At 37.4% G+C, this 121,896-nt stretch overlaps 1 protein-coding gene, 1 long non-coding RNA gene and 1 pseudogene across 4 annotated transcripts; 2 read left to right on the forward strand and 1 right to left on the reverse strand.

The window, feature by feature from the left end:
- Positions 1 to 28,644: 28,644 nt before the first annotated feature.
- TANK (TRAF family member associated NFKB activator) lies at positions 28,645 to 106,852 on the forward strand. Of its 3 annotated transcripts, none has more exons than XM_036254011.1 (9): positions 40,628 to 40,678; positions 43,713 to 43,747; positions 49,300 to 49,447; positions 70,949 to 71,057; positions 72,077 to 72,195; positions 96,937 to 97,013; positions 97,775 to 97,890; positions 102,107 to 102,687; positions 106,091 to 106,852. In XM_036254011.1, the coding sequence occupies exons 3-9, from the start codon at positions 49,349 to 49,351 to the stop codon at positions 106,268 to 106,270; spliced, it is 1,281 nt and encodes a 426-aa protein (XP_036109904.1). In that variant the 5' UTR covers positions 40,628 to 40,678; positions 43,713 to 43,747; positions 49,300 to 49,348; the 3' UTR covers positions 106,271 to 106,852. The 3 variants fall into 3 exon arrangements, with proteins under 3 accessions (XP_036109902.1, XP_036109904.1, XP_036109901.1); XM_036254008.1 differs by having other exon boundaries at positions 70,946 to 71,057; positions 106,091 to 106,314; XM_036254009.1 differs by lacking the exons at positions 40,628 to 40,678; positions 43,713 to 43,747 and adding an exon at positions 28,645 to 28,760 and having other exon boundaries at positions 70,946 to 71,057; positions 106,091 to 106,315.
- On the forward strand, positions 50,144 to 50,243 carry LOC118625874 (annotated as a pseudogene).
- On the reverse strand, positions 96,322 to 121,415 carry LOC118625234. Its single transcript, XR_004958648.1, has 3 exons — positions 121,192 to 121,415; positions 118,736 to 118,797; positions 96,322 to 96,526 (listed from the first exon to the last, which is right to left on the reverse strand). It is a non-coding gene; the product is annotated as an uncharacterized LOC118625234 (long non-coding RNA).
- Between the last annotated feature and the right edge of the window lie 481 nt (positions 121,416 to 121,896).

Here is a 121,896-nt window from a genome sequence, read left to right on the forward strand (position 1 = left end):
AACAATAATGATGATGATAATATTATGATTCACTAGGTACACAACTGTTCTGGGTATTGTGTTAGGCATGTGTGCACATTAGCTGTGAAGTTAAAAGCTCATAAATAGAGAGGACTTATGGTAGGTACATAGTTGCCCGCTTATATCTTTTACTCCACATTCTGAAGGAGCTATGCCATTTTGGGGGACACCAGCATCATCATTATTGAGTTTCTCTGGAATTGTGTTTGGATGGGACAGATACTAGAGTTGAGGATTGTTTCCCTTATGGCAGGGAAATGTGTACAAGTCAGACTTTGTTCAGGAGTCTAAGTGCCCTGAAGAGACTGAGCATTGGGAGTAGTCTTGGTAGCATCTGATCTAGCTCCTTTGTATCCCAGTATAGTTAAAAGAACAAGAAAAATATTAGCACTAAGAAAGGGAACGATTCTGAATTCACAAGTTGTCTGTTATATTGATGTTTTTCCTGGGTAGGCATATTTGATGGGGTGAAAATCATGGAATCAAGAAGCTTTAAAAAGAAACAAACAGCCCTGGCCGGTTTGGTTCAGCAGTTAGAGCGTCAGCCCGCAGACCAATGAGTCACGGATTTGATTCCAGTCAAGGGCACGTACCTTGGTTACAGTTTGATCCCCGGCCCTGGTCGGGTCATGTGGGAGGCAACCGATCGATGTGTCTCTCTCATATCAATGTTTCTCCCTCTCCTTCCCTCCCACTCTATCTGATAATAAATGTAAAAGTATTCTTGGGTGAGGATTAAAAAACAAACAAACAAACATATAGCAGATTTATTCTCCCAAAAAGAGATGTACACTCCCTTCCAGGTGTTACATCAACAGAAGACCAGATCTGGTGAGCAGAATTCTGGCTGAATATTGGCTGCCACTTACCCTCTTGCCTGAGTCCTTGTGTAGTGCACCTCCTGAAAAACCTGTCATGGCATCCCTGACACAAGATTTTATTCCATTTTTATTAATTTACTGCTTATAAAATAAGGGGATGATTTAAGAGGAGTATTTCATCTTGAGATTCTCAATATCATTTTCAACTTGTAAGTATAGGGGAAAAAATTCTGTCTTCCTAAGTTGAAACTCTACGAAAAATAGCTGTAACAACAACAACAACTAAACAAAACCCAAATTTATCCAATTTTAACAGGTCAATCAGTGGCTTTTGTACTGCAGGGCATTATTTATTATGAATTCTAAATTTGACAAGATGACCCATGGATTTCTAGAGAGGGGAATGTAGGAACTTTCTGGAGGGTGGGTCTTTGTGCTACCCCTCAAGACAGTGAGCAGATGTAGGAAGTGAGGCCATTAGGGGAGGGAAGAGAAGAATTGTTTGATTTCTAGTTTGAGAAGTGAGTTAAAAAGTCTTGATGATAAATGGTTGGATATTAGTGGGAAGATGATAGGAAACAAAAAGATCTTAATGTGTTAGAGTGAAAAACTTTCACCTATTTCCATGTTTCATTATACTTGCCAATTTAGTGTTAATCTAATTGGTAGAACTGTCAGAGGCTGCATTTGGAGTCCCACCTCTATCACAAACAAAATTTTATTTTATTTATTTATTTGTTTTATTGATTAATTTTTTTAGAGAGAGAGAGATAGAAACATCAATGAGAAAAAACATTGATTGGCTGTTTCTTGCATGCCCCCCACTGGGGATTGGGCCCACAACCTGGACATGTGCCTGACCAGGAACCGAACCCACGACCTCTTGGTGCATGGGTCGACGCTCAGCCACTGAGCCACACCAGCCAGACCTTGGTAAATATGTTTATCTTCTTTATTAATATTTATTTTTGGTCCTCTCACCTTATGCCTTGAATTATGTGGAGGATCTTGGAAGAAAGCTTGGAGTCCTGCCAATAATGACTTTAGCTTATATTCAGTATTGCCATAAAGTTTCTTTGTTTAATACCTTAGACGTAATTAAGGCCAAGGTATTCAATTAGGTGTCTTCCCCAAGTTTCTGAGTAAGACTCAATTCAAGAGAAGTATAAATACCCAAATTCTTTTGCCTTTTGTTTCTTTGAGTAACAGTCTTATTGCTATACAAAGTTTTCTTTACATGTAATGACAAATAATAAATTCTTCCTTCGGTAATACAAACTCATCCTGTGTTCAGTAGTGATAGAGAATGTTAGGTCTTAAACCCCAATCCTATGTTTCTTCATGTCCTAGATATATCATTAACTAGTAAGTGCCTAGCACAGGCATAGCACTTCTAGGTGCTGTGAGGGTACAAATGATGTGCTAGTCATGGCCTCTGACCTCAACTTACTGGAGTAATTCTGTAACAGTAAAGGAATGTATAAGATATGGCTAACCTGTGTGTTTCAGAGCCTCGGGGTTAGAAAGGTTCAGAAGAGACAGGAAAGTCTTCTGACTAATGGTAGGGAAAAGGTTCAGCTTGGGGCAAAACAATGAAAAGATATATAACACAGGAACAGATGTCCACTATGAATGTGCCATCAAATACTCAATACATTACATTTGTTCCCAGTTGGATAACTTTATTTTTCTTCTCAAGAAGCCCACCCTCAGCCTTCCACACTGACAAGAGCCCATCTCTGTGAAGATCACCTGCATGCAACCATCCTTGTACACATCCTTTCTTCTCCCACCCTCACTCCCACTTACTCTCTTTCCTTCCCAGTTTTTTCCTGTATCCCATCCCCTCATAATCAAGTTCTATGTAAGAAATTCAATCTTTCCAAGGGATAGATTCACAAATTATTGGTACGTTAGAGCTGAATGGCATCTTAGACATCATAGAGTTACCCTTCCCTTCACTCACTGTTTACAAAGACTTCTGCTATCATTCAGTCATTCATTATTTCACTTAAAAATATCCAGGACACCCTATCATATACAAAGTTCCCAGTAACTGTATTTCTGATGTTTCTTATTCTTAAGAATTTTATCCCCTGCCTCTTGTCCATGTAATTAGTTTAGACAAAGTTGAAAAATGGAGAAAACTGACTTTTCTACTCCTAGCCTCTTCATTTTAACCCATGTTCCTCTTCAGTGACCACCCTCATCCTAGTTCCTTTAAAGTTTCTCATTTCCCTTATTCACAGTTATCATTAGAATCTTCAGTCCCCTTAAGGTTGAATGGCCCATAACGGTATAAAGTTTTCTTCATGAGGTAGTTACATTTTAATTGGGGTCAAAATTTTATATTACAAATAAAGGTCTAACCTACTTCAGACGTTAGTCAAGGAGGATTTAGGAATCCCAAGACTGGTGGGGACTACACCCGAGAGGACATTTATAGTTAACACCTCCTTTACCTACCTTCAATTAATAGAGATAATATATTTGAAAGCTACTGTTGAATATTGACATAACAGGGTATAGTGAAAACTAATCCCTTACATTCAAAAGTTTGCTAGCTAAAAATGGATTGCCTCCTAATTCCAAAGCTACCCTTGTATTTCCTTGGGTAGGGGTTTGGGGATTGAGTTTGAAATTTTCTCCTTGCTGTGAGCATGATGTTAAGTTTTGTCAGTATAAGAAACTGGAGAGATACTACAAGAGGGACAGGGCTTCTGTTTCTGGTTCCATTGTTTTCCATTTGCTTCTTGTTCTTGTCTCATGGCTTCCAGCTTCACGTGTGCAGTTCCTCCAGTAATATTCATGCTCATCAAGTTTCAGTGGCATACAGATGGATGGCTTCTCATCAAGTTTCAGTGCCATCGCTACTGACAGCTTTCCAATATGTCCCACAGGTATCCCAGAAGTCAGTTTCCCAGCCTTGATCCACCTGCATTTTGGCAGGGTGTTTCTTGCTTGCCCAGTATCTGTGGATCAGTTCTGGCCCAGGCACCCCAGCAAAATTCTCTGCAATCCAATGGTCCATAGCCACACCTTCACCAAAATGGCCTGAATACCAGACTTGGGAAATCTTTTCCACATTTGTTCCTTCCTTAGGTATCCTCCCTGAGTCCTAAGGTACTCTTTTGAGTTATCTTTACCTCTTTATAGATCATCACCTCTTACAGCTAATGATTCTTTATATTAAACTTTCACTATTCAAATTACTGTGTGGTGTCTGTCTCCCAATTGGTCCCTGACTGATATACAAAGGGGAAGAAAAGATCTTCATTCCTGAGGAATAAACCTTCAAAGCATTTGTTTAAAAATCCAAAGTATGAAACAACAAGAGATAGTTTGAATTTCTGCCAGGGTAATCCATTGCAAATGAGCCTAATATTTTGGTTACAATAAAAGAGATAGAAAAAATAAAAATAAAAATAAACATAGTGGGCATTAAAATCCTAGAAAAATAGATTCTTATATTAAATCTGCAACTAAAAATAAAATAAACAAAATAAACAAACAAACTAAAAAATACAAACCTAAATATACAAGAATCTTTATTAATTGTCAGGTTTCAATATTGCTGTACCCAGATGAATATCTTCTGCATTTACTTTATTGAATTTCTTTTTTAATTTTTAGAGCGAGAAGGAGGAAGAGGGAGAGAGAGAGATAAAACGTAAACATGACAGTGAAACATCAATTGGCTGCTTTCTGCATATGCTCTAACTGGAGATCAAACCCACAACCTGGGCATGTGCCCTGATCGGGAATCGAACTCAAAACCTTTTGATGCATGGGCCCAACCAACTGAGCCACACTGGCCAGGTTTGTATTTACTTTGAAAAATTATCTGGGAATGACTGGTTGGTGTGGCTCAGTGGTTGAGTGTCGACCCATGCACCAAGAGGTTGCCAGTTGGATTACTTCATGCCATTCCCTTCTGGCCTGCAGTGTTTCTATTGAGAAGTCAGCTGATAGCCTTATAGGGGTTCCTTTGTAGGTAACCTGTTGCTTATCTCGTACTGCCTTGAAGATTCTTTGTCTTTAATTTTTGGCATTTTTAATTATGTGTCTTGGTGTGGGCCTGTTTGGGTTCTTCTTACTTGGGGTTCTCTGTGCTTCTTGAACTTGAATGCCTTCTTCCTTTACCAAGTTAGGGAAGTTTTCTGTCACTACTTCTTCAAATATATTCTTTAACCCTTGTTCATTTTCTTTTTCTTCTGGAACTCCTATGATGCAAATGTTACGCTTCCAGTTGTCCCACAGTTCTCTTAAGCTGTCTTCCTGTTTTTTAACTGTTTTTTCTTTTTGGCTTTCTGAGTGGTTGATTTTTTTTCTACCCTGTCTTCTAATTCACTGATCCTTTCTTCAGCTTCCTCTATTCTGCTGGTTATTCCTTCCAATGTGTTCTTTATTTCTGCTACGTCATTCTTCATTTCCAATTGCCTGGTTTTCAATGTTTCTATATCTTTACTCATGGTGTTGAGCTCCTTACTAATGCTATTGAGCTTCCTCATTATCATCACTCTGAACTCTACCTCTGATAACTTGCTTAACTGCATTTCATTTATCTCATTTTTAGTAGAGTTCTCTTGTTCTTTCATTTGGGATTTGTTTCTTTGTTTCGCCATTTTGGCTATTTCAGTGGGTTTCGGAGCCTGGCAAATTTTCCCTGTGGGTGTTGGTGTTCTGCTGTTTGTGGCTTCCTCTACTGGGTTTGGATGAGTGTGGGAGAGCCCACGTTAAACACCACTGTCAAATCTTACTTTTCTGGGTAGATTTGCAAGCCCAGGAAAGGTTCAGTTATCCTGTAGCTTTTTTCCTGGAGGCTATGAGTCTCAGATACTTGATGAACCTTGGATTGTAGCTCTCAACTGAATGAAAAACTCCCTCAGGTGTTCAGGGTAAGAGATTTCCAGAGGGTCAGGCAGATGCTGGCTGTTAATGAGCCTCAATTTGCATTTCTCTGGCCCAGCTGGCTGGTGATATATTTCTGCAGGAGGGGCTGGTACTTCTCTCTGGGGTTGAGTAATATGGCTACTCTCCTGTGAGGGCGTGATTTATCAAAAACTCTCAGTGCCCTCCAAATCCTGAGTCTCTCCACACAGTTGCAGTCCAGTCCACCCTCCCTCTGCCAGAGCCCAAGGTGAGTGGCTGTAGCTAATTTAGTGCTCTGTCCTGACCTTCTGCACTGTGGTGCAGGTTTGGGATTTTAACACTGAAGGAACTGCTCACACCTAAAGCAGCTGCTGTCTATGGGCTCCCAACCCGCCCTCTTGCACCTCCACTGACCTACCAGGCTTGATTCAGTGTCCTTTTTTTCTGTCCCTGGTTATATGGGGCTTCTTCAGCTGCTTTTCCGTTGCTTTTTCCTGACGATTTGTCTTTATGTTAGTTGTAATTCCAGTTTGGTCCTAGGGGATGGTCTGTGTAGTTTCCATTTACTTTGCTGCCATTTCCTATGATGAGTATTATATCAAGATGATTTCAGTTGCTAGTAACAAAAAATCCAATTCAAATTAGCTTAAACAGTAAAAAGGGATTTGGGTAATAACATTATAGAAACATCAAGAGCTTCTAAATTGGCTCAGCAATATCACTAAAGACACATTTGGTCCACCTCTCTTTTTTACCATTCCATGGTGGGGGTTTATCCTGGGGTTGAAGACCTTTGTAGATTTAGGCTGACTGCCAGCCGTAACAAGAGCTGTGTTTCACTGTTGTCTCTCAGTGGGAAAGTGAGCTCTGTATTCCAAAACAGAGTCCTGGGATTCACCCAGATTAGACTGGCTTGTGTCATATGCTCACCCCTGAGCCAACAAAGTCTGGAGAAATTTATTGTGCTGAGTGGTTAAGCCAATCTTAACTTACCTACAATTTGGGGGTGAAGTTAGCTTTCTACACAGCACACAGACTATAGGGGGAAAACTCAATATTGATGTTGCATTGATGAATAAGAACATCTTGCTTAAATAAATTAATTTCTCTCTCTAGTTTTCCTCCAACACTTGTATAAATTCACATTATGATTTTACAGAGATAGTGAATAAAAATATACCAAGGGATAAAGAACAACAAAAAACGTATACAGCCTCACCATGTGCTCAGTATTTTGTATGTTTTATGTTTTACATATAGTAATTAATTCATTCTATCCTCAAACTACCATAAGATTTAGGCAAGGAGCTATTCAAGAATGGAGCCAGGATCTGGAACCTAGGCAGTGTGGCTCCAGCACCTGTGACCTAACCTGCTGCTTGACTGCCTCTCAGCAAAGGCATGATGGTTAGTTCCTCTGGTTGCTCTGAAAAGTGCCATGGAGCTTGGTTCTATAGCACCCTCTCCCCAGAGGTGATCAACCTAGAGCAAATGATGAATAAATGAATAACATGGGAAAGAGGTGTTCCTAGAAGGGTTTTTCCCCCATTTAAACAATATGTTAAAATATGAAACCCAACAAAAAGGGAAGAAACAGGCTTTTCAGCATTAGAGTAATCATAAAAAGTTCTGTAATCACACTGCACTCAGCTTCCAAACGTTAATAGCATCCTCAAATTAGAGAATCAGAGCTGATCGAGTACTTTGGAGCCAAGATCTCTAATGCCAGTGGAAAGCTGTCAACACCACCAACCAGCTATTTGATACTGAGAAATTCTCTCTCTTTGAGTCTCAGTTTCTCCCTATTTGAAGTAAAAGGATTCAACCAGATTATCTAAAGAATAGCATACGCACATTCATTATTCCTACACTTCTAGCACTACCTCAAATTTTCTCCCTCAAACAATAGCTTGTGATTTTACTTGGAATCCATGTTTATTAAATTTTTTATTATGGCTCTGGCATCCCCCCAAATATGATCAAATGAAAAGGAAACTTAACTGGCAAACCAAAGAATAAATAACAGAAGGAATCTTGAAGTCTCTCTGCAAGCTTCAGCTACTCAATCCTCCCAACCTCCTTCTGAAGTCAAGCTAAACAGTTTTCAAAGGTCAGATCTCTTTGGAAGTCTGACTTATTTTATTAAAGTCACAGAAAAACTGACTTTACAAATTATCTTTTCTGTCTCTCCCTCTGTTTTTCTTTTCTCTAATTTCTCTCTCGCTGTTATTGCTTTGCATGGGTTTGCATGTTTTTTATCTCCTCATTTTTAGAGAATTACTAATATGAACTATTAATCCTACTATTAGAAACTGTATCAGAACTAAATTACTTTACTGTGTGTGCTCACATAGAAAGTTATTGATGACCTTAAGCATCTCACAGCAATTTCAGTTTCATGAATTTGTAAATCCAAAAGAAATATGTTTTAGGTAATGCATATTTGTTTTCTACCATTTATAAATTCTAGACCTCTGTGAGGGAGCCAAGTAATTTATATTTTCTTTATTCTAAACCACTTTTACATCTAAACCACTTTTCTGGTTTCTCAGTTTAGAATTAAAAAATGCCTGTGAGACTCATTCTTTTGGTTGGTGATTCTCATCAACTTTAGACATGAGAAATCTCAGTACATAGATCAAAATAAAAGGGCTATTTGGTAATAAACTAAATGTATTGCTACCCTGGCCACTAAAAGAGAAAGTAGAATGTGTAACACCTGAAGCAGACCTTTCTATGGAGAGGTGACTTCATTCCCTGATGAAATTCTGTCAACTCACAGAAATTTTTTATGGCGCCTTAGATAGTTCACCTTGTACCCTGAAGAAAGTATCATGCATTTTTCATGAGTCTTAGTAAGCTATATATAACAGATTAGAAAGGAAAAATTGAAGGATAAGGAAATCTGCAGAGACAAATTGTGTGCTGTCAGCATCCTTAACTAATGGCATTGAATTTGTCCCAAAGCTGCCAACTTTCCTAAATTGGCATTTGAGAAATACCATCAAGCTAGTTCCCTGCTCCACTTTTCCACAAAGGCTCCACTTCTGCACACTCTCCTTTTTCTTTCCCATCTTCTTACTGTCTCCAATTATATTATCTTCACATGGCCATCCTAACAGCAAACTGGTAGATGTTGAACAGGGATTAGAGGTGACATACTCACAGTTCTTTAACTTCTTGTCAAGTTGGAAGCTTTCAGAATTGGGCGTAAGAAGGAATAAAGAGTGGTAGGGTAAACATCTGCATTTCTTTTTACCTCCTCTAAAATTCCATGCTATCCATGAATACGGGAATCTATGTTTGATAAAGCACACTATAGTGAACATCCCTGCTGCACTATAGTAAAGTTGTTAAGAGTATGGATTTTGGAAACAGATGCCTAGGTTCCCAATTACTAGCTGCGTGTACTTTGTTAAGTTAGTTAACTTCTTTATACCTCAGTTTTATATGTATAAAAGAACACCTTCCTCATGGGGTACTTATGAGGATTAAATGAAGTGATACATGTGAAGTATTTAAAATTGTGCCAGGACCAGAATAAATGCTCTATTAGTCATTATTATTTCATGTTAGATGTTAATACCCTTTTCACATTCCCAAGAAGTTGCCATTTATGTTATGCTTGATTTTCCCCAGGAACAGAGAACTCATCATTTCCCAGGGTTACTTACTAGTATTTTTACTATTGAAGTGTTGCTTTCTCTACAGTGAAACAAAATTTATTTTCCTTTTATTCCCTACTTACTGGTCTGAGGTCCACCTTGGGGCAATATAGAAAAATGTAATCAATTTTTTTTCCCTTGTTTTCTCTAAGTTAAACAGCCTCCATTCCTAAAAATCACACACACACAATATAGATGAGTATTTAATAACTAGTTTGTCTACGGTCTTCTTAAAGAGTGATACTCAGAAGGAAGGTCTGAAAGCAATGTTTTTCTCATTCTAGAGGAACTTGTAAGTTCCTGTTCATTTTGAATTTTTTTTTAACATCTCCATAACATTACCTCAAGTAAAATTCTTAAGTCATTTTTGTATGACTGCTACTAAGTTGCATCTCGTCATTGCCTGTCTAGGCTTGTGTAATTTTTTCCTGTTTTTTGTTTACTTGTTTGTTTGTTTGTAGGCTGGTGGTCATAAGATGGTTTTAAATGGTGTAAGATGTAGGATGGGAATCACAACTATACAACTTTACAATGATTCTTGTTAAGCCCTAGCCGGTTTGGCTCAGCAGTTGGAGCATCAGCCCATGGACCAAAGAGTCACAGATTTGATTCTAGTCAAGGGCATGTACCTCAGTTGCGGTTCGGTCCCCGGCCCTGATCGGGTCTGTGGGAGGCAACCAACTGATGTGTCTCTCTTACATCACTGTTTCTCTCTCTCCCTCCAACTCTACCCGAAGATAAATGGGAAAATATCCTCAGGTGAGGATTAAAAAAAATACAACTACTCTTCTTAAATTTCATGCTGGTATCAACCTATAACTTGAGTTTATCAAGATATCTTTGGATTATAGTTCTATTAACATCTTTTCATCATGCGTCACTGAGTGTCCTCTTTCTTTTTGTTTTTGTTGTTAATCTTCACCCAAGGATATTTTTTCATTAATTTTTAATATAGAATGGAAGGGTTGGAGGAATGAAGAGAGACGGAAATACTGATATAGAGAGACATGTTAAGTGGTTGGCTCCTGAATAACCCCGATGGGGGCTGGGGATTGAACCCAAAACCCAAGTATGTGCACTTGACTGGGAATCAAACCCTAGACTCTTCATTCTCTGGGTCAACGCTTTAACTGCTGAGCCAAACTAGCCAGGGCAACTCTCCTCTTTCTTTTTTTAAATCCTTACTGAGGATATTTTTCTATTTATCTTCAGATAGAGTGGGAAAGAGGGAGAATGAGAGAGAGAGAAACATCTACACAAGAGGGACACATCAACTAGTTGCCTCCCACACTACACTGACCAGGGCTGGGGACAAACTGAAACAAAGGTACATGCCCTTGACCGGAATCAAACCCAGCCTCTTTGGTCCGAGGGCCAATGCTCTAACTACTAAGCCAAACTGGCCAGGACTTGTCTTTTTTTTGATAGCCAAAAATATGAGCCATCATACTATGAGGATGACAGTGCTGAGAAAAACAGGGTCTTACTTTTATTTCTAGTCTCAAAAATAATAGGCCTATGGTACTTCTTGACTGCTCAGGATATCTATGTACCTCACATATTTGTTTGAGCCTCTACAATGTTAAAAAAGCAAACTAAGGTTTGTAGAGCATTTTACACCATACACAAGAATAAACTCAAAATAGATAAAAGACTTAAATGTTACTCATGAATCCATAAAAATCCTACAAGAAAATGTAGGCAACAAAATTTCAGACATCATACACAGCAGAATTTTCACTGATACATCACCTAAGGCAGCAGAAACAAAGGAGAAAATAAACACAAGGGACTACATTAAACTCAAAAGCTTCTGCACAGCAAAAGATACAATCATCCAAATGGAAAGGCAACCCATGGTATGGGAGAGCATAATTGCCAATGATATATCAGATAAGGGGTTAATTTCCAAAATATATAGAGTGCTCATACAACTCAACAAAAGGAAGACAAAGAACCCAATTTAAAAATGGGCAGAGGAACTAAATAGACACCTCCCCAAAAAGGACATACAAATGGCTAAGAGACATATGAAGAAATGCTCAACATCACTAATCATCAGAGAGATGCAAATTAAAACAACAATGAGGTATCACCTCACACCTGTCAGAATGGCCGCCATCAACAAATCATCAAACAACAAGTGCTGGCGAGGGTGTGGAGAAAAGGGGACTCGAGTACACTGCTGGTGGGAATGCAGACTGGTGCAGCCACTATGGAAAACAATATGGTGTTACCTCAGAAAATTACAAATTGAACTTCCATTTGACCCAGTGATCCCACTTCTAGGAATATACCCTAAGACGCCTGAAACACTAATCAGAAAGAATATATGTACCCCGATGTTTGTAGCAGCACTATTTACAATAGCTAAGATCTGGAAACAGCCCAAGTGTCCATCAGTAAACAAATGGATAAAAAAGTGATGGTACATATACACAATGGTGTACTATGCAGCTGTAAGAAAGAAAGATCTCTTATCCTTTGAGACTACACGGAGGCACCTGGAAAGTATCATCCTAAGCAAAACAAGCAAAACAGAGAAAGACAAGTATCATATTATCTCACTTATTTGTGGAATATAATGAACATAACAGTCTAAGGAATGGCGTAGTCCCAGAGACATGGAAGTGGGGTACAGACTGACAATCATCAGAAGAGGAGGTGGTGGGGGAGAGATAAACCACAGAACTTATATGCATGTGTGCATGAACAATGGACATGGACAACAAAGCTGGGGACAGGGCAGGGAGGGCGAGGGAGGAGTAATCAGTGGGGGGGAAAGGAGAAACATCTGTACCAAAAATAAATTAATTTAAAAAAAAGTTATAGAAATGAGCCCAAAACCACAAGTTTGGTCTAAAGAAATCAAAGTGAACTTACTGAGAATATGGGAAAAGTATCAAATTTTAACCCTAAATGTTTTTTTAAATTTAATTAATTTATTTTTATTACAGTTGTTTCTCCTTTTGCCCCCATTGACACCCTCCTCCTGTTCCCCACCACCACCTACCACAGCATTGTTTTCTATGTCCTTTAGTTATGCTTATATGCATAAGTTCTTTGGTTTACCCCCACCCCCACCCCCTCCTCTAAAGTTTGACGGTGTAAACCCTACTTCTATGTCTGTGGGTCTATTTTGTTTATCATCTTTTTTTTTTCCCTTTATCCTCACTTGAGGACATTTTTCCATTTTCTGTTCAGATAGAGTGGGAGGGAGAGAGAGAGCGAGAGAGAAACATTGACGTGAAAGGGATATATCGAGTGGTTACCACCCGTATGACCCAACCAGGGCCGGGGACAAACTGCAACCGAGGTACGTGCCCTTAGCGGGAACCGAACCCGGGTTCTCCGGACTCCAGGCCAATGCTCCAACTGCTGAGCCAAACTGGCCAGGGCTATCACCTTATTTTGTTCATTATATTCACAAATAAGTGAAATCATGTGATACTTGTCTTTCTCTGACTGGCTTATTTCGCTTAGCATAATACTCTCCAGGACCCTCCATGATGGGTAGAGGGCAGAGGAACCTAAATCTTTTCACTTGTCAGTTCCTGGATGTCCAGGCTTCTTTTCGTGAGTCGCTCCAGCTGAGAACTGCCTCTCTCCCACACAGCACCTTGAACACATCTCTGTTCTTGCCTTTGGCAATGGGCAAAGGCAGATATTGTTTGCTTGTCTGCTTCTTCCTTAAGATCATGAGCTTGTCAGGGGCAAGAAAGAACATTTTAATAATCCCTACACCCAGCTCTGAATCTAATACATAATAGAGTTTTTTGAATAAATAATTGAGCAAGCTTACTAAATACATGTTTCTGTGGATGTAAGGCCAGTCATTAACTAGGTTGCTCTTTAAGTAGAAGAATTGAAAGAAGTAAGGACGTTTCCCTTTTCCTGCCCCCTCCCTACCTCCACAAAATCCCCTTCCCACATTCACTGTGGCCGGAAATTCCATTAAGTAATTCTACTAAGTAATTCTAACTCTCTAAGACATAAAATGCAAGTTCTCCCCCTGGAAAAACAATACTTTGGCATAAATCAATGTTAGGTTGCAAATTAGTAATACCAGCTACTCCCGCAATGCAGTTTATACAGATTGGGGTGGTATTGGGAAAAGAGTATCCATCATCTCCACAGGTCCCAGCCCTGCTGTGGCCATGGGCCAATAAAATCTTGGAACATCAGCCCCTGGCAAGTAGAGGCTTGAAAATTCTGCTCCCACAAGTACCATGCCTAGAACACAGATTCATTCTGAACCAAGTTTTTCAATCAAACACCTACCCCATGCATCCCAGCTACCTAACTAGATTTTTGGCTAGAGTTGTAGGCACCTGGGTTTTCTCCTGAAGTAGGAAGCCCACCCCTCAGTCCCAGTCAGCAAATAAGAGCCCTGGTTTTCTTGCCCTCCACTGTCCCCAGGGAAGACTGCTTTCCAGGAATCCCAGGGAGGCCTTTCACTCAGACCTGCCCTGAGAACCCTGCTGCCCATGGTGTGATCTCTTTATTCTTTGATTAGCAACCCCTTGGCCATTCACCTGGGCTTGACTGGAAACCTGACTTCTACCTTCCATCCTCTAAGTCACTGCCCCCTAACCCTTGCCAACCCTGGCTTAGTGCCAGTTCACTCCTTCCTCCCTACAGGAATCTACATTTCTATCTGCCCTGGTTCCATGGTTTATGACTCTGAGAGGGAAAAAATGGAAGGGGAGGGAATAGAAAAGGGAACCACTAGAAACAAGAAAGATAAAAAGTTCCATCTGCCTCACATGTTTTGCCAAAAGCTAGAACTGCTGGGTGGCATAGGTTTTAAATTTCTTTTACTCAGACAATTTCCTCAGAAAGAGCTTTAACTTTAGCTCCTCTCTCTCGCCTCAGGACCCTCTTACAAATAGCGTCCCTCCGGGTTGAGGCCAAATACCTGGGACTGGCCTGTTCCACTGGAGCTTGGACATCAGCCAAGCTCGCATGCCAAAGCAAACAGAAGAGGAAAGGGGCGCAGATGGAGAGACCAAAGGGGCATTTCCCAGTTAAGACAGCAGCACTGCTTTTTTAAAATAGCCTTGTTTTTCAAATCCTGCTCATTCAAAGCTGTAAATTCTTGAGAAGTATGTTTTCCTTCCACCAGTGACTATCTCACTTTTTTACTTTTTCTATATTTACAGCATTAGTTAGGTTTTATTTTTCCATTGCACACAAGAAAATTTAATGTGTGATATTGCTAAGGTAGTTATAAAACAGAAGGCTCTGAAGGAAATTAATTCTTCATTCTATGTCAGATGAGTAAATGGAACATTTTAAATCATAGGCGTATTCATCATTTTAGATACTTTCAAAATGATTTCCTTTCATAGAATAATTCCATCATGAGTAGAAATATCTCGGGTTTATTTAACATCTAACTTAAGAAGAAAGTGTTTTAAAGTGGAGAGGACACTAGACTGAGAATCAAAAGTTCTAAATTCCAAACCTTTTACTAATGGAGGAATTTTGGGTTAGGTCTCAGACTCGTCTGAAAAATGTAGGAATTAAACCAGGAGACTCTCAATCTTTTTTTGGTTACAGTCTTTTTCCTGTTTAATAACTTGAAATGCTGAGAGGATAGTACAGTAAAAAAAAAAAAAAGAAAGAAATGCACTCAGATTCAAAAGATTCAGATTTCAATCTGAGTTTTACCTCTGACTTTCTTTGTGACTTTGAGCATTTACCATCTCCTGTTTCTCCATCCAAATAAAAAGGAAATAGAACAGATGGTATCTAAGGACATTTCCAGCTCTAAAACTTGATAACAAAGAAAAATGCCCATGGTGCATATGCTGCCTTCCATTTGCATGTAAAATTTGATGTTTTGCCCCAAGTAGCCTGTGAAGAATACATGCATTTGTAAAGCATCTCCCGTGTGCTATAACATACACTCATCCACATAAATAGTGAACCTCAGTTTCCAAAGAAAAAAGCTGCTTTAAGTGCCTCTTTGCTTCACCTCTCTTCTAAGTACCTGAAGTCAGGCTCCAGAATCTAGAATAAATATTATTACTAGGCTTCATCCAAGTGACCTCTGTAGACCAAAGCAAAGACAACTATACTCAACTCTAGTCTTTCCCTTCAGTTTATAAATATTCTACTTAGGGAAAGAGTGACTTCTTAAAAGCTAAAAAATAATTTTTTAAAAAAGCAATTTTTCAAATAAACTCATTTTACATTTTTGTACATGAGAATATGCTTAATCCAAAAATATTTTTGTGTTTATAATTTCTGGGTTTTTGTTAAAATGCCCTCACTCTTCAAATAAAGTGTCTTTGCTTCAAAAGGAAGTCAGAGCTACAGTCACGGGTGGTTTACAGAACAATTTCTGGTAGTCTTTGCTTAATTTCAATATGTTGCCATGATTGGCTGTTGGTAGCTACAAATAAGGAAGTTTTCAAGTCAGGGGATTTCTCAGTGGAAGTTCCCAGTTCAACACAAGGGAGAGCTCAGGGAGGTTCAGGCAGCATTCTAGAGCCTGTGCATAAAGCTTCCAGCCTCTGTAACTGCCTACATCTTTAAAGAGCAATAGTCTGTGAAGGAGGATTTATAATCTGAAGAAGAGATAACCAACACTTCAGTAGTTCCTACTGATTTGCAACCTAGCAAGGTGGCCTGGATATCTTAAACTGAAGTGTTGCTGATTTGTTCTTCTCTTACTTCTTCTAAGTGAGTAACTTATGACATGATTCAATAATGCCTTTGTATTCACTGTCATAGTTAAAAATTTGATGTTTAAAAAGTGGGGTCCTTAGCTAAACCTAAAAGAAAATTTAAAATACTATGATTTTTTACATTCTTCCCAATGTTTATGATAGGATTTATGTCTCTATTTGAAATGATTTTTTTAATTTATGTCTGGAACATATGCCTTCTCTAATGAGTGGTTTTTATAACATAATGTAAGACTTAAAAGATATGTATTTGGCATCAGTTAAATTGTATACAGCTTACTACGCTGAAAAGCACACTAATATTGTATATATTCATATTTGTTTTTGGTTAAAATTTTAAAGATCAATTTCAGCCTGATTCAGTGTGTTCATTCAAACATTAACTAAAGTTTATATTTTTCCATTTTCTAAGAAATACATGTTAATGAATATATCTTTACAGTAAAGTATTCACCTCATAAAAAACTTTCCATTTCCTATCTTAAAACACTTTAACTTACATAATTAGAGTAATCTAGTCTTATTCTATTACCATCAATTGGCTCTTATGTTCATAATTAAAAATGAATACTAAAGATTCTTATATATTTTCTTAATAATCCTAGGAATTGTTGATAGTTCAAAAAGATTAAACATCAAAATCATTATCACTATTGTTACATTAATAGCTGCCATTTACTGAGTGTCTGCTGGAGGAAAACAATCACAAGATCTTCCAGCTCATGGCAGAGCCATGGCGTAAACATGATTTCATATCACTTTTTCCATGGTTCTCTGTTACCATTGCCCTACCTTCTTACAATATTAAAACAGTATTTTGAGATGTCTTATCCAAACCTTAAAATGATGAGGGGCAGGAGGTGGAGAAAAATGACCTAGCCAAGGTCACAGAACATCCAAGTCATTCACAGAAGCTAAAAAGTCACTTCTAGTTCTCCCTTCTCTTCACTTGCTCACTCCATTTCCTCACTCCCTCAAGTATACCTGTGCACAGGTGCACACCTGAGGCTGCCTCCATGCAGGCGGACATGGGCTGTGTATCAGGTCTGACCTGACTGAGGTTCCTGTTAGCAGCTGACTAGAGCCCTAAAGGGGTGTCCAGTTATTTCTTTTGAACACTTGTGACAATGAAAGAGAGATGACCCACTGGAAGATTTAAAACAAATCTGTTCAATTCCTCCAAAAAAAGTTCTGATTGAAATTCATGAAACTTGTGCACTAATTTGAAGAAAATGATCATCCTTACAGTAGAGAACCTGCCTGTCAACAAACATTCTTTTCCTCTATGTACTTAAGCCTCAGAAATATATAGGTTTATGTTTATTACAAAATGTATTTCAAGATATTTTGTTTTATTTTCTTTGTGTGGGGTAGAAATTTAGGAAAGTTCTTGATTTCATAATTTTATCTTGCATCCAGCTATTGTATTGAGCCTTTATTTACTCTAAATTATTTTACGTAATTTACATGTGATGCCCAGATAAAAAACTATGTCGTATCCTTTTTTATTATTATTATTTCTCCTCACCACAGAGGAGGAGAAGTTGTCCAGAACTTCTAGAACAGTGTTTAATAACAGAGGAGATAACAGTCAGCCTCGCCTCGTTCTGATCTCAGTGGGAATTTCCCTAGTGGTTAACTTTACGAATAATGTTGGCTGTTGGTTTGAAGTAAATAAATTTGTTATAAAAACCAAATAACTACCTAACATACTTCTAACCCTAATTTACTAAAGGTGTATCAAGACTTCATGTAAAACTATATTCAATGTCTTTTTGGTATCATTAGAAACAACTGTATGGTTTTTCTACCTAGTGCTCTGCTATGACACAATACAGTAATTTCATTTTTTAAAAATTCCTTGTCATCAAAAACCATGCCCCAGTAATAAAAGTAGGTTTATAGTTATAAAGTATATTTTGTTTTTGCTCTGGTTGAAATAATAAATTAGTTGATCAAAACCAACCAAATCAAACCTACACATTTCCTCACTTTCTCTTCAATCCACATACTTAGACACCTCTCCTCATTAGCTAGGCTTCACAATTTATTTCACAACTCAGATTAACAGAAAAGAATGAAAACAATGTGACATAGCCAAGGAGCCCTATCCAGGCAAAGCAACCAGATACTCAAACAAAGCAGCTGATCTCCCTATTAATAGAGCATAAGTTGCAGACCACAATTCAGTTACAACCAACAGAGATATGCAAAATGTGTATCCTAATCGATTAATCTTATACCAATGTATATTAAGGAGATGTATGCTCAAAAAGAAATGTCTGTAATTTACTGAGAAGTTTTGCTTTCATATTCATAAATGAAACTGATCCATATTTTTAATTTTCTGATAAAAATACCCGTTTTTCATGTTCTAAAGAAGTTTAATGGACATTATTTGCTCCTTGAAATGTTTAAAGAACAAACCTTACAACTGTTTGTCCTTAGCACCCACTTTTAGTTGTCTTGTTCATATGATCCTTTTTATCAAATTTTTAAATGTATTAGCATACATGGGATTCTCTGTGCCTTTTTTTTTTTTTTTTATCATTTCTGTAACTACGTGGATAATTCTTTTTCATTATTTATTTTGACTATTTATGTTTTCTCTCTTTTTTTCCCCCCCCTGATTGGACAAGTCAAAGGAGTTAATCTCTTGGATGTATGACTTTTATGGCTAGCTTTTAAGAAAATGATTAATTCTTACTTTTATCTTTATTACTATTTTCCTAATGCTTTATTTTAGAATATTTTACTTTTCCCTTTCTGTTTTTGAATTGAATGATTAGTTCGTTTATTTTTATTCTTTCTTGTTTTGTAATGAAAGTATCTAAGGCTAGGGATTTTCTTTGAGTGCCATATTAACAACATCTCACTTTAATATGTTACTTTCACGTGGCCATTATTTTATGGTTTTTAATTATAGTTTTATGTCCTCTTTGATCCAAGAGTTATTTAGGACAATAAAGGTTTTTTTCAGTTAAGAGTTTTTTGGGTTTTTTGGTTTTGTTTTGTTTTTTCCAGAATAATTTTACATTCAGAGAAAAATTGATCAAACATTATAGAGTTTCCATACACTCCATCACACACAGTTTCCCCTATTATTAACATCTTACATTAGTATGGTACATCTGTTACAGTTTTTAGTATTTTTTTATTGCAGTGTTTTGTCTGGCTTTGGTATCACAGTAACCCTGCCTTAATAGAATGTTAGGAAGTATTTTCTCCTCCTCTATTTTTTTTAAGAGTTTGAAAGGGCCCTGGCCAGTGTAGCTCAGGGGATAGAAAGTCAGCACAGAGGGGTCATGGGTTCACTTCCCTGTCAAGGGTATGTGCCTGGGTTGCAGGTTTGATCCCTATCCTCAGTTGGGGTGTGTACAGGAGGCAATCAATCAATGTTCTCTCTCTTTTCCCCTCCCTCCCTTCCACTCTCCCTAAAAAAAATCAATGGAAAAAATATCCTCAGATGAGGATTAACAAACAAAAACAGAGTTTGAAAAGGATTGGTGGTAATTCTTCTTTACAAATTTGGTGGAATTCACCAGTTAAACCAACTGGTACTGGATTTTTCTTTGTTGAGAGGTTTTTGATTAGTGATTGGATCTCTTTGTTATAGGTCTCTATTCCTTCTAGATTCAGTTTGGTTAATTTGTGTGTTTCTGGGAACTTGTACATTACATTTAGGCTACCTAATTTTTTGGCATATAATTATTCATAGTATTCTCTTATAATCCTTGTTATTTCTGTTTGGTTGGTGGTAATGTCCACGCTTTAATTTCTGGTTTTGGTTATTTGTTGTTCTCTCCCATTTTCTTATAAATCTAGCTAAAGATTTGTCAGTTTTGTCAATCTTTTCAAAAAAGCTGATTTTGACTTCATTGATTCTATTGCTTTTCAATTCTCTATTTCATTTATCTTTGCTCTAATCTCTATTATTTCCTTTCTTCTAGCTTTCTATTTAATTTGCTCTTCTTTTTCTAGTTCCTTGACGTGTCAAGTTAGGTTATTCATTTCAGTTTTTTTTTATGTATTTTAAAGCTATTAATTTCCCTCTGAGCACTGCATTCCATAAATTTTGGTATGGTTTATCTCTAAATAAATCTAATGTACCTTGTGATTTCCTTTTGGACCCACTGGTTGTTTAGTAATGTGTTGTTTAATTTGCACATATTTTTTAATTTTCCAGTTTTCTTCATTTATTGATTTCTAGTTTAATTTTATTATGGTTGGAGAAGATCCTTTGAAAGGTTTTAATATTTTTAAATATATTGAGACTTTTGTGGACTAACATTTAGTCTATCCTGGAGAAGTTTTCATATCCACTTGAGAAGAATGTGTATTCTACTGTTGTTGGGTAGAATGTTTAAAATATATATATCTGTTAGGTCTAGTTGTTTATAGTATTCTTTAAGTCTACTATTTCCCTTTTGATCTTCTGTTTTTCTATCATTTATTAAAAGTGGTGTAGGAATGTCTCCAACTGTTACTATAGTACTGTCTATTTCTCCCTTCAATTCTATCAGTATTTGCTTCATGTATTTTGGGGCTTTCATTTGATGGCCATATGTTTATAATTGTATATTTTCTTAATAAATGACACTTGTGTCATTGTATAATGCCCTTCTCCATTCTCACACAGTTTTTTACTTAAAAGCTATTTTGTCTGAAATTATTGCTATTCCATCTGTCTTTTCATAACTACTGCATGGTGAACTTTTTCATCCTTTTACTTTTAACTTACTTGTGTCTTTTTCTCTCATGTAAGTCTCTTACAAACAGCATATAGTTTGATCATGTTATACTACCCATGCCGCCAAAGTCTGTCTTTTGGTTGGCGAGGTTAATTCATTTATATTTAATTACTGATATTTTGCTATTTGATTTCTGTATGCCTTATACCATTTTTCTGTTCCCTCATTACTGCCTTCTTTTGTGTTTAATTAACTCTTTGCTATATACCATTTTATTCTATTCTAATTTGCATATACACATTTTTTAAGATATTGTCATAGGGGTTACCATGAAGATTAAAATTAGCAAATTAAATTTATAACAACCTAATTTGAATTAATACTAACTGAATTCAATTATATACAAACACTTTAATCCTATACAGCTTGGTTCCCTCCCTTACATTTGTTGTAACCACAAATTTCATCTTTATACATTGTGTGTTCATTAACACAGATTTAGAATTATTTTTAAGCATTTGTCTTTTAAATCATGTTGGAAATAAAAATAGGAGTTCAAACCCAAAATGCAGTCATGCTTGATTTTATACTTAGCTATGTAGTTGTCTTTATCAAAGTTAACTTTTTGGTATGGCTTTAAAATATTGTCTAATAGCCTTTTATTTGAGCTGTTAGGACTCTATTTATCGTTTCTCATAAGGTAAGTCTACTAAAAACAAACTCTCTTACCTTTTGTTTATCTCAGAATATCTCAATTTCTCCTTCATTTTTAACAAATAGTTTTTCCAGACACAGAATTCTTGGTTGAGACCTTCTTTTCTAGCACTTTAAATATATCATCCCATTGCCTTCTTTCCTCCATGATTTCAAAGTGAAATTGTTTATATTACTGAGGATCAATTGTACATAATGAGTCATTTCTCTCTTGCTACTTTCAAGATTCTTTCATCATTGGCTATCCACAGTTTGATTATAATATACCTCAGTATGAACCTCTTTCTCCTTATCCTACCGTAGTTTATTGAACTTCTTGAATGTGTAGATTCAGTCTTTCATCAAATTGAGAAGTGCGGGGCCATTATATCTTTAATTTTTTTTCTGTTCCTTTTCTTTCACTTCTCCTTCAGAACTTCCATACTGTATATATTGGCTCACTGGAGGTTGTCTCACAAGTCTTTTAGGCTCTTTTCTCTATGCTTCTCCAACCAAATAATTTCCATTGTCTTATCATCATATTCACTGACTCTTCTGCCTCCTCAAATTGGCCAAACCCCTCTAGTAAATGTTTTGTTTCACTTATAGTATTGTTCAGCTCCAAAGTTTCTATTTTGTTCCTTTTTATAATTTTTATCTCTTTATTAATATTCTTTCTTTTTATATTTATCATTTTCCTGATTTCCTTTGGTTCTTTGTCCATGGTATCCTTTAGCACTTTGGGCATATTTAAGACAGTGTTTTTAAAGTTTTTTTCTAGTAAGTCCAACATCTAGGTTTTCTCAGGGAGAGCTTTTAAGGACATTTTAAATGATCTTTATGACTACTTATTTAAATTACAATTTAACTGCATGTAAAACCACATACTTAAATCACAGAAATTATCTGTATTAGTAGTGTCATTGAGTTCCTTCTAAAGGCCAGGCCCTGTTTATATATTATCTCGTTGTATACACACACACACACACACACACACACACACACTTTGGGGTAAGTACTATTATAATGTACATTTGACAGATGAAGAAATTAAGGCACAGGCTAATAAAGTCATATTGTTAGTAAATGGCAATACCAACATATGAATGAGACTATTTTAACTCAGAATTCTCACTTATTACCAGCATGAATTAGCCTATCTCAGCTTGAGTTTACTTTTGGGGAAGGAGAGCAATGACAACCTAGGCCTCAGACTGGTGCTTGCACATTTCCTTAATATCAGTTGTAATAGCCATCCTAACTTCATAAAGTGTGCATGACATAAAGTAGAATGGACAGAGTGAAATAGCAATCCATAGCTGAGCCCACCATTCTAACCTGGAAAGGGAATCAAGTGAGGTCCTGCTTAGAATCAATCCATTTAGCTGAAGCCTCAACAGACCATGTAAAACAAGAAGGAAACATGTTCTAGGATAAGAAAATCACATTAGAAAACACCTGAAGAAGACAGAGCAGGGAGCATTTCAAGTATTGAACGAAGCCCTAACTCAGCCAGAGGAAGAGGGAGGATATGAATCTAGAGAATTAAGAAGAAGCCTCCTACCATATTTAAAGATTGGATTTTATCCTAACGGTAATATGAAACCAGGTAGTGAATCTAGGTGATACAGGAACATAATAACATTTAGAATTTGACAAGAGTAAAAGTGAGGAGAACAATGAGAAGGCTGTTGTGGTAAATATGAATTGAAGGTGGCTTGAACAGGAGTGGCAATAGGGAGACAGTGGCAATGAGGCCAGAGTGTGACAATAGGGACACAGAGTATATGCATGCAAGAAATGTTGCAGGGGAGTACTTATATGAGTTGCCTTACTGGGTGATTGATTAAATGTTGGGAAGTGAGAGTTTTATTTTTTTGTTATGTGAGCAATGTTTTCTTTTCTTTCTTCTTCTATTTACATGAAAAAAATGAACATATAATTTTTTATTCTACTTGTACTTATTTACCTTTACATTTAAAAAGAGCTAAAATATGTTCAATTATCATAGTTAGAATGAGATCCTATCTATCATTTACTTATTTCCACATATAAAAGATAAGAAATGAGTAAATTAGAAATTTTTACTTCCTGTTACCTCTCTTGCACCACTTGAGTTTTTGTTGCTGTAATCGGGAAGTTTAAAAAACATCATTATTAAATTATTTATTTATACTTATATCTTATATCTTTAAAATTCCTTTTAATATTCTCATATTTACAAGTTTTTCTTAATGCAATATTTAAATTATTTCAAATATTTATTTTATATCAAAAGTTCACATTTGTTTTTTTAATTTTGATTCCCCTTTTAACCAACTGAAGTATATCTTCAATTGTTTCAGGAAATGAGTGGTATATTTCTGAACCTTGAGGTATCTAAGAATGTCTCTGTTTTCTTTTCCTATATGAATAATAACTTAGGTGGGTATAGACTTTGTAAATGAAACCTGCAAATGTTATTCTATCCAGCTTCTGAAGTTTAATTATGAAGATAAGACTGCATTTTTCTTCTTCTGCAAGTAATTTATTTATTTTCTGCTTAAATTCTTGTTGACTATTTTAGATGCAGACAGTCTTCCCTCACCCTCTCAAGCCTGGACTAAGGCCTTTCCAATGTGTTTTCAGAGTATCCTACACTTGCTTCTATTGTATGTAGTATTGTAATACCATATTGTGTAGTTAATTATATGTAGGTCAACCACAATACACTCCAGTCTTCAATGTATCCCTAACTTTAGGACATATCAAGTACCCACAAAACTTTGCTGAACAAATTAATAAATTGATAAATCATTAATGTCAAATTTTTTATCAGAATAGATTAAAGTGTTTGGTCTCTTTAATATTTTTCAAAACTCACTGAGTCCTTTTATCTCTGCTTTGGACCAAAGTATTACGTCAGATATCTTTTGATATATCTTTGGTTGCTATTTCTGTTCCTTTTACTCTGATCTCTTCTGAAGAAATTGGAGTACTATCTTTTCACTCTCATGTAATGGTTTTCATCTATTTGTTCTTTTCATTTACATTTTAATAGAGTTTTTCAAGCTTTTATTCTAATCATTAATTTAATATTTGGCAGAATTGACTCCATCCTTGATTATGTCTAAATAATATTTTGAATTTTTCCATGTATATTCTATGTCCTCATAACGTTAACTTATTCAACTTTGTTTTAATTTCTCCCTGCCTCTTAACTAGGTGTCTCCTTATCTTAGTCTAATATATTATATTTTATCTCCTGTTTCATGGAAAATGCAAAGTAGATTATTTCCATTTACTTATGCTTCTGGTACCATTTTCCAAAGTGTTCACTCTCTCTGCGTTTTGAGGATTCTGTCCTTCATTTACGTAGCACAATCTTTTAAAAAGGAATACTTTGTCTTGAATTTACTCATTCTAACCACATGTATGGATTTTCCTTGATTCTCCTCATTATATGCCTGATTTCTACTAGTTTCTCAATATAGATCTTGAGCTCAGAGACAAGTATATCATGCACAGTTCACAGCTAAATTTTTGGCTTGAAATTGACACATCAATTTTGTCACCACGGGTATTGGGTATTTGTCACCCTTACTGCCTTGTTATTTCACTATAAGGATACAAATTCCTGGTTAATCCAGAAACAATCACTGGTCTTTTCCTTAATTGAAACCATATATGAAAAATTATATGAAATATGGAAGTACTAAAAACTTTGAATAAGGCAGAAAAATTAAACATAAACATTTTTCAAACACACAGCTCTGTCTACCCAGCCCTTTACATTATTGGCTTCACATAGTTAAGAATATGGAGCATTATAGCTCTCTGCTCCCATTGGGATCATGTTGGTATCATCCAAACCATAGCTCCAAAATGGATAATAGAAAGAAGTACAAATGGGGGCTACTGGGGCAAGGAGGTGTAAAATACTATTTGTTGATAACACATAGTAATGGGGTTGCTGTCAATTCATTCATATTTGACACGAGATAGGTGTTTTACTGTCCATCCTTCAGACCAGCAGATTTGGTCACCTTCAAACAACAAAGTTCATGTCCATTTCAGCCCCACAGTTCTTGCAAATGGTAGAAAATCCTGTCAACTTTTGTCACTAGGATGCTTGTCAGCAGGGTTACAGCTACTCTTTAGATGCCTTTTGTGACTTAGGAAAAGGCACCCCTCTAGGGACAATTCAAACACTATGGGGCAAATGAGCATTTTGTCAGCTGGGTACCCTGAATAGGGCACAGACTGCTTAGCAATACACCCCAGTTATCAATCCTGCCTTTCTATGCTATTATGAGTTCTCATATTTTCCTGATTTTTCATTTAGTTTAGAAAGTTTTAGACACAAACAGCTAGTCCAGATGTCATCTCAAATCAGAAGTCAACCAAATTCTATTAATAGTGATATTTGACATCAAAGATTTGAGTGAGATCATTGATGCTTACCTGACATTCCAAGTTGTAGTATTTATTCTGGCATCTTTCCTTGTCCCTAGATTTATATTCAGAACTCTCAATAAAATGTTAAACAGTTTAGAAAATAGCTCCTAAAATATTTTTAATAACCCTGCAATTCTAATTTTCATTCCCCCCCTACCACACAGTACTGCTTGCTAACCTAAGGTATGTAATAATATGAGTAAAGAAAAATTGAAGTAAAATTATGGCATTCATTTAAAAGGTTATTTCTCAAGTAAGTGTCTCAACTCAATTCATAACCCTAATAAAATATAATGTATATCAATTCTAAAAAAATCATCATCATTATAGAAAGAGGAACATGTTTTACACTGTTGTAGGACAGAACTTATCCATCTACCCCAGCATTTATGTTTCACACACTGGAGAAGCATACAGCCACTTCACCCCATAATTACATCGTAAGAGTGGAAAGAGAGAAAAATATATATTTCAGAAATGTTTGTGTTTAATTTTTCTTCCTTATTCAGTTTTTAGTACTTCCATATTTCAAAATGCTCATGCATTGAGTTTTAGATTCTAAGAGTATTATTAAATTCTACTACTTTAATTAGAAATCATCAAGCAGCTCCTTTAGTTTACTCCAACCAGTGCTGAATAAATTGGACTTCATTAAAATTAAAATTTTCTGTTCTGCACAAGACACTGTTAAGAGAATTAAAAAAAAAAAAACAAGCCACAGACAGGGAGAAAAAAATTGCAAAAGATACATCTGATTATCCAAAGTACACAAAGAACTCTTAAAATTCAACAATAAGAAAACACAAACAACCCAATTTGAAAATGGGCCAAAAACTTTAACAGATACCTCACTAAAGAAGATATACAGATGGCAAATAACCATATGAAAAGATGTTCTACATCACATGTCATCAGAGAAATGAAAATAAAAACACAGTGAGATACCACTCCATACCTATGAGAATGGCCAAGATCTGGAACACTGAAAACACCAAATATTGAAAAGGATATGGAAGAACAGAAACTTTCATTCATTATTGGTGGGAATACTAAATTGTACAGCTACTTTGGAAGGCAGTTTAGTAGCTTCTTACAAAACTAAACATATTCATACCATGCAATCTAACAATCATACTCCTTGGGATTAACCCAAAGAAGGTGTAAATTTATGTTCACACAGTAACCTGCACACTAATATTTATACATAATTACCAAAACTAGAAAGCAACCAGGATGTCCTTTAGTAGGTGAGTGGATAAGCTGTGGTACATCCAGACAATGAAATATTATGTAGTGTTAAAAAGAAAAGGAGCTGTCTAGCCATGAAAAAAACATAGAAGAAATTCAAATGCATATTACTCAGTGTAATAAGCCAATCTGAAAGCTACATATTGTATGATTCCAAATATGTGACATTTGGAAAAGGCAAAACTATGGAGACAGTGAAAAGATCAGTGGTTGCCAAGGTCTGAGGAGAGGGAGGGATGAATAGGTAAAGCACAGAGGAATTTTTAGGGCAGTGAAACTATTCTAGCATACTATGATACTATAATGATGAGAATATGTCACTATACATCTGTCCAAACCTATAGAATGCTACTTCAACATCTTTAGTATGCTTATGTTTGGTGGTGAAGTCTTTTTCAAACACCATTAACCCATGTCAAACATGTGCCAAAGCAGTGCGAGTTAAATAGGTCGTCACCATGAGAGTACGACCTGCATTCAGCCTGGTGCAATCACGCTCCAGTCAACATGAAGAGTCCCAACCTCCAGTGCTTTCAGGAAGCTGTCACAACATGCTGTAGATTTGACTGCTCTCTTCCTGAAAGGAATCCCAGGGAAAACCTTGGTCATGGGAAGGAGCCACCATGATGTGCTCTACACCTTTCATGTGTAGAGCATTCTACATTTTAGCAGGAGCTTGGCTTACATGATCAGATTTATCTCCTCAACCATCCATCCAGTAAAGTAGGTTGTCATTGTCCTCATTTGTCATGTAAAAAAAATAATAATAATAATGTTCATTAGGTTAAGCAACTTGCCTTGGCCAGTAGGTATCAGAGCTAAAAGTGGGACTACAAACACATTCCTTGAATTATCTGTCTAAAATTTTTTATCTTTAGAGTATTCAAGGAGGGCTAGGAAATGGCAAAATCGGAAAGCCTTAATTTGTGGGAAATTTTCTAATGAAGGTCTACTTAGCATATCAACCATTCAAACTCCAGCAAGTACATTTAACGAAGTTACTAGCTGCGGAGAAAACCCAATGTGTGTGTGTAGTGTAGTGTTTCTCAGAGTGTGGACCCTAATCACATTCACATGAGGATCTGCCGAAAATGTAGGTTCCTGGGCTTTACCCAGTTGCTCTAAAATTCTACGAAGCCACCTCTGTGGGTGAGTTGGACTCTACACCGTTAACACGCCTCTCAGGTGATTATGTGCACGTTAACTCACGTACTGGGTGATTTTAGACCTGGTTTGGCAAAAATCTAGACAAGGCCCTCAGCTGACCTTTAAACTTGGATTTGGATGCCTTTTCACCGCAGTTGTTTTCCCTGCGAGGCAGGGCGGGGCCGCATTGGGCGGGGCCGCATTGGGCGTGGCTAGCGGGGGCGGGGTGGGGCGGGGAGCTCTGGTGGCCTGGTCCAGTGGGGTGGAGGGTGATGAGTTAATGGCTCCGCGCGCAGGCGCTGCCCTCTGAACTGGAACAGAAAACAACTTCCGGTCGGAGCCACTCTGCCGGGCGCCGCCGATCCGAGACGTGAGAGGCCCTCTCGGAATCCTTGAACTTCGAGTAAGAAACTTCGTGAGCGAGTAGGTGTGTCGGAGCCCGTCGAGCACGGTGACGGAGAACTTGTGTGTGTAAGTGAGAGGGATACGCCGCCGTCTGGGCGCCGCGGGGAGGAAAACTGAGGAGCAGCGGACACAGGCGGTTCTCAGAACAGGGAGGGACTTTGTGCGAGGGAAGCCGCCGGGGTCTGGGTTCCGGAGCGGACCGGGTGGGGGGGCTTTCCGGGCCCGCGACGTCCGCGCCGCACCGACGTCCTGCGGCACCGACGTCCTGCGCCGCGACGTTGCAGGGCAGGGTTTCTGTCCCATGCTGACTTCGCCTGGAAACGGGGGGCCGGGCTTGGGGTGTCAGGGTGAGTCGTGCGCCCGTCAGCGCACAGACTTCCTTCGGGACCGGAGCCACCTTGTAGAAGCTAGTGCCATCTTGGCTACGCGTTCGAAAACTTTTTTCCCAAGGGGTTTCACAATTTGGTTCTCTGCTCTCCCGTGGGGTGTCATCATAGTCTTGTCAATGAGAAGTTGGGTAACTTCCCCGAGGGTCACGGGGAGAATGGGTGGCCGAAGCAGAAAGAACAAAAGCAAACCCTGCCGGTACTGGGAACTTGGGCCTTAGGTTCTTTCCCTAGGTTCTTCCCACTGGTTACACGGGCGTTGGACTCTTCCCACCCCGGTGTAACCAGTGACAGCCGTAGGAAACTGCTTGTCAGGAAGTCAAGAAAGAGGGGGCACCGTACCCAAGCCAAAGAGAGGTTGTGTTTCTATATCGGTATGCTGTAACAAGCAAAAATAGAGCAGCCTTGCTATGTAAAGTGTCATTTGTCTCAGATGCTTTTGACAAAGTTATCATAGGGTAGAAATGGCACTAAAGAAAGTGAAGTGACATGAACATGAAAGAAAATAAAATGATCTTTCTCTCTAGCATGATTGGAATGTACATTTCAAACGGGAGGTAGCAGACAAGCAAGCACTATATTGTGTTGAAAAATTATTTTGCCTCCATCTTTGGGGACGGGGCGGGGGGGGCTCTAAAATAATACACTCACTATAAAGCAGAAAAGTAAACAACTCAGTCCTACCCCCAACCGTAGGTATTCCAAGGCCTTTCATATCTCTCTGAAAGGTACATAAACATGTTATTTCACTTTCTTATGAAAATGGAATTATATATGCATTCTCCTCTATTATCTGCTTTCTCAGATAAAAAATACCTAGTGGAAGTTATGCCATATATGGCGCTACTTTATCTTAATGTCAGCATAGTATTCCTCTGAGTGTACCATAACCTAATTAACCATGTCTTAAAATGGCCTATCCATATATTTTGCCCTTTATTCTTCAAAATTATATTTTATTAGGATACAGATATATTAATCCTTTGTGAAATATATGGCATATGTTTTCAAGAACTACCAGTCTTTTGGTCTAAAATGCCTAGGTTTTATTACTTAAGGTGGTCCATACTGTTAATTTTTTATAGTTTGTATGCTTTACTCATTAAAACATCTGAGCTATTTTTGTACATTGTTTAAGATGTTTACATCTGGTTATGGTATAATAGTTAAGCATATAGGTTCCTTTTGGTAACATTTAATTTAAAATTAATAATTGAATTTCACGTGTAGTCTTCTTTTATGTGTTATCTTTGCCAAAGTTTCATATCAAGGTTATGCTAGTTTCCTAAAAAGAACTTTGAAGAGTTCCTTCTTTCTCTGCTCTGAAGTAGTATTGATAGCTTAAGAGTTGTCTGTCCTTTGAAAGTCTGAAAGAATTCACTTGTGAAACCATTTTGGCTTGAAACTATATCTTAAAACAGCACCACTATTTAGCAAACAGGTCCAGAACTTTAAAAAGCAAACAAAAAATCCTTAAAATAAATGAAAGGATCTGAAACACCAATAGTGTTGAGAACAAAGAACTGCTGGTCTTTTTCATCCTTCTCCGTCCTGGTCCCCCTTTTTTATGGTCAGGGAAAATACTGTAGGTAGACAGAGGCTGATAATAAAATGTATTACTTCTCTTTTTGCCTCTATTCCAGTTATAGTATAACAGAGAGGGTGTTGCTTCTACATGGGTAAATTCTTCTATGCTCTGAAAGAAACCTAGAATGAAACTCAATTTAAAGAGTGTCAGTTTCAGTTTGTTGTCATTAGCTTCTCATTATTGCTGGGAAATTTCTTCCTTTAGAGGTAATAACCAAGCTGACATTCTACTGTAGGCAAACCCAATAGGGTGGTTTCAAAATGAATGAGTGAGAAAATACACAAGCTCGGCATGCTTGTACTTATTTAAATATGAAGTAGAAATGATTCTCACAATCTAGGTATGTGTGTATGATGTGTAACACATAGAACAGGGCTGGCTTCTAAGGAATACAAACCGTCTAACCAAAGCCTACCTTTTTTCTCGACTAATAGTTTACTGTTAATATGTGGATAATAGTATAGGGTGGGAGGGTTGGGAAGAGAGAAATCAGAGAACTTGCAGGCATATATGCATAACCAATGGACACAGACTAGTTTGGAGAAAGCAGGGAGGAGGGGGTCAGTGGGAGGGAAAAGAGGGGATATCAGTAATACTTTCAACAATAAAGATAAAAAAATAGTATATATAATCTTTGGTAGAGTCATTAACTTTTTTAAAAAATAATTTTCTTTCTTTTTTTTTTAATCCTCACCCAAGGATATGTCTTTTCTTGATTTATAAAGAGGGAAACATCAGTTGCTTTCTGTGCATGCGCCCCAACCCGGGATCAAACCCAAAACCTGAGTATGATCCCTGAATCAAACCCACAACCTTTCAGTAGGACAACAATCCAACCAATTGAGCCACTCTGGCCAAGGCAGAGTTATTAACTTTTATAAATGATTATTTTAAACACTTTTTGATCATTTTTGTGGATATGACCTTAGGCAGGTAATGTAATTTAGCAATGTATATCTATGAACTGTGGAAAACATTTCAAGACACTCATAAGTGTTATTTACCGAGGAATGCAGGCATTATATGAATGGTTGGATAGTTGAGTATTTTAGTTGATCACTGTTAATCTAGAAAAAATAACTATTGATATGATTTGAGGGCATGCTTTATAACAAAGACTGCATGTTTTTTAAAAGCATACTCATTATCCAAAAGTAAATGGTAGATGAAAATAGAAAACCTGTTGATGTAAAAGTTCACTATTCTAACTACTATGATGTGATATATTAGCTGATTAGCTGTTACTATTTATCCATTTTTTTCTAATACTTGATAAGCATTAATATTGCTGTTTTACTTCAACTCCTTTGAGTTGAATTATATCAAGTCAAGTTTTAGTTTCTATTTCCTGTAGAATGTATTCTGTGGCTGGTATTTCCCCCTGCTATCAACTATCAATCATGGGGTAAAAGGAGGCTGTTACCTGGAACAGGTAACAAAAAACTCTTTATAGTTTAGGACCAAGATTCTGAGTCATCTTCAAAAAAGGATACTAGAAAATATAAAATAAACTGCCTTGTGGGTAGGTGGCTCATTAGTGTACAAAGTTTTTTCAACTAGGTGCACCATGACAACTGTTCAAAAAAATTGAGGAGGATTAGAACAGACAGTGGTACCATGTTCTTTGCAATTGAAAAATAAGTCTCTGAGACCTATGTAATATGTCATAATTTTTCAATACATAGTCTATAAAAAATTTTTTAAATATGATTTTATTGATTTTTTAGATAGAAAGGAAGGGAGAGAGAGAAAGAAACATCAATGTGAGAGAGAAACATCAACCAGCTGCCTCCTACATGCTTTGTACTGGGGATCGTGCCAGAAACTCCAGCGTGTGCCCTGGCCGGGAATTGAACTGGGACCTCTCAGTCCATGGGACCACACTCAATCCACTGAGCAACACCAGCTGGGCTATAAAAACACTTTTTATTAATTGTGGTAAAATACACATGAAATTTACCACCTTTACTATTTTAATCCGAGAGAGAGAGAGAGAGAAAGAAACATCAATGTGAGAGAGAAACGATTGGCTGCTTTCCATACGTGACCCAACCAGGGATCAAATTCACAACCCAGGTATGTGCCCTGTCCAGGAATCGAACCAGCAACCTTTTGATGCACAGGATGATGCTCAACCAACTGAGCCACTCCAGCTGGGCACTGTCTTTACCATTTTTAAGTGTACAGTTCAGTAGTGTGTTGAATGTATTTACATTGTTGAGCAACCAAGAAAAATATTTCTTAAGAGGATTTTTTTTTTTTTTTTTTTTTAAGAAAAAGAGTTTGAGAACCAAGTAATAATGATAATTGTCTCATGGGGAAAATGTCGTTTATAGAAACCTGAGTTTTCTTTCTTTATTTCCCTCTTCCTTCCTTCCTTCCTTCCTTCCTTCCTTCCTTCCTTCCTTCCTTCCTTCCTTCCTTCCTCTCTTTCTTTTTCTCTCTCTCTTTCCCTCCCTCCCTCCCTCCCTCCTGCCCTCCCTCCCTCCCTTCTGCCCTCCCTCCCTCCTGCCCTCCCTCCCTTCCTTCCAAAATATACTCTCTCTGATAGTAATTACCAGTCCTAAGTTATGAAAGTAAACAATTTGAGCACCAATGATCTGCAATAGCTTTCACTTATACCACCAGTGCTTTTCCTTTTCAAAAAGAAGGGTCTGTTGAAAAGAGGTTGTTAACATTTAAAACAAAGTCTGTCTTTCAAGTTATTGCAGTAAGGAAATACTAGAATTGAATAAACTAAGAAAAAAGTATGAGTTCCATTTTGATGGTTATTTAGTTAATTGAAGTTGCAAGAATCCTTGAAATACTTGTATAGAATAAGGTATGGAGAATTATTCCCTTGAGTGACAGAACAAACAGTCAGGCAATCTTGCTATGGAAAGGGACTTGCTAAAAGGACAGAAATCAAGGACTTGGGTCCTTTCAAGAGAATATATTATTTAAAATCCCTTGAAGAGCCTGGGTTTTACTATCCCTAGCCATTTATTATGTGGCATTTCATGACTTCATATATTTGCTATCCCTAAACCAGAAATGCCTTTTCTTTGCTATTGATGTGTCTCAAGCTTTTTGAATCCATATTCCTTATTGATAAATATTTACATATTAGGAGATTGTAATATGTGTCCCTGCTTCCCACATAGTCCTTTCTGAACACCTTCTCATACAGAATATAAACTTCCTCTTGTAGTTTCCCCATTCAGGAATATTCTACAGAGCCCTACTTTATATGATTTATGAAAACAGAATTTTAATATTCAATAGCCATTTTTAAACTGCATACTCCACCCCATCTCCAGATTCTAACATGCCACCTGCTCAGAAGAGAGGGTGCCCTTTACATAGCTGAGCAAGCTAACCGAACAGTGCCATGTTTATGTTTACCTCGGAGGGGTAGAATATCACATGCTCCGTTTCCCTTTTGGTATTATATTGTTTAGTTGTGTACTTTAACCCATAGAATTTGATAAACAGTCTGAAAGAAAGTACAACTGGAGAAAAAGAGGAAGTGAGGCAAAGCTGAGACTCATGTGAGTGGTCTCTGACTATGAAGACTTATTTTAATTCTCAGAAGATAGCACAAGAAGTTTCATCCAGCAAAGTGGGGAACCTGGTTGGGGAGCTTTCAGTTTGATCAGTGAAGTTATTTTATCTTGTTTATCCTGATACATTTAGCCAACCAGCTTATGGAAAAAATATAAAATCCAAATTCTGACAATGCTGGATCTCTATTTAAATTTCTGTTATTTCAGCTGTCTGATTGGGACCCAGTAACAGTATAGTGCAGTGTGCTGTGTACATCCATAACTGAAGCACAAGTTTACATAACCAAAGTTTACAACCTGGAAAGTGAGACTAGAAATGCAAGCTGTCATTTTAGGGAATTGGCTGCTTGTGCCATGGAGCTCTGGAAATGATCATAAGTAAATGTTACGAGTGACAGTTTTCATCTATTTCCTTTCTTCAAATACGGAAAGCACAGCCCTAGCCAGTTTGTCTCAGTGGTTAGAGCGTCGGCCTGCGGTCCAGAGAGACCCAGGTTTGGTTCCCGCTAAGGGCGCGGACCTTGGTTGCAGTTTGTCCCCCGCCCTGGTTGGGTCGTGCGGGTGGCAACCACTCGATGTGTCCCTTTCACATCAATGTTTCTCTCTCTCTCTCTCCCTCCCACTCTATCTGAACAAAAAAAAAAAAAGGAAAAATGTCCTCAGGTGAGGATTTAAAAAAAAAGGAAAACATACTTTTAAGTCTCTTTAAAAGGGCTACCTTAACTATGTAAGTCAGAGGATGTCTTTTTATTTGTGTGTATGTACTATATTATTGACTATATTAAGACTAAGATTGTCCTTCTGTAGCTGTGTGCCTCTTTGGAACTGAAGACATGTCTTTGGGATCTATGTTCTTTCTCAACTATTTGTATGTAGTTTGAGAATTTAAATATAATTGAGATGATTAGAGTATTGGTAGGGGGAACATCATGTTAAAAGGGCCACTTGCTGCTTGATGGGAAAAGAGCTGTGGTCATGAATTTCAGTGCAGATGCCATTAATGGAGTCTCCTCCATTCATAGATAAAACATTTATATAGACTGATGAGTTGTGGAAATTTTATGGAACCAAGTTATTAGAGTGCTATTGCTCTGGGCCATCTGCCAAAGTATCAAAATACCTTTTAAAAAAAAAAAGACAGCTTCTACTTAGCAACTGCTATTTTTGTTTTCAAATTCTATACACTTCTGAAACAATTCAAAACGCTGATTGCTATGGTGGAACAAAAGGACACTATGAAAACCTGTTTCCCTGCCTTGGTACATATTTGTGTAGTGTTTTACCAAGTACAGTGCTTTTCCAGTTATAACTAGACGCCCCTATGGCAGTGATTCTTAATGTTTCACATCTGCTCCTCCCTCCTCCTTTCCCCCACCCAAATATGATCCAAGAAGTCTTAGACACGTTTGCTGATTTTTTTTTAACTACCCTTGATGATTCTAATGTCCTGACGGGTTGGAAACCCATATCCTACAGTGTGCCCTACCCCTACATACTAAACTGGGGCAGATGAGGGAACTCAGGTCCATGGAAAGGTTAAATGACTTGCTCACTCTCACCCATCAACAAGCATGTCTAGACTCAACATGTATTCTGTTCACCAACTCTGACTTTATCTTTGTTTGACTAGGCTTTTTAATTTTGATTCTAATCTACAGATTGTGTTAATAGAAAAATGAATACATATTACACAAGATGTGGTCTCATTTAAAAATTAAGTTTGGATTTTTTTCCAGATACAAAAGGAAATGAAACAGCAAATCAGAAATTTTGATAAACCTCCCTACAGTAAGTGTTAGGATTTGCTAGGTCTGAATATTCACGTTTAAGAAAAAATTGGTGTGGCCCTGAAAGAAGCGAAAACTTGGGTAATTTGGGCACAAATACAAGTTTGAAGATTGGTTTGTCAGGCCACCCAGGGATTTTGGGGTCCTGTCTCAGAAGTATTCAGCAGTTGGAGTGATACAGTGTGTTGCATGGTGTAAAAATAGTATATCTGATTTTAAACTTTTTATCATATTAATACATTTAAAGTCACACCCTAAACATCTTGGGAATGACTGGAAATGGAGATCTGGAAGTCTCTGTAACCTTATTTATTTTGTTACTGGAGTTCTCACAATTACTTTAATAAAACAAGTTGTGACTTGCAAACATTTGCCCAACAGTCTGTAGGTGTCTTCAGGGAAATTAAAAGAGCTGTGGAGTCCTGAGCCTGTGGTTAAGAGCACAGAATACAGTTTGTAATTGTGTAGGCTTTTGCCTGTTCCCATTTATTATCGGTAATATTCTCAAGGCCAAATGACTGCTCAGCGATTTAAACTGTGATTTAAGAGAAAACAGTCCTTTTTGTGAAAAGGTCCTCTGTCTGTCTCCTGAAGTTTAATGTTTTTTATAGAAGAATTCTCTTCTTTTATAGTGGTTTTGTTCTTATACAGTAAGTGACTCAAGAGATACTGGAGAAGACCCTAATCTCTTGACTCATGAGATTACTTCTTTTTAAAAAACAACTTTGTGCTTTATGAATCTGGTGCAGCCTCTGATCTCTCTTACATTTTTGTCGTCTCTTTGGGGCCCCTTTTTCAGATTACTTGAAGGTAATTTTTTTTCCCTCACTTTTCTGGTTAAGACCAGAAGATAGGTACAGTGTCCTACTATTATGAAAGATCATTAGTAATATTTTATTGTCATAAATTTGGTAGAGTGGAAAAGAAAGACTTAAGAAAAATCACACATTCAAACACACTATGAGAGGTTTTTCGTGTTATTTAATAGTATGTAAGGGCTAACAGAACAGACCATTAGATAACATTCCTACCTGTTTACATAAGACAACAGACTTCTGCTAAAATGCCTTTCTATTTTATGCATTACTTTAGTTTTCCTTCTGACATCATACAGATAATAAGTGGGCCTATTCTCTTTTTTGGTTTATATTTGGGAGAAAGAAAAATGTACATCTTATGACATAAAGTGGTACAATAATGAGTATTGTTTCTTTCTCTCTCTGCTGTTTTTTTTTTTTTAAGTTTATTTACTTTTCTTGCAGTAGAAAAACTATTTTGGTCTGGTTAACTGTCCAAGGTTTCACCAGTGTCAAAGAATACTAGACATTCAAAACAGAACTTCAAGAACATAAGCAGGAGGGAAGGCATAGTTTTTTCCTTATTTATTCCAGATTTTATCACTTAGTAGCTACATTTTTCCTGCTTATTGTTAATTATGTCTCTTCAAGCACTTTTGTCCAAAATTGAATATCTTCCCCTCCCCTCCAACATTTTTCTCCCAATTTCTCTAGGTCTGGCTATCATCACTGTCAGCCTAATATTTTGAAAATTATAGCTGGTGAATCATCTTTAACAAAATTGCCTGGGTTACTGTGCTTATCAAAATGCAGATTCCAGGGGCCCATTCCAGGCCTTCAGATCCTGAATTGCAGGGACCTGAATGCTTTGCCTGTTGTGCAGATCCAGTTGGCCAATTAATCCTGTTGATTTTGCCTTCAAAATATCTCTTGAATCCATCTATCTTTCATTTCCCCTCCTCTATTCAAGCCCCCACCTTTCACCCAGAATACAGCAACAGTTTCTTATGACTATCCCCATTTTGTCTCCCTCAGTTTATATTCCATGCTGTTGTCCAGTTTACCTTTCTAAAATATGCCCATTCTCCTGTTTGAAAATCCTTCATTACTGCTTGATGTCAGCAGGTTAAAGTCTAAATTTCCTAAAGTCTAAATTTCAAAGTCCACTACAATCTGATCATGACTGAGTCTGCTGCATATAGTTTATGAAAGTTAGTGCACTCTGTATCTCTAAGGGATACCCTTCCAGTATGAATGGTGCCCCTAGGGTTTTTTGTTTGTTTGTTTGTTTTGTTTGTTTATAAATTTTTATTGTTAGATGTAAAATGTATTACAGATGTTCCACATTTTTCCCCCATTAACCCCCTCCTCCCCACTCCCACCCCCCTCCCACGTTTTCCCACACTATTGTCTGTGTCCATTGGTTATGCATATAAGTTTTTTGGTTTATTTCTACCCACCCCCCCAACCCCTTTCCCTTTGAGGTTTGTCAGTCTGGCAATGAATTTCTACTTCTTAATCTCTTCACCTTTTTCACCCATTCCCCCAACTCTCCACCCAACTGGCAACCAACAAAATGTTCTCTGTATCTATGAAAATGTTTCTGTTCTACCTGTTCATTTTGTTTGTAGATTTCAATTGTTGATAGATATGTATTCATTGCCATTTTGTTTGTTCATATATTTTATCTTTTTCTTCAAAAATACCCTTCATCATTTCAGATAATAACGGTTTGGTGGTGATGAACTCCTTTAACTTTTTCTTGTCTGGGAAAGTCTTTATATCTCCATCAATTCTAAATGGCAGCTTTGCAGGATAGAGTAATCTTGGTTGTAGGTTCTTGCTTTTCATCACTCTGAATATTTCTTGCCACTCCCTTCTGGCCTGCAAAGTTTCTTTTGAGAAATCAGCTGACAGCCTAATGGGAACTCCCTTGTAGGTAACTAGCTGCCTTTTCTCTTGCTGCTTTTAAGATTCTCTCTTTGTCTTGAACATTTTGCATTTTGATGATGATGTGTCTTGGTGTGGGCCTCTTGGGGTTCATCTTGTTTGGGACTCTCTGTGCTTCCTGGACTTGTAGGTCTGTTTCCTTCACCAAGTTAGGAAAGTTTTCTGCCATTATTGTTTCAAACAGGTTTGCAATTTCTTGTTCTTGCTCTTCTCCTTCTGGCACCCCCAAGATGCGAATGTTGGCACGCTTGAGGTTGTCCCAGAGGCTCCTTACACTATCTTCATTTTTTTGGATTCTTTTTTCTTTTTGCTGTTCTGATTGGGCATTTTTTGCTTCCTTATATTTCAAATCGATGGTTAGCTCCTTGGATTTACGTACTCTATTATTGAATCTGTGTAAATTATTCTTTATTTCAGTTAATGCCTCCTTCATTTCTGACTGTGCATCCATCATTTCTGACTGGTCCTTTTTTATGCTCTTGAGGCCCTCACTAAGTTCACTGAGGTTCTCACTAAGTTCATTGAGCATCCTTATAAGCAGTATTTTGAACTCAGCATCTGTTAGGTTGCTTATCTCCATTTCTCTTAGTTCTTTTCTTGGGGTTTTGTTCTGTTCTTTCATTTGGGACCTGTTTCTTTGTCTTCTCATTTCGGCTGCCTCCCTGTGTTTGTTTCTATGTATTACTTAATGAGAGGTATGGGGCTCGCTCAGACCAGATGCTGTTCGTTTGAAAGAATTTAGGAAAAACCTGAAGCAGGATCCAAGACAGGCCAATCCTATGGTTAAGCAAGTGCCAACAGCTCGGGTGGGCTGGGGCCTCAGGGAGTCACCAGGGCGGGGCTACCAGAGTGAGCCAGGTTGCTGGAGTCCCAGGTATGAGGACTGTCTGCCGCCCCAAGGAAGGGCTCACCAAAGGAACAAAGGCCTCTTACAGCACATTTGTCCCGGAGAAAGCCCCCTCTCCAGTCCTCACTCCAATGCCAAACAGCTCAGTTCTTCCCTGTATGTCTCTGGTGCCCCTCGAGCTGCCTCCCCTCCAAGCTTAGAGGGAGCGAGTTCCATAAGTTCGTGCGCGGGCCCTTTAAGGAGCTGCCTGGGGCTCCAGCCGCTTCAGCTTCCCTGAGCCTTAGTTCCTGCTGGTTTTTCCAGCCAGAAGTTATGGGGACTTCTCTTCCTGGCACTGGAACCCTGAGCGGGGCGCTTGGTGTGGGACAGGGACCCCTCAGTCCTCAGAAAGGACCTTCCCAGCCGAGGTATCCTCCTGATTTTTATTCGCCACACGTGGGTGTGGGACCAGCCCCTCACGCCTCCGCCCCTCCTACCAGCCTGGATGTGGCTGCTGCTTTAATTCCGTAGTTGTAGGACTTCCATCAGCTTGTTTTCAGGCGGTTTTGAATGATGGTTGTTCTGTAGTTTAGTTGTAACTTTGATGTGGTTATGGGAGGATGTGATACCGCCTTTACCTACACCGCCATCTTGACCGGAAGTCTCCGCCCCTAGGGATTTTGCAGTGCAGCACAGTGTAGATGGTGACCTTGATTATCCTGTCTGAGCATCCTCTCATCCTGCACATCCACTAGTCTTTCATAAATAGAATATCTCCATTCCCTAAATGCATTGTAGTAGTGACTACTCAGTACCTCTGCTCTTTCAAAGTGAACATTCTTACCCTCTTGTTCTCTCTTCGTATTTCAGGTCCCAGTTTAATTGTTAGATCCTCTGTGAAACCCAACAGTTTTTTTTCTTTTTGCTCTTTTTTTTTTTTTTATCCTTACCCGAGGACATTTTTCCATTTTTTTGTTCAGATAGAGTGGGAGGGAGAGAGAGGAAGAGAGAGAGAGAGAGAGAGAGAAACATCGACGTGAAAGGGACACATCTAGTGGCTGGCACCTGCACGACCAACCAGGGCCGGGGACAAACTGCAACCGAGGTACGTGCCCTTAGTGGGAACCGAACCTGGTCTCTCTGGACCGCAAACCGACTCTCTAACCGCTGAGCCAAACCGGCCAGAGCTCTTTTTGCTCTTTTGAGGTGAAACTTACAATTAAATGCACAAACCTTAAGTGACCTTTTGGGTGAGTTCCTACAAATACTTCGACCTGTGCTTCCCAGACCCCTATCTAAGTATGCTCATACCTTTTTAAACATTTATAATTGACTTACTGGTATGATTAATCATTTCTGTGTGTGTCTGCCTTATGAAATAATAAGCTCTAATTAGGGAAAAGGGTGGGGAGGAGCAAGAATTACCTACTGTGTGTTCAGCACTGAACCAGTCTTAAATATTGTACCAGTTAGGAAACAGTTCAGCTCCTCTCTTAAGATACCTCCAAAGACAGTGGCTTAAGACAGAAATTGTATTGCATTCGTATATTATAATTCCAAGTAGGAGATATTCACAGCTGATCTGGCAGCTCCAGTGTCAAGAACCTAAGCATCTTCATTCTTGTTCCATCATCGCTTTTGTTCAGCCCTAAAGTGCACTCACCATAGGGTCTGCGTGACATACCTCAATCTTTCATCCAGCTGGAGAAATTTAAAAAGTAAAGAGAAGAGTTCATCTTGGAAATTACATTTACTTTCCAATGACCAAAACATAATCACATGACCACACCAGCTAAAACTTAGGAATACTAGAAGGGAATGGATATGAGGAACAAATAACATATATGCTTCATATGTGGTCTCTTTTAATCTTCATAATAACCCTACAAGCTATGTGTGTTAAGAAAACTAATAATCAGAGAAGTTAAGTGAATGGGTATGTTAGTACATGTGGACCCAGGGAAAAAGCCTGAGACTGAGAATCTACCTCCATAAGTGGAGAGCAGAGAAAGACTGGAGAACGAGGCTGGCCACTCCAGTCTGGTAATTAATAGAGTTTATTAAGGGAAATTTACAAATGAGGCATGTCTTGGGAGGCTGCAAGATGAAATGGATTACCATGCCACTTGGCAGGCACCAAAGAATTATACAGGGTGGGGAGGAGGGGCGGGATGGAGAAGGAGTCAGGGATATTAGTGCATGAATGCTACCAGGTCAGGACAACAACCTGTTCCAGGAACCAGCACATAGCTGGAGGCCAGGGAGGGGCGCTGATTTATGTCAGAATGAACATCAGTTATGATTAGACAGTTCCTAAGGGGAGTTTGCAAAAAGCAACCTCCATTCTGGCATAACTCCAGCCTACAGGACAGACAGTGATAATGCCATGGAACAGTCCCTTCTTCACAGGCTAGAAAATTGCGGGTGTGGAACCAGAATCCAAAGCCTATACTTTTTTTATATTCTACCTAGTAAAACGTTAAGAGGGAATATATAAATGTTATTAAATAAATAGTCATTCATTTTCACAGTGTTATATCACTTATTTTCACAGTACCATATTATCTCTTTACTTCTAGGACACCCTATATAATTTTATTCATGCTTATCAGTCAAATGGGAATGGGAATCTTAAAATGAAAGCCATATCAACTGGTTTATAACCAAGGCCTAGTTTATAATACAATTAGAAACTAAATAGATTCTCCTTTTAAACCTGTGGTATTATTTATGAGGAAAAATAAATCATTATATTTGCCAAGCAAAAGCTTTTATTCTGTATTTCTTTGGAAATGCTATATAATAATAAAGTTGAAGGAGATTATATCATTTAACCCTTTAATTTTAAAAGCAAGGAAAATTGAGATCCAAAAAAGATACAGAATTTGTTCTTTATTTTATTTCCACTCCTACTTTTCAAGGATCATGGTAAAAGCACTAACCTAATCAATCATTTCTATGAGTGACCATTAATGCTATACTTCAGAATTGTCTCAGGTTTGTCCAGACCAGGAAAATCAAGCTAAATAATGCATATAATCCTGGCCTGTTTTAGTGAAGAATGGATATGATCTAACACTGAAAACATCCTTATAGTTATCTGGAACCTGTTTTAGAAAGGATGACTGCTGTTTGATAATCAGAAAGAATAGGTGAGGTCATTTCTACCCATAATTAAAAACCCAATCCAAGTGCTACCTACCTCCAAAGCCTTTCCTAAACCTTATAAATAGATATAACCATTTTCCTCTCCAAATTCTATAGCCTTTGGATATCTCAGGGTAATCATATATATTTTTTAAGTTGCAGCTAATGGTGCCTTCATGAGTATAGGTTTCATGTCTCTTTTGTTTTCACTGCATCAGTGGTGCCCTGCACCGGCTTTGATAAGTTGTTGGTACTCAGTAAACGTAGTGAATGAACATATCCACCATGGCACCCTGGGAGAATACTTTGCTGCAGGCTTTAATAGAAATCTTTGAACTAAGAATTTGTAGCTGTGAGCAAGTATTTTAATTCCTCTGAGCCTTATCAGTCAAATGTGAATGTGAATAAGAGGTAGGATGACTTGGTGGGAAAACACTGTGAAAGAAACAACTTTAAAGTAGTACCATCTCGCCCTGGCCAGTTTGGCTCAGTGGTTGAGCATTGGCCTGCAGACCAGAGAGTCCCGGGTTCAGTTTCCACTAGGGGCATGTACCACAATAAATAAATGAATGAATGAATGAATGAATGAACGAACGAACCACAATAAATGAATGAATGAATGAATGAATAAATAAATAGTACCATCTCTGAAGCCCCTTGCTACACCCAACATGATGCTTTACATGTAGTAAGCAAATAAATCCTTTAGTATTTTCTAATTGAATTCAATAGTAATGAGATATATTTTGTTAAAATAAAAATTAGCCCTAGCAGTTGGCAAACCTTTATTGAAGTTGGGAAACTTTACCAGGGGAAGATAAAATTATCTCCCTTGTGCAGGCTGCTTCTCCTACCCTAGGATAGTTTTGTTTTCAGTGAAAGAAGAAGCAACCTGCTGCCTAGGGATTGTCTTGGTACTTCCTCCTGGGTTGCACATGCTGGACCTGGGAAGCAGAACAAGAACTTATTGCTCCCCATTTTCCTTCTGGCAGGAACCACCCAGGGGAAGAAAAGAACTCTGATGGAGGTGAGTGGGTGAGAACTACCCTGGCTTCTGGGGAATTGGGGGAAATGGACACTTTATATTCCGTATACCCAAATACCTTCTGGTGCATCAATGACTTAATCTTTTCTTAGTGTGTGATGGAAGGAAACCAGAAAAACCAGAATTAAGAAATTACTGTGGAAGGCTTTTCTAAAAATATATTTAAAAGAGTGAAACCATAACTACAAGAGTGTTTCCAAGACAGAGGTTGCTCTAGCTTGGACTTTCTGGGCCTGGGGAGTGAGAATGGCCATAAGATTTCGGTTTGAGCATGTTTACTATAAATAATGCCATTTCCCTGGAGCCTGGCAAGTTTTGCAGAAGACATGCCAAAATGTAATCGAAATGTAACTGCCTCTTAAATTGTGAAATTAATTTTACACTTAACAAGTGCTTTAAAAAATAGAGGAACAAGTGGCTTTAAAGTTCAGGGTGTTATATTTGAAATCTGTCCAATTTAATTAGCTGGGTCCCAAAGACTGTTTCCTTTTTCTCTGGTCAGTGTCGCTGATCTAATACCCAATTCTCTTCTTGGTTGTGAGATAGGCATTAAATGTGTAATTTATTTACTTGTATTGACCTGAATCATATCTCCCCAGCATACACTCTTATTTCAGGAAATGGGATCCACCCATGTGGAATTTATTCAGTAATTCAGTGACATTTGTATGATCTAATTCAAGGACCTGAAGTGAAGGCTCCACATGATTTACTTACATATGATGCAGCTATTTTTAATTCTGCATTTACATTTTTAAAAACAAGAATGCACATTCTTGATGGAACAGACATGCATTTTTAGACTCACAGATTCAAGAACTGTAGAACCAAGAAGTTTCTTAGAAATCAATTCCAAACATGATTTTTATATTAGAGAGAAAAAAACTGGGATACAAAACAATTTAGTGGCCCTAAACTAAGGGCAGATGTCAGACAGTGATAGAACAAAACAGAAAACTAAATGAGTTCTCAGTTCAAGGCACTTGTTTGTTCCAGATTTAAAAATATGGATGAAGCTCTGGTTGGTGTGGCTCAGTTGGTTGAACATTGTCCCATGCACCAAAAGTTCACTGGTTCGATTCCCTGGGTCAGGGCATATACCTAGATTATGGGTTCAATCCCCAGTCTGGGTGCATACTGCATATGGGAGGCTACCGATTGATATTTCTCTCTCACATCGATCTTTCTCTCTTTCTCTCCCCCTCTCCCTTCCTCTCTCACTAAAATTGATTAAATATATATATAAATATAATTAAAAATTAAATATATATATATATTTGTGTGTGTATATACATACACACACACACACACATATATATGAGATTTACATTGGCATTTATAATGACGTGCAGCTTTTTTTTTTTAATCCTCACCCGAGGATATTTTTTCCATTTTTTTGTACAGATAGAGTGGGAGGAAGAGAGAGGAAGGGAGAGAGAGGAAGGGAGAGAGAGAGAGAGAAACATCGACGTGAAGGGACACATCGAGTGGCTGCCACCCACGTGCAGCTTTTTAAGACAGTGACAGATAACCTCTAATTTCCACATTAGCATGTTACAGTATATTGTACGCCCTATGGCTACCTACCTATATATTTCTTTCCTTACTTGTATACTTATTTTTGTGTAAGCTGCCTTAAATCCTTCTTTGATTGGTTTAGCATATAAATAAAGTACTCAAAATGATACTTTGTATTCATGCTGATTACTTATGTTTTTATAGTGTCTATGGCATGACAAAAATCCTGGAAATGTTGATTATTCTAACAGTTATTTCAACTTTCCATCTATCAGAGGTAGCAGTACAAACAAATTTCTAGAGTGGAATGTTTAAAAAGATTACCATTCTTTTATTTCTTCAGAAAGTAATGACACTGTGATCCTCCATTAAAAAACAAAAAACAGCCCTGGCCGGTTTTGCTCAGCGGTTAGAGCATCGGCCTGGAGTCTGGAGAGACCCGGGTTCGGTTCCCGCTAAGGGCATGTACCTTGGTTGCAGTTTGTCCCCGGCCCTGGTTGGCTGTGTGGGTGGCAGCCACTCGATGTGTCCCTTTCACGTCATTGTTTCTCTCTCTCTCTCTCTTCCTCTCTCTTCCTCTCTTCCTCCCACTCTATCTGTACAAAAAATGGAAAAATGTCCTTGGGTGAGGATTAAAAAAAAAACCTTGATAGTTTTTATTAAGCCTGAAAATTGACTTAGAAGTATATTTAGTATGTTAATATAAAAGACTGGCAGATAGGATTGAAATGTTACCTGGGTATTTAAAAGAGTATTGTGATTAATGCTCATTTGTTTTTGACAAGGGTGCCAAGGCCATTTGGTGGAAAAAGAATAACTTTTAAACAAATGGTACCAGACAGTTGAATAGCTACATGTAAAGAAGGACCCTGGACCACTACGTCATACCATGTACAATTCAAACGAATGTGGATCAGAGATCTAAAGCTAAAATTATAAAATTTATAAAGGGAAACATAGGTGATAATTTCTGTGACCTTGGATTAGGGAATGGTTTCTTAGATATGACACAAAAAGCACAAACACCAAAACAAAAAATAGGTAAATTGCACCTCGTCAAAATTTAAAACTTTATGTGTCAAAGGATACTATCAAGGAAATGAAAGGACAATCTAAAGAATGGGAGAAAATATTTGCAAATTATATATATACATAATACATAATATATATATATGTCTGATAAGTCTCTAATTTCCAAAATATATAAAGAACTATAACTCAACATCAGAAAGACAACCCAATTAAAAAGCGAGCAAAGGACTTGGCCAGTTTGATTCTGTGGTTAGAGCTTCAGCCAGCCAACCAAAGAGTCGCGAGTTTGATTGTGGTCAAGGTCATGTGTCTTGGTTGCTGTTCATTCCCTGGCCCTGGTCAGGGCCCTGCGGGAGGCAACCAGTTAATGTGTCTCTCTCACATTGATGTTTCTCTCTCTTGCTCTTGTTCTTTTCCTATCCCACCCCCACGCTATCTGAAGATAAATGGAAAAATATTTTCGGGTGAGAATTTTTTTTTAAAAAGTGAGCAAAGGACATAATTAGACATTTCTCTAAAGAACATAACATATGACCTGGCCAGTTTGGCTCAGCGGTTAGAGCATCGGCCCGCCAATCAGAGAGTCTCGGGATTGGTTCCCACTAAGGGCACGCACCTCAGTTGCAGTTTTTCCCCTGTCCCAGTTGGGGTTGTGTGGGTGGCAACCAGTCGATGTGTCTCTCTCACATCATTGTTTCTCTCTCTTCCTCCCTCTATCCCTCCCACTCTGTCTGAAGATAAATGCAAAAATGTCCTCAGGTGAGGATTAAAAAAAAAGAAAGAAGATAACATATAACCGATAAACATTGGGAAAATGCCTAATATCTTTAGGGAAATGCAAATCAAAACTCTGGCGAGGTATCACTTGACAACCACTAGGATGCATATAATTTTTAAATGGACAGTAAATGTTGGTGAAGATGTGAAGAAATTGGAACTCTTGTACATTGCTAGTGGAAATATAAAATGATACAGCTTCTTTGGAAACAGTTTTGACAGTTCCTTGAAAAGTTAAACAGAATTACCATCAGACCCAGCAATTCTGCACCTTGGTATATATCCAAGGAAATCGAAAACATGTTCACACAAATCTGTGTACACAAATAGAGGCTTTATTCAAAATAACTAAAAAGTGGAAACAACCTAAATGTCCGTTAATTGAAGAATGGATAACAAAATGTGTATATCTGCAATGGAATATTATTCAGGCACAAAAAGTAATGAAGAATTATTATACGCTACAACATGGATAAACCTTGGAAATTTTGTGCTGTGTGAAAAAAGCCAGACACAAAGGCCATATATTATAAATTCCATTTATATGAAATGTCCAAAAGAGTCGAATTCCTAGTATTAATGGTTGATACTGATCAGTGGTTGCCAGGGGATGGGAGGAGAGGGGAATTGGGACTAACTGCTATTAGGTACAGGGTTTTTTTATGTGGTAACAAAAATGTTCTGGTATCTTAATGGTGATGGTTGCACACCATAATGAATATACTGAAAACCAAAAATATATACACTTTAAAATGGTGAATTTTGTGTTATATGAATTATATCTTAATGTAATATATTTTTAAAAATTTTAAAGCACCCAGCTGGTGTGGCTCAGTGGATTGAGTGTCATCCAGGTTCTATTCCCAGTCAGGGTATATGCTGGGTTGTAGGCTTGATTCCCAGTAGGGGCCGTGCAGGAGGCAGCCAATCAGTGTTTCTCTCTGACATCCATGTTTCTGTCTCTCTACAAAAAATCAATAAAAACATTTTAAGAAAAATTTTTAGAAGCATTATGTAACCAAAGATAAAATGAAAGATTTTATGAAAGATTAGACATTGAGATTAGGAAGGCTTTCTAATCATAAAGAAGCTAAATAATTTGGTACTCCCAAAGCCTCCTATAACTGATAGAGAACCTTGTCTGTTCTGTGGCTTTCAGGGGGTTAAGAGGAAGGTCCTGAGGTGTTGTTTTTACAGCTGGACAGGAGGAATCAGTCATCAGATGGCCCTCTGCTCAGAACCAAGGAATGTGGTTAGAGATTTTAGCAAATTGAGATGATAAAACCAAATTACTTCTACTGAGTGAATCACCTGTAATTCAGAAACAGCAGGGAGGCTGGAAAACTAATAGGGAGTGGGGGTAGTACTTGAAGGAACGTGATTTTTCTTTTTAAATATACAATCCAACAGCAGTTCTTCCTAGATTTTGTGCTAAAATAAAAGAAAACATTTTCACACATCTTAATTGCTCTCTGATAACAACTGTGTGAACTCCATCCACAAACATTTATTATGTATTTAATTTTGCTCTAATTTCAGTATAGCGAAAATTCACCTTGTAAGTAGAAGTAACTGTCCATGTAGTAAAAAGAAATCTCTTCCCACGTTCCTAATCCTGTTGTGCATTTCTGTAAAGTATTCATAACAAATGGTCTTTCATATTTCTCCATTTTTAGGTTGTACTTTACTATTTTCAAAGCTACATCTTTATGAACTGGAGCCCCACTTGTTCCTTAAACATTAGTAAAGAATATTAAAATATTGTAGAAGTTAAGGTTTCACAGTATTTCTTATTAGGATTTTAGATAAGACTTATGCCTTTATAAACTTTTATAGTACTTGGTGCTGTAATGTTCAGGAAAAACCATATAGAACTGTCCCTAAGATGCATTTTAAAAATGAGATTTATGTCCTGGCCGGTTCAGCTCAGCGGTTAGAGTGTCGGCCCATGGACCAGAGAGTCCTGGGTTCGGTTCCTGCTAAGGGTACGTACCTTGGTTGCACTTTATCCCCGGCCCAGTTGGAGTTGTGTGGGTAGCAACCACTCAATGTGTCTCTCTCACATCGATGTTTCTCTCTCTTCCTTCCACACTATCTGAAGATAAATGAAAAAAAATGTCCTGGGGTGAGGGTAAATAAAAAAATAAATAAATAAAAATGAGATTTATATAACTTAATAGCTTTAAATTGTTCTAATTATTTTCCAGAACTGTCATTTACTCCATCCTTTACAGTGATGCTACAGGACAGAGAGGAATGGATAAAAACATTGGTGAGCAACTCAATAAAGCTTATGAAGCCTTCCGACAGGCATGCATGGATAGAGATTCTGCAATAAAAGAACTACAGCAAAAGGTATGTGGTTTTGGTTTTGAAAGTGATTTATCCTGGTAAATGGAATTTGAGAGGATTTTGCTACTGAAAAAATATATTGTTAGAAACTGCCTTGAAAAATTATAATTATTGAAACATGGAGATATATTAATGGATATAATCTGAAATTTTTGTGTTGTCTTTTTTAACAATATTGTGACCTGTGGAAAAGGTTCATTTTAAGGAGATTGTATTAAGGAAAGATGACAAATGTTCTGTCATAAATTATTATTTTTATTATTTTTTAAATTACTTTCATAACTTTTATATAAAACGACAAACTGAAAGTTAGAAGTGTCACTGTCTTACCTAGTTTTGTGTTTTGTTTCTTTTTACATTTTTATTTGGCTAGCAAGAAGACAGGGCACATTTTAAAATATCCTAGAACTAATTTGTTACTAATTTATAGTAGTCTTCCATCTTTAACTACAACAGAAAAATAGGCTATTTTAGTGAAATCTTTAATGACTTACCAGAATTTTCAGCCTTGTAAAATTATCCCCAAAAAACAATAGTTATGGCAGTACATGAAAAGAAGCTGTGAACATATATTAGGACTGTGAAGGTATATTAGGGCCCTGTCATGATTAATATGACTAAGTAGTTTGTACTGTAGTCAAAATTTAATGATGGATTAATATATGGTTTAGAAAAGTCTTGATATATAATTATACAAAAGTGCTTGCTTCAGCAGCACATATATAAAATTGAAACGATACAGAGAAGATTAGCATGGCCCCTGCGCAAGGATGACACACAAATTCATGAAGATTTTTTTAATACCATTTACCATCGCGGCAAAAAAATTAAGATACCTAGGAATAAACTTATCCAAAGAAGTAAAGGACCTATTTGCAGAAAACTACAGGACATTGGAAAAAGAAATAGAGAAAGATATAAAAAAGTGGAAGCACATACCTTGTTCATGGATTGGAAGAATTAACATCATTAAAATGGCCATATTACCCAAAGCAATCTATAGAGTCAATGCAATCCTCATCAAAATACCAATGACATATTTCACAGAATTAAAACAAATACTTCAAAAGTTTATATGGAGCCAAAAATGACCCTGAATAGCCACAGCAATCTTGAAAAAGAAGGACAAAGTAGGTGGGATCACAGTACCAGATATCAGGTTATACTATAAAGTTACAGTAATCAAAACAGCTTGGTACTGGCACAAGAACAGGCATATAGACCAGTGGAACAGAACAGAGAACCCGGAAATTGACCCAAGACATTATACTCAATATTTCACAAAGGTGGTAAGAGCATACAATGGAGTAACGACAGCATCTTTAATAAATGGTGTTGGGAAAATTGGACAGCTACATGCAAAAAAATGAAGCTAGACCATCAACTTACACCATACACAAGAGTAAACTCAAAATGGATAAAAGACTTAAATGTGACCCATGAATCCATAAAAATCCTAGAAGAAAATGTACGAAACAAAATTTCAGACATCATACGCAGCAGAATTTTCACTGATACGTCACCTAAGGCAACAGAAACAAAGGAAAAAATGAACACATGAGGCTACATCAAACTAAAAAGCTTCTGCACAGCAAAAGAAATAATCATCAAAATGGAAAGGGAACCCACTGCAGGAGAGAGCATAATTGCCAATGATATATCAGATAAGGCGTTCATTTCCAAAATATATAGAGTACTCATACAACTCAACAAAAGGAAGACAAAGAACCCGATTTAATAATGGGCAGAGGAACTAAATAGACACCTCTCTAAACAGGACATACAAATGGCTAAGAGACATATGAACAAATGCTCAACATCACTAATCATCAGAGAGATGCAAATTAAAACAACAATGAGGTATCACCTCACACCTGTCAGAATGGCCGCCATCAACAAATCATCAAACAACAAGTGCTGGCGAGGGTGTGGAGAAAAGTGGACTCTAGTGCACTGCTGGTGGGAATGCAGACTGGTGCAGCCACTATGGAAAACAATATGGTGTTACCTCAAAAAATTAAAAATTGAGAGACTTCCAGTCAAGATGGCGGCGTAGGTAAACGCGGTATCGCGTCCTCCCACAACCACATTAAAGTTACAACTAAACTATAGAACAACCGTCATTCAAAACCGCCTGAAATCGAGCTGAATGGAAGTTCTACAACTACGGAATTAAAGCAGCAGCCACATCCAGACTGGTAGGAGGGGCGGAGGCACGACAGGCTGGTCCCACACCTACATGTGGCGGATAAAAATCAGGAGGATACCTCGGCTGGCAAGGTCCTTTCTGAGGACTGAGGGGTCCCTGTCCCACACCAAGCGCCCCGCTCAGGGTTCTAGTGTCAGGAAGAGAAGTCCCCATAACTTCTGGCTGGAAAAACCAGTGGAAACTGAGGCTCAGGGAGGCTCAGGGAGGCTGAAGCAGCTGGAGCCCCAGGCAGTTCCTTAAAGGGCCCGTGCACGGACTTAATTGGACTCACTCCCTCTAAGCTTGGAGGGGAGGCAGCTCGAGGGGCACCAGAGACATACAGGGAAGAACTGAGCTGTTTGGCACTGGAGCGAGGGCTGGAGAGGGGGCTTTCTCTGGGACAAATGTGCTGTCAGAGGCCTTTGTTCCTTTGGTGAGCCCTTCCCTGGAGCGGCAGACAGTCGCCATATCTGGGACTCCAGCAACCTGGCTCACATTGGTAGCCCCACCCTGGTGACTCCCTGAGGCCCTGCCCCACCCAACTTTCAGGCCCACCCAAGCTGTTGCCACTTGCTTAGCCATAGGATTGGCTTGTCTTGGATCCTGCTTCAGGTTTTTCTTAATTCTTTCAATCAAGCAGCATCTGGTCTCAGCTAGCCCCATACCTCTTGTTAAATAATACACAAAAACAAACACAGAGAGGCAGCCAAAATGAGGAGACAAAGAAACAGGTCCCAAATGAAAGAACAGAACAAAACCCCAAGAAAAGAACTAAGAGAAATGGAGATAAGCAACCTAACAGATGCTGAGTTCAAAATACTGCTTATAAGGATGCTCAATGAACTTAGTGAGAACCTCAGTGAACTTAGTGAGGGCCTCAAGAGCATAAAAAAGGACCAGTCAGAAATGATGGATGCACAGTCAGTAATGAAGGAGGCATTAACTGAAATAAAGAATAATTTACACAGATTCTATAGTAGAGTACGTAATTCCAAGAAGCAAACCATCGATTTGGAATATAAGGAAGCATAAAACGCCCAATCAGAACAGCAAAAAGAAAAAAGAATCCAAAAAAATGAGGATAGTGTAAGGAGCCTCTGGGACAACTTCAAGTGTGCCAATATTTGCATCTTGGGGGTGCCAGAAGGAGAAGAGCGAGAACAAGAAATTGCAAACCTGTTTGAAACAATAATGGCAGAAAACTTTCCTAACTTGGTGAAGGAAACAGACATACAAGTCCAGGAAGCACAGAGAGTCCCAAGCAAGATGGACCCCAAGAGGCCCACACCAAGACACATCATCATCAAAATGAAAAAGGTTTAAGACAAAGAGAGAATCTTAAAAGCAGCAAGAAAAAGGCAGCTAGTTACCTACAAGGGAGTTCCTATTAGGCTGTCAGCTGATTTCTCAAAAGAAACTTTGCAGGCCAGAAGGGAGTGGCAAGAAATATTCAGAGTGATGAAAAGCAAGAACCTACAACCAAGATTACTCTAGCCTGCAAAACTGTCATTTAGAATCGATGGCCATATAAAGAGTTTCCCAGACAGGAAAAAGTTAAAGGAGTTCCTCACCACCAAACCATTATTATCTGAAATGATGAAGGGTGTTTTTGAAGAAAAAGGTAAAATATATGAACAAACAAAATGGCAATGAATACATATCTATCAACAATTGAATCTACAAACAAAATGAACAGGTAGAACAGAAACATTCTCATAGATACAGAGAACATTTTGTTGTTTGCCAGATGGGAGAGGGGTTGGGGGAATGGGTGAAAAAAGTGAAGGGATTAAGAAGTACAAATTCATTGCTAGACTGACAAACTTCAAAGGGAAGGGGTTGTGGGGTGGGAAGAAATAAACCAAAGAACTTATATGCATAACCAATGGACACAGACAATAGTGTGGGACAAGGCAGGAGGGGGACAGGAGGGGGTCAATGGGGGAAAAATGAGGAACATCTGTAATACATTCTACATTCAACAATAAAGATTTTAAAAAAAGTTATAAATTGATCTGCCATTTGATCCAGTGATCCCACATCTAGGAATATTCCCTAAGAAGCCTGAAACACCAATCAGAAAGAATATATGTACCCCCATGTTCATAGCAGCACTATTTACAATCACTAAGATCTGGAAACAGCCCAAGTGTCCATTTGTAGACGAATGGATAAAAAAGCTGTGGTACATATACACAATGGAGTATACTATGCAGCTGTAAGAAAGAAATATCTCTTATCCTTTGAGACGACATGGAGGGACCTGAAGAGTATTATCTGAAGCAAAACAAGCCAATCAGAGAAAGACAAATATCACATGATCTTACGTATTTGTGGAATATAATGAACATAACAGTCTGAGGAATAGGATAGACCCAGAGATGTGGAAGTAGGGCATAGACTGACAACCCTCAGAAGAGGGCGTGGAGAGGGGAGGAAGAAATAAACCACAGAACTTATATGCGTGTGTGCATAACCAATGGACATGGACAACAAAGCTGGGGATGGGGTGGGGGAATGGGGAGGCGGATGTCAATGGGGAAAAGATAGAAACATCTGTAACAAAAATAAATTAATAAAAAAAATTATTATACAAAAGACAGTGGATAGAAGATAGATAGGATAGAGAACAATGTGGAACTCAGTTCAATAAGCATATATCAATGCTAATTCAATGTTCTGAGAGCCAGGAATTTAAAAGTGGCAACCATCAAGTTGAACTGTATGTACTTTTCATATATAATTATACATAGACATCTATTAATATGCATATATTAAATATATATGTAAATATGTTATACTTCTATTTTTAAAAGAAAAATGGATGACACTCAAGCAGTCAAAATGGGTTAAATTAATATTAGGGATGAATTGGGGAGACAATTAATGTTTATTTAGAAGACAGGATGGAAAGCAGGTGACAGCTGAATGCAGGCCACTTCTGAGGGTGATGGAACTGATTCTGGAATGATACCTAAGTATCTGGAATAGAAGACTGGATTAATGATGTATTGATGACTGAAACCAAGAATGGAGAAGAAGGTGCAAATTTGGGGATAGAGAAATAAGATGTGTAATTAGATTTTAGTTACTGTGTTAGGTTTTGTTACCTATGGGGCTTGCAGGTGAAAATGTCCAATGGATGGTTGCAAATATGGATCTAGAAGCCTATGTGGAGTTCTGAATTGGAGATTGTAGATACAGATTATAGAACAACAAGTTTTATCATAGCCTTGAATGTAGATAATATTTCTGAGTTAGAATGTATAGGGAGAAGAAATAGTTGAAGGACAAAAGGATAAGAGGAAGGAAATAAAGACAACCCATTGGTCAGGAATAAGTTAAGGGATTTATTGTGAACAAGAGGAGAAACATCTATTCCTCTGAGAACTGGAGGGAATGAAAGGCGGCGGCAGGCGTGGGGTAGCTACAAATAAAATAAGCTTGCAGATGGGAAGTAGTGGTGGTCAGAAGTTAGAAGGGTTATCATATATCACTTATATGTAAAATATTTAAAATCAAACCTATAAAAAACAGTTAATGGTGGTAACAAGGGGAGAGGGGTTGGAAATAAGATTGATGGTGTTTAAGGTTACAAACATGACAAACAAGGGTACAAACAAGTAATCAATAAGACAGATTTAATGAACAGTATAATGAATATAGGCAGTAATATTGTGCTATAATTATCTAATGTGATAAATAACATTACAGTGATAATACTATTACAATATATATGTTTCAAAGTAGCATGCTGTATACCTTGAACTTATACAATACATCAGATTTATTCGGTAAATTCATCTGAGCCTTCAGCTAGTTGTCATCTTTTTGCTGGTAGAGGGTGTTGGCTCAAAGTTGATGAGTCAGTATCTATGAAGCACAATAAAACAAAGTATAGCTCTAATATAATGAAATAAGATTCAGACATTGGGTTTGGTACTTTAATCTCATTTATTTTTAACTTTTTCTAAAGTGTGTTTGTGAGAAGACATTTATATTTCCTTTTGACATTTCTTGGGAATTTATTTTATGAAGTATTTATTGTGTAAATTACTAAGTTCTCCTCATGTATCTGCTTCCCGAAATGATGAACTTCTAAATAAAGAAAGCTAATTATTTCTCTTATAATCTTTAGTAACAAAATGATATATACAGTTCTCAAACTTCTAGTATGAAGATAAGTGCAAAGGCTCTGAAGTCAGACTTAAGTTTTTAAATCATTTCGAGCAATTCCAAGATGTTCAGCCTGGATGAATGTAAGATTGACGTTGCAGGCACGGAAATAGAGAATGCTGACTTTTGGTAAAGGAAATTATTTGATTTGGGTATTTTGAGTTCAAGTCTTATAATATTAGCCAGGGGAAGATGATCAGCAGGCATTTGAAATGTGGGTCTTTGGAATAAGGTACCCATTGGAAATACAAGTATGGAAATTGTCTTTGGAGAGATGCTTTTTGGAGTGATAGGAGAAGGAGGTACCAAGGAGAAAGAGAGTAGAGCAAGAAAAGAAGAGAAGCAGCAGGACAGCCTTGGAAAAGTTGCATACCAACAAGCTGGATAACCTTGATCAAAAGGACAAATATCTAGAAACACTCAACCTGTCATGACTAAATCATGAAAAACAGGAAACCTAAGAGGTTGAAACAGTAATCAAAAAGTTCCCAACACACTATGGAAAACAATAATGGTGTTTCCTCAAAAAATTAAAAATGGAACTGCCATTTGACTCAGTGATCCCACTTCTAGAAATATATTGTAAGAAGCCTCAAACACCAAAGAATATATGCACCCCTGTGTTCAGAGCAACACTATTTACAGTTGCTAAGATCTTGAAACAGCCCAAGTGTCTATCAGTAAATGAGTGGATAAAAAAGCTGTAGTACATTTACACTATAGAATGCATGCAGCTGTAAGAAAGAAAAGAACTCTTATCCTTTGAAACAACATGGAGGGACCTGGAGAGTATTATGCTAAGTGAAATAAGCCAGTCAGAGAAAGACAAGTATCACATGATCTCACTTATTTGTGGAATCTAATAAACCAAATAAGCTGACAGACAAAATAGATCCAGAGACATGGAAGTAGGGAACAAACTGACAAACCTTAGCGGGAAGAGGGATTGGAGGCGGGAAGAGATAAACCAAAGAATGTATATTCATATATGTATAACCTGTGGGGAGGAGGGTGTCAATGGGGGGAAAAAGGAGAGACATCTGTAATACTTAAGACAATAAAGATAAAAAAAAAAAGTTTCCAATAAAGAAAGCCTAGAACCCAGAAGCTTCATTGATGAACTCTGTGGAACATTCCAGTAAGAATTACCACCAGTCCTTCTCACCTTCCAAATTTATTGATTAGGATAGAACACTTCGTAACTCATTCTATGAGGCCAGTGTTACCCTGATACCAGAGCCAGACAAATACATTACAAGACAAGAGAACTACAGACTAATACCCCTTACTGATGTTGATGTAAAAATTCTCAACAAAATACTAGCAGACTTAATTCAGCAGCATATTGCAATCATTATACACCTTGACCAAATCAGATTTATTCCTGCAATGCAAGGATGTTTAACATACAAAATCAGTCAGTGTAATACCACTTTAACAGAATGATTAGATAAATAAAATGCTACATATACATACAATGGAATATTGTTTAGCCTTTAAAAGGAAGGAAATCTGACGTGGTACAACATAGATGAAGATATGTTAAGTGAAATAAGACTGTCACAAAAGATGATTCTATTTTTATGAGATACTTAGAGTAGTCAGATTCATGGAGACAGAAACTAGAGTGGTTTCTAGAGGTTGAGGGAGGAGAATATAGAGTTGGTGTTTAACAGATACAGAATTTCATTTGGAGAAGATGAAAAAGTTTTGGTGGTGGATGGTGGTGGTGGTTGCATAACAGTGTGAGTCCACTTAATGCCACAGAACTGTAAACTTAAACCTGGTCAAAATGGCAAATTTTATATTATATATACTTTACCACAACTTTTAAAAAAATCTTTTACAAAATAAATAGAATTGGTGTAGCCTAGATTTTCTGAATAGCTCTTTTATTACTGTCCATCTTTCATTCATCAGTTTGAACACACTCACCAGTCTTTTACCACTTAGCTGTTCATGCTCCAAGCCAAGTCTTATCACAGTAGTTCCCCTTGGCTGCAATTTAAGACTCCTAAGCTCCTATTTGAGAAGTCAGTACTACATCCATTCAAGGACATTCTGTCAAACAGATGCATTTGAGTATTTTAAATTAATAAGGGAGACAAAGACAAATAGGGGAGGTAAGTGATTTTTTAAAATATTATTGGCCAAGTCCTGGCCGGTTTGGCTCAGCGGTTAGAGCGTCCGCCTGCAGTCCGGAGAGACCCGGGTTCGGTTCCCGCTAAGGGCGTGTACCTCGGTTGCAGTTTGTCCCCGGCCCTGGTCGGTCGTGGGGGTGGCAGCCACTCAATGTGTCCCTTTCACGTCGATGTTTCTCTCTCTCTCTCTCTCTCTCTCTCTCTCTCTCTCTCTCTCTCTCTTCCTCTCTCTCCCTCCCACTCTATCTGTACAAAAATGGAAAAATGTCCTCGGCTGAGGATAAAAAAAAAAAAATATTATTGGCCAAAATGACAAAAGCAGCACATGCTTATTGAAAACAGTGCAAATAGTTCAAGATATACAGAATCTAAAGTGATGGTCTTCTTTCTCACTCCCCAGGGGTAACCATTGTTAGTAATTTGATATGTATCCTTCCAGAGTATGTGAATCCTGTTTTAGCAAAAATGGAATCATGCTAATCTGCAAAAGGTTTTAAAATTTTAAAAATGTTTTTATCTTCATTATCATCATCACTGAGATTTATTGAGGCATGTGTTTGTCAAATAGATTTACAGTCATCTAATTTAATCATTATATAAATCTTATAAAGAAGTATTATTTTCTTTTTTCAGATGAGGAAAATGAAGTGCAGAGAGAATTAATTTGCCCACAACCACATAACTAATAAGGAGTAAAGCTAATAGAACTAGGATTTGAAAAAAATCTGCTTGACCACAGATTTCATTTCTGTGACTTCTTAACCTAAAATCGATAGTCTTTCAAGTTCATACATATTGAGCTACCTCATTTCATTTCATAGCTGACTGTATCTCTTGTACTACCTCTTCTTTTAAACACTATTTTCTTTAACATCCCAGACCATGTGTGATTTTTCTCAAACCCTTTTGAGCCCCACTTCTTCAATCTCCTTTGTTAGATTTCTCTACTGCTAGGTCACTAAATATTAGAGTTTTCAAGGCCTTCTTTGCTTCATTATAGTCTTATATGAGCTGTCTTATCTTTCCCTGTGGCTTCACATACCTAAGAGAATGACTCCTCAATCTATCTTTTCACTCCAGACCTGCCCTCTGAGCTCTAGACCCATATATCTCATTTCTACGTGGAAGGCACATTCAAGTAATGTCAGACCTGAACTTATATATCCATTATTTTTTCTCACTGTGCCATTTCAAAGGAGTGATGAGGTTTATAAGCTGCCTTTTATTTATCCTAAATTACCTCATTTAAGTTTCAAAAAACCATCAAGTATATTTATGTTCCGTGACCCCTAAGTAGTGTTTTTCTCTTTTCTATACTAGATATTTCATTGTTGTGCCTAGGCAGTCCTGCCACCATGCCTTTAAATTATTTGTCTTAGAACCCCCTTAGTGTCTAATAAAGTGTTGCATACTTTAAATTTACATGTAAATCCTCTTAGCCCTACAAAGTCAGTATTGTTAGCCTATTTTCAAATGAAGAAACTGATACTCAGTAAAGTCAGTTTTTCAACCTAAGTGGCAGAATCTCTTCTGAAACCAGATTTATTTGACTCTAAACTCCATATTCATTATATTAATAACCTAGCTAAATCACAGCCTATTTCCAGTTTTCAAATTGTTTTCTTCTTGTTGCTATGAATTTGATATAGTCTCCTCTTTCCTTGGGTGAATTCTTACTTTGTGATCTATACGTCTCTTGCCAAAAATGTCTTGCCATAAATATTTCTTTCATTTGTCCTACAAACAATTTAGGATGTGTCAGGCTCATAATAAATGCCTGGGATTCCAAAATAAATAAAATATAGAGCATGCACTTAAAGGGTTCACAGTCTAATAGTCCTTATTCTGCTTCTTGCTTTGTGTAAGTATTCATATGTATCCACACTAAATGGTCTTTGGACTTACAAAATAGAGGAGTGTTTAAATCACAATAGCCCTGACATAGACAACTTTTTTTTTTTTTTTTTTATCCGCACCCGAGGACATTTTTCCATTTTTTGTTCAGGTAGAGTGGGAGGGAGAGAGAGGAACAGAGAGAGAGAGAGAAACTTCGATGTGAAAGGAACACATCGAGTGGCTGCCACCCGCACAACCGACCAGGGCTGGGGACAAACTGCAACCGAGGTATGCGCCCTTAGAGGGAACCGAACCCGGGTCTCTCAGGACCGCAGGCCGACGCTCTAACCGCTGAACCAAACCGGCCAGGGCTAGACAACTTTTAATACACTTACAGAATAAGAGAAGATACTATTACATAGGACAGTGATAGAGTTGGCTAGGCCTCTGAATTAGTTATTATATAGAATAAGCTGTTATTACAAAGAGACCAAGAAATATTGTGGCTAAATAAGATAGAAGTTTATTTCTCACTCATATAACAATCCAGAGGTGAGTACCCAGGGCTAGGAAGGCAGCTTGGGAATCCTTAAAATATGGTTCACATCTCTGAATCACAGTGGCTACTCTACTTGTTACCATTTCTCTGCCAATGAGAGTAGAGAGAGAGAGACGGAGAAGAGACAGAGATGGTCCAGGATTTGTACAGGTCACTTCTTTTCACACACTGTTAGTTAGAATTTACTTACATTGTCATACCTAGTAGTAGGGAAGACTGGTAAATATATTCCCTAGCTGGATGACCATATGCCCAGCTAATAGTTTATATTACTTTTTTAAAAGAATGAAAATGTATATGGGGGAATAATAGTAGTTTTTGCCAAGTCTTGTGGGTGACTAAGCTAAAGCTTCCTAGAGTTTCAAATATCACGAGATTCCATAATGTGGAATTATAAATATGTAATCAATTTTATTATGTTACCAGCTTGCTTGTTGTCCATTTCTGCCACTGTTCTATAGGAGAAAACATATTTAATAAAAGTTAAGTTCCTTCTATTGTTTCTTTGACTCTAAGAGAAGACTCGATAATAAAATAATAAAAACATCTAAAATTTTAAAACTGATTGCCATTTAAAAGTCAGATTACTGCCCTGGCCAGTTTGGCTCAGCAGTTAGAGCATTGGCCCCCAGATCAAAGGGTCACGGGTTTGATTCCCAGTCAAGGGTACGTACCTTTGTTTCAAGTTCCATCCCTGGCCCTGGTCAGGGTCATGCTGGAGGCAGCCAATCAATATGTCTCTTTCACATCCATGTTTTTCTCCCCTCTCCCCCCAGCTTCTTTCTTCCTCTCCCTCTGCCTCCCTCCCTTCCATTTTATCTAAAAATTAATGGAAAATATCCTTGGGTAAGGAATTAAATAAGTAAGTAGATAGATAGATGATGGATGGATGGATGGATGGATGGATGGATGGATGGATGGATGGATGGATAGATAGATAGATAGATAGATAGATAGATAGATATAATAAAAGTCAGATTACTGCCCAGCTGGGATAGATAGATAGATAGATAGATAGATAGATAGATAGATAGATAGATAGATAGATAGATAGATAGATAGATACAAACAATAAAAGTCAGATTACTGCCCAGCTGGTATGGCTCACTGGTTAAGAGTCAACCTATGCACCTAGAGGTTACTGACTCTACTTCTGATCAGGATACATGCCTGGGTTTCAGGCTCAGTCCCTGGAAGGGGCCCTGCAGGAGGCAGATAATCAATGTTTCTCTCTCACTGATGTTTCTATCTGTATTTCCCTCTTCCTTCCTCTCTCTCTCAAAATTAATAAAACAGTTTTAAAAATTTTAATAAATAAAGGTCAGATTACCATTCATTTATGATTAAGTTACAGAAAACTTCTTATAGCTGATCTGGTCCCAGGATCTTTTGTTATATAATCAGAAAAGATAAATTTCCTTGTTAAGAAGGGAAATACAGAATAAGTAGAATTTGTCTCTTCCTGCCTAGTTCTTGATTAAAAGAGAAAAATCAACTATATCTTATAGAAAGAAAGAAATCTTAATTCTATGATAGTTTAGGTGCTGTGCTGTAAATTGCTTTTTCTTTGTACTGATAAGAAAGGAGAAGAATGCTAACCAGTGAGTCTAAGGTAAAGGCCTCAAATAAGACTAAATTTGATTGTGCTCTGTCTTTTTATCATAAATTACAGATCCAAACATTTTTCTGACAATAAATATGAAATTGTTAGGACTATCTTGTCAGATTGCTTATTTCTAGAGCTGGTCTTGACCCATCTGAAATGTTAACACTCAGCCTAAAGGCTTAAACTACCTCTAAAAGCTTGCAGAACATGTTTTATTTTTTAAGTTTTTTTTTTTCTTTATTGATTTTTAGAGAGAGAGGAAGGGAGAGGGAGAGAGTAATAGAAACATCAATGAGAGAGAACATCGATTGGCCACCTACTGCATGCCCCACATTGGGGATCAGGCCCACAACCTGGGCATGTGCCCTGGCTGGGAATCAAACCAGCGACCTCTTGATGCATGGGTTGATACTCAACCCCTGAGCCACACCAGCCGGGCAGCTTGTAAAACATGTTTTAAAGGATTACATGAAGGCATAAAATGCCTTTATTGTAGGTACTATTTTTTTTTTTTAATGCCTTTACTTTCACTTAAGTAAATGACCTCATTGTATACCACCCTTTTTTTTCCCTTTCTTTGTTCCCCAAAAACCTCTCTCTCTGTGTAAAGTATTTATGGGACTTGAACAGTTCACTGTGGTTTTTTCCTACTGAAACTACTGATATTTGAACAAAGGTGTTCTGGCTGTTTCTAATCAAAGCCTTATTTCTTCTGTTGTACTCGTTAGTACTTTGCCATAGACTCATTTCTACCTATCAGAATTTTAAATGAATGTATGCTTTGTTCCAGGTTTTTATTTCCAGAAGTGTGTCCTGTCAAAACTTTTAGACAGGTATGCTAGGTTCAAGATCATTTGATAATTAGGAAAATTTAAATTCTGATATTTATTCGAAACCATTTTGAGCATACTCAATATAACAGGAACTGCTCTAAGTACTGGTCTACAATGATGAGCAACATGCTTCCTACATCGTCGAATGGTGGTACAGTCTAGTAAAGCAAAGACTAATCAAACAATCTCATAAATGTAAAGTTTCAAAGTCTGATAAGTATCAGGAAGAAAGGTAAACTGCTATTAGAATGTCTTTTAGGCCCTGGCCGGTTTGGTTCAGCGGTTAGAGCGTCGGCCTGCGGTCCTGAGAGACCCTGGTTCGGTTCCCGCTAAGGGCGCATACCTCAGTTGCAGTTTGTCCCTGGCCCTGGTCGGTTGTGTGGGTGGCAACCACTCGATGTGTTCCTTTCACATCGATGTTTCTCTCTCTCTCTGTTCCTCTCTCTCCCTCCCACTCTACCTGAACAAAAAATGGAAAAATGTCCTCGGGTGAGGATAAAAAAAAAAAAAGAATGTCTTTTAGGGACTTCACCTAATCCAGGAGGTCATAGAAGACAATCTTTATGAAGTTGTTTTTGAAAGGGCTGCATTGGCGGTGGGAGGGGGTGCTTTCCAGGTATAAGGACCTGTCTTATAAAGGCCAATTGGCCAAAAAGAACAAAGTATAAGGGAAATGATGCAGTGAGAAGAGTCAGGGGCAAGACTACGTAGAGTCTTAGAGGCCATGTTGAGAATTTTTGGTTCTAAGAGTAATAGAAAACCATTTAAGATTTGGAGGTTGGGGGAGGAAATGGGTATTATGGTTAGATTTGCATTTTGCAAAGAACACAATAGCTGATGTGTAGAGAATGGATTAGCTGATAGATTTAAGGACAATAGTTAGGCCATTGCCATACATTATTAAGGTTTTAATGGTTTGAACTCTGGTGCTACATTGGAAGTTTAAAAGTAGATAGATTTGAGAGATATTTAGGATTAAAATTGACACTTACTAATGGATTGGCTATAGAACAAGTAGATGTCAAGTATGGTTATAGCTTTCTAGGCAGATAGTGGTGCCAGATACTGAAAGAAGGAATCTAGCAAAGGACCTAATTTTGTAAGGGGGTTGGGGGATGGGGGTAAGGTAGTTGGAGGGAGGAGAATCATTAATTTTGAATAAGTAAATTTGAAGTGCTTTTCCAGCAGCACTTGGCCACATTGATCTGGAGCTCAGAGGAGAGGTCTGGACTAAAAGGAGCAATTCAAGAGTCTTGAATATAACCTGCCACTGAGGATGAGATTGCCTAAGGGGAAAGTATATAGCAAACAGAGGAGCTCGGTAGAGCTAGATATACTTACATGATATGCCATAGTGGTTATTTAGGGGCTTGGACTTTGTGATCAGGCAAACCTGGATTCCAGTCCCAGTTCTACCTGCTTAGAAACTTTGGGCATGTTATTGAGTACCTCTCTGTGTCTCAGTTTTCTCATCTATAACCTCCTCAGAAGGTTTGTATAAGGAACAAATGAGATAAAGAATATACAGCTCTCTGATTTTGGTGCATAAGTATTTAGTGAAATCATATGATGATAATGTGTTGCTGAAAAATTTGATTACAGAATAATTTGCATTTTTTTAAAAAATGCGATACATGTATACATGTACAAAGAAGTTCTAAAAGGGCACATACCAAAGCATCAATAGTAGTTACCTCTGGGGAGGAATAGAAGGCAAATTAAAGGAAGAGACTGTCACTTTATTCTTTGTACATATCTGGGTTTTTGTTGTGATGGTGGACATTTTGTTGTTTGCATTTTTTTCAACAAACATGCTACTTTTGTAATTATTAACAGCCATTAATTATTCCTTAATCATTTTTGAGCCTGTTTTTTATAGGCTTTATAAGCTTTCTTTGTAAACTTTGAACAACTAGGGTTTTTTGTTGTTTTTGCTTGACAAAATGTTTTTGATTCCATGGAGATACCAATCTGATTTCTCCAAAGGAAACTTTTGAGTCCTAGGTTACAATGAACTAGAAGAAAGACTGGGAAAAAACTGGCTTAGAGCCATGGGATGGTTCTGTGGTAAGTATGGTGACAAATTGCCTGTGTTCAGTGGTAATCAGAACTTTAGTTAATGGGTGTATGCATTGCAGCTAAGGTAATAAATGTTATGTAAATACCTTGCTCATTATTAAAGGAAAGGAATTAATGTTTGCAAGGAGCTTATTATGTGCCAGATATTTTATACATGCAATCTCCTTCAGTCCTTCAGGTAAATATTATTTTCATTTCAAAGAGAAAGAAACCAAGGCTTAAAGAGAATAAATAAGTTAATCAGGACTAAGACCAATACAGAAGTTTATAAAATAAAAATAGTTTGTCTTACTTTATCATACTGTTAAATTGGTGGAAACAGTGTCACCTAATAGTAATCAGATTGATAATTTGATTTGTCAAATTGTAGCTCTAGCCTAGATAAATCTTGGTATTGGGAGGGTGAGGGGGGAGGACTTCTACCTAGTAAGAAGAGAATATAGCAGAAAATGGTTGAAGAATAACCTGTGTACGTAACCAGTGAACATAGACAACAATACTGGGGATGGGGCAGGGTGGGGGATATCCAGAGGAGAGTGTCAATGGGGGAAAAAGGAGAAACATCTGTAACAAAAATAAATTAATTTTAAAAAAAAGAACCTGTGTAAACCAGGATCCTGGATTACTAATCCTAAACAATCTTTTTTTATTTACAATTGAAGTTAATGTTTAGTTTACCAAAGTGTCAATATAAGACAGTTTGTGTCTGAAGTGCTATGTATTGGGGTAATTAATATTTAATTATCTTCCTTCATGAACTGTGGAGCTCCCTACTGAGAGCATTTGTGGTAGTTAAGCAAATCTTTCAAAAAAGCTTTTGTTCTCTTTGTAACTCTTGGTACAGTTTGAAAAGATTTTGACTTGAGACTATTTTTTTAATTCATTCAACGTTTATTAAATTTCTATTTTTTTGTAATCCTCACCCAAGGTTATTTTTTCATCTGTCTTCAGATAGAGGGAGGGAGAGAGAGGGGATTGAGGAGAAAGAGAGAGAGACACAGACACATTGACTTGGTTGCCTCCCGCAGGATCCCAACCAGGGCCAGGACTGAACCACAACTCAGGTATGTGCCCTTGACTGGAATCAAACCCACGACTCTTCAGTCCCTGGTGCTCTAACCACTGAGCAACTGTCCAGGGCTAAATTTCTATTTTTTATACTTGGAGGAAAACTGATATTTTTCAGAATATTGAGACCTGTTCTTGAGGATGAGAAGAGATAATGTTCAAGAAGAAATAATGTTTCATCTATTTAAAATATTATAGGTAACTTAAGGACACTAGATTTTTTTCTTCATCTAGGAAATGAGTGCTTTGGAAAATATGAAAAATGAGAATTTTCAGTGTCGGCAATAGGAAAAAATTTAATTTATAGAACTCTATTTTAATATTTATGAAACTCATGAAAACTTGAGCAGCTCTGTGTCCAAAATTATGGAGAATATGCTGCCATAGTTTTGAAGATAGATTCACATTTTGTCTAGATAAAGGGACATTTCTTAAGATAAGCTTTTGATTGATTTATGATAGTTGAAAGTACGTATGGACAACCATTTTTAATAAATTTAAGATGTGTACACATTGTTTTAAGTTTTGCTTTTAAACACTAAGAGAGAATGCAAAGTGCATTATAGAACAAGTGCCTAAGTACCTGTTTTGCCTCTTTAGATGCTGGTAGACCACTTGTTTTGCTAGTCTTTAGAATTGGAAGGAGTGTCAAATACACAGAAGCCAGAGTCATCTTGGCCAGATGGTGTTTGATACAGATGGATGGTTAGTTGTCATGCAGATCTCTTAGTTGGTAACTTGTTGCTGCCATCTGACTCAAAGAATCATTCACACACACTGGCTGTCAAAAGCATCTTCTCTTCTGTCTGTTTTAGCTGTCATGTCTGTGCTCTGTACAGAAGTGTTGACAAGACATTGCTGTTGTACATTTTCAATGCGGTTGTTAGTGATTTTTCTGTTTTATGGAGCCTTTAGTAGTGCCGGAATGTACTTGCTTTGTAATTGTTTTTATTTTTTTAAATACTGCAACAGTGCAGTAATTATCTGACCTTTTAAAAGGACTTTTCAGGTTATAAGTTTATTCAGATCTGTTCAGTGAGCAAAAGCATATAATTTAAAAAACCACTTCTTGTTTCTTTTGGTTTCCAAACATAGCAAATAAACTGAATTCTACTGGTTATTTTCCAATCTGATATAATATTCTCTGGACTTTCCCTTTCATAGCCTTGTGACCAAATTTTTTTTACTATTTTCTGAAAACTATGTATTTTCTCTTTTCAAGTGAATACCTTTTTTCTGATAATATAAACTTTCCCTTTTTTTCTTTTTTTTTAAACATTTTTTTTTATTATCATTTTTTTTATCCTCACCCAAGGATATTTTTCCATTTTTCGTTCAGACAAAATGGGAGGGAGAGTGAGGAAGAGGGAGAGAGAGAGAGAAACATCAACATGAAAGGGGACACATCGAGTGGCTGCCACACGCATGACCCAGCCAGGGCCGGGGACAAACTGCAACCGAGGTAAGCGCCCTTAGCGGGAACCGAAGCTGGGTCTCTCTGGACCGCGGGCTGACGCTCCAACCCATGAGCCAAACTGGCCAGGACAACTTTCCTTTTTTTTCAAAAACAATTTTTTTAATCTTCAGGCATTGCCTATCGTTTGCATTCATATTCTCAAACTTAAATTCCCTGTCTTATTCACCTACAGACCCTGTCTCCATTTTTCCTATTTTCCTTACAGAAATGTAGGCAAAGCCTTTTCTCCATTTCTTCTAAAGGCGAATCTGTTTCTCTGATATTTAAGTAGTCAGTCTATTTGTTCAAGTAATGTTTACTGAGCATCTCAATCCAGTCGGCCCTCGTTCATCGCGGTTAATGAGTTCCAGACCACCATAAATGAATTTCCGCAAAATAGGGTTCTTTATTTATACACAGTCATCCCTCCCCATTTCGCGCTTGTACTTGCCGGCTTCGACTTTTGCAGCTTCCCTCTACCACGGTATTTTAGAGTGAAGCGGCCAACGTCGAACCGCGAGGTGGTGAGGGACGACTGTATGAGCCAGGCATTCTGCTGGACTGGAGATAATAGGACTGAATAGTCTTTGCCCTTGAGGAGATCACAGTTTAAAGGGAAATTAGATATATAGACAATTTGACTAGAATACGATAACGTCTAAAATGTAAGTATGTAGAAAGAGCAGTGAGAGAACACAAACCATTGCTATTCTGTTTCCCCTGCTGTATTACGAAGTATTGGTTTTTAAATGATTACAGAATTTACTTGAGTTTATAAAGTATTAAGTGGTTTAAGAAATAGTTCAAAACTTCATTTTGAAGTAGTTGTTGATCTGTTGATTTATCTAAGCTAATGAACCCATTTTCAGCGTAATTCATTTATTATAATATGTTATATGCAGACGTGCGAAAGTATGTTTTTAAGCCAGAGACTAGAAGATGAAAATTGCCTGGCAGAGGCTTTCTGAGTTGGTTCCAAGGAAAAATACAGGTCAATTGGTTTTTCATTAAGATAGGGAAATGTGTATATAGTAGATGGAGGAGTATGGGCTGAGGCTTAAATTAACTCCCACATTTATTTTGGCTCTATCTCTAACTTGCCAAGTTTTTGTACTGGTTAGTTCATGTCTGGATAGTAGAATGTATATACCTTAGAATGTATATACTATTCTTTTACTAAAATAATAGTAAAAGAATGAGTAATTATTGGTCAGTGTTTGTGGTGTCCTTTGAGTTCTTTGGAGAAAGTTCTAAATACACAGAAATAGCCCTGGCCTGTTTGGCTCAGCGGTTAGAACGTCGGCCTGCAGTCCAGAGAGACCCAGGTTCAGTTCCCGCTGAGGGCACGTACCTTGGTTGCAGTTTGTCCCTGGCCCTGGTTGGGTCGTGTGGGTGGCAACCACTCAATGTGTACCTTTCACATCGCTATTTCTCTCTCTCTCTCTCTCCCCCTCCCACTCTATCTGAACAAAAAATGGAAAAATGTACTCGGGTGAGGATAAATAAATAATACAAAAATAGAGAAGACTAACATCAACTTGTTTGCCAATTCCTCAGCCCTGGTGGCTGTGTGTAGCCCAGGTAAATTTAAGGTATTACAGAATTTGCTATAGACATTTGAATCCTTCTTTCAGTCAACTCTTTCTAGGACCTTGAACATAAATTCATGTAGAAATAAGATGTCCTGTCCTAGGAAGGCTGGCCTTAGACTGGTATTTGGTATCTGTTGTTCATTTCAGATACTCATAGTAATAGGACATACAGTCCAGATAGACTCGCAAGATTTATTTTTCTATTTTAATGAAATATACTTGGATTCTTTATTTTCTTAATTTTTTTTTTTCAATAAGCATGTCCCGAATACCTCCTTTGTTTAAGTCTCCTTGCAGAGCTCTATGAGAATATCAAGTTCTGTAAGACCACACTCAGGCAGCATGCACATTGCTTGGAGTCTTTACCAGCTCTGTCAGTTATCATGTTTAAAGTGTTTTTGTTTTTGTTTTTATACTCACTCGAGGACATTTTTGCATTTATCTTCAGATAGAGTGGGAAGGAGAGAGGGAGAAAGAGAGAGAGAAACATCGACATGAGAGAGACACATCGAGTGGTTGCCACCCACACGACCCCAACCAAGGGCCTGGGACTAACTGCAACCGAGGTACGTGCCCTTAGCAGAAACCAAACCCGGGACTCTCTGGTCCATGGGCCAAAGCTCTAACTGCTGAACCAAACCGACCAGGGCATGTTTGAAGTGTTCTATAAAATTTTACCTTTTATTTGGGTAATTGGTTTTTTTTACTTTTGTTTCTTAAGCCAGTTTATTTTGGGATTCTAGGAATAGCTGTGTAATTTATAAATAACTTTATTTAGGCTTTTGGTCTCTGAAAACAGAGAGCTTTAGTGATTTTGAACTTTGATTAAGAATCAATTCAAAATCAAATATTTAGTATCTACTGAAAAACATTTTGAGATTATTAGGATCCCATCCCACATTTCGAGGATTTACAGTTTATTTATTTGTTCCTCTGGTAAAAGACATTGGTAAAGAATTCTCTATTATTTTTTAGTAATATATATGTTAAGACTTTGTACTAATTTGTTCATGGTAATGCAACATTTTCAAAATTGCTTGAAGGTTTACAGTATTTATATTCTCTAATGCAAACTGTGTCTTCTTTCATTGCTTAATTCTCAGAGGCATTGCAATAAAATAGCAAGATGGATGGATTAAAAATATAAGGGAAATTGTGGTATTTAAGATATCCACCAAAAACTAACTGTTCTCTTGACTTCTTAAAACTTTTAGAAAGGAAGTTTATGATCAATAGTATTTTGTAATTTGTACATGTCCCTTTATTTTTCATAATGTCTTAGTTATACCCACTCCCTTTTTTATGTTGTCTTCTAAAAATTAATTCGAAAGTGTGATTATTTAAAAAGACATAAACTCTTACCTTTTTAAAATTAGTGGGTATTTTTATAGAAAACTTTAATATAACATAATTTTATTATTCATGCCATTTAAAAAAATCCCTTTATTGATTTTAGAGAGAGAGGGAGAGGGAGAGAGAGATAGACGTATCGATGAGAGAGAACATCAATTGGCCGACTCCATGTCCCCCACTGGGGATTGGGCCCACAACCTGGGCATGTGCCCTGACCGGGAATCGAACCGGCGACCTCTTGGTGCGTGGGTCGATGCTCAACCATTAAGCCACACTGGCTGGGCTATTCGTGCCATTTTTTTGTTATCGTTAAGTATTAAATTCTAAATTACAGTTTTTATTCTAACTGAAGGGCCAAGAAACTATATGTTGAACTCATAACTGAAATTTTCTTTAAGATGATTTTTTAAATTTTACAGTGCTTAAAGTATTTTAAATCACAGATGTTTGTAATGATTATACATTGCTGGGGCCAGTTTTTAGCTCATAAATAAATGCCCAATACCTGGGGAACAGCAATATGGGCAACTCATATCTATATATAATTATTAATAGACAGTAAATGTATGTACCTATCTGTCAGTAAATACCAGGCTAACTGGTTTTTATGTCAGCAGACTGAAAACTATGAGCAGAGAATACGTGAGCAACAGGAACAGCTGTCACTTCAACAAACTATTATTGACAAGCTAAAATCACAGTTACTTCTTGTGAATTCCAGTCGAGGTATGTTCATGTTAATTTTTTATGTATTTCTTGAACCACTTCTAGAAAAAGGTAGACGTCAAGTTTTTCTATTTTATTTTTCCATTGTTTCTCTGATTTACATATTATGTTTATTTAAGACATGAACACTTTCAGTACATGGGACAGTGGACATTCACATATTCTGTATGGTGGAACTCTAATTTGATAAAACTTCCTAGAAGACAATTTTCAAATAAATAGCAAAAACTTTTTAAAATGTCTGTGCCTTTTAAACCAAAAATTTAAGTTCTAAGAATATATCATAAGAAAATATTTGCTCAAGTACTCAGAGATCTATATGTAAGCATTTCTAACAATGAAAAACTAGAAATAAAGAAATGTCCAACAGTTAAATTACAGTCATCCATATAATGAACAGCCATGTAATAAGAAAAGTGATGATACTAGATTAACTTATTAGCATGACATATACTCATAATATATAGCAAAATAAGCAAAACAGGATACAGAAATAAATGTTATTTTATTTTATTTATGCAAAAAATAATTTTAGGTGAATTTATAACTATATAGGAAAAACTGGTAAAATATAAACCAAAATGTTAACAGGAATAACCAACAGATGATAAAAATTATGAGTAGCATTTATTTATTTATTGGCATGTCTGCATTTCCTAATTTTCCCATAATAATCATGGAATAGTTATGAAAATGAGTACCTTAAACAAGAAATGCATATCTGAAAATATGACTTATATAAATTCTACACATACTATATACACCACTGATTTGAATAGAGAAAGGGTTTTGTATGTTTAGTGGAAGTGAAAAAAACAAACATGAAACAAATATGCTAAAATCTAAATTAACAAATCTAAATTGTCAAAGTAACTATTTTTTTAAAGAGTTTTTAAAACTCATAGTTTAAAATCTTTACTCTTCAAAATTAGGAGTTTGGGTTTGTATTCTGTTACATTTTCAGGTAGTACCGAAAACAAGGGTTTCCTACTTATGTCCAAGAGGGTTTTGTTTTACAGATAACAATTATGACTGTGTACCCCTGCCTGAAGACATTGAAGCAAGAACGAATAATCTGACTCTTGAGCAGCTACATGATAAAGTAAAACCAGGAATACCAAGAGAAAAAGAATCAAAGGTAGACTGGGCTGCCTGCTTATTCCCTTAAGAGATAAGAAATGAGAAATTAGGTTCCACAGCCTTTCTGAATTATATAGTCAGTATTCTTTCATAAGTTGGGTCATTAGGAATGGGGGAGAATGTGGACAAGATTCTTTTCAGCCCTGACATTGCTTCTGCAAAAAGAAACCTTCAAATGTTGATATATAACACATCTTCCTCCTTTGATTTTCCAGAGGTAGATTTACCACTGCAATTCTAAACAGTAGTTCTGTATATATAAATAAATGACATATTTCTAAATAGAAGCACTATTTCCAAGTAAAACAAAGGTTTGGGTTTCATATTTTCTGGTATTCTCTTTTCAGGCATTTAACACAGAAAAAAATTTTTACAAAGAAATAAAACATTAAGCTAAGGTAGATAGTAAGATACTAATGATTCTAGATTAGAAAATAACATTCTAGTTTTTTCATCACTTAACTGTGCTTAAATTTTTTTTTAAATCCACCTGATCATCTTAAGCTGAAGTCTTCATTGAAGCAGTATAGAAGGGAATATTTCATATCTGCAAGGAGATAGGGACAATTATGTTCATGCTACATTGGTTAGAAGCAACCTAAATATCCATCAGTGACAGAACGGTACATTTTTACAATAAAACACTTTAGAAAAAATAAAATAAAATAATTTATATATAAATATGCCTAGATTTCAAAAGAAATGTGTTGAGTAAAAATGGAAATTACGCCCTGGCCGGTTTGGCTCAGCGGTTAGAGCGTCGGCCTGCGGTCCTGAGAGACCCGGGTTTGGTTCCCGCTAAGGGCACGTACCTCGGTTGCAGTTTGTCCCCGGCCCTGGTCGGTCGTGCGGGTGGCAGCCACTCGATATGTTCCTTTCACATCGATGTTTCTCTCTCTCTCTCTGTTCCTCTCTCTCCCTCCCACTCTACCGGAACAAAAAAATGGGAAAATGTCCTCGGGTGAGGATTAAAAAAAAAAAAAAAAAAATGGAAATTACAAAATGACAAAATGGAAATAACTTATGTAAATTTTTAAACATATAAAACATTATGACATTGTTTATAAAAACACAGATATGTAGTAAAAGTCTAAAAACATGGATAGGAAGGTTATACATCTTTGAAAAAGTGATCACCTAGCCCAGCCAGTGTGGTTCAGTGGATTGAGCGCCGTCCTATGGACTGAGAGGTCCTGGTTCGATTCCTGGTCAGGGCACATGCCCGGATTGTGGGCTTGATCCCTAGTAGGGGGTATGCATGAGGCAGCCAATAGATGTTTCTCTCTCACATTGATGTTTCTGTCTCTCTCTCCCTTTCTCTAAAAAATCAATGAAAACATATTAAAAAGAAAAAATGATTACCTCTACAGTGGGTGACAGAAGAGTGTGACTCTGGGAAGGTGATAAAGGGGACTTCAGTTGTATCTATAACTTTTTTTTTTAAAGAAAAGATCTGAAGCAAATATGGCAAAATGTAAACACTTGTTAAGTCAGGGTAGTGGATATATAGATATATATTATTCTTGTTTTTCTGAAAGATTAAAATTTTATGTTTAAAAAGGAATTCTTTAAATGAGATGAGTTGAGTGCTAGTGGGATGAAACAGCTTTTGAATAAAATAAAATCTCCCAACGAATGAGGTTACTTAATATTCACATAAGTCAAGAGCACTATGTTTATTTCTTTGCTTCTAAGTAATGTAGGAGATTTTAGCTTTGTATATCAGGGTTATTCTGTTACTGATCCCATAACTAAGACTATCTTAACTTGTTTTTATTTAACATCAAATCTGAGAAATCTGATTTTAACAATTTTATATACATAAAAGTTTTAGAATGAGAAGTTCTCTGTAGTATCTCCCAGTTCATATTTTTTAATTCAAAATCATTATTTTTTAAATTTGAATCATTCATTTATTTTCACCTTCTCTTAAATTTCCTTTATCTAAAAATGCTGAAAAACACAAGAAGCCATGGCACTAGCATACTGTATATGGATACATACACTAGAGTTAAGTGTAAGTAACAGAAATCATGTCAGAGATAGCTTATTTCCAAAGAATTACTGATGTTGCATCAACTGTAACCTTATTTGTGGACAGGCAATAAGAGGAGGAAAATAAAGCTTCAAATAAGAAATAAATCTAAATTTATTATGTTCTCTTAATTGTCTTTACTAATCAGGGAAAGGTTTACAGCCACATATTTAATACTTGGAGTAGCTCATCAACTCAATCTTGTAATGTAACCATTTAATAAAAATAAAAATCAACTGTCTTGTATTTCAGCGTTCTCATCTCTCTTTATATATCTAGAGCCAAAGTCCTAATGAGCACTAGATATCTAAAGGATTAGAAGAGAAGAGGGCCCTGGCTAGTGTGGTTCAGTGGATAGAGCGTCAGCCCGCACGCCATGGAGTTATGGTTTGATTCCAGTCAAGGGCACATAACTGGGTTGCAGGTAGATCCTTGTTCCCGTTTGGGGCGCTTGCAGGAGGCAACCAGTTGTTGTCTCTCTCTCTCACATCGATGTCTCTCTGTTTTTCTCTGCCTCCCTCTCGTCCTTCCACTCTCAAAAAAAAAAAGGAAAAAATATCCTCAGGTGAGGATTAAGAAATAAATAAATACAATGGGGTAAAAAAGGAGAAACATTTGTAACAAAAATAAAATTTAAAAAAAAAGACAAAACAAAAAATAAATAAATAAAAATTTTTAAAAAGAGAAGAGGAAATATCTTCTAAAAGAATGGATAAGTGAACTTCCGGTCAAGATGGCGGTGTAGGTATCACATGCTCCCACAACCACATCAAAGTTACAACTAAACTACAGAACAACCATCATTCAAAACCCCCGGAAATCAAACTGAATGGAAGTCCTACAACTACGGAATTAAAGCAGCAGCCACATCCAGACTGGTAGGAGGGGCGGAGGCAGACAGGCTGGTCCCACACCCACGTGTGGCTGATAAAAATCAGGAGGATACCTCGACTGGGAAGGTCCTGAGGACTGAGGGGTCCCCGTCCCACACGAGATGCCCCGCTCAGGGTTCCAGTGCCAGGAAGAGAAGTCCCCATAACTTCTGGCTGGAAAAACCAGCAGGAACTGAGGCTCAGGGAAGCTGACGCGGCAGGAGCCCCAGGCAGCTCCTCTTAAAGGGCCCGCACACAGACATATCAGACTCACTCCCTCTAAGCTTGGAGGGAGGCAGCTCGAGGGGCACCAGAGACATACAGGGAAGAACTGAGCTGTTTGGCATTGGAGTGAGGGCTGCAGAGGGGGCTTTCTCTGGGACAAATGTGCTGTCAGAGGCCTTTGTTCCTTTGGTGAGCCCTTCCCTGGGGCGGCAGACAGTCATCATACCCGGGACTCCAGCAACCTGGCTCACACTGGTAGCCCCGCCCTGGTGACGCCCTGAGTCCCCGGCCCACCCAAGCTGTTGGCACTTGCTTAACCATAGGATTGGCCTGTCTTGGATCCTGCTTCAGGTTTTTCCTAAATTCTTTCAAACAAGCAGCATCTGGTCTCAGCTAGCCCCATACCTCTCCTTAAGTAATACACAAAAACAAACACAGAGGCAGCCGAAATGAGGAGACAAAGAAACAGGTCCCAAATGAAAGAACAGAACAAAACCCCAAGAAAAGAACTAAGAGAAATGGAGATAAGCAACCTAACAGATGCTGAGTTCAAAATACTGCTTATAAGGATGCTCAATGAACTTAGTGAGAACCTCAGTGAACTTAGTGAGGGCCTCAAGAGCATAAAAAAGGACCAATCAGAAATGATGGATGCACAGTCAGAAATGAAGGAGGCATTAACTGAAATAAAGAATAATTTACACAGATTCTATAGTAGAGTACGTAATTCCAAGAAGCAAACCATCGATTTGGAATATAAGGAAGCAAAAAATGCCCAATCAGAACAGCAAAAAGAAAAAAGAATCCAAAAAAATGAGGATAGTGTAAGGAGCCTCTGGGACAACTTCAAGCGTGCCAATATTTGCATCTTGGGGGTGCCAGAAGGAGAAGAGCGAGAACAAGAAATTGCAAACCTGTTTGAAACAATAATGGCAGAAAACTTTCCTAACTTGGTGAAGGAAACAGACATACAAGTCCAGGAAGCACAGAGAGTCCCAAGCAAGATGGACCCCAAGAGGCCCATACCAACACTCATCATCATCAAAATGAAAAAGGTTCAAGACAGAGAATCTTAAAAGCAGCAAGAGAAAGGCAGTTAGTTACCTACAAGGGAGTTCCCATTAGGCTGTCAGCTGATTTCTCAAAAGAAACTTTGCAGGCCAGAAGGGAGTGGCAAGAAATATTCAGAGTGATGAAAAGCAAGAACTTAAAACCAAGATTACTCTATCCTGCAAAGCTGTCATTTAGAATCAATGGCCATATAAAGACTTTCCCAGACAAGAAAAAGTTAAAGGAGTTCATCACCACCAAACCATTATTATATGAAATGATGAAGGGTGTTTTTGAAGAAAAAGATAAAATATATGAACAAACAAAATGGCAATGAATACATATCTATCAACAATGGAATCTACAAACAAAATAAACAGGTAGAAAAGAAACATTCTCATAGATACAGAGAACATTTTGTTGGTTGCCAGATGGGAGGGGGGTTGGGGGAATGGGTGAAAAAGGTGAAGGGATTAAGAAGTAGAAATTCATTGCTATACTGACAAACTTCAAAGGCAAAGGGGTTGGGGGGGTGGGAAGAAATAAACCAAAGAACTTATATGCATAACCAATGGACACAGACAATAGTGTGGGAAAAGGCTGGAGGGGGGCAGGAGTGGGGAGGACGGGGTCAATGAGGTAAAAATGTGGAACATCTGTAATACATTCTACATTCATCAATAAATATTTTTTTTTAAAAAAAAAAGAATGGATAAGTTAGATTTATTGAGTATTTGAGAGCTGGCTGTATATTCATTGTAAAAATTAGGAAATACTGTCCAGTCAAGCAATTGAAATTTAAATCTTTTCTTCTTTTTAATCCTCACTTAAGGATATTTTCCCATTTATCTTCAGATAGAGTGAGAGGGAGGGAGAGCTAGAGAGAGAGAGAAACATCAATTGGTTGCCTCCCGCACGGACTAACCACAACCGAGGTACGTGCCTTTGGCTGGAATGGAACCTGACACTCTAACCGCTGAGTGAAACTGGCCAGGGTGAAATTAAAATCTTTTCTATTGGCTTATGTTGACCTATACTTGCTGAATTATAATTAAACCCACTTATAGCTAATACAAGTGAAATCTTTTTCTAAAGACCTTTGAATGATTTGAATGTATTAGGGTTTTTCCAAAATGAAAAAAATCCCATATTGGTTGGTTTCAATTTTGTAAAAGTATGCAACTTTATGTAAGATAAGAACTAGAAAGCAGTTCGCAAAATCACTAGGATAATAATAAATTTTATTCTTTCTGTTTTTAATATACTTTTGTATTATTGGTATTCTCAAAGATGAATTGATTTGAAATCATATTTCTAATCAGTTGGCCTATCTTCTGTAATGAATTAGTTAATAGAAATGTTTTGAACTAGTAACAGAAGGAAGCTACTACTAACCACCCACAGTCCTTTCCTCCGCCTGTTTGGTGGGTGGTTTGAGGATTTTTTTTCTTTAGTCTATTTTGTTTAGAATTTGGTTAGAATATTTGAGAGGAGAAAGAACTGTGAAAATTATGGCAAATAGCCGCTATTACCACCTTGGAAAATGAGACCGAGATGAGGAAAGAGGAATATGTTGAGGGGAACAGGCCCCTTTAGAAAATTTTATTTGAAAGCACAAAATTTGTAGTTTACTTTCTGTTTGTGCTAATCCTATACAAACAGCATGCAAGAGTTTTTTGACTCCTAAAAGGGTAGAAAGTCTCAAGACATCAGAGCCTGTGTCATTAGATGTTTGTAGTTTAGAGATATTAGAGAAGTGCTCAGTTTAATGAACACCTTTCACCTCTTATACACCATGGTAGTCCGCCGTTTTTCTTGATGAGATATGATTTTGGAAAAGGGGACATTGTATTATGTATCATATCATATCCTATGTTATAGAAAGTACCCCAGATTTACACAACAACTTAACAGCTTAAAATGACAAATATTTTAGTTTCAATGGGTTAGAAATTCAGGAGTGACTTAGCTGGGTGGTTCTGATTCAGGATCTTGTGTGATTGAAGTCAGGATGTGGGCAGAGGCTTTAGTTATCTGAAGTCTTGACTGTGGTTGGAGGATCTACTTCCAGGATGGCACACTCACAGGACTGTTGGCAGGAGACCTCACCATGTGGATCTCTATTCACAGCCTGGCAGCTAACTTCCTCAAAGTAAGAAAGTAAGAGATCCAGGAGAGAGAGAACAAGGAAGAAGCTACAGTGTTTTCTATGATCTAGTCTCTAAAATCACATACCTTCCCTTCCACTTTATTCTATTTTTTAGAAATAAGCTGAGTGCTCCAGTGACGAGGTAATAAGTTCTTCCCCTTGAAAAGGAATAGTAGACATATTTTAAAAGCATCATAGGGATTGTAGACTGTGGTACAGAAGAGAGTACCAAAGATCAAAGATGTATTGGGGAGGCTAGTATTTTGTTTTTAATCCTCACCTGAGGATATGTTTTCACTGTTTTTTTTGTTTTTGTTTTTGTTTTTTGAGAGAGAGAGAGAGAAACATCAATATGAGAGAGAAACACCAATTGATCAGTGTCCTCCTGTACACACCCAGACTGTGGATTGAACCTGCAACCTAAGTATGCGTCCTGACCAGAAATCGAACCAGCAACCTTTTGGTGTACACTCCAACCAATTGAGCCACACCATCCAGGATTGGGGTTGGGGGGACTAGTATTTAATTCACCATATGATAAATATTAATGAAAGTAAAGGAAGTTGGAAGTATTTAATAATGAAATCAGCTTCCTGAATCATATGATTACTAATCTCAGGAAAGAAACATCATAGCTTATGATCTTAACAATTTCAAAAATTCTAATATGAATATACACTTTCCAGAGGAGAATAGCAGAGTAGTGCTTTAGAGAACCAAGAAACCGTTGCATGTTATTACTAACTCTATTTTTAACCAGTTTTTAAAATTAAAAATATTTATATATAGGAAATTCAAAAACACTAAAATGCACACTTATTCTAAAGACTATTATCTTGTTTGTAGGATGCCATTGTCAGACGTAGTAACATACATCATGATAGCAGTTATTATTCAAATAAATTTTGTAGTTCAACGTAAATATAAATTGGCATTGTTTGATTTACTTTTTAAAACTAGGATTGCAACATACTGGGTCATTTTTATGATCTTAGAAATAAGATATTTTTATGATACTGCTTCTGGGAATCATTTCATTTGCCAGACTAAATATTAAATTGGGTGTCTAAGGCTTGACAAAACTTATGCCCTTATCTTTCTAGCCCACGTTTTGTTTTTGTAGCAGTTATAAAAAAAGTCTAGAGTATTTTAATGCAATAAGATATGTAGAGAGCAATAACATAGAATAAATAAAAGAATTTGGTGATATTCTTTATTCACTTATTCAATAACTCTAAACTGTGTACCTGACGCTGCTAGCCACTAGAAGAAAAAAAGAGAGATAGTCCCTGCCCTCTGGCTTAAAGTCTTGGTTTAATAACTAAGGTAGGGATTATTGAACATTATAAAGTTATTTCAGATTCTGGAATCCAAGACATGAAGCAAATATAGTATGAGTTCCTTTGAACTCTTAACTATTAAATAGATATTATGTATTCATGTGTCCAAAGAGCTGATTTTATCTTTCATTTTTGATGTTTTATATATATTTCTAATTTATTCTTTATACATGCCCTTTTTCATGAGTTACATACTTTAAGCAAAACTTTAAAATTATTAAGATTGTTACTTTAAGTTACCAATTAGACAGTTGGCAATTTTCTATTGTGGCCATCATTGTGATGAGATGAGCAGGTGTGTGGTAGCTTGGAGGAGCAGGACAGATTTTTAAGTTGTGGAGGGTACACAGTGAAGGTCGCTGTAGAGCTGCTATCAGTGCTGACTAATCAGGGGATGTGCTGTGCCTATGCAAGAGATACAGGCACTCTGACGTTTGAAGAAAGCTAATGGCTAAAAATTCACCTGCCAGTCACTTAGGAAGTGTTTATTGAACTCCATGTTTTCTTTCTAGTCAATGACAGGAATAAAAAAAAAAAAGAGAGAAGATCCATCCCCTTTAAGGAGCTACAATCTGATTGGAGAAACAAAGATTTGGAGACCTAAAGCAATTAATAAGCATTATAAGACAATTTTAAGTCCTAATTGTATGATAAAATGAAATCCTAATTATAGCTTTATGGTCTAGATAAAACATATAGGACCTTATTTTTTAAATTTCCAGTAAGCCCGGCCAATGTGTGGCTCAGTGGTTGAGTGTCGACCCATGCACCAAAAGGTCGCCGGTTTGATTTCTGGTCAGGGCACATGCCCAGGTTGTGGGCCCGATCCCCAGTGGGGGGCATGCAGGAGGGGGCCAATCGATGTTCTCGCTTATCAGTGTTTCACTCTCTTTCTAATATCAATAAAAAGAAAAGAAATTTTTAAAGAATAAAAAAATAAAAATTTCCAGTGAGCTGAAGGTAGGCTTGCATACATTACTTGCCTATATCTTAGTAATGTATGCATAGATATGTAAACTTAAATTATCTACAATATTTTTTTTTATTACTCCTCACCTGAAGATATGTTTTGCATTGATTTTTTTTTAGAGAGAGTGGGAGAGAGGGAGGGAGCAAGAGAGAGAATCATCAATTGGTTGCCTCTTGCATGTGCCCTGACCAGAGCCGGGGATTGAACCTGCAACCCAGGTATGTGCCCTTGATCAGGAATCAAACCCATGACCCTTTGGTGCATGGGTCAATGCTCTAACCATTGGCCCTCACCAGCCAGGGCTGTTTACAAGATTTTAATGGAAAAATTCTAGACAACCAAAATAATTCCAGTTCACTCTGGAGAACATTATATATACACTGGAAGCTAAAACGGGTTTTGAAAGAGCAATTTATTTATTTGTTTATTTTTTTATCCTCACCCAAGGACATTTTTGCATTTATCTTCAGATAGAGCGGAAGGGAGAAAGGGAGGAAAAGAGAGAGAGAAACAACGATGTGAGAGAGACACATCAACTGGTTGCCACCCGCACGACTCCAACCAGGGCCGGGGACAAACTGCAACCAAGGTACGTGCCCTTAGCTGGAGCCAAACTCAGGACTCTCTGGTCAGCAGGCCAACGCTCTAACCCCTGAGCCAAACCAGCTGGAGCTTGAAAGAGCAATTTAATAAGTGACATAATCATGGCTTAAGAGGAGAGAGGCTCCCTACCTTTGTATTATATAGATAGTCCTTCAGTGCAAGGCATTTACCCGTGATGTGTTACCCCAGTTGTGTATGACAGTTTGAGGAGGCACTGTATGAATTTGACTTGTTCTGCTTTCTGGCTTCTGTAGCTTATAAAGTACTAGCTTCACAAGTCTAGGTTTTGGACAGCATCCCCATCCTTGAACTGTTCACATCATATACTCTGGACTTTAGGTGCAGCCCTCTCAATTGGTGATCTCCATCTGAGTTGTAGGCCCCCATGGCTTTTCTCAACACTTTAGATACTGTCTCTATTGCAAGGCTCTTAAACTATATTTGTTAAGTTGCTATATGTAGTCTAGGTACCTCGTTTTATATACATTGTAAACATTTTAAAATAGAGTACCATATATAGGTATATGATAAATACGTTTTTCATCATTTGAACAAAAATTAGAAATTAGACCATTGGTCAGAATATGTAATTACCAAGGGAAAGTCAGATCTGGTTTACATCATTTAAACACAGTACATTTTCTAAGAGAGGAACTTGAAATAAATTTGACCTCTTATGTTCATTACTCAACTTTATATATATTATACAACATTTGTATTAAAAGTCCCTGTATTCCTTTAATGTTTGATTCTTTCTTTTCACCATCTTTTATTTAGTAGAAATGATGATTATGCCTACTCTACAGTGGCACATGTTAACCTAGGCTGGGGCTTATAGAAAGTTGGAGAAAACGTGTGTGCATGTGTGTAACACTTTGCCTTCTCAGTCAGAGCAAATGTTCCATTCCCCCTGTTCTGTTTCTAGAGACTGGATCAAATATACCTTCTTTTTCATATATAACACTTTTGCATTACTCCTCTTTGGAGACTAGTCTTTGTTTATAGACTCTCTGGTAGAATAATAATTAGCAGGAAAAATAATTATCTTCAACTCGTCCATTCATTAAAGTTAAGTTTTTTTCCCAAAGTGTCATAATACATATATCAGAATAAGGAGAGATAAAAAAAAAATACTGCTATCCAAAGCATTTTAATGTTTACATTGAAATTTCTTTTGTAGAAATTTTGTTCCCAAATATTAATTATTAATTCATCCTAACCTTTTCCTGTTCTGGGTCTCTGTTTTTTAAATCAGTGTATCATTTTAGGGTGTTTTAGGAGAGAAGAAAATGAGAAGTGGTATATCACTTTTTAAAATCTTCTCTGGTTTTTAAGCAGATTTGAGTATCTCTAGTGTGGCTTTTCTCCCCTTAATTCCCCCAATTCTCCCCTTTCTCGCATTTCCCATTTTTCTTTTTTCTACTGTGTTCCAGAGCCCATAAAACAGCTTGTATATTTTATTCAGCCCTGATTTCTCTTGACCAAGGCATGAAAGGCTGTTCTCTTAACCTCAGTAGGTTAGAACTAGCCCCTTAAACAATTTAATTTCTCTTTTTAATACATCATAATCTGTCATCCTAAAAGTCCTCAAACTTTAAAGATATTTGATTTTCATTGTTATGAAATCCTTCTACATTGATCTGTTGTAATATTTTGTGGGTCTTTTTGTTTTGGTAAAATTATATGAAGAAAATCTATCCTCACACAGATATGTAATTGGGAAAGGGAAGAGTATTCTTAATAACATTTTTAGAAATTGTAGATAATTCTTCTTTGATACTGCTCCAAAATTTGATAAATAGTAGTTTCTTCAGTGTTAGCAGTACTATAAAAGCCGAAACTAATGAATTTTACTGCTGCATTAAAAGCCCTTGGCTTTTCTTGTACTTTGTATCTTTTACCTATGCATGATTTTATAGTATCTTGAATTTAGTCGTTTGGAAAATATTCATTCACTAAACTATGCAAATCTTTGAAATACTGACTTATTTTATGCTATATTTAAAATTCACATTTAACATCATCACTGATCTTATCAGAAAAGTTTTAAGTATTGGACAGCTGTCAAGCTTACTGTAATGGGTACAAGTTTTCCATAATTTTAATTTTCACCTGAAAACTTAAATTTTTTCATGGACAACAAGTTTTGTCAGGTGTTTTATTGTTGCTGCTGTTGTTTTTTAAGTCAGGGGCTAACGTCATTTGCTTCCCAGAAAATGTCTTCATAACCATAGCTTGCCCATCAGTCATTTTTTCAAGTAATAACGGCATTCCATTAAAAAAAAAAAAAGTGACTAGTTCATCTTGTAATTCAAACAGTTACACTAGGTGCTTTTCCCCAAGACAACTCTTGTACTTCAGTATGAAACAGAGGCCCTTTGTGTATTTTTCCCATTTTGTCACACACAATATTAAAAAGATGTTAACTTGGGAATAAAATTCAATAAATCTTTGCAGCCTCATCAAGGACATTCTTAGGTGAAACTGGCTTTTTTTTTTTTTCATGGAGAGTATGATATAGAAGAATACAGGGACTACATGGCCTTGGTCATACTCAGGCACCAACAGTTTTACTCTCCATCACTTTTGCACCATCAGTGTAAATGCCAACACAGTAAAATCGGGGGTGGGGGGGGCAAATTACATCTAGTAGTACTGTGACAGTAGTTGACCCCATGGATTTCAGGGTCTGGATTTGATTTTACCCACTGACAAGCTAATGAGTTAGCCAGTTACTGCTTCATGGATGCCGAAAGAAGGCACAAGACTCTTGGATCAGAGAAAAAAGTCTTTCTTATTCATGGCACAGCAACCCGTAAGAGCATTATATTTGCATTGGTCTCACCTGAGGAGGGGGGTGACATGGTAGTTTCAGATGGATGCTGGGACATTAAAGGAGAGGCATATTGAGCTTGGGAAACTCAATATTTTATAGCAAGCAGCAAAGCAGCCTGTTTGTTGTCCAAGAGAAAGACATACCTCATCCTTCAAGTTTTCCATTTACAAATTCAACCCTGAGAAATGTACCAGACCTAATATTCTCGGTATGCACAGCAAATATGTTCAGGGACACTCGGGGCTCATGCAGATTCTCTCTTCCAACAGTGGATCTCTTGAAAGGATCTCAGGACCCCCAGGGATTCTAGATCATATTTTGAGAACCACTGGTTTAACCAGATTATAATTTCCTGTTAGAAAAATCATGTGGTCCTTTTTTCGCTGTTATTTGCTTTTAATCTACAGAAAAAATGTCATGCTCTGAGAATAGCATTTCCTCAGGAACTCCTCTTTATGCATGGAGGTCATATTGCTTGCTCACCAGTCCTTTTCATATTTATGGGATAAATGATTGCTTTACGTGTTTATGCTTTAAATCATGATACCTTTCAGTTATTCCTGGTTACATAGCTATACCAGCTACATTAGACCTAGAGACAACTGAATTTTCACTCTAATCTCTTCAAAGATAGAGTAGTACCTGATGCATTTCCGGAGGTATTGTACCAAGCCCTAGACTTGTAAAATGCTGCTATGTACTCTGTGGTCATTTTTAAAGATACAAGAATGTATTATAGGATCTAAAATCAACAGTAAGAAAACTACTTAACTTCTTTTAACCACAGAATCTTTAGATGGCACTTTTTCAGTATTGTATTTAACATCTTACTGGATTTGTAGTCCCCTCTAAGATACTGCTAGAATTTGGCAGGGGAGTGGAAGGGAGGAAGGCTCACTAAATTTAATTTGCTCCTGATAGTTTACGCTCTGTGAACTTCTCTGTTGCTTGCTTAGATAGTCTTGCTATGTTATGAAAGCTGACTTTTTCCCTGAAAAATTTATTTTTTGGCCAATATAAAACTTTTCATTTACTTGATATTTTGCTCTAAGAAACACATATAGATATATCCTACAATTCTAATAAAACTAAACTATTGCAAAGTATATTCCAGGCATTCTGTATATCATTAACCTGTGATTTTTTTTTCTTCCCTGGTAAGTTCCGTATGGAAAACCAATTAATTCCAAGATGGATATCTTTTGTTTTCTTTCTCCCATTGTGTTTTTTAATAGTGGTATGATTTTTGTATTTCAACTCAGTTTTCATCTGAGTAATTCCATATGGGATGGGTTTCTACACTTTTTCTTTTTTTGAGATTTTTCTCTTTTTTTTAGTTATCAATTTTTTATTAATTTATTTTTGTTACAGATGTCTCTCCTTTTGCCCCCATTGACACCCTCCTCCCAATCCCTCCCCTCCCCCCCCCCCCACACACACAACATTGTTGTCTATGTCCATGGTTACGCATACATGTGATTTATCCCTCCCCGCCCTGGGCCTCTCTTCTGAGGTTTATGTCTGTACCCTACTTCTATGTCTCTGGGTTTATTTTGTTCATCAGCTTGTTTTGTTCATTATATTCCACAAGTAAGTGAAATCATGTGATATTTGTCTTTCCCTGCTTGGCTTGTTTCACTTAGGATAATACTTTCCAGGTCACTCCATGTCATCTCAAAGGATCTAAGAGATCTTTTTTTCTTACAGCTGCATAGTATTCCATTGTATATATGTACCACAGCTTTTTTTACCTACTCATCTATTGATGGATACTTGGGCTGTTTCCAGGTCTTAGCTATTGTAAATAGTGCTGCTATGAACACAGGGGTATTATATATTCTTTCTGACTGGTGTTTCAGGCCTCTTAGGGTATATTCCTAGAAGTGGGATCACTGGGTCAAATGGCAGTTTAATTTTTAACTTTTTAAGGTGACGCCATAGTGTTTTCCATAGTGGCTGCACCAGTCTGCATTCCCACCAGCAGTGTACTGGAGTCCCCTTTTCTCCACACCCTCGCCAGCACTTATTTGATGACTTGTTGATGGTAGCCATTCTGACAGGTGTGAGGTGATACCTCAGTGTTGTTTTAATGTGCATGTCTGATGATTAGTGATGGTGAGCGTTTTTTCATATGTCTCTTGGCCATTTGTATGTCCTGTTTGGAGAGGTGTCTATTTAGGTCCTCTACCCATTTTTAATTGGATTATCTGTATGGGCGCTCTATATATTTTGGAAATTAACCCCTTATCGTATGTGTCATTGGCAATTACAGTCTCCCACATAGTGGGTTCCCTTTTCATTTTGATGGTTGTTTCTTTTGCTGTGCATAATCTTTTTAGTTTGATATAGTCCCATGTGTTCATTTTTTCCTTTGTTTCTCTTGCCTTAGGCTTTGTATCAGTGAAAATTCTGCTGCATGTGATGCCTGAAATTTTGTTGCCCTCATTTTCTTCTAAGATTTTTATGGATTCACGAGTCACATTTAAGTATTGTATGCATTTTGAGTTTGTTCTTGTGTATGGTGTAAGTTGGTGGTCTAGTTTTATTTTTTTGCCTGTACCTATCCAATTTTCCCAACATCATTTATTGAAAGGGCTGTCTTGACTTCATTGTATGTTCTTTCCACCTTTATCAAATATGGAACATAATGACTTGGGTCAATTTCCGGGTTCTCTGTTCTGTTCCATTGATCTATATACCTGTTTTTTTGCCAGTACCAAGCTGTTTTGATTACAGTGGCTTTGTAGTATTACCTAATATCTGGTATTGTGATCTCTCCTACTTTTTTCTTCTTTTTCAAGATTGCTGTGGCTATTCGGGGTCTCTTTTGGTTCCATATAAATTTTTGGAGTATTTGTTCTAGTTCTGTGAAATATGTCATAGGTATTTTGATGGGGATTGCATTGAATCTGTAGGTTGCTTTGGGTAGTACAGTCGTCCCTTGCCACTTTGCGCTTCTACTTTTGCAGCTTCACTCTATCGTAGTTTTTTCAAATATAAAAATAAAAAAACCCTATATAGAGCGAAGCTGCGAAAGTCGAAGTGTGAAGTGGTGAGGGACAACTGTATATAAATAAAGAATCCTACTTCGCAGAAAATAATTTATCGCGGTAGAGTCTGGAACTGATTAACCGTGATAAATGAGGGCCGACTATATAGACATTTTAATTATGTTAATTCTTCTAATCCATGAAGAAGGTATATGCTTCCATTATTTTATATCTTCCTCTGTTTCTTTTTCAATGACCTGTTTTTACACACTCTTATTTTTACTCCTAATTGCTCTACTATTTAACATGAAGGACAGCATTTTCCCTGTATGTTTCATCCAAATAATGCAGCAGTGGGTTACTGACTTGTTCATATTCCCTAGAAGTACCATCTGGAATGTATTCCTGCTGATGACCAAATGTCCACAGTGAATCTTGCTTTCCTTCCTGTCTCCACTGATTGAACATTATCTCCTCCTCCTCTTCCCATGTTGTAGCTTCTCATCTTGTCATGAGGATGAAGTGATAATATTTATATAAATCTGAATCTAAAAATCCCTCCTACTTTTTTGATAACTTGTCTATTAATTTTTGACAATATGAATATAGTAGATCTTGGTAGTTAGTTGTTTTTACTAGCTTCTTTCTTGGCAAAATAAAAAGTTGGTAGACCTTTGACACCCCCTCAAGTCTTTTGGATTTTACTATTCCAGGAACGCCTAACTCAGTTTCTTTAAGGTTTTATCTTGATTTAAGGTTTTTTTTTTATGCTAAGAAGGATGGCCTTACATTAAAAAAGGGAAATGAAGATTAGAAGTGTGAACCAGATTTGAGAGAAGGGTGATTATATTAGGTTTTAAAACTTGGTGGTCTACAATAGACAACAGAACAAGTGAAAATGTATGGGATCGAAAGAGAATTGATAGTAGATAGGATTAGGGATGAACACTCAATAGACTTGATGTGAGAATGAATGATAAGAAGGGTGTATAATGAGGGAAAGAACAGTGTACTCATGTCTGAACCTTACAGAAAGCCCACATTTATGACCTAGAAAGAAGAAGGACCAATGAAAATACTAAAACGTGCCCTGGCCAGTTTGGTTCAGTGGTTAGAGCGTCAGCCTGCGGTCCAGAGAGACTCGGGTTCGGTTCCCGCTAAGGCCATGGACCTCAGTTGCAGTTTGTCCCCAGCCCTGGTGGGGGTCGTGTGGGTGGCAGCCACTCGATGTTGTCCCTTTCATGTCGATGTTTCTCTCTCTCTCTCTCTTCCTCCCACTCTATCTGAATAAAATATCGAAAAATGTCCTAGGGTGAGGATAAAAAAAAAAAAAATGCTAAAACTTAAGAAGAAAACTTAAATATTATAATGGTAACCAAAAAAAAGTTTCTTTTCTTTTTTAGACCTCATCAGAGGTCATTTTTCCACTTATCTTCAGATAGAGTGGGAGGAAAAGAGGGAAACATTGATGTGAGAGACACACACATACTGGCTTAATCCCGCATGACCCTGACCAGGGACTGAACTGCAACCAAGGTATGTGCCCTTGACCAAAATTGAACCTGCGACACTTTGATCCTCGGGCTGACACTCTAATCACTGAGCCAAACTGGCCGGAGCAAAAAAAAAAAAACATTTCAAGGAAGAGGAGCTGCTCAGTAGTGTGAAATACTGTCAAATGAGCATTAAACAAAATAAGAGCTTTAGGAAAAGCTTAGTGGATTCTTGATTGAGTCAACTACAGATACCAGTAATAACTCTGGACAACATACAAACCAGTTTGCAGCTAAAACATACAGGACTGAACTGAGATATGAGCTACTAGTGTGCAGTGTGAGCCTGACCAACTTAATTGCCTGCAAAAACAAAAACATCAACACCCTCTGGCATCATGTAACATAATGTCTCCACAGCATAATACTAACAATGTTCAGGGTACAGTCCAAAATTATTCAACATATGGCGAGTCAAGATTATGTGACTCATTTTCAAGAGAACAGATACAAACCAGATATAGAAATTATCAGTCAAGGACTTTAAATCAACTGTAAATATGCCCACTTCTATTAGGAGATAGGGAGGCAAGAAAGGGATTGAAGGTTTTGAGACGAAAGATTTTAACAGTAAGATATTCCATTGTTATGCTGTCAAATGGTTAAGTTCTAATAACAAGTTTGAGAAATACTTAGACTATGAAATTTTGGTTAAGAAATTATTGCCTATTGCCCCTGTCAACAAGTGAACTGGTTGGGAAGAACTTGATAAATCTACCTAGGTTATTTTGAGATGTAAATGTCTACTTGGACATTCTTGAACACACATTAAAAAAAAAAAAAACTATACCAAAGGGTTTTTTATCCCAGGCAATATTTAAACAGCAAAACATAGCTTAGAACTACTCCTAAGTGAGAAATATATTTGTGGTGTGGCAGACAGGTTTTAGAGTCTAAAATTATTTTGCATCAGTTCAATGTGCACATGTTACTGTTCAATATCTACCTCACTCTTCACTTCTCTAGTAGCCTAGCCCTGTGCCTGAGAAGTTAAGAGCCTGAGTTCCAGTTGCAGCTACTTCAGCTACTGGACCTGTAGACAAATTATTTGACCTCTCCAAAGCTTTATTTACAACAGCAAACTTTAAAATCAAATTAAAGTACTTAATTCACAAGATTATATGGATTAAGTTAAATTGTACATGCTAATTGCTCAAATAGTACCCATTTTCATGAAGATATTTTCTGTTCATCATGTAGTGGCATAACATAAAATTTGTGGTTAATGGAAAGGATTTTTCTAAATCAGTTCATTTATTATTTCCCTTTTTATTGAATTTATTGGGGTGACATTGGTTAACTAAATTATACAGGTTTCAGGTGCACAATTTCACAACATACTATCTGTACACTGTATTGTGTGTTCACCACTCCAAGTCAGTCTCTTCCATCACCATTCATCCCCCCATACCTTCCTTCATCTCCCCCAGTCCCTTCCCTAAGTTATCACCACATTGTTGTCTGTGCCTATGAGTTTTTCTCTCTCTTTTTTTTTTTTTTCCTCAATCCCTCCACCCCAAGCCCCCACCCACTACCCTCCCCAGCAGCTATTAGCCTGCTCTCTATCTATCAGTCTGTCTCTGTTTTGCTTATTAGGTTATTTTAAATCTAGTCTTTGGAGAAGGGGTGAGAATTATGGGAAACCTAACTTTTTAAAATTGGTCATTTAAGTTATTCATTTTTTATTTGCATTATAAAAGGCATTTCCATCATTAGATATTTCTTCCTATTGAGAGAAGAAGACATATGCAAAAGGAACCTGACACAAAGTGAAAGGCAAAAGACAGATGATGGAAATGTATTAATCTCATTCTGCTTCAAATTAACTTCATAGAATTGAAATTAAAGTAATTGTGGCAGTACTGGTAAAGGATTTTAACATTTTTTAAAAGAATGTTTTATTACAACATTGAATTGATAGAGCTTTTTTGAGATTTACATTAAACCAGAACCCTGTAAAGAACTTGGAAGTAATTGGGGTATTTAATTTTATTTTTATATTGTTTATTTTCTTGCCACTTCCTTCAGAACTCTGGGATGGATCCCATTTTGCCCTGGAGTTGTTCCCGAACTGGCAGTGGGTTTGCCTAGCACACTGCATCATGCAGAACAGACAAGGCTCCTAGGATCTGTGTCTTGCTTTGCTAGATTTTCAGTAATGTTAACAAGGGTGCTAGAACCATAGATTTCACATAGACATAAATTCTTATCAATACAATGTCCTTGCATTTTTTAAATTTACCTTTCGTCCTCAAACTCTTTTTTAATATGCTTCTGTATTTGTTCTTTTTTTTTTTTTTTAATCCTCACCCGAGGACATTTTTCCATTTTTTGTACAGATAGAGTGGGAGGGAGAGAGAGGAAGAGAGAGAGGGAAACATCGATGCGAAAGGGACACATCGAGTGGCCGCCACCCGCACGACCATCCAGGGCCGGGGACAAACTGCAACCGAGGTACATGCCCTTAGCGGGAACCGAACCCGGGTCTCTCTGGACTGCAGGCAGATGCTCTAACCGCTGAGCCAAACTGGCCAGGGCTGTATTTGTTCTTATAAAATCTCTCTCTATTTTTTCCTGTTCCTATTTTCTACTTTAATCCTTTCCCTGTCTCGTCCTTTTTCACTTTCTCACTAATTCAACCTAATTCAGTGCTTGACTTTAACCTTGTCTCAGTTTATCTAAAACTGGTAGGTACGTACAGGGTGGGGCAAAAGTAGTTTACAGTGGTGAGTACACAAAAAACAGTTTATTCTTATATCATTATTTATTAATTATTGTATCATTTTCCATACCAACAACAGTAAACCAACTTTTGCCCCTCCCTGTATTCTACCTCAGTTTCTCCTTTAATATCTCATTCTTAGTTTCAAAAATTTAAGGGAATCCTTATTTTCGGTTTCTTTTTCCACTATTCATTTTTCCTTTCTCTATAGTAAATTTTATCAAGCTCATATTTATAACTAGTCCACAGTTTATATTCCCTTTATTAGTTCATCCCATCTCACCTCACCTTATTTCTTAGTTTATTTGTTCCAAGTAAGAGCATAATTCTTTTTTGTTTTAAAAGCATAATTCTGTTAAGCTTCATATAAAAACAAAATCAAATACTGACTACTCTCAGGAATACAATCCTTTTGCATGCAAGGATCTCAGCTAAAGGTTAGAGGCAATCTTTGACATGAACACTGAAATAAAAGTGATAGTCATCACTGTAACTCAAATATGTATCATTGAAAACTTACCACCTTCCCTGGCCGGTTTGGCAGAGCAGTTAGAGCACTGGCCCACGGACCAAAGGGTCACAGGTTTGATTCCAGCCAAGGGCACGTACCTCGGTTGTGGTTCGGTGCTGGCCCTGGTTGGGGTTGTATGGGAAGCAGCCAGTCGGTGTGTCTCTTTCACATCAGTGTTTCTCTCTTTCCTTCCCTCCCTCTCACTCTGTCTGAAAATCAATGGAAGGGTATTCTTGGGTGAGGATTTTAAAAAAGAAAAGGAAACTTACCACCTATATTCAGTATTGGCCTATAAAGTTTAGATTCCTTTCATATGAGAGAATATTCATCATATTAATGAGTTTAGGATTATCTTCACAAGTTTCATAACTCAATTTTATTACTTTAGTTGCTTAGAAAAAACATGATTCTGAATTTAAATTTTTCATTGCATTTCTTTTTTCCTCCAGCTTTATGGAGATATAATTAACAAATAAAAATTGTATATGTGTACAGTGTACATGATGTTTTGATATATATACATTATGAAATGATTATCACAATCTAATATATCTGTCACTTCACATTGTTATCTTTCTTATTGTGGCGAAAACATTTAAGACTTACACTCTCAGCAAATTCAAGTATACAATTGTAGTATTAACTAGTCGCTGTGCTGCACGTTAGATCTTCAGAAGTTATTTATCCCATATAACCGAAAATTTGTCTTCTTTGACTGACATGTCCCTGCTTCCCCACCCCACAAACCCTGGCAACCACCATTCTATTGTCTACTTCTATGAACATGACTTTAAAATTCCACATTCAATTGAGATCATGCAGTATTTGTCTTTCTGTGCCTGGCTTATTTCTCATAGCATAATAGCCTTCAGGTTCTTCCAGGTTGTCTCAAATGACAGGATTTCTTCCTTTTTTAAAGTTGATATATTCACTCTTGTTATGTATATATCTCCACATTTTCTTTATTCATTCATCCCCCAATAGACACTTAAGTTTAATCCATATCTTGCCTATTGTGAATCATTTCTATGTTTTTCAAATTGGTTTATAAAAGGAATAAAATACTCTAACTTTTACTACCGAATATTTTAAAAAGCAGGCATTAGGGAAAATATACATTTCTTTTTTTTGAGATGTTATCTTTAAAAAAATATTTTTTTTAATTTATATTTTTTAGAGAGAGAGGAAGGGAGAGAGAGAGAGAGAAACATCGATTTATTTCTCCGCTTAGTTATGTATTCATTGGTTGATTCTTTTATGTATCCTGACTGGTGCTCAAACATGAAACCTTGGCATATCAGGATGATACTCTAAACAACTGAGCTACCCAGTCAGGGGAGATGTTGATATGTAACAACCTGGACTTCAACACAAAAATATTTTTTATTACCTATGCTTTAAGAATAAACATGGCTTTGGCCTAATGAAATATTGGCCATGTTGGGTTTTTCTTTTCCTTCTTAAATATTATTGTTTATTCAAATAGCCCTTGAACATACATTTTTTAATATAATATCCATCTATGAGACGGGTAAATTGATGTACATATACTAAGCTTAAATTGATTTACATAGACTAAAACAAAATTCTCCCAATTCACATAAAAGAAAATTTAAGGAATCATTTCACAATATCTTCCAACTGTTTCAAATGGGTTTATCTTAATGATTTAGTTGAATGATTTATCCAGTGCCATACTGGAAGCATAAGTGAAAAGTACGACGTGTAAAACTCATATTTCAGTATTCATTCCACAAGTTCAGCATTTCCAAAGTAGTACTTGGAACAGTTTATAATGTTAAGTATTTTAAGTTTTAGTACCTCAAGATAAATTCATTTGTTGAATGATTTAATGTTTAAAATCTCCTAAAACATAATGTTCAAAGTTCCCTTTCTTATTTGAAATTGCAATAACTTCAACTTCCTGCAGTGCAGGGCCCATCTGGATAATATTTGAGAGTAGAAAGGAAAATACAGATTATTTCTTCTAAGGTTTACTTAACTCTCTGTGATGCTCAACAAACTGAGAAATCTTTATTAACATAATTTAGTATTGAAAAGAAAGTCTGAGTTTCTAGGAAAGTATTGAAGTTGCCATTGACTAATCCTAAAATCCTTTGAAAAAATAAGTGATCGTTTTCAGAAAGTTGTGTCAATGGAAAATAACATTAACATGCTATATCTATTCTAGACAAACCCTACTTGTTAAACGGTTCCTTTAAAAAAAATTTGGGGGGGGGATTCTGGGAACCTAACATTATTATTTGAAACATATCAACAGATTTATTTGGAGTGAATCATAAAAGGGGCAGTGTATTGCTTAAAACAATCAGTAATACTTTTCTTCAATAACAATAACAAAAATAATAGGAGGCAGAGCTGTATTTCTAATCCCTAAGAAACGGAAGACCTTAAATACTTCATGGAAATTCTTCAGTGAGTCCTTCCTTTACCCTCTGCCAGTACACCAAGGAGTCTTCTCAGATAAATGCACCCACATCAGTAAGCAAATCTATGCACCACAGGAGTAAGTTGACATTAGTTAGTTATTTGAGAAGCCAAAGATTTATCATTCTTTCCTGCCTTTTCCTCTATTTCCTCCCCCCCCTTTACCACCTTAGCTTTTAAAGGTTTCTTAACATCAGAAGCAGTCATTCCTAGTTTATGTCAAAATCATCTGTGCTTTGACAACTAGGATAGTCTTTATCACTTTCTGTAACTGTCTTCATTTTTGGCTAAAATTATACAGTACTTCTTTTTGGTTCTTTCTAGCTCCTAATAAAATAATTGTGTTTCATATTGAGATTTTCTAGTAGTAAATCTTAGAAGGAGATTAATCATTCCATTTAATTTAATTATTTATTTCATTATGCTTTGTTTAACATATTGTCAAATGTTTCTATTCTCTTAATATTCTGATTTTGTTGATATAGATTCAATATAATATAATCTTTTCAAAGTTGATATTCTTACGTGTAGCATCATGAATGGTTGGCCAGCTTTAAAATGTCGCCTTTTTTCCTAGTCCACACTAAAAGCCACTGAGTGCTCTAATTGCACATAACACTAAGGAAAAACTTTGTCTGCCACTTTTAAAAACAAACTGTGAGTGTGAAAATGTCTTCTGATGTGACTGCTTTATAAGCTTAATAAAACAGTTTTAATCCAGAAGAAAACGTGACCTAAATGTTTGTCAGACAAAAAGTATGCAGCAGTAAATGATCTTTATTTTATCTCAATCTGACTACCTACATAACATATAAAATCACAAATTGTTGCTAAGATTTTATTTTACTAATTATTGAAGTGTTAACTCTAATTTAGAAATGTTAGACACTGGTATTTAGGAATGTATATTTAAAAAGCTGAAAAAGGTATATTGTAAAAAGCTAGAAATATAGAGCAATACACTGAAATAAACTAGAGAAGATAATTGATTTTAAGAAAAACAATCAGGTCCTGGCCGGTTTTGCTCAGCGGTTAGAGCGTTGGCCCGTGGTCCAGAGAGACTGGGTTTGGTTCCCGCTAAGGGCACGCACCTCGGTTGCAAAAAGTTTGTCCCCGGCCCTGGTTGGGTCGTGCAGGAAGCAGCCACTTGATGTATCCCTTTCACATAGATGTTTCTCTCCCTCCTTCCCACTCTATCTGAACAAAAAATGGAAAAATGTCCTCGGGTGAGGGTTAAAAAAAAAAAGAAAAACAATCAGTACTCAAGTCTTTTAAAGAACAAATAACACTCCTAAGAGAAGGAACTTTTCAAAAAGCAGGATTAAAGAGAGAACCCTGGCTGGTGTGGCTCCGTTGGTTGGACATCTTCCAGTGTACCAAAAGGTTGCCGGTTTGATTGGGCACATGCCTGGGTTGCAGGTTCAATCCCTGGTAGGGGGCGTGCAGGAGGCAGCCAATTGATGTTCACTCTCACATTGATGTTTCTCTCTATCCGTCTTCCTTCCACTCTCTCTCTAAAAAAAGTCTTAAAAAAAGGTTAAAGGTAGATATACTCCGATGATAAGAAACAATGAGGTAAAATCACATAAAAGCTACGATGACCTAAATTGAATAAAATCTTAAAAGTCACTAAATATAAATGTCCACTAGTTTGAATTTGAACTTATTTAAGACCTCAACCATTTTGACTTAATTATGATTTATGACTGTATAATATTAGGATTTCTTCATATCTTTTAATTTGTCAGTTTATAGCTCTATAAGGTACATAAAGTTTTTAGATATAATTGCAATTTTTTTCATTCTACACCCTATAATAGATTATATTACGTTTTTCAAAGTTGACTTTTAAATGTTAGAATAAATGTAATACCAGTGTAAGCCACAGGGTGGGAGTGAAAGGCAAGAACTTGTGTTTAAGTCGCTTAAATAAATAATTGTACTGTCTTTAAAATGCTTGTTAAATGCTAAGGAGCTGTTGCTTGGTTTCTTCCTCTAACAGAGCTGCATTCCTCAGCAAAGAATCTATAACAAAATACAAAAACATTGATTTAAATGTATAGGCCAATAATGGAAAGGAAGTATATACACATGCAGGTTTTTTTTCCCTAAATCTTGTGGTCATTGCATGTGCTACTAGTGATCAGAGTAGCTATTTTAATCAATAGGTGGATCTGTGGAAATTCCTTGAATTGTCAGTATTGGAAATAGTAATTAAAGAAGTTACCCTATAAATACTTTATGTCTTCATCTATTTTTCTACCTTCATTTTCCTTTTTCCCTGATTCTCATTTAAAGAAAATTACATATATATTCATGCTACCTAAACTTATTTTTTTCAGTGAGGAATATAAATTTCCATTGTGTTTTTTGTTAACCTATCCTAATTTGAGTTTAGAAGCAATTTAAAGTGCTAATTTTTTTGTATCTTTAAGGAAAGAAGACAAGAGGTTTCTTCTCCTAGAAAAGAAACTTCACCAACGAGTCTTGGCATTCCTTTATTCCATGAAAGGTAGTTCTATATCTTTTTTTGCCAACTCTAAAAATTATAAATATTGAAGTATATTCTTATTTACATATTTTTACATTTTAGCAGTTGTAAGAAAATACAGCCTCTTAGAACTAGAAGAGATCACCCCAAGCTTCTCAATGTGAAAATGACCTAAATAAGTTATACAGTTAATAGCAGAGATGAATCTAAAAACTGAATTATCTAAAGCACTAATATTTTATATTAAGAATTTCTAGACCAAGTATTGTAGCCACACAGTTTTATATGAATGGCTCTTAGTGTGAACTTTACCAAATTGAGGAATATTTAATTTTCTTCTACTTTAGATGCTTACAGAGAACAAAAGTCAATACACTGAAATTTCTGATGTGAGAATGAGACAGCCAGTGTAAGTGTGTTATGTGAATAAGTAGATATGCTAGTCTGCCCTACAGTTATGTATTAGAACTTTTCATTTTTCATGTACTTTGTGCCTGGCTCTCCAAATGTTAGAATTGTTTTTTGGTACAATTTCTAGGAGTTGAAAACTTTTTAAACTTTAATTTTTCTGTAATTATTTTGTAGTACATAAAAAGGTGCTGTGTCCCTGGCCAGTTTGGCTCAGCGGTTAGAGCGTTGGCCTGCGGACCAGAGAGTCCTGGGTTCGTTCCCACTAGGGGCATGTACCAAAAAAAAAAAAAAAGGTGCTGTGTACGTTTAATTATGATTAAAGAATATTTGAAGAAATAGCCTTACATTTTTTAATATTTATTTGTTTTTAGGAGTTATATAGAGAAGACTTTCTGGGATCTGAAAGAAGAATTTCATAGAATATGCATGCTAGCAAAAGCTCAAAAAGATCACTTAAGCAAACTTAATGTCCTAGCCACTACAACTGGTGAGGTTTGATTTAATGTATTATTAATATTTATAATATTAATTTTATAGATTGAGATTTATATTTGATAATGGAAATATTTCTAAATGCTGTTTAAGTTTTATAATATATACCTTTACATAATTTATTGGCTTTTTCACTCTTTATTATGGGTGGTACATATAGATTAAATTGAATGAGAAGTTTCACCTTGGAAAAAGTACAAAATAAATATACAATATGTCTCTCAAAGTTTTCAGTTCCTATTCAGGGGTCTTATAAAACATGAATTCATGTGTTAGTAAGCATCCTTAAAGCCACACTGCTATATATAAGCTGAGTTAAATTATAACATCAGGTTTGTTTTTAACTTCTGTCTGAAAGTTAATTGAACACTATAGATAGATACTTGTAATTTAGTTTTAGAAATAAACATTCCACATTTTGTGAGGCCAGTTCTGTTGAAGGCACAAAGTACAAACATAGTATAAAAAATAACTTAAAAGGAACATCTGTTTTACACATGTGTTGCAGTATTTTTTTTAAAGCTCCATCCTTTCCTAAAACCTTAGACTGGCTTCCTGGTTTTTGCATCAGTAGTTCATATGAATAGCAAAATAATGGGGATCGAACCCGGCTACAAAGCACTTATGTAAACAAAAGGAAGGTAAACTGATCATTTATAATAAATTCCCCTTTACACTTGTGATTTGAGATATTCTGGGTGCAATTCCCAAGAGATTTGATTTACAGTTTTCACTCTGAAAGATGTTGCAGCAGTGCTAACACCCCTTTAATTAAAGATCACTTTCTATTTCTATGGTTCTTATACCTAGGCTATTTAAAAGGCATTCTGTAGTGTAAATTCACTTTTTGCTTACTGCTGCCATTTTATTTTCATAAAAGGAACACCATGTTGTGTTGGAAAAACAAAACAATCTTTGTGGATATAATTTATTGCTTCTCCTCCCTTCCTCCTACCTCTCCAAAAAGAACTCTAATTATTCCATTTTAATTTTTGCCATTTTCATTAGAGATTGATCTTCTGTGCCAACTAAAAACACTATGTACTTCTGAAGTGAAAGAATTATTTTCACTTAAAATATACTAGCTATATAGCTATGTAAGCACCTAGGATTCATAGACATGGTTTTTTGAGCATTAACATCTTATCAAAACATTGGAATGGTGATATATTCATTATCCTTACCGTATTATCAATGGCTTAATACTTTAACCATTTTTAAATTATACAGGTCTAAATCTAGTATGTATCTGTCAACTAGAACACTGAATGTTTAACTTCAGATTTTTTCCCCACTAAGACTGCTTTCTAAAATTATTCTTACGCTTTGTATTAACTGTCACAAATAATAAATATAACATTATTCTTCAAATGTTTTAGATTTGTTGTGCTACAGATTCCACTGAAGTTTTGCTGGGTCCAAACAGAAACCAAAATATCAAATATTGTGCTACTGACCGTAGTAGATCAAAAGGGGAAAGGAAAAAAAAAAATATATATATATATATATATATATATATATATATTTTTGGAAAGAGATGCCTGGGCATGTTTTTTAAGGATAAAACACTACCTTGAAAAAGTATAAAGGAACTATTTCAAATGTTATTTGCATAATACATCTGAAAAAATTACATTTAATATTATTGTTCCTGTGTTTCTTTTGTTAACATTTGATTTTTACTTTAATATAATTTGTGAAAATTGCCATTAATAGACTTCTATGTTTCCTTTTTATTACTTTCTTTTTTCATCCACATATGGCAATAGCCTTGATAAGGGATGAAGATAAAATGTATGTTTAAGCAAATGTGCTTTAAAAAATCCACACTATCCCTGGCTGGTTTGGCTCAGCGGTTAGCACGTCGGCCCGGCCCGTGGACCAGAGAGTCCCAGTTTGGTTCCCCCTAAGGGCATGCACCTCTGTTGCAGTTTGTCCCTGCCCCATTTGGGATTGTGTGGGTGGCAACCACTCAGTGTGTCTCTCTCACCTCGTGTTTCTCGCGCTCTTCCTCCCTTCCTCCCTCCTGCTCTATCTGAGGATGAATGCAAAAATGTCCTCAGGTGAGGATTAAAAAACACACACACACACTATTTGTATAAAGGAGGGTTCTATTTCAGTGGAAATCAGGAAAAACATATATAGGATTAGCCCGACCGGTGTGGCTCAGTGGTTGAGCGTCGACCCGTGCACCAAGAGGTCGCGGTTTGATTCCCGGTCAGGGCACATGCCCAGGTTGTGGGTCCAATCCCCAGCGGGGAGCTTGCAAGAGGCAGCCAATCGATGTTCTCTCTCATCGATGTTTCTATCTTTCTCTCCCTCCCTCTCTCTCTAAAATCAATAAAGAAAAATTATTTTTTTAAAAAAAGGGAAGAAGCATGTCTATTTTGGAGCATTCTACCAAAGTTTATAATAGCTGGAGTAAGGAGTGAGACAAGTGTGGTAAAAATGAGAATGGAGAGGTGACTGGGGGCTGAGGGCCTTGGAGAGCCTTGTAAAGGTTTTGTTAAGAATGTAACAAGACCAGATTTGTACTTTAGAAATTGAAGCGGGGGGGGGGGGGGGGAGGGCAATATAGAAAATGGATTAAATATGAGATAAGTTTAAAGGCAAGGAAATAATTCAAAGGCTATTGTAATAATCCAATAAGAGAAGATGGTATGTAGTAAAAGGCAGAAGATCTGTAACAGAGGGAACCAAAGAGGTTGGTTGCATTGTACTACAGTCATGTCCAAAGAGAAAATGTTGTTTTGGAATGTAATATGGCATGAGACTGCAAAGACCCCAGAGGAAGGGAAAGGAACTAACATTTGTTAAATGCCTACTAACCTAGACAGACACTGTACAGGTGCACTGGTACACCTGTCTATTTCAGTCGGCATCATTGGTCAGTGTTCCATTTGTGAATATACAGTTTCATCGATGATTACCTTGTTAAAGTGATCATTGTTTTTAACTTTTACCATTTGTCCATTTAATGAAAATACACACAATATCAACCTTCAACCTCACTGCCTTCTTGAAGTAACATAGTAGAGCATAATTGAGCTTTTTCTAATGTCTCAGGATCATCATCATGGAGAATACTTTGATCATTGTTTATTTTGGTTTTGGTTTTGTTTTGTTTTTTATTGAGAACAGTAGCCCCTCGTTTTATTGAGAACAGTAGCCCCTTGTTTAGCTGGTACTAAACAAGACTGTAGAGTTTTCTAAGTTCCTATATCTGCTTTTTTGTTTTTCTTGTGTCACCTCCTTCCTTCTGCTCTTGTTGATATGTATATCTGCCTTCAACAACTCATATTCATACCTTTTAATTTACTGTTTCTAACCAGCTATGGCTAGGGAAACATCATCAAGCTTATTAGGATAAATCTAAAGTGAGAATGAGAACAAAATTCATATGTCTGTGGAGCTTGTGGCTCTAGTTCTGACTCCTAAGAAGCTCTATTTACTTACTTTTTAGTTTTGCCTATGTTCGAGAGAGCTGAATCTGTTGGACAAGTTACTGCTAGATACGTGAGCTACAGAGGCCTTGGTATCTGTCTGCCTGTTATCTACAGAGGCCATTTTTTATCTATGAGATGATAAAATATATGTTCACATACAATTTACTAAACATGCATCCCCAAATGTCATCCTTCTTTTACCTCCACTGTCTTCTTTCTCCCCAACCCCACCACCACCACTCTCTCACAGATTGTTGAGAGTAGACAGTGGCTAAATTGATTGGTAATATACTTTGTCACACAATGATAGTAGGGGAAATAAATGACCTAATTCATATAGATTCTTTACCTGTTATTTAAGGATTTTCCCTTTTAACAACTTATTTGTCTAATAAGCAAGCTCACAGTTGCAGCTTCTCTTCCTGACAAAATGTTTAAATGTATACACTACAAGCAAATGTGTTTGTTTTTTTTCAAGTGTAGAGCAATAGAACTGTGAACAAGATGCAAAGCTTACAGCAAAAGACCGGGGAAAAGACAAAGCAGTTAAACCGCGGCTAATAAGCGATGTCCCAGTTCACCCGCTGGAGAACGCTAGTATTTCTGTGTAAGATAGTAGCTAATGTAAAAAATTCCGGTTGTCTTCAGTTGCTATAAAAACCAGTAGAGAAAATAATACTCATCTGTCCAGAGCTAATTAAACATTCAGATTGTTAAGAATGATTGGAAGATGACTGTTTTCCTTTCATGTTCTTTTCCCTGCAGAAACACAGTGCTCGGTGCCTGTACAGTGTACGGATAAAGCAGATAAACAAGAAGCGCTATTTAAGCCTCAGACTAAAGATGATATAAATAGAAGTATACCCTGCATCACATCTGTCACACCAAGAGGACTGGGCCGAGATGAGGAAGACACCTCTTTGGAATCACTTTCTAAATTCAATATCAAGTTTCCACCTACGGACAGTGACTCCACTTTCTTACTTAGTGCTCCAGAAAGACCCAACGTCCTTGGTCCTGCCACATCTGAGGCTGTGTGCCAGGATAAATTCAATATGGAAATCAGAGACAACCTGGGAAACTTTGTTAAAACAGAAGAAACTTTATTTGAAATTCACGGAATTGATCCTATAGCTTCAGCTATACAAAACCTTAAAACAACTGACAATACAAAATCCTCAAATCTTGTAAACATTTGTATCAGGACAACTCTGGATAGAGCTTCGTGTTTGCCACCTGGAGACCATAATGCATTATATGTAAATACATTTCCACATCAGGACCTATCTGATGCACCCTTTCCTTCCCTTGATTCCCCAGGAAAAGCTATCCGAGGACCACAGCAGGTAACTGTTTTGCATTAACAAATATATTATGTGTGAACACACATTTTGCCAAACAGGCACAGATATGCATCTCTTTCAGGTTATCAGACATCCTTTCAAACTAATGACTAGCCAAATTTAGGATCTCAGTAAAAGATCCAAGCTTTATAATAAATGACCTGAAATTATAAAAGATGAATATGGCATAGCTCTATTATAAAGTACCTTAAAACTTATAGCACGTTTTAAAATACATGAAAGCCTTATCCATATCTAGCACGTGTCACTTTCTTAGTCTCTTTTTCAGAGTACTTTTATTCATCAGTGTTACAATAGGATTCTTTATTAATTTCATACTTTGAAACAAATGGCATTTTTCTATTAAATAGTTTGTATTCAACAAGAATCCATAAATGTTTATAAGTAAATAATTTCATTGTATATTCCTCTTTATCAAAATAAGTAATCTGCCTTTCAACTAATACTCCTATTACATTCTCAGTCATACAGTATGTTGATCTGTAGGGTTTCGTTTTGGTTTTGGTTTCTAACCTGCAGTTGAACATGCAGCCTAATATATATATATTTTTAATATGTGATTTTAATCAAATATTTTAATGTTCCTAAAGCTCACGGTCTGCTTAACGTTCCCCAATCCACTCCTACCATCTTTTTTATTCAGGTACTATCATGGGATTATTCTTTTAGTTTGAAATAAATTTCTTAATACCTGAAGGCAAATGAAAATATATAATTGTTAAAATAAAAAGACACTCGTGAAAATACAGATTGGTGTAAATGTCTGTATAACTTCAAACATTTGTTTGATTTCTCTTTGTCTTAACTTGAATACCCTTTGGCTTTATAAGTACTCTGATAGGCTCTAGACTTTTTAATCAGCATACAAAGGACACGATAGCCAAGCTGTGGTATATTTTAGTAGTGAGGAAAACTAGGCATCTCTGACAGTAAGCTTTAATTGTAAACTCCCTTATGTTCTACATTGTACCTTATTTCACATCATAGTTTCAGTTATAGTGACTACTAAATGAAGCAAATTAAACAATTTCATTTATTGGAAGTAGAATTCCTGTGGAGCTGTGAAGTGCATCAGTTTTAATGCTTGTTACTTTTTTTCGCCATTATATTTCTTGCTTGTTCTTTTATTAGTTAGTTAGTCTGTGCGTTCATGTTTCAGTAGATGGCACCCTGCATTGTGCATTTGCTTTCTATGCTAGAGCAAGGGAAACAGCTGGTATGTGATTACAACTTGATGGAAAAGTATTCAGCTTTAAAAATGCAGGAGAATTGGTGTTGAGCTGTCACAAGACATGGGGCATAAGGTTAGATAATTGATATTTTGGCAGAAAAGGCAAAATTAGTTTGTTTTGAAGACCATGTTACAGTTTAGGATTGAATTTTTTTAAATGGGTTTTTTAAAAATATTTTATTTGTATTAATAAAACTGATATAAATACAAAATTCTTGAATTGAAATAACAAAGGAGTGAAATTATGGTTTACATATTTAATATTTATACTTTTTATCAATCATTACTACTAAACACTTTTTTATATGTTCAGCTGTCATTACAAAGTCTAAAATATATCTGCTTATTTTTGCTCTATGTGACTTTCTTTTCTTCCTACTTTTGCTGAGTCAGTCATTGGGGCCCCAAGTGAATTATATGAAGAGATCAAATCTTAATGAATAGCTTCTAACAGAGAAAGATAAATACACACTTTGAAGATAAATTGGCAGTGGAAGATTGGCTCACCAAATTTAGAAGCTAAGTTGCTTCTAAGTGTGGTTCTTATTATTTTGCAGATCTTAAAAATTATTACTTTAACATAATTTTTATTTATATCTAAATCAATTTCCCATTGGGGGGGTACATATTAATCAGTTGTACTTTTTGTTTAAATTGCAAGCAGTAAAATTTAAATCTAGTTAACTAGATATTTGCTTATACACTCAAAATTATTACTGCTTTTATCACAAAGATTTTTCCAAAAATTATTTTATCCCAAATTTCAAAATGTATATTTTAAATATTACTGTTTTATGTAATAAAATTACCACTTCTCACAAAAGGAATTGAGTCAGTATTATTATAAGCCCTCTATACTGATATCGGAATATATCTCAGTACTTAAACAGACTCTACACATTTGCATCACCTGTACACAGCTGTCTGGTTAAATGTTTATAAGAAGACAGTGATGTCGTGAAATCCAGATGCTTTAAATAGTAATACATGCACTGTTTTTGTAAATGATTGGTTAACTAGAATGAAAGAGATTGGTTAAGGGAGTGAAAACTAACACTATTAGGTGTTAGACTAGGCTGTTACTTTAAATATATATTAGTGGAGCACAAAGGTATCTCTTTAAATTGACTTTTTGAGGTGATTTTCCTCAAACTATCAGAATTTACTTATGTCAAGGTAATTTATCTATGCTAGGTAAGAAAGCAAATTAAACAAAATAATATGGCTTGCATCACCTTAGGAAAATAAGATATTCCAATCAACAAGTATTTATTGAGCACCTACTATCGAACTAAATGCTTTTCCTTGCCCTTCTAGTTTTGTTTTGTTTTTTAATAATAAATTCAGTCATTTAAAGGTACTTATATGCTGCTTTTAAATGGAGATAGTTTTATTGAATTGTGATTTTCTATAATTCATTAATTAGGTAAATATTAACAGGTTTCACTTTATTCAACCACAATAAAAGGATAGAGTAGACTAAACTATACTATGTAAGAGGAGCAAAATAAGAAATCAAAAGAATGAATCCGATGTTAGATTTTGTTGAATGATTAAATTAATTTGTGGTTTTAAAAAAAAACAGCTCATCAATGGAATTTGTTTAGTACTTTCAAAGAAAAATCTTCTTTTCAAAAATCAAACATTTGTATATGATTTGTTCATTGTGTATTTGCATATAAATAGTGAAATTTAAATTGTTCTGCATCACAATGTATGTACATACCTATCATGTCTAGTGGACTATGTATTAATAAAGGCCCTATAACTTAAGATTTCTATTGTAAAATAGAAAAGATAGAATTTAATTTTTAAAGTCTCAATTATTGACTGTTCTTCCAAAACTACTGCCTTTGTGATACAGGTATTAAAATATGCTGGTGTTGAAGTTGGAAGATTTTTAAATATGTGGAGGGAGGTCAGGTGCATGGATGCATATTTTAAGTGATTCTTAATCAAAGTTTAGTTATACCCCTTATGAAAAAGAGAATTGAGTCATGGCTCATGGCTAACTCTATGGAAAGATAATTTGCTTTCATATTAGGGAATTTCAAATATATGCACATAACCCATTCAAAAAAATTGAATTTGAAATTCAATGAAAGTTGATTTTAAATACAAATAACAGGAGATGTTTTCCTTTGTTTCCTGCAGACCGTTTGGAAGCCCTTTCCTAATCAAGACAGTGACTTATCATCGGTACTGAGTGGCACAGGCTCAGAACTGCTTGTACCTCGAGTATGTGAATTCTGTCAAGCAGTTTTCCCACCATCCATTACATCCAGGGGGGATTTCCTCCGGCATCTTAATTCACACTTTAATGAGGAGACTTAAGACGCATTTGAAAATAGACATATCAAGTTCTATGTGATGATTTGGGGGTTTGTAATATTATAAATACTTGATTGAAAACTTAGTTCAAGATCATTTATTGAAAAATCACAGCTATTTGAATTTTTTTTAATTTACATTGTAACTTTCTTTTATTATCTTTTAAAAGATCGAACTGCAGTTGATTGTATTCATGTTTACATTGTTTATTGCCCTAATTCAGAATTATTGTATGTGACTTACTTTGGAATTGTATGACCATAATTTATGTTTGCTTCAGCTGTCTAAGCTCATTGCTTAGAATTCTAGTTAGATCTATTGAATTTGGTAATGTCAAATGTTTGTAGTTTTTTATTTGTTTTCATTAAAATGTTTAAATTATTTATTGCTCTAAGTGATGTTCTTTTTTAAATAAACCTATAATAGAGAATAGCAGACAACATAAACATCTAAATAAATATACAACCTAAGACATTTGATAAAATCACTGGTAGAACTACATAAACACTTAAGATTTTTAAAAATAATATACATGGTTTTAATTTTTATTGTAGCTACATGATTAAATGAATTAAGTACTAAAAGTAACTTATATTGTTATCATGAATGTGTTCTTTGTTTCTGAGTAAAAAAATATAAAGGAAATAAAACACATTTTTAGAAAGTTTATAAAATGCATGTTTTCTTCTAGTAACTTAATAGAAGGGTGATATTAGATCTGTTGATATTTTATTACAACTAGTAGATCACTTTGAATTTTTACATTATTTTTCAAACTAAACTTGCATAAGAAACATATTTGTATTTAATGGGAAAAAATCTAAAACCCTGTAAGGACTATATCCGTATTTATTAATTTATATTAGTAATATTCACATTCTTGTTGAGAAATTTGTTATTCATTGTTAGCAGCCTGATTGATGGCCACTGAAAGACATTTAAAATAGAAGATACCAGTTCAGAAGGCTGAAGAATTTTGTTTAAAATGACATCTCCCCTTCATTTTCTTCCCTGTGATTCTTGTCTTTTAGTTTTCTCTTCCCTCCCTCCCCTACCCCCAATTTTTAAAATGTTTGAGGCATGACTTCCATTTTATGAAGTAAACACTGATTTGCAACTCTCAAAACAGAAATTTAAGCCTTTGGAGCATGTGTTCCGGAAAGCTGGAGGGTTTCGCATGAGGGGATTGGGGCGGCCACTGTGCCGCAGTGAAGAGCCCTGACTGGAGGAGCAATGAGAACGGTACCTCAACCTCTCAGGGTGCCAAGCACATCACATTGACATCTTCCTCACCAAGGTGACATCGTGATTATTAGTATTCACTGTGAAGGGTTCTGAGGCATGTACATCTTTCTTTCATTGCCACTGGGGCTGAATGGAAATGCCTAGACAATTATCCAAGTCTCCCCTTCCCCGCCCTCCCCCACCTTCCACCACCCCCCCAGCCTCCCCTCTCACCCCCACCCCCCCACACACACACACAAAATTAAAAATAAAAACTTCCCAGCGTGTACCAGCCAGAACATACCACTGTACCTATCCTGAAAGGGGATTCTTTTTCTCTCTCCTTGGCTGGAAGAGGAAAAGTCCCTGCCACAGAGTTCACATCTACCAGACTACTGACAACCAAAAGAAATTACAGCCCAGAAAGGGACCCAAATTAAAGGGTATCGCTGACCCCTCTTCTTCAGTCAACTCTTCTCCCACCTCCACCACCGTAGTAAGAGTGAGGAGCTCTTTTTTTCCTTTCGAGTTCTAGTGCTACCAACTTCCGAGGGACAAAGGCCCTCTTGGGCCACACGGAGGCAGCCTGGGGAACCGGCTCTGCCCTGCCCTGCAGAGGTGGCGCTGGCTGCCGCCGGAGAGATGGAGTGGGCACCCGCCAGGTCTCTCCCTCTGTCTCTTACTACTGAGCCGTGCAGGGGCTGCATGTTGGCATCTGCTAAGCGTGGCGGGGTAAAAACCGCTCGCAGGTAAAAAAGCTGCACGCACGAAACGCTGAGTCTGAAAAGCCACCCCCGCCGAGGCGAGGCAGTTGTGAGCGGGATGCCTGAGAAGTGGGAGGTGAATGTCCTCGGGAGGGCCCCCGGGTGCAGCTTTCCCCGGAGGCTGAGGCTGCTGCCAGCGGGGACATCTGCTTTCTTCCCCTCCCGCTTGGCTCACCCCGCCCCCTCAGCCCGGGTTGCGTGGTTATTTTACCAACACGGGGGGAGGGAGAGCTCGAGGAGGTAGAAAGGGGGTGGATGGAAGCTCAGGAGATGTTCTTCCCACTCCTCGAGGTCCCCTCCTTTTTCTTTCACATCTTTTAACCTTCAAGGTAAAGACTTTATAAACATGAACGATGAGCGTGTCCGCCGGCTCCTAGGCCCGCCTTCTGCTCGCGGGGCTCTCGGGTGCGGGGCCTCGCCCTTCCCTCGGTCCTCCCGGGGGTCGGGCCGGGTTCCGGCGGTTCGGCGGAGCCGGCCGGGTGCGCCCAGGCCGCGGCGCCTTCTCTCCCGGGCTGCTGCCTCGACAGCTGCTTGTAGCTACAGTAATTAGACTGTCAGTGCTTGTTAGAGGACAGCGGGGAAAACACGCTTCTGACAGCAGATTCCGAGACTCCCCAGTTTGTTAATTTCTAAGAGATCTTTAAAGCATTAACTGAGGTCTCCCCCACCCTCCCCTCCCGTCCCTCTCCCCAACTCCTCCCTTCCCCAAAATATCCTCAAGAGAAGAGATTTCTCTCCGCGTGGAAGCAGTGTTTCCCGCAAAACCGCAAGCCCGCCCCCGACTCACGCACGCACACCCTATTTTATATCTACATATAGATGCACATGTACACGCGCAGGGTGAGCTCGGCGCAGGCCTCGTCCACATCGGGACCAGGATTGCATTTAAAATAATAATAATAATAATTAATAAATAAATACACGAAGAAGGAAAGGGGGGAGGGAAGCAGAAGTCGGGAAGAAAAGAGAAAAGCAGCAGGCTGATTACGAGGTGTCAAAACTGCCAGGAGCAAGAAGGTGATAGCAATCAGGGGTGAGAAGAGTGCGGCATTCGTGCGGGGCAACTAATTATCCGTCTCATTTGAGAAGAGCAGCATTTGAGGCAGCAGCGTTCGCCTGCTGAACGGTGACAGATTGGCGCGGAGGAGAGGGGAGGTGTTAAAACAATGGAGCCGGGCGCGCGAGCGCTGCTGCATGCTAATCAGCCCTCCCTCCGCCTGCCTGCCGCGCTCCCTCCTTCCTCCCGGCCTCCCTCCTCCGCGCTCCCTCCTCCTGCCTGCGGCGCTCCCTCCTTTGCAGCGGGCCCGCCGTCGCCGTCGCCACCGCCACCGCCCGCTTCCTGCTCCCTCGCTTTCCCGCGCATCCTTCCCGCGGCTGGCAAGTGGAACCCAGCCACTGCCACCGTGTCCCTGCGGTCCAGGGCCCCCGTGCAGCCCCCGCGGGTACCGTTCGCGGGCCCGGGCCGCGCGCGCGCCACCACCGAGCGCCACCCTGCTGCTGCGCCTGGGGCCCGGCCTGACGGAGGGTCCGCGTTCTCGGTTAAGAAGTCACCGAGAGGAGGCCGGGAACCTGCATTGTCGTGCGCGCTCTTTTTCTGCGGGTGGATTGCACGCGTTGAGCAGCGAGCGGGACCCTAAGCAAATTCAGGAAGGGCCAGGGGGGGACCTGGGGGACAGAGTCCGGGGCCAGAACCACAAAGAAGGCCCCGGGACAGACTGCAGACCCTCCGACCCGGCCCTAGAGCCCACAGGCCTCTCGCCACTCCTAGCCCGCCTGGAACAGCCGCCAGCAAAGCCTCCCTCCCTCCTTGATCCCCGCCGACCCCAACACCCTTCCCTCCACCCCCTCTCCAAGCCAGAACTATACTACTACACGATTTCGTGAACCCAGGGGGAAGACAAATAAAGAGCTTTAGGATTAGCTGTGCATTCAAGGCTTAGCCTCCTGACCCAAGACTAGACTAAAGGTCTTCTGACCCCTCAGAGAAGCACCATTCAACTGTCCCGGGTAAACTAAAGCCTTTAAGAAACCGGCCACCCACCCTCTACCTCAGAGTTTTGGAGGCCTAAAGGAGTCAAGGTTCCTGGCTCAGAACTCTGGCCTGAGAGAAGTTGGTCAAAACATCAGGGTTGTGGCTGCCCCTGGGCAGAGAATTCACCAGAACCAGTCTCTGCTCAAAAAGATCTCCTCTACCTGCTGAAGGCCAGGACTTGAGGTTTGGGATATAATTTCCTTCTACCTTAAGAGTTTAAAAGTTGATCTTGGGCTTTTGCTTAAAATACACTTTTATTCCTACATATTTTACTATTACAGATTTACATAAACTACCATTAGTGATTTAAAAAACATTGAAACATTAACGTTCTTATGGTAGGATTTAGACTGAATGAAAATGCAATTCCTTCTAATGGGTTCCTTGCTATTTAGCTAACCAGGTGTCTAAATTAACATAAAACTTTCTTCCCCCAAGCCATAGATGTAAAAGGAAAGCAGCTGAAAAATAATCCATGCTGTATAATTTTTTTCCTGTTGACCTTTACCATTGCACAATTCCACACACACAATTGTTCCTCTAAATCAATTTGAAATGTGAAGAATTTATAAAGCTAACATACATACACAGAGGTTTCATTGATATTGTTCTCTCTACCTTTCTGTTTGTAATGTTTCGCAATAAAAGTACAACACAAAACAACAAAATTTAAAAATCACTTTAGTAGATTTGAGTATTTTGTATCATGATTGGTCTAGTTGTATGAAAACTACACAAGCACACAGCAATCATTTTTTCCTTTAGAATATGCCCCAGCACACCAATACAATAGCGGAATGTGAAATTATTAGATTCAACTGAAATAATCCAGAATGCTTAAGTTTTGAATGGAGAATTCTTAAAACACTTAAATAAGGAGTTATGTGTATATAAATGTTCATTCTTTTGGGTTTCCACTCTGGAAAACCACTGAGCAGGCCTCTCTGTCCTTAGTGCGTCACAGACCTTCCGGTGCTGGAGTCTGATCTGGCGTTGGGAACACTCCTTGGCATCAGAATCTGTTAAAATAGCAACCGGTCTAACAGGGGGAAAAACTAACTTTACATATTTATTAATGTAAACTTGGAGAGTCAAGATACTCCATCAGCATCAAAATTAAGCAATTTGTTAACCATTACAATCAGCCTTTCTTTCATTAACCAATTGTATAGAAGCAAAGTAGCTCTCTGAAGCAGTGAACCTAAAGAGTTCAAATAAATTTAGTTCAATTCCATGTTTTGTTAGGTATTTTTAATAGCTAATCAAATTTGTTACCTTCCAATAATTTGGTTGTTACGGATTTGGTGTAATTTCTTCTCAGTCTTTAGACTTCACAAATTTGCAAGATTGTTTTAATGGTGTATTTACAGATAAGTTTTTATTTGCACATAAGGACAAAAAGGTGAAGTGAAATTTGGTCCCAATGGAAACCTGTTAGGTTCCCTGAACATATGGCTCATTGGGCTGTTACTTCCTTTTTGAGATCATTTTCCAAGACTTTTTAATATATACATCAACTTGACACCAGTTATAAAGAAAATATATTGGCTTTGAAGATGCCTCCACCTGGGGCATATCTCCCAACAGCAAAACATCTAGTCAGGTGTACTTCTGAATACACAGGTTTCCAGTCTCCAAGAACAAGGCATAATTTGAAACCAGTCAAAACTGACAGTTGATTTACACTGTCTTTGAAATTAGGTGGTTCTTTGGATTCTTAGACTGCCACAAGGATTTGATTAATATAGTTAAGGGGTGATTGCTTAAATCTCTTCTTCAGAAAGCTATGCATTTGGAATCCACAGTATTACAATGATTTATCTCAGTAGATTCAAGTATATAAATGTAAGTCTCATTTATTGAATGTGTGTGGTGCCAGTTTAAGACTTAAGGGGAAAATCACAGCACATTGAAAAAGATGTAAATGTTCAATTGGTTTAAAAAAAAAAGGGGGGGGACCGTGACAAAACATGTGCCTGTTTCCATTAAGCTTAATTTACTATTCAAAACAAGTTTTTCCTAATAAGCTCTATTGTTTCTTTCTGTTTTGTAAAATTTAGTATGTGTGAGACAAAAACCAGATTCAGAATGTGAATGAAGTCTGTTTAGCAAAAGCTTGTTGGAGCTTCCAGTTCAAGGAGGGCTTCAAATTAAAAGACACATCACCTTAAAACACTGGTAGGATATCAGGACGCAATTTTCTTAGGTCAGTTCTAGAACTAGTTCCAACTAGATTACTAACTTCTTCCAGCCTCAGAGCTCCTCGTAGATGAATTTGTACTCTTAACGTACAATAAACACTAGAATATTCAAAATGATGTTGCACGTATGCTTACTAGATAACTAGCTTTCGCTGTTTTGCAGTCCTCTTCTGAGTTCTCAATCCGCAAATAGGACTGAAGTATAAGTTCTCAAACAAGTCACTCCCTTTTCCTGTCTGTACAGGGTTTGTCTTTAGGCCACTCACACTTTTTCAGAGTATTTGCACTTGATTGTCCAACCCCTGATGTTGATCTGGTCTTCATTTGAATATATACCCTTGGAATCTGGAATGCCTGGATAGCTGGAGTGTGCCCATGCTTCCTTGGCTGTTTAGGGCTATTTCACGATTAAATTTTTAAAATATCTTGCTTATAACCTTTGGAAGCAGTGTAGAAAAAAAATGAGTTACTGCTTATTATTTAATTCAAGGAACAATTGCCTTTGAAATAACAAAGTCTTAAGGACTACATAATTTAACTTTCTGTGTGTGTACAAAACAAAAGTGTCTAAGAGAATGAATGAGTCCTTCAAACCCACTCAAATAGCTAGAACTCAACTCAAACTCTTCAGCCCTTCAATCCACATTTTTTTTTCTGTAATAACTCCTCATCTCAAAAAAAGATACACTTTTTCACTGGCTTTGTACTTGGCTTCATAGGAAGCTTCAATCATTGAGTCAGAAGCCTTTTGTACACAGACTAACCATTGTGCTAAACCATGGAGACTGATACTACCTTTCCAGTGGGTAGGGTGTCTTTTCAGGGATTATCAATTTATCACCGCCCCAGACAGGGGCCCAGAATATGTCTGCTGAGAGTAAGAAGCACTTTAGCACATTGAGTGTAGAGCATTTCTCATGCCTGCCCCAGTGAGGGGACAGCCAGTGTTGGGATGTATTTTTGAAGCTTGAGATACAAACTAAGGTAGGAGAGAAGGTAAAAAAGATTTGTACCTCTAAAGCATGCAGTTAAGCCTTGCCATAACGCCCAAACCACAAAGTTTACTTTTGAATAGTCCATTCTAAACCAAAGGTCATATGGGAAAGGGAAAAAAAAACCAGTATGAACTGGAAGTGAGCCTATGTATTTTCCAAAGTATTAAACTGGAACTAGAACATTTTCTAAGCCAAACAAATATCTCATTTGGGTCAAGAGTTGACCTTCACTTGTCTGGAGATGTTCCTGAGGCTCATGAGGAGGTCTCAGCACTATATTCTCTTTTCAGATGTTGGTGAATCAACTCTGGAAACAGCACTCATTAGATAAATAATTTCTCCTTTTTAAAGTTGTTAAATAGCACTAATCGCCAGTGAGAAAGGGGCATTATGCAACTGCAAGCAATTGGCTTAAAAGGAAGGCAAGCTCACTGGGAATCCGAAGAATCAGTAAGGGTGATAAAGCTTCCTTGAAAAAGCTTCTCTATCCCGGACTGAGGAAGAAAAGCAAGCAGCAGGCTTCCTCTATTAAGCAGCTTTGACACACACACCACACTCACACACACACACACACTCACACACACACTCACACACTCACACACTCACACACTCACACACACAAATGCAGCACACCAATATGCAAAGGCCCACTGTTCTGTTTCGCTTTTCCTGAGGTTTTACCATTGGCATTGTCAACGTCTTTCCTTTCAGCATCTACAAGGCCTGGGTAAGAGCTATTTGTAGTTTAGAGAACCTGGATTTCAAAGCAGATTTTGTTCTGCCTTTCTGCCTTTAAAGTTTCCAAGTCCCAATCCCCACCCCCACCCCGCCCCATAAAGGAAATACCAATGAGTAATGTGGCTCATTTAAGTAAGAGTTTAGAAAAAAAATGTATAATCCTGAATGGGAGTACCATAGTAACTTCCACTCTACTTCCAGACAGGCTGTGGTACCCTCTACTGGCCTGCGCGGAGTCAGCCCCGGGGAAGGAGCGCTGCTGGTCCATCTTCCTGTCCACAGTGACACTGCCACTTCTTCCCAAATAGAAGGACAGTTCCAAGAGTTTCAGTCTTTTCTGCCTCTTCCACCCTCCAGTGTGCCTGGAAAAGTGTGCTGTGGGGATGACTCATTTCCTTTCCAAGGGCAAGTCCTAATAAAAATGATCCAAGTATCCTGATTGATATGCATTGGAGAATGAGCCTGTCTTCTTACATGGTTTCTTCCAAAAAGTATATATTTTTAGTTAGAATACCTAGATTTAGCCAATAAAAATGCAGGATGCCCAGATAAATTTGGATTTCAAATAAACAATACATGACTTTTATTATAAGTATACCCTATTTGGCGACCCCATTTTTTAATACATCATTGACTGTAAAGATGTGGAATCAAGGTTTAACAGATTTTCTTTTCTTTTTTCTTTTTGAGGGTTTGGGGAGGGACAGGAAGAGTGATTCGATGGGGAGCAAATATCCTTTTTTGTGCCTAGAATTTTCTTTCTTCCTTTCTCGTTCAGTGGGGAGTCTCGGGGCCTCTTAAATAGTTTGCTGCACAAACTACTCCCCTCGCTTCTGATGACACACTGTTTTGTGGTGTGTTTATATAGTCTCCAAGATGATGTGAGCTCTTCAAAGCAAGAGTGCGTGTTACACCTCTTCCTGCCTTCCACAGCGTTCCCTGTGACTTCTTGCTGTCTTCAGGGAGGCACCTGGGGCCCAGCTGGAGGGACACTGAGACTCGGGGACGGGCCCTGCAGGCGCACGAAGGGGAAGGAAGCGAGTGGGCTCTTGGGCCCAGCCAGCCCTGCACTGCGGAGGTGGAGGGCCTGCGGCCTGGACTGCAGGTCTCCTCCTGGCTTCGGCCTGTCAGGCCGCGAGGTCGGAGAGCCTGCGCCTGGGCCCGAGGCCCCTCTGCCCGGCCAGCGGCGCAGGACACCGGCTGCTCCGGGCGCCCGGGGCCGGGAGGCCGGAAACCTCGGCTCCGGGGCGGGAGGCACCCAGGCCCTTCCCGACCCGGCCGGCCGCGCTGCGCCTCGCTTCAGCCGGCGATTCTTCCCCTCATTTGTTGCATTGTTTGCATTAATATGAATATCTTGTTCTGTTTGTTTTGTCTCCTGGGAGCCAATAAAGCTGTGATTTTTTTTCTTTACACCAAATGCAGCTCTACGGGCGATCAATCAATGGGTAGTCTTCGGATAATCTGTGAGAGTGAGAACTCTAATAAAGCTAGCGACTAAAAAGGGAAAACAAAATCTATTTTCCTCTTAGGTTAACTACGTCAGGGCGAGTGTTGAGTGTGTTCCACTTCTGCTGCTTGGGGTGGGTTTCACTCTTGTTCTTTTTTTCTTTCTTTTAAACAAATGCATCTAAATGTCACGATGAGAAGGAAGAGTGAGAGGAAAGAAGAGGGGCCTTCAGGGGCCTCTTACATTTTCTGATGATGGGTGGGTTCTAGCAAGAGAAAAGAAGGTACTTTCTAACGTCCCAGCAAAGGAGGGAGAGGGATGGAGGATTCTGATAAGATGCACTTTGGTGAAGAGGTCCTTAGTTTTCCAAACAGGTAGGAAATGTACATTAATAAGGAAATTAACTAAGTAATGATAACAAATCAAGTTATTGGGGTCCCCTGCCCCAATCACTTTTTTCCTCCTGTTAGATGCTAAACTCCCCAAATACATTTTTTGGAAGGCCCCAGCTCTCCTGAGCAATGCAGGAGAGATGAGAAAGATCGGCTTGGGCTGCTGCCTTCTCACAGCACAACGCAGCCCCAGTCCTTTCTGAAGACAGCAAAGTAACCATCTGAATTATCTAACATGCACAGTGAACTGAAGAGCCCAAGATTATGTGATGAATTGTTAAATCGCAGTAGCATTGTTTTGGATTGCTAATTAAAAAAAATAAGCAAACCCCATGACTCTAGATATGACAACTGAAAATACCCACAAATTATTTAATAAATGAAGCGTCTAACAACTTTAACACTTCCTGGTCGCCTTGTAAATAAATGTAATTTGAGGTAGATTTTTTAAATCTTCCATCTAAACAGTGAATTCATTACCCGCCATTCAGAGCTCTGGATGCCTATGGACTTCTTGGAATTAGGTGTTAAATAGACAAAAGTGAACCAAACTGCCTTTAAAAGCACAGCATGACCATGTAATTCTTTTTCCAGTTTGTGGTAAAAAATGATGAAACTTCTTTCCAAGTAGCTATCACCCAGATTTAGTGTGAAAAGTAGTGTAATTGTAATTCACGCCATCAGGGTCTATGGCTGATAGACGATCAGCTGTTCTGTGGTGGGGAGAGGCTTTCTTTTCAAACAGGAAAGCTGCCAAGTGCTCTGTGATACCTCCAGCAAGCTTATCGGATTGAGTTCAGAGCCAAAACAGCAGCTGCACACATATGCAAATTGGCAATTAATAGTATAACATTCTGGAAAAAAAATGTTTAAAAAAATTTTTTAAAGAAAATAGAAAGAAGCTACCTGAACATTAACCTCAACTGTAACTGGGACTTCTAAGATGAATGACTAAGGATTAATTGCCCTCTGGAGAGGACCTGCTCTTTATTATTGCCTTCCCTCCTGCAGGTCAAGTCTTTGTGTCTTGCTGATTTCTGTTTGTTTCCTGGAACACAACAATGGACTCTACAGGAAGAAGTTTAAAAATAACTAAAAAGCCCTCATATTTTGATTTCGGAAAAGAGGGAAATGAAGTCCTTTCCATACCCAGAGATCACAAGGCAAGAGCTTCAGCATCCTCGTGAATAGACATTTTGTGCTGGATGTCATCATCTCCTCTCACTACAGCTTGCAGTAGGAACAAGCTTCACGTCCTGGGGGTGCTGCCTGTCTCCGTCTTGATTTCTGTCTGTCTCTTCCTCCCGTTGACAGAAGTGCTGCTTGCATGCTTCATGCAGCAGTTTGCAGAAATCCAGCAAGATTTATGGTTTCTGTTGCCCAGCATGTATAAACACAACACTCTCAAATGTTTAAAGAAAAAAATCATATGACTTTGTTAAATTTTTTAACATTCTGGTCCCCCCACCCCAATCTCACACACAAGTACACTGTTTCCCTGATACAGTCACACAATAGTTGTGGCTGGGATTAGGCTGACAACCTAAACCCCAAAAAGGGCCTGGCATTTTCACAGTAGGCTTTCCCTAATGCTTTGAGGCTTCCTCTCCCCCTAGCACGGGGGTGGGGTGATTAGCAAATGTTTCAGATAATCTGTGAATTCTTAATAGTCACATTTCCATGGTTGAAGATCTGCCTATTTCTGGGATGTGGCAGGTTTTAGAAACGTTGGTGTTGGGGGTTTTACAGAGTTTAAAATTTGGGTCAGGATCCCGATTCTCTTCAATGTGTAAGGGTGAAAGAGGTTTATTTTGCTTTATTTTTCTGGATGTTTTGGGATGAAATTGTATCAATTCTGGCTGTAATATGTGCCATAAATGCATAGTTGTGACCATTTTTTTCTGCCTTTTTCTCCTTTTATCACTTACACTTCTGGCATTATTACTTACTATTTTATTGCAAATCAAGTGTGCCTTTAGTTTAAAAACATTTTTCATATACCCTAGGGACACTTTTAATCCAAGACAAGTTTTGTATTATTAACATTCTAGTTGAAAGGATACTGTAAACTTTCATTGCCAATATAGATTTTGAAGCTTGAATATGAAATTTTTAACAGGAAATTCACCCATGTGGAATTTAAATACATTTATTTATATTTCCTGGGGGGAAAAAGATTTTTGGATAACTGTCAATTAAGCATCCAGTCTCATTAGGAGTAGAGAAAAATCTGAGTCCCTACTTAGGAGGACAAAAATTCCATCCTCTAAATAACCAACTCAGGGTCAGAAGATGGTGCTTTTCTAAATATTTATTATTAATAGAACTTTTTTTTTGTCTGGTTCCAATAGAAGTATCCCATGTTCTGAAGATTATAAGGTATAGGAGAAAATTTGTGAAATCTAAACTTTATTCATAAGGAATTATTTTTCTTGACTTGTGATTGAATTTGAATACATTGTTAGATTTCTCTTTTTTTCTTGTGACCAACTAAAAAGTAGTTTTAAATGATGTAGCAAGTCAATTGAAAAGTTGCTTTTGAATAAAACAGAACAATGGAATGCCAACTTTCTTTCCTTCTCCATAACTTCATTAACATGGCTGTATAGACATTTGCATGTAAAATGTAGTTAAGAAAGATTACATAGAAGTAAATTTAGTCCTTTAGTGCCTACCTCTATGGTAAAATCAGACCATTTGGCAGAGTTTGAAGTCTTCCAAGAAGACTGGTTTCCACCTGGAAAATAAATTACTAAATTTGAATGTGTTACTTATACTATGGTGAATTGTCTATCTGTTATGTTTTATTTTAGTGCATATACTAGAACTTGTATTTAGAGTTTTCTAAAATTGTCATCTGTCAAGGTAGAGAATTATAATAATATAATTATACACAGAAAAAGTGTTCTGACTTTAGATTATTTTGGTACTGTTACAAATATGATGCATTTTTAAAAATTCAGAATGTTTGTCACAAATTCATGTTTCATTGTCCAATTCTGAGACTAATTTAGAGTAGCTATAACTGTTATAACCAAAGTCTATTTTCTTTGCATTTATTGATGCATAGATAGTATTATGCATGAGCTTCAGCACAACCCATCTACACCACTGCAAGCTCTACCTGGACTTAAGTTTGCTCCGTCTTCAAGTGGCACTTCAACTCAAAATATTCTAAGAGTTTGATAAGTATAGGATACTTATCAAATCATTGTTGTAGTCTCAATTCAATATATCCTACTGTTTTAAATCCTAAGCAGTTTGCTCTATAAGAACTGTTTTGATTAATCAAAGATTCTATGTTGTATGAACAAGGCATCATAATGTGATGATTGGTGAGCTGTCATAGATAGTGAAGACAGCACTCAATTAATGTATCCAGAGAAAAACTACGTTTTATAACACTACAGGTGTACACAGTAGGAGGAGATGAAGATGTGGGGCCATGGCTCAGTAAAAATATACTACCACAACTTGTGAAAAGGGGAAACTATGTGTCTTATTAAAATGTTTTTGTAGCTTTTTCTTCATCTGAAAGGAGAGTGACTATCTCCTGAAGGAAGCGATATTTCTTTCTGAAGTGTCCATTTTCTAAGAACAGGTGTGGTGGTGGAAGTGTGCACTCTCAAGCCCAGAAACTTCATAATTCACTACCATATATGAAAATATATCTACTTCCTATACTACTTTCATAATAATTAGGATTTTTATATTTCATTTTTTTATTCTAAAGCACTTTGTGAATATATAATAGATACCACCTTCTGTGGGAGTGAAAAGAAGAAACAATTTGTTTCATAGTTAAAGGTGCTATATTTGAGCAATATGATGTTAAAATGTTTTATCTCAGCATGGGGCATTTATTTTAAAGAATTTATCTGGAGGACTCAGACATTTCCCATAAACGGAATGGGGAGCCTTTACTTTCGATGACAAAGGGTAATTAGAAAATCATGCTTCTAGGAAATTTATTTGGCCATTAGATTAATAGTCCAAGAAGTGACGGTGATAGAATAATAATAATTTCTTGGTTAAGTTCTTTCTCTGTGATAGACACTTCCAATAGATCCCCTTATTCCGTCGTAATGACCACCTTATGAGGCTGGCATTATTAGCTTTATTTTCCTGAAGAGGCAAATGAGGCTAAGGTCAGTCACATAGCTGGTAATGGATGAGCCCCTCTGGCTGTGGAAATCCAAAGTCCACGCTCTTACCGTGTGAGGCACTTCCACTCTGGTGTCCGAAAGATAGGGGCATAGAGGAAGTTGGAAACCATCCCTCCCCTCTTAGAACTCCATTTTTCCTTTACTAAATCAAAAAGAGTCAGTGAAGTAGTCCAAGACTTTAGCAGTGTAGTTGAGGCCCCTTTGATTAGGAAGTCTTTATATGACTGGAAACAGGATTGCTTTGGCACATGCATAGAGACTTAGGCAATCTCCACATCCATCCTCAATTTTAGCAATTCGAAGCAGTTAGCTACCCGGACAGTTTTGTATGCATTGCTAAATGCAGACACAAAAACTGCATTTGCAAAAAGAGGAAACCCAGTTAAACTAGGTTGCAAATTTGGCCCTAATTTAGCGTAGCATTTGTGATACATATAGGTTAGAGTGACATTTATATAATGGTGTGAAATATGAGAAAGTTCCAATGCTAGACACAAAGACTTTAAAATTGCTTTTGCCTACTTTGGTTAGTTTAAGAAACAGGAGAAAGAATTTGGTTTTTCAAGTGATGGGAAGCCTTTAAGGATGTTGGAACACTGTTCGGTCCCCTGGGGTTCTGCCTGCTGTACAATTTTAAATGTCTTTTAGCTAAAAAATTGGCCAACAAGGGAAACATAGAGATGAAATCTCTTCTTCCTTATCTGAGAAGTGAGAAGCTATAGGTAGCCAGCATAATCTATTATGATAGTCAAATACATGGTCAGCTTTTGGGGTCAGAAAGTCATGAGCATTGCTCTCAGCTAATAGTTCTTTTTAACTGGACTAACTACCTATATATTAGAATTTACTTTGGAGGCTTTGTCCTCATGTTCGGTTGTATATGTAGGTTTCAGCTTAAGAAATACAGCCAGAAATTAGACTAGAGACATACACGGTGTTTTATATAAATGTTGCAAGCATGGTACCTGAAACTGTTTTCATTTCTCCAAAGAAGACCACTGGAGGGCAGTGTTTTCTCCTTTGGGAACAGCACCTGGTCTTAGATGGAGACTGCATGGATGTGTTAAAAAGGCATCTGGGTTATGGAAAATTAGTTGCACTTCTCATGCAGGCTGTGCTTGGAATTTACCACCTCCTGTTTATGTCATTCAGGTGTTGCTTATCAAACTGCCAGCCAAGTTAGTTACACCTAAAACCAGATTCTAAAAGATCATATTTATTTGGATCAATACAATATTATTTGGGAATCTTTTTAAGTTTTATATTAATTAACCATTGAAAATTGTGCAAAGTTTATTTTACTAATATAAATAGCAAATGAAAGAAGGCTATGTGAACAGAAGGATAGTTTTAACTAGCTGCTTTGCACTTTGAAATTTCAATATTTCATTAAGTTTACATTAATTTTATTTTCTATATGAAATGTGTACCTATGTTTGCCACCAAATCAACAAGTCAGCATCTTCTAGAAAGAACAAACCAAGATTTTTTTTTCTAGAAGCTATTTGCTATTATGTTGGTATGACATGTTCCCTAGGGATAATGTATGAAAAAATACTTAGAGAGTTTTTATTTAAAATGATCTATTGCTAAGCATTAAATTATAAAATTATACTTTTTGGTGTTCCCATTAATTAAAAAGTGAAGCTAGATTATATAATATAATTTGC

The sequence above is a fragment of the Molossus molossus genome, unplaced genomic scaffold (genome assembly GCF_014108415.1).
Source record: "Molossus molossus isolate mMolMol1 unplaced genomic scaffold, mMolMol1.p scaffold_m16_p_11, whole genome shotgun sequence".
Classification (NCBI taxonomy): domain Eukaryota; kingdom Metazoa; phylum Chordata; class Mammalia; order Chiroptera; family Molossidae; genus Molossus; species Molossus molossus.

Excerpts from the sequence above, each read along its gene's own strand:
- TANK (XM_036254009.1), top strand. The coding sequence starts at position 49,349 with ATGGATAAAAACATTGGTGAGCAACTCAATAAAGCTTATGAAGCCTTC. Across the intron at positions 72,196-96,936 it reads CAAGAGAAAAAGAATCAAAG|GAAAGAAGACAAGAGGTTTC; the intron begins GTAGACTGGGCT and ends TGTATCTTTAAG. Across the intron at positions 102,688-106,090 it reads CTATCCGAGGACCACAGCAG|ACCGTTTGGAAGCCCTTTCC; the intron begins GTAACTGTTTTG and ends TGTTTCCTGCAG.